At 46.7% G+C, this 143479-nt stretch overlaps 1 protein-coding gene across 1 annotated transcript; it reads left to right on the top strand.

Annotated features, from left to right (window-relative positions):
• The first annotated feature begins 25877 nt into the window (after positions 1-25877).
• Positions 25878-129104, top strand: Plb1 (phospholipase B1). Its single transcript, XM_048353206.1, has 52 exons — positions 25878-26078; positions 26921-26972; positions 28572-28658; positions 33202-33264; positions 33866-33945; positions 34775-34853; positions 35654-35752; positions 36802-36855; positions 41564-41629; positions 43145-43219; positions 46142-46205; positions 55395-55453; positions 57858-57931; positions 58720-58763; positions 62719-62827; positions 65001-65052; positions 66719-66799; positions 68109-68174; positions 68946-69046; positions 72102-72183; positions 79236-79340; positions 79455-79550; positions 79690-79761; positions 80785-80820; positions 81777-81837; positions 82710-82768; positions 83767-83840; positions 89554-89597; positions 90078-90186; positions 91808-91859; positions 92225-92305; positions 92804-92869; positions 93524-93624; positions 95370-95451; positions 95736-95840; positions 96872-96967; positions 97170-97241; positions 103563-103628; positions 107126-107186; positions 107730-107788; positions 109557-109624; positions 109848-109891; positions 110108-110207; positions 113431-113482; positions 114492-114572; positions 115108-115173; positions 115868-115962; positions 116848-116926; positions 118061-118165; positions 119281-119376; positions 126638-126712; positions 128336-129104. The coding sequence occupies exons 1-52, from the start codon at positions 25897-25899 to the stop codon at positions 128537-128539; spliced, it is 4131 nt and encodes a 1376-aa protein (XP_048209163.1). The 5' UTR covers positions 25878-25896; the 3' UTR covers positions 128540-129104.
• Positions 129105-143479: the final 14375 nt, after the last annotated feature.

Raw genomic sequence — 143479 nt, 5'->3', positions numbered from 1 at the left:
GGTTTGGGTTTTGGGAATGCTTACTGTTACTGGAAAATTATCATGTTTAGATCTTTTGGGCGACAGAGCTAAGAAGTATAATTTTCTTTTAAAGATCACAATGAAGCCAGGAGCTGGTGGCTCATGCCTATAATCCTAGCTACTCAAGAGGCTGAGATTTGAGAATCTCAGTTTGAAGCCAGCCTGGGCAGAAAAGTCCCTGTGAGACGCTTATCTCCAATTAACCACTCAAAAACCTGAAGTGGACCTATGTATGGCTCAAAGTGGCAGAGCCCTAGTCTTGAGTAAAAAAAGCTCAGTGACAATGCCCTGAGTTCAAGCCCCACAATGAACCAAAAAAAAATCACTATGAATGTAGATAGAGTTATTGTTCATTTTAGTTAGAATTAGGCTTAAAAAAATCTCATCCCCCTCCTTTTCTCTTTTTCTCTTTTTGTGCTCATACTGGGGTTTGAACTCAGGGCCTAATGCTCTTGCTTGGCTTTTCTGCTCAAGTCTGGTGCTCTACCAGTTGAGCCAAGCTGCTTGGTGGCTTTTGGCTACTTAATTGAAGATAACAGTCTCATGGACTTTTCTGACTAGGCTGGCTTTGAGCCATACTTTTCAGATTTTAGCCTCTTGAGAAGGTAGGATTACAGATGTGAGTTACTAGCACCTGGTTCATTTCATCTTTTTGTCATCTTTCTTCCACAATGCAACTCTGATCGAAATGTATAAGTCATTTTCTCCCTTTGCTAGATGGGACAAAATGGTAGAATAGCTATGAAAATAGCACCATCAGCAAATTAACTTCAGCATGCCTTTGCTGTTCACTTTTCCTTAGTGCATAGCCTGCTTAAGGGTGTATAATCAGAATATTGTGTTTGAAATCGTTTGGATTAATTCTTTTTTATTTTTTTTTTTTATTTATTTTTATTTTTTTTATTTTTAAATTTTTTTATTTTTTTTTATTAATTGGACATAAATTTTTTTACAAGGTGTTGTGCAAAGAGGGTGCAGTTACATAGTAGGGCAGTGTGTACATTTCTTATGATATCTTACAACCTGTTTTTCTATCCCTTGTCTAGGTCAGGTTGACATATATGCAATATACAATGTATCAAGAACATATACAGTATTCACAGACTTGGTCTCTACTGTCTCTCCGTCTCCCTTTGTTAACAGTCATATATCAGGGAGATCATGCCCCTTTGTTTTCTGTGTTCTAGGCTTGTCTCACTCAACATTATTTGTTCGAGTTCCGACCATTTCCCTGCAAATAACAATATTTCACCATTCCTAATCGCTATGTAGTATTCCATTGTGTATAAGTACCATATTTTTTGGATCCATTCGTCTGTGGAGGGGCATCTGGGTTGTTTCCATATTTTAGCTATTGTGAATTGTGCCGCGATAAACATGGTAGTACAAATGCCTTTTTGATATCTTGGATTTTGCTGTTTAGGATAGATGCCTAGGAGTGGTATGGCTGGGTCATAGGGTAGGTCTATATTGAGCTTTTTGAGAAACCTCCATACTGTTCTCCAAAGTGGTTGTACTAATTTGCACTCCCACCAACAATGGAGAAGGGTTCCTCTTTCCCCACAGCCCCTCCAGCATTTGTTGTTTCCTGAGTTCAGAGTATAGGCCATTCTAACTGGGGTGAGGTGGTATCTCAGGGTTGTTTTTATTTGCATTTCCTTTACTAGCAGGGATGTTGAGCATTTCCTCATATGTTTCTTTGCCATTTTTATATCTTCTCTTGTGAAGTCTCTCTTTAGCTCTTTTGCCCATTTCCTAATAGGTTTATTGGGCTTGGAGGGGCTTAGTTTTTTGAGTTCTCTGTAGATGACCGATATCAGGCCTTTGTCTGTTGCTGTGCTGGTAAATATCCTTTCCCATATCGTTGGCTGTCTTTCTATTTTGGTGGCTATGTCCTTAGCTGTGCAGAAACTTTTTAATTTGTAGTAGTCCCATTTGTCGAGTCTTTCTCCTATTTGTTGTGCCCCTGGGACTCTATTCAGGAAGTTCCTTCCTGTGCCTATAAGTTCTAGTGTCTTTCCTACTCTGTCCTTCAGTAGTTTCAAGGATTCAGGTCTGATGTTGAGGTCCTTGATCCATTTTGAGTTGATCTTGGTGCATGGTGATAGGCTTGGGTCTACTTTGAGTTTTCTGCATATGGCTGCCCAGTTCTCCCAGCACCAGTAGTTGAAGAGGCTATGTTTATTCCATTGTATATCTTTAGCTCCTTTGTCGAATATCAGTTGGCTGTAAGAGTGCGGTTTTATTTCTGGGTCTTCAGTTCTAATCCATTGGTCTTCCGATCTGTTTTTATACCAATACCATGCTGTTTTTGTTATGATGGCCTTGTAGTAGATCTTGAAGTCAGGTATTGTGATACCTCCTGCATTGCTTTTTTTGCCTAGAATTGCTTTGGCTATTCTAGGTTTTTTGCTGTTCCATATGAATTTATGGATTGGTTTCTCTATTTCAGTGAAGAATGTGGCTGGGATTTTGATAGGTATTGCATTGAATTTGTATAACAATTTGGGCAATATGGCCATTTTCACTATATTGATTCTGCCTACCCATGAGCATGGGAGGTCTTTCCATCTCCTTGTGTCTTCTTTGATTTCCCTTATTAGATTTTTGTAGTTTTCATTGAATAGGTCCGTCACGTCCTTGGTTAAGTTGATCCCTAGGTACTTTATTCTTTTTTTGGCTACTGTAAATGGAATTGTTTCCATAATTTCCTTTTCTGTTTGTCTATTGCTGGTGTACAGAAAAGCTGCTGACTTTTGTGGGTTGATTTTATATCCTGCTACTTTGCCAAATTGGTTTATTAGGTGTAGGAGTTTGGGTACTGAGGTTTTTGGGTCCTTCAGATACAAGATCATGTCGTCTGCGAATAGGGATAACTTGATTTCTTCCTTGCCAATGTGGATCCCTTTGATGTCCTCCTCTTGCCTTATTGCTATGGCTAGGGATTCCAGCACTATGTTGAACAGAAGTGGGGAGAGTGGGCATCCTTGTCTTGTTCCTGATTTTAGGGGGAATGACTTAAGTTTCTCTCCATTTAATATGATATTAGCAGTTGGTCTGTTGTATATGGCTTTTATTGTTTTGAGGAATGTTCCATCTATTCCTGTTCTCTCCAAAGCTTTTAATAGGTATGGATGTTGTATTTTGTCAAAGGCTTTTTGGGCATCGACTGAGATAACAATGTGATTCTTGATTTTAGCTCTGTTTATGTGGTGAATTACGTTGATTGATTTACGGATGTTGAACCATCCTTGTGACTGAGGGATGAAGCCTACTTGGTCATGATGTATGATATTCTTGATCACTTTCTGGATCCTATTAGCTAATATTTTATTGAGGAGCTTTTGGATTAATTCTTTTTTAAAAATAGTCTTTCATTTTCTCTGTGTTGTGATGATAAAACTGACTAGCTTGTCTGTGTATAGTCCGCTTAGCATTAGCTATGGGTTATACTCTCCTTTTTGAACATGTAAAAATACTAACATGGTTCAAAAGTCAAAATCATATGAAAAGATGAGCTCAGCTACATTTTATACTACATTTCTACCATTCCTTTGGGTTTCATGTCCCTTATTAAAATATTCTTATTTTTTTCAGTATCTTAAAAGATAATTACTTAATACTTTGTATATCTTGATCTTTCCCACTTAACTATATTTTCTGAGGTTACACTCAGTTCAGAGAGCTTCATTTGTTCCCAACTACAGTACATTCCATTTTGTCCCACATATATTTTACTACCATTGTGGGCTTTGAGGTTGTTACTATAAATGTGCTATGGCAAAAATGTAGTCATGAACAGTAATGTGCACATGACTATTTCATGTTGTTGGACATGTAGTTTAGGATAAATTCCTAGAAAAGGGTGGGATTCCTGGTTGGAAGGGTGAACCAAATTTCTTTCCATAAGGATTGTACCATTTCACCTTTCTACCAACAAAATGAGTATGCTTGTGTTCAACAGGCTTGTGTCTTCCACAGTGTGACCATGAATGTATATTCAGACTTTATCATTTTTGCAAATATCACAGATGAGAATGATATTTAATTTATTTGGTTACAAAGAAAGTTTAGTATCTTATTATTTTTTGGCAGTACTGGACCTTGAGCTCGAGGCTTCATGCTTGCTAGTCATTTTTAGAACTTGTTATTTTGGCGATAGGTCTTACTTCCTGCCTGAATTTCAGATTGCCTGTTTTCTGCTTCCTTGCATAGCTGGGACGACAGGTATGAGCCACAGTGCCAAGCTTCTTCCACTGAGGTAGAGTCTTGCTGACTTTTGTGTCTAGACTGGCCTGGAATCTCAATCCTTCTGATCTCAGACTCCTAACCAGCTAGGGTTCTAGGTATGAGCCACTAGCTTTGGGCTCTTTTCATTCATCGATGACAGATATATTATTATTTATAGAGATAGATAGATAGATAGATAGATAGATAGATAGATAGATAGATAGATAGATAGATATAATTTTTGCTGATCCTGGAGCTTGAACTCTGGGCCTGGGCATTCTCCCTGAGCTTTTGTGCTCAAGGCTAGCACTCTATCACTTGAATACAGCTCCACTTTTTTGGTAGTTAACTGGCATTTCTGTCTGAGCTGGCTTTGAACCATCCTCAGTTTTCAGCCTACTGTGTCGCTACGATTGTGGGCATGAGCCACTAGTGCTCAGCTGATTGGTTCATATTTTTAAGACAGGATTTCCCTATGTAGCTCAGTCTGGCCCCAAATTTATGATTATCCTGCTTCTCCCTCCCAAGTGCTATCATTTGCCATTAAAGTTAATTATTGGAAATTTTGAAAACTGGTGATTTGATTTTTCAAATTTAACTTACATTTAGCTCTTTACCAGATATATAATTTTAGCTTCTTATAAAACGTCAAGTATGGATTTAAAAAATGAACATCAGTTTTATCATTTTTGGTGGATAATTTCAGTATCCAAAGTTTTGTTTGGCTTCTGCTTTATTTTTTTCCCTCCTAATTGTTGCTCATAGATAACCTTGTTTTTTGTTTTATTTTGCTGGTCCTAGGGCTTGAACCCTGGGCCTGTGCACTGTCCCTTAACTTTTGTGCTCAAGGCTAGCATTCTATCACTTGAGCCACAGCTTTACTTCTGGGCTTTTGTGATTAACTGGATAAGAGTCTCGTGGACTTTCCTGCCCAGTCTGGCTTTGAACCACGATCCTCAGATCTCAGCTTCCTGAGTAGCCAGGAATACAGATGAGAGCCACTGTTTTGGGCAGGATGCCTTGCTTTTTATACATTGGGTTTCTTTTTTGCTACATGCTGCTCAGACTTCTGGAAAATGTGTGAGGATCTTTGAGGTATAGAATGAAGGTGTGGATGTTCATTCATAGGCTTTGGTGACATTACTCTCTGATTGTCACTTCAAACCAAATTCATTGCCTTTGACTCCCTATGTAGAGCACTTTTATACAGCTGCCTCTGTGTCGGATTGGGGGGGGAGGGGTTCTAGGACACTCAGACTCTGTGATGTTCAGATTCCTTATGTAGTGCCACATGGTATTTATACATATCTGCACGATCCTCCAGTATGTTTTAATTCATTTGTAGGTGACTTTAAATCTAGAATAGAGTCAATACTGTAGCGACAGTTTATATATATGGTGCCATTTTTTAAAGGAAAAAATGTCGAGAAAATAGTACTTTGTTCAATACAGATGCATTTTTACATTTTTAAGACATATATTTTTTATTATCTTTAAGTAGGTATACAAAGAAGCTGCCATTCAACAAAGCAGTGTATGAATACAATGCCTCTTGATCAATGCCACCCCTTGCATCATTCTCCCCATCCCTCCCAACCATCCCCCTTCCCTCAATTTTTTAAAATTATTTTTTGCCAGTCCTAGGCCTTGGACTCAGGGCCTGAGCACTGTCCCTGGCTTCTTTTTGCTCAAGGCTAGCACTCTGCCACTTGAGCCACAGCGCCACTTCTGGCTGTTTTCTATATATGTGGTGCTGGGGAATTGAGCCCAGGGCTTCATGTATAGGAGAGGCAAGCGCTCTTGCCACCAGGCTATATTCCCAGCCCTCAAATTTCTTTATTTTGTAGGATATGCATAGAATTTTATAACTGCATTTCCCCTTTCCTCTCTCCACTCATCTACCTTTCAAATGTTTTTGATACACAGCTGATTATATCCATGGATACACAGATGCAAGGGCCTGACTATATTTTGCAGTTCCCAGTTAAGATGGACACTGCCATTATTCTCATTTTACAGATGAGGAAACCAAGAAATTAAGTAAATTGCCTGAGGTCATTCAAATACATAAAGGAGCTTGAATTTAGTCCTAAATGTCAGTCTAGAGCCAGGGCCTTTGCCACTCTTCCGTACGACAGTAGAGCTCGAGGGAAGAGAGAACCAAAATTGGACTTCTATTTAAACTTTAGACTCAACAAACAACACATGTGAAAACATATTCCAGCCTCCAAAGTTTCAGTGTATAAAACAAAAACAATATTCTCTCAAAACCCCAACTGGCAAAGGCAAGTTGGCAAGAAATCACTGCGTCTAATAAAACGCAATTTTTTTTTTGCTAGCATTTCATTTTCCTGGAATGGGTCAGAAGTTCCCAGGAGATTATCGTGCCTGTGAATAAAAACCTGTTGCCTTGGTAACGCACCCATGACAGGCCTGTCAATGCCAAGCTCAGGGTGGGGGCCTGGTGAGCTCACTGTGAGAGTGAAGGAAATCTTTTCACTTCTAAAAGCGAGTCAACACCTGTTCTGAAAGAATTTAGTTCTTCCTGGGGACTGGCTCCCCTTCTCTTTCTGGGAGAAGTCCTTCCCAACCTTCTAGAAGTATTGTCTAAATAGTAAATGGCAAGGAAAGTTAGAGAGCTCCTGGTGACTTTAAGTCTTTCACGTACGTTTTTCGAGGAGAGGGGACCTGCTTTTGTCACACTCTGGATGCCAGCAGGACCATCCCTAGATGCTGGGGCCAAACCTTCCCCTCCCCTCTCCATCACCAACCCCACCCTAGCTACTAACACAGATATGGGATTTTTTTTCTCTCCGAGCTCAAGACTCTACTTTCCTGGGATGTCACCTGTGTCTTGTAGATTTTTAGGACTTTATTGTTCATCATCATTTTCACCAGATTGCATTTTTTTTTTTTTTTTGGCTACTGTCAATTAGCAATCTGAACACTCCCTTCAAAAAAAAAAAAACAAAAACCCTCCAAGTGGGGCTGAGCCTGGGTGGCAGAGACTAAAGCAAGTATGAGAAAGCCTCTAGGGAGAGAGAATCCATCTGCATAAAAATCACTGGGAGAAGAATTAAGCACCAAAATAGGTGCGCGTAGCTGTGATAGAAGTCACAGGGATCTGACTACTGTGGGATGGGTGTGGGCTGGAGAAATCTCAGGAGGGAGATGCCACAGAGCCAGTGGAACTGAAATAAACCCAGAGGGTGTGCGAGGGGAGGCGGGCTGGGGCTCCTCAGCCCTGCTGGGTCAGAGCACAGGACTGGTGTAGAGGAGGGGAAGAGGAGGAAAGGAGGACATCATAGGACACTGAGATCCTGGCAAATAGAGATGACCAGTGACTTTTTCCTTAAAGAGACTTCTAAGATGATAGGAGCCTTGCCTTTTATTGAGCATTGCCAAAACCTGTCCCTGTAGAGGTTGATTGGCTGAAGCAAGGTCACAGGGCAAGCTTAGACCTTGGGTTTGCTGTAGTGGGAAGTGGAAGGCTATTAGGAGTCCTTTGGCAGGGGAGTGGTGTGGTGCTAGCGGAGTTTTGAACAAGATAAGTCTGAGGCTTCAGACATAAAAAACAAAAGGGGCCGGGGACAAGGCTGGTAAACAGCCCTGGCCCACTGGGAGAAGCCCCACAGAGAGTTTTTGTTTATTTGTTCTGGTAGTGCTGCAGACTAAACCTCAGACCTCCTGCATAAAGACTCCACCAGACTCCCAGCAGGGAGGAAAGATGCATCTCTGGAGAAAGAATGGTTGCAAAGCTCTTTCCATCTATAACCTCCCACTCAGGGAGGAGACCTTCCTGATAGGGGAGTCCAAGAGGACCCCCCCCCCTTCCCTAGGGCTTTTCCTTCTCTTGGGCTTCTGAGCATCATTCCTGCCCTCAGCCCAATCTCCTGGCTCAGGGTAGCAGGGCTGGGATGGGGTAAGGATGGTTAAGGAAGGCCGCCCCTCCCCCCCACACCAAGGCAACCCCCACCCCGCCCCCCTTCATCCTCTCCATAGCACTCTCCTTCTCTGCCCCCCAGTTTTCCCCAGGTTGGGGGAAAATATGTAGACATGAAATATTCAAGGCCAGAGGCAAAAGCAGGTCCACCTGAACAGGCCTTCTCCTGCCAGGTCAGCATCTCTGAGTGGTACAAGGTCTATGATGTTCCACAGCGGGTAGGGACCAGGAAACACTGATAGAAGAGTGTGCTGGTCTCTGCCTGGATTCAGCCTGGAATGGGTGGAGCTGTGTCCCTTTGGCCATGGCCATGGGGCATGAGATATTTAAACACTGGCTGTTTGGGGGACTCCCACCATTGCTGATAGTTTTAATAATCTCATCAGACCAGTGGTCTACCAAAAGATGATGACATTGTAAACCAGGCACACTGGTTCAGGCTTGTAATGCTAGCTACACAGGGGGCTGAGATTGGAGGATCGCAGTTCAAAGACTCCTGTGAGACTCCAATAAACAACTCAGAAAAAATCTGGAAGTAGTGCTGTGGCTCAAATGGTAGATTGCCTTGAGCACAAAGAGGCTCAGGGTCAGTGCTCAGGCCCCAAGTTCAAGCCCCAGGACTGGGAAAAAAACAAAAAAGGATTATGACATTGTTAATGCTAAATCATTCTTGGGCTGTCCAATGGTCAACCTAGATGGACTGATGGTAAAATGAAACATATTGGTCATGTAGATGTGGCCACAGAAAATGTTTCCATATGCTGTCTCCTGAGGGCTGGAGTCCACATAGTAAGTCTTCTAGACCTTTCCTTTCAAAAAGATTGTGTTGTCAGAGAGAGGCTAAGGAGCACTGAGCTTGCACAACTCCCCTCCTTGGTACATTAGTCTAGGGGTCTTTGGTGAGTGTGCTAACCTCTCTGGTTGGCAGCAAACAGAAACAGAAAACCAGATTATCTCAGACATCTTCTGAGATCTACCCTAGAACTCAAACACAAATATTCCAGAGAGGTCCGTGTGACCACGCTGTCACCTGGCACCGAAGGGGCCTGTGACTGCCAGAGCACCTGCTAACAGAGACACCTGTGCTCCCCAGAAGGCCTGCAATTCTGAGGTGGGACCCGCAGCTGGCCACAGTCAGTGCCTGTTCACAGGCCACAGCAGCAACCTGCAGGGCCTGCGGGTGAGTAGGGCCTGACACTCACCCTGGGCAACTCAGTCACCCTGAGGACCTGCCTGTAGTCCAGGACAGCACAGGGAGCAACACCTGCTGACATTGACCTTCCCTTTCTCAGCTCTACACTTGGTGGTGGCAGCACAGGCTCCAGACCTGCCCTTCCTTTGGCTGGTTTGATCTCTAGGAGCCAATGGCTTCTGCGTGCCTGCAACGATGCCAAGAGACTCATAAATCCTGTCTGTAGGGTTGCCATGAGGACATTGCATTTTTCAAAGAGTCCAAGAATTTAATATGCCCTGTGTGTGTGACCTCAGTTCCACTCACCTTGAACTTGGCCATCTTCTGCTACCCTACTCATGGGACACGAAGTTTCCTTTTATCCTGAGAGGCGGTCACTTCTCCTGTGTACAGTTCCTGCTTACAGGGCACTCTCTTGTCCTTTGATCCTTGCAATAAGCCCAAGAGGGAAGCAGGGTAGCTCATCTCCTCCCTGCTTTATAGATGGGGAAGTCAAGATGGAAAGATGAAAAGCTTGATCAAGTCATCAAATGGCTGTCCTTATTCAAGGAAAGGATGGAGGGTAGAAAACTGTGCTTGGGGCACACTATAAGTGGACAAACATTAAGAAATCTGTAAATGAGAGAGCATACATTGCTGTAATCCAGCTACTAAAATGACTCCTCCCACCTCTGGCCAGCTGCTGAGGATAAATCTATTGGATTTTAACTTGAAGCATATCACAGCATCCGAGGGGTTTCTAAAGCTGTGAGGCCCAGCATAATCAGGCCAGTTAAGCGGAATCTTTGGGGATCCAGGGCGCAGAGGAAGGGTCTGGAGCTGTTATTTTAGCAGGCGTGTCCCCAAGGCAGAAGTTTGTGTGACTGTACCTGGCCAAGGCCTGGTGCTATAATGGCCTTTTGTCAATTTCAAACTCTAGAGATCACAGTTCTGACCAACCCGGATGACTGATCCCAGGCAGCCTGTTCCTCAGAGCACAAACAGGTGTTTTTCTCCTTTCTTCCCATCAGGATGGAAAATTACATGTTTTTTTCCCTTTCTGACCTTAACCAACATGGGAGATTTTCAGGGAGCCCTTCATGGGTCCATGAGCTTGATGTTAAAACAACTTTGCAAAAGGGGAAAGTTTCCTTGGGACCCCCTTGACTTGAGCTCAGTAATGTCACAAGTGCTTTGATCATTTCTGCTGTGATTCCACAGGAACTGAGGGAACAGCCACAGAGTTTTCTTCCCATGTACCTGGTAAGACAAAGAGAAAAGATCTCTGTCACAAAATCAGTGGGGAACCAAAGGGCTGTATATTTCCATCTGGCTTTTTCAGCCCAAGCATTTTGAGTTTAAATTCTAGGTGCAGCATCTTGGTTAACAGCCTAGAGAAAGGAATATGAGGGCTGGGGATATGGCCTAGTGGCAAGAGTGCTTACCTCTAATACATGAAACCCTGGGTTCGATTCCCCCAGCACCACATATACAGAAAACTGCCAGAAGTGGCGCTGTGGTTCAAGTGGCAGAGTGCTAGCCTTGAGCAAAAAGAAGCCAGGGACAGTGCTCAGGCCCTGAATCCAAGGCCCAGGACTGGCAAAAAAAAAGTTGAAAAAAAAAAAAAAAAGGAATATGAATGACTTACATCGCCAAGTTAAAGACAAAGACTCCTGAGCATTTAGCTCTATGGGGGGGTGGGAATCCTTGAATACTGCATCTGGAAGGATCTGAAAGATGATGGTGTCAATCACCTCTCTGATGCTGAAGTTGGATAATTATAACTTCTAGTGACTGCATTCTTGCAAGTGTCTGACACTGCTGGTGTTTACAGGTATGAAAGCCTCACCGTGCAAGAGGCAGTACCAAGCACACTTTATAGGTGAGGAGATGAAGGCCTGGGGAGGCAGACAAGACCTATGGCGTGCAAGCTCTTAATCTCTGCCTGGTCTGTGCATCTGCAAGTGCACCATAATCTCCAGCCTCAGCCCTTTCTTGTTGAGGTGGCCTCCAGCTATGTTAGCTAGGGACAGCCTATCCCCATGGATCTAGTTCTGACTTGAGGACCGCATGGACTAGGCCAGCCCTTTTGGCCCCCAGCACTGCAGATATTGAAGAGAGCTCACAAATCATCTGTGCTTCTCTTTTTTTGGCCTTCCCTGCTGTGTTTAAATATATCAGACTGTTTGTTTCAGTGTGTTCTGTCGTATGAGTCTCCCCTTCCTCGCTCACCTTCTTTAAACTTAGCATTTTATTTTATTTATTTTATTTTTACGATTTCGGTTCCCCAACCACCCTGCAAAGGCTACTGCTAATCATCAGAGATGCCACCCTCCCATTTCACCTGTAAAACCCCTGTTTAGTACCAGTCTAGATCAGGGATTGGTGGGCAAGTTTTGGTCACTAGGCTAAATTCAGCCTGCAGTCTGATTTTATGTGATCTGTGTGCTAAAAGGGACTTTTACTCGCACACAAACACACACATATGTATATGTATGGCAAGTCATTCCAATACCGTTTGTTAAAAAAAAATTCCTTTTCTTCATGGCATTGCCTTTATTTCTCTGTGAAGTTGACTATATTTGTGCAGGTCTATTTCAGTTCTATCTTCTATTTCCCCAAACTTTCTTTAGTAAGCTTTAAGTCAAGTAATATCAGCCACCCAATATTGTTCTTTAATGTTGTATTGGCTATTCTGAGTCTTTTGCCTCTTTGTATAAAATTTATTTATTTTGTTTGCTTATTGTGAAGTTCTGGAGATGATGATACTTTTCTCACAGAATTGCTGTGGGGATCAAATGAATGATTTTGTGTAGCTTCCCAGAGCTACATCTGCCATATTGAAGATGTATGTAAAGGGTGGCTATCGTTGGCAATTTTATCCTGGCTTAGAAAGAATATCTTAAGTCTCTGCCCTGCTAATTCATCCTGCTACTCCCAGAGTGATGATCATCTCAAAATGGACTTTAAAGTCATTCTTTCAAGGTTTGCTGATGACATTACTCATGGACCAGCCTAGTGTTCATGGCTCCACATTCCTAGCTCCTGTCTGTCTGTGTCTTTCTACCCTGACTACCCTTTCCTGCCCTTTATTCCCAGACCCTGTGTTCCAGCCTTTTCCAGAACTCTAAGCCTGTCTTCACCTCTCTGTCTTCCTGTCACAGGACTCTTTCTACCCAGAAAGCTGACTTCTGGGAATTTCAAGAAGGTCACTGAGATCTAGAGGAGGGTTAGAGGGTTACAGCCATCATTCCTGTGTAAACTTCACCATGAAACTGTTCCCCATCTCCCAGTGGACAGGAAAGGCAAATATACTGCTTCTCCTTATGAAATTCTTTTCAGGCTCAAAATGTAGACCTGCAGAAAAAGACTAGGGTAGGAAACAAATCAAGTTGTGTCCTCAGAGTCAGGCTTCTCTTGGAACGATTAGGCTGTTCAGGAGTTCTGTTCCTGGTATCTCTGACAAGGAGTGTGTACTTTGGGCAGAGAAAAAGCCAAAGAAAAGGCTGAATGGCCAATCAAAAATCAGGATCATAGATTTTTCAAGTAGCTGTTGAAATAAGAAGCAAGGTTATCTAGCAATCTGAAAATTATTTAGGATGCAATATAGAAAGGAACTTACAAAATGCAAAATGACATATACATTGATTGCAATGGAATGCAAGGTGTGTGTGAATATGGTTACAAGAATGTGAACAGATGAAATCATATTTGAATGTGGAAATAGAGGCACTTAAAGTGATTGTTCTTTTTTAGCTTCCTTTACTTAGAGTCCTGTTATGTTTACTACTTGAATACTTTACATATTTTATAGGAAGATTCAAACTGTACACTTAAAATGAGTCCCATTTATGATATGGAAATTACATCTTTAAAATAAACCTGTATTTTTACCTTAAAAAATAAAAATTTTAAGGCAGCCACTGGTGGCTTAACTACTTAGAAAGCTAAGATTTGAGGATCATGGTCTGAAGCTAGCAGGAAAGTCTATGAGACTCTTACCTAGTTTACCACCAAAAAGCTGAAGTAGAGATGTGGCTCAAGTGGTAGAGTGCTAGCCTTCAGCACAAAAAACTTAGGGACAACACCCAGGCTGTGAATTCAAGCCCCAGGACCAGCAAATAATATTAATAATAGTAAAAGTTTTGAAAGGCTGGTCAAAAGGAAGATGGGACAAAGATCATGTTTGTGTTTCCCTACCTGCCTTTATTTTTTCTTTTCTTTCTTTTTTTAATTTTATTTATTTATTTATTTATTGCCAGTCCTGGGCCTTGGACTTAGGGCCTGAGCACTGTCCCTGAGCTTTTTTGCTCAAGGCTAGCACTCTGCCACTTGAGCCACAGCACCACTTCTGGCCATTTTCTATATATGTGGTGCTGGGGAATCAAACCCAGGGCTTCATGTATACGAGACAAGCACTCTTGCCACTAGGCCATACTCCCAGCCCCTCTTATTTTATTTTATTTTTTTATGCCAGTCCTGGGGCTTGACTCTGCTCCCTGAGATTCATTTTTCTTAAACATAACTCCTTGCCACTTGAGCCACGGCTACATTTCCAGCTTTTTTTCTGAATAGTTTATTGGAGATTAGAGTCTCACAGACTTTCCTGGCCAGGCTGGTTTTGAACCACGATCCTCAGTTCTGAGCTTCTTGAGTAGCTAGGATTATAGGTGTGAGCCACCGGCACCCAGCTTTTTCTTGCCCTTTTGTCTAGCATTCAGCAGGGGCCCTCAATACAGCCTGTGACCTGGGTATTTAGCATAGCCATGGCTGCTAAAAATCCCATGATTATCACTTCAGGATCATATAATCTGGGACTGAGGACAGGGCTGAATAATAGCGCACTTGTGTAGCATATGTGAGGCCCTAAACCCAGTCCCCAGCAGCACCAAAAATAAATTAATCAATTAAATTTTAAAAGACATCCTTCAGACTCTTCTGGATTCCTGGTTTCCTTGCTTTGTCCTGGATCGCCAGGCAATGACAATAGTCTGTCAACATTACCTTCCTGAGGTTCTGTCCCTTCCTAAAAAATAATAAAGCAGCCTATGGCTGGTGGCTCACACCTGTAATCCTAGGTACTCAGGAGGCTGATGAAGATTGTGGTTTGAAGCCAGCCTGGGCAGGAAACTCTGTGAGACTCTTATCTCCAATCAGCTACTCAAAAAAGCCAGAAGTGGCACTGTGGCACAAGTAGTAGAGCACTGGCCTTGAACAAAAAGGAGCTCAGGGACAGTGTCTAGGCCCAGAGTTCAAGACCTGGGACAGGCAAAAATAAAATAATAAAAATAAAACAATCTGTGATGGTAGGCCACCGATGATGCAGCAGAAGCAGTCACTCCCACTCAGACGCTAACACTTCAGCATTTCAACCTGGGGATTCCGACACTATGGAAGCATGTTGTCTCCAACGATGACAGTTGGAGACACAGAGTCTGGGCCTTCCTACCACAAAGGACATGGAGCTGAGCTGGGCATATAGACAAGGATGGGAGGAAGGACATAAAGGCCACATATTTGAATAGGAGTTAATACCAGCTAAAAAATACCTGAACTATTTTGTTTTCTACTTATTTGTTTGTAGGAACTACCCAAATCCATATCTCTCCAGAACAAAACACATTGGAAGATCAGCTATTGACAGAGGTAAGGGCTTTGCCTTGGTGGTAGGGTGGTGTCTGGTGCTTCCCTTTGGTGGGGTACCCCCAAGGTTCTCTCTTGGAGGCCAGATGAGTGACTTTCCTAGAAGAGCTGGGCTGCCTGGCAGAGTATGCTATGTCTCCTGGGATTTGGGGGCTCCCCATCCCCACAACTGTGTGCATGGTTCCCAGAAGTGTACAGGAAGCATTTATAAATGGGTATGTTATCTCTGTGAACCTTGAAGCAGATGTTGTGAGTTATCTGGAAGCATCTGGGTGAGGTCTTCCCAGAACATCCACGAGATAGGAGCTGAGAGTAAATGCTGTACCTCTTACTGTAATCAGTAATTCAAGGGAAATTAGCTTGTGAGGAGGAGCTGTGGTCCAGCCCTTGATTTATTACATGTTTTTCTCTGGTAACGTATTTCCCCTTCCACTCTCAGTTTGGGGGAGAAAAATACATCATCTACCTTCCCAAAGCCTTGCATGTTATTGTCAGAAGCAATGCTGGATTCTGAGGAGCACCTGATGGGGAGGCCCAGTAATCTTGATCCCAAGACCATCCATCAAGTCACCATGTCATTCCTCAACTCTCAGCAGGGGACTCAGGACACTCCAGTCTGAAGGCAACACAGAGTCACTCAGTTTTTCTTTTTCTCATGAATAAGCATCACACCTTATATATTTGCCTTTGAGAAAATAATCAAAACAGGAGAAGGAAAGCAAATAATACAAATAAATGTAGCATAGAACTGATTTAGTATTAAGTGTGTCTGGGCCTCTCTCAGTTATCTCATTTTTCATTGTGGTAAAATATACATAACAACTACATTGGAGTGCATAAATTCAGTGGCATTAAGGGCATTCACACAGTTTTAATACCAACACCGCAATCAGTCTCCAGAACTTTAAAATCACTCCAACAGTCCACTTTTATTCTCTACCATCTGCCCTCCTTTTCCATCCATAAAGATGTCTTTAGACATCTGCTAAAATCAGTCATAGGTCCTCTCTCACTAGGGGATTGGGTGTGGAGGTTAATGTGACTAGAAATGTATTATTTTTATGGAGGGATAGAAACAATCAGTACAGCCACAGTGGCCCTGCTAGCCATTTTCTCCCATTATAGACTAGTTTTGTCCAGCACTGGGTCTTGATTTGGAGCCTACACCAAGTGTCATAATGCAAAAGACATCCATGCAAGGTGATTGATGTTATCGCTGCTTGGTTTCCTTTGCAGACCCTGAAGAATTTCCTAAATCCCTGCAACCCAAAGAAGATAGGAAAGAATGTGCCTTCTAAGTCAGGTATGTGCCTACCAGCTATGAACAAGAGAGGCCTAGAATATTCTCTGGGAAGTGGCCAGGAGATGCTTTGACCCTGTTCTGCTTGCATCTTTTGGCCATTCGTTTCTCTTTCTTCCGCACCCTCAGTCCCTCGCAACAGCTGTGTTTTCCCTCAGCCATTTCTATGGAGGGGTAGCATGAACACAGCACACTGGTACAAAATCAACATGGCCCCATGGTAGCTTGCCTGAGTGGGCAGCACCCGGGGTTTTGATTCATTGTAGGTGGACAATGTCATGGGAGTTATGGGTTGGAACTTGGTGGATTGCATAACTTCCTCATTCCTGTAATGCAGCCACAGTGGCTATCCTAGATACTCATTACGGGTTAGATTTGCCCAATATGCACATGCTGTGAATGCTATTAAGGAATGCTATTCTTCTTCACTGACCATATCATGTTACATGACTGACTGTGCTTCTAGCTGTCTGCTTGCTTATATTATGCTAACTCAATCAAGGTTTCCAGTTCAATTTGCTTTTCTGACTGTTCTTTTATATAAAGATGAGGTAGAGCTAGATCATGGCTCAAATGGTAGGGTGCCTACCTAGCAAGCACAAAGTCTGGAGTTCAAACGACAGTACCACCAAGGTAGAATACAAAACTTGATGAACTTTTTAGAAAACGGCAACTATAGGAGATTTATATTTAGATGCCCCCACCATGTGACTGGGTGTGTGTGTGTGGGGGGTAGTTTGGTCTCTCAGGAGACTTCATGTGATAGTCTCGCAAGTGGATGAAGGAGATCTCAATGTGTATCATTTGTATAGTAATTCCATCTGATGCACTGTGTGCCCATAGACTTTGAGGCTGTCCTCTGGTACTCTTCAAGCTAAGATTAAGGGTTGGATAGTCTTGTGACTCTAATTTTGACGTGTTGCCCCCTCACTAATGGTGACCTAGCAATGAAGGTCCATAGGGTAGAGGAAAGTGCAGGGCAGGCCAAAGGCCCCCAGCAGAGAGAGAAAAAAGGGGGGACTCTGCATGACCTACCCTAGTACACCTGCTTTGAGAGTGTAAGTGGAGGTAACAGCCTCTTCCCAGCGTGGATCTTGGTGGTGTCTGGCAGGATGCTTAGTTTTCCACTCATAACGCAACAGATGGAACCCAGCAGTTCTACACAGTCTGTGGGATGGGGGTGGGGTCTGCCTCACGTGCCCCATATGGTCTCCTTGGCTACATTGTGAGGAATGCAGATCTGACCTTGCTACGGGCTTCTTGTCTCCACAGTCCATTCTCTGAAGCCTTCTGACATTAAACTTGTGGCAGCCATTGGCAACCTGGACTCTGTAAGTATTTAAACAGCTTGGGGAAGGAGACAGTTTGGTAGCGGTGAGACCATCTTGGGCTCCTGGTAACTAAGCAGAAGGCTCCATTTGAGGAGACAGCATTATATGAGGTGAAAAAACATCCTAAAATCTAAGAGCTTCTGAAAAATTTAAAACTATCAAATGAATGCCTACCTTTACATCATAACGGGGAAACTTTTGGAGTTTCTTACAAATCATGTAAGTCCGTTGCTTTATAAGAATTTTTTAATGCATCAATCATAATTCTTTTTTTTTAATTTATAATTGTGAGCCAGGTGTCAGTGGCTCACACCTATAATCATAGCTACTCAGGAGGCTGAGATCTTGGGATCAAGGTTTGAAACCATCCCTGGCAGAAAAGTCCCTGTGAGACTCTCATCTCCAATAAACCATTCAAAACCCAGAAATGGCGCTGTGGCTCAAGTGGTAAAGCGCTAGCCTTGATCACAAGAGGCTCAGGAACAGTGCTCAGGCCCTGAGTTCAAGACTCACAACTGACAAAAAAAAAAAGAATTTATAGTTGTGGTAAAAAAAATAATAGTTAAAATTTATCATATGAATTCTTTTAAAAAGTGTGAATTCAGGGTCTAGGAATATGGCCTAGTGGTAAAGTGCTCGCCTCGTATACATGAAGCCCTGGGTTCGATTCCTCAGCACCACATATATAGAAAAAGCTGGAAGTGGTGCTGCGGCTCAAGTGGCAGAATGCTAGCCTTGAGCAGAAAGAAGCCAGGAACAGTGCTCAGGCCCTGAGTTCAAGCCCCAGTACTGACAACAAAAACAAAACCAAACAAAAAAGTGTGCGCCAGGTGTTTGTGGCTCATGCCTATAATCCTAGCTACTCAGGAGGGTGAGATCTGAGATCATGGTTTGATCAAGAGTCTTAGTTCTAATTAACCAGCAAAATACCAGAAGTGGACTGTGATTCAGGTGGTAGAGTGCCAGCCTTGAGCAAAAAGGCTAAGGGATAGATCCTAGATTCAAGGCCCAGTACCAGCACAAAATAAATATACAAATAAGTTTTTAATCCCTCCATAAAATCCACTTGTCATAGTAACTCATTCTCCCTTTCCCTAGCACCTGGCCACCACCACTTCATTTTCTGCTCCTATGAGTGTAACCACCCTAGAGGCTTCATATAAAGTATTTATCTTCTTGTGACTGGCTTATTGTATTCAGCATAATGTCTTTAGATGTCAGACTTTCCTTCCCTTTTGAGGATGAATAGTATTTTGTTGCATGGATGAGCCATATTTTGTTCATCCATTCAACCATCAATGAACATTGGGTTGCAACTCTTTTTGGTTGTTGCAAATAATGCTGTTAAGAACACAAGTGTACAAATATCTCTTCCTTTAAGACCCTGCTCTCAGTTCTTTTGGAAGTATGTCCAGATATGAAATGGCTAGATTACATGGTAATTCTCTTTTTAATATTTTGAGGTACTGGCATATTCTTATATATGCGCCATTTTATATTTTCACCAACAATTCACATGGCAATTTACTTTTTTCTGGTTTTGTTGCTATTGTTTCTTTAATAGTAGCTACCCTAATGGGTATGAGGTGGTATCACATTGTGGCTTTATTTACATTTCCCTCGTTTTTAGGCATCTTTTTATGTGTTTGCTGTTCAAGTAGTATGTTTCATGTGATCAAGTAAGGGAGAAAGGAAGCAATGAAGAGAGAAAAGAAAGGGATGCTAGAGAAAGACACATTTGGGGAAAGAGGGTTGGAGAGCAGAGAACACCAGAATTTCCCAGCAGACCTTGAGTCTCACCTCCCACCTCCCCTGGGTTTGACAAAGCTCAGCAGTCCCTCAAGTTCCCATGACAGAGCTGAGAAGACTGTTAGTTCGTTTGTTTGTTTGCCAAGTTCCCGCTCCCTGCTCTTTGCTAGATCTCTCTAGTGCCTGTCACACCTAAGCAAGGATGGCCCAGTGTTCCAACCCTACTTCTCTCATTTCCCAACCATCCTTCCCTGCCCATCTGTAGTCTGCATTCTGCCAGCTACAACCCCTCTCTCCAGGGCCCAGCCCACTAGTTCAAGGCAATACCAACTGCTCCAAAGCCCGGAAACCCTGGGCTTGTCCCCACCTACTCTTTTCAAACTCCGTCCTTCCTGGAACTTGCACGGGACATTTGGCCCTGCTGGCATTGGCTCCACCAAATTTATGAATGCCATCTTTGCTTAAATAGCAGGTAAAGATCCAGGGACAGATTCAGAACCTTCTGTACTCATTGAGCAACCATGAAGAGCATGAGTTGGAGAATTCCATATGGTAGAGGGAAGGGTGAGAACTTGGAAATGGCCTTAGGCTCAGTAGCAACTGGAGGGCAGAGTTTCCTCATCTTTGCTCTGTTCTGGATATTCCTGTGTGATTGTGTGTGATTGTGTGTGTGTGTGTGTGTGTGTGTGTGTGTGTGTGTGTGTGTGTGTATGTGTGTGGATGGGAAGAAGGAAAAGCAAGGCTCACCATTGGCATGATGCAAAAGGGAGATGGAAATTGTTGGGCAAACAATAAACCTATTAGGAAATGGGCAAAAGAGCTAAAGAGAGACTTCACAAGAGAAGATATAAAAATGGCAAAGAAACACATGAGGAAATGCTCAACATCCCTGCTAGGAAAGGAAATGCAAATAAAAACAACCCTGAGATACTACCTCACCCCAGCTAGAATGGCCTATACTCTGAACTCAGGAAACAACAAATGCTGGAGGGGCTGTGGGGAAAGAGGAACCCTTCTCCATTGTTGGTGGGAGTGCAAATTAGTACAACTACTTTGGAGAACAGTATGGAGGTTTCTCAAAAAGCTCAATATAGTCCTACCCTATGACCCAGCCATACCACTCCTAGGCTTCTATCCTAAACAGCAAAACCCAAGATATCAAAAGGACATTTGTACTTCCATGTTTATCGCGGCACAATTCACAATAGCCAAAATTTGGAAACAACCCAGATGCCCCTCCACAGATGAATGGATCCAAAAAATATGGTACTTATACACAATGGAATACTACATAGCGATTAGGAATGGTGAAATATTGTTATTCGCAGGGAAATGGTCAGAACTCGAACAAATAATGTTGAGTGAGACAAGCCTAGAACACAGAAAACAAAGGGGCATGATCTCCCTGATATATGACTGTTAACAAAGGGAGATGGAGAGACAGTAGAGACCAAGTCTGTGAACACTGTATATGTGCTTGATACATTGTATATTGCATATGGGTCTACCTGACCTAGACAAGGGATGGAAAAACAGGTTGTAAGATATCACAAGAAATGTACACATTGCCCTACTATGTAACTGCACCCTCTTTGCACAACACCTTGTAAAAAAAATTTTATGTTCAATTAATAATAAAAAAAAATTAAAAAAAAAAGAAATTGTTGGGCAAAGGAGTCTCTTATCCTGGGTGGCAAGTTAAGGTTGCTGAGCCTGCATGTCTGTGCACATGAGTTCTGACATTCTAAGGTCTACAAATGCCACCCATTCCCTGGAAGACTCAGAATCTTCCACTTTGAGCAGGAAAATCTCCACAGAGTTAGCTTTCTACACCATTGAGCCTCTTGGGAGATTTCAAATAAATGTTTGTGTATCTAGTGTTTTTTTGAAACATGAGATCTGAGTCATGGGTCCCTTGGGCAATCATCAGCTCAAGCTGGTGAACAGCGCCCCCTCTGGCCAGTCACAGGATGCCCAAGAAGCCCCCCCACCCCACCCCGGCCCATCTCTGATTATAGTCCTTGACATGCACTCCTGTGTGAATTTTAATTGGTCACTTCTCACTGGACGACTGACCTTTCCAAGTTCTTCTTATTATCAAGTGAAAGACTCTACCCCAGGTAGAAGAATTTTATATTCAGCCTCCTATTCCTAGAGACTCTCTAGATGTAACACATGTCCATGGTCTGGCCATTGTTAGAACTGATGCTTAAGAAGAGCTATGCTCAAAAGAAGCCAGGGACAGTGCTCAGGCCCTGAGTTCAAGCCCCAGGACTGGCAAAATACAAAACAAAAAGAGTTGTGCTCTTTAAAGTTCTTTGGCAGACCGGACAGAGAGAGATGGTGAGGGCATACCTGTCTACCTATTACCACCACACCTAGCATACTCTCTTCTAGGAATTTTGAGAGAGTGTATAAGTGTTGGAATCTGGGGAAATACTACATTGAAACACAACTAGTATTTGCTGAGCACTTTCTACATCCCAGGAACAGAACAAGGATTTCTAGATGTTCACAAAGAATATAGCCCCTGTGTGTGGGTTAAGGTTCAGGGGGTGGGGGAGGAACTCCCAATTCTAGTCTTATAATTAGGACTTCTCCAAAAGGAAGTAGCCTATGCTGTTCCATGTTTTATCCAGGGGAAAATCAGAAACATTTTCTTTGGAAAATATCTAGTCAACAAACATTCATTGAGCATTACAATATATCAGGCACTGCTTTAAGTTCAAGAAACACAGGCAAGTACAAACCAGATGGGACTTCCTGCCTTTGGGGCACTTACACCTTAGTTGAAAAGACAAAGTGACTTTTAGATCATAGAAGGTCACCATAAAACAATCTTTTGGAGCTATGTGGAATGTAGTATGATGTTGTGATGCATTTACATCCATGCTCTGAGGACCACATTCATGCCTTCTATTCCTCAGAGGTTCAATGGACAAGCTGCCAGAGAAGCTTAGCATGTTCTGTCTGTGAAGAGTGGACTCAGTCCCTCTCTGGATTCAGAGGTCTCCTCTCCCTGGCGGGAGCGGTGCACTCACAAGCAGAGCGGGGTCCTATCATGGGGCTGACTTGTTCATATCCAGTGTCTCTCCTAGCCTGCAGACTCTGAGGTGGTCAGCCTGGAGAAGCCTGAAAGCTACCTGTCCTGGGACACAGAGCCAACAGAAAGGTACTCCAGACTTATGCTCATCTGATCTCCTTGCCTGGCTGATGGGGAAATCAAAGATCAGAGCGTTTAGGAGCCTTGCTTGAGTCTTCCCTAGGAACAGGAAATAGAGCAGGGACCCAGAACTCCCTTATAGCTTTTCAGAAAATTAGGAAGAAGCTAAAAGTATGGAATTCTTGCCTCCTATCTGCAGAACCGCCCCCCCCCCCCTCTCTGCTCTTGGAGAACCCTGTAGTGCTTAGACCAGGGTTATTGCTCACAAAGATCAGTGCCCCTTCTAGGTCAGACTAGACAGTTGGGGAGGGGGGTCTAAAGAGAGCTCTTTAGCCCATTTTGGCTGCTCTGTTGCTTTTGAGTGCTGCCTCACTCCAGGAAGGATATTTCTAGAATTGGAGCCAGCTGGGACAGGCTTGCCATGCAATAGCCCACAAAAATCAAAGGAAAGGACTCTGTTCAGTGGTGGCTGTTGTCTGATGCTTGGACGCTTGCTTTCACCAACAGGACAGAGACCATGTGGCAGGCATGCATGGGAGTGGTGAAAGGTGAGTTCTGGTTTTCATGGCCTGATTCCAGATTGTCCCTATTCCTCTGAGAGAGCAGCACTGTCATTCATAAAGATGTCTCTATTGTCACCCGAGCCTGGGAAAGGGGAAGGCATTCTGAGAGGGCAGAGAAGGGACCCAGGGGTGATGGAAGGTCATGCACCCTGAACTGAGCATGGGAAAGGTATGCAAAGATCTCTCTGGGCAAAGAGAAGCCAAGAAGCACTGGGTTAAGAAGAAGGAGTGTGGGAGGTGAAGGGCTAAGGAGCCAGCAAGGCTGGGTGACCAAGCCAGAGTCGTAAGGTTACTGATCCCCTTTTAGACAATGTCTTAGTTCACTGCTTATGCCCAAGGGAGAGGGGGGAAGTCTAATTTGCAGTCAGCTTCATTTTGTAGTGAAATACAAGAAAAAGCCAACTACAATTCCACTCTAATTCCAGAGATAATTGTGGCTCACATTCTTCTGACCTTTCTACATATGAATGTGCTTATGAATACACTATCAGTTACCTCATTTTCTTCATTTAATATCCAAAGTCCCTTATAACTCTAAAATCACCCTAAATCCCCAAGTCCCTTAATGCTAGCCAAGTTATCCAGGCAGGAAGTTAGCATCTCCTATGCCCAGTACCACAAACCAGGAACAAGAGAAGACACCTGTCATGGCATAATTGGAGGAGGAAGACACAGCCAGCAATGCAAATGCTCAGCTGAGCTGACACTTTCCTGGAGTAATGCACATCTGAGGTGGCTGGTGACCTGTCAGGCCAGCCTGGGAACTGACGTGACATGCGGGGCCTATGAGGGATAAGGCTCTTGGGGATGACAGGGATGAGCAGAGCTCATGCTCCAGCAGGCAAGGTGGAGGCCTGCTGTCTAAGCCTTCTTGTCACCTGATGGACAGGTAAAACATAGTGTTGGCTGTTGTGCTTCCGGATCCCCTGGAAAGAATCAAAGGGTTCCAGAAGAGAAGGCCCATCATTGAGTTGGTGGCTACCATGACTTCACCTATACCTGGCCTCATTTACCTTACATGGCAGGGGAAAAGAAAGGAAATGGCTTAATTTGGGGGTGTCTGGGAAGAAGGGATGTAGTTTGGATACTGAAGCCACCAGGGTAGCTGCCATTTTCCTGATTTCTCACTTAGCCTCTAGAGCCCCCCTGCCCCAGGCACTTAGCCAAGTCTGTCTGCCTTTCTTTGGGCATCTAGGACTCCCTCTTCCAGAGAGGCAGCAGAAGCAGCAAAGGCAGTAGGGAGGGAAGGTCTTGCTGCAAAGCCCTGAGATGAGGACTCTTTGTCCTGCCAGTGACCCCCTTGCAAGCCTGAGGGGAGAGGAGGGAGGAATGGGCACCATGGCTATCAGCAGCAGAAAAAGCAACCGATCTTCCTGGAGAAGATGCTTGAGAGACTTATAGGCATGCGCAGTTTACCACAGTGCTGACCTGTGGTCAGCTCACCAAGTCTGCAGTCCCAGAACTATAATAGCTCTCTACTACCTTAGACACCTCTAAGCTTAGCTAGGTCTTTGCCACGTTTTGCAGATGGGAAGACTGGGCGTTCGGGAGATAAATGGACTTTTCCAACAGTATGTGTTCAGGAAGTGGCACTGAGATGGCCCAGATGTACAACATTACCCTTTGTTATTTTTTATTGTTGTTTTATTTGTCAAGACAAAGTCTTCTCTCTCGTAGCCCAGGCTGCCCTCAAACTCAGATCTTCCTTCCTCAGCTTTCCAAATTGCTAGGATTATAGGCACAGGCCACCAGGCCTAGAGACCTTTGATTCAATCCCACTGCTACTAGGGAGCCCCAAGAGAGGTGGTGAGAACAGATCAGGACAGCAGACAGAAGTCTATTCTAGGGCCAACTTTGATTGCAATGAAGTAGTGTTCTATGAATATTTTTAATTTGGAGAGCAATTCTCTCTCAAAGATTCTCTCTCTCATCTCACCAGATGTTCGTGTTTTTCCCTCGGTCCTGGCAGATTATCCTTACACGAGGGCCACTGCTCTCTATATGCATAGACACACTGTCCTCGTCATGGATTTTTAAAAATTTTGTGCTCAGAGTTTTCCATTTTCTAATGTGTACACATGACTCCTCCCACAGCCTGGTCAGCTGGGAGAAGAAAGGAGCTTGTTAGTCTGGGTGAAGGACGGGAAAACCAAATCACACAGTGTGAGATGGCTACGAAGGGGACACCATCTCCTGACTTCTAGCCTGGCTCTCCCACGCTGTTCCTGCCTGTTGCCTACACAAACTCGGTCCCCCTGAAGGGAGCCCCTCTCAGTTCCTATGAAGCCCTTGGGCACTTCTGGATGGGGACAAAAAGGAAGGGAAATGGAAAAGGAGGTGGTGGCATTGCTCCCCACAAGCCCCCTCCCTGCTCTGCCCTCCCCTCTCTAGGGAGCAAGACATAACTGAAGCTGACAGCACTATTTTTAGCCATCCTCTGGCTGTCAGCTCTGGGATGTGTTCTCTGTGTGTTCCCGGAGCTTTCCCGCCCCTCTGTCATTCTCCGGAGGAGAGAGGGACTGGAAGGCAGCCTAGCCAGCGAAGGTTCTGACATCCCAGAGCTCTGGTTCAAATCCCAGTGGGCTCTGTCCAGCTGGGAGACTTTGGGTAGCTTGCTTACTTTCTCTGTCTCAGTTTCCCCTTCATAAACCAGAAACGGTGTTGCTATGGGTTTGTTACCCAGGAGTCAGTGGAAGAATACACAGAAAACACTCAGCATGGGGCCTGTAGTTCATTCTCTTCCAGTGCCAGCTACAGAGGTGACCTCAAACTCTACAGCAGGATGTGGAGGCTGCGCCTTGCAAGAGGGCTGCGACTCTGGGGTCACCCCTGGGGCAAGCAATCTGAGGTGACCTCCTGCTCTGTCTCTTTAGTCCTCTCAGATATCATCAAGCATTTCAACCCCGCGGTTCTCATGCCCCTGTGCCCTCCTGGGAAGGGTGTGGCACCCCACCACGGTGCTGAGTAAGTCCTTTCCTGTCTCATTCCAGGTTGTGTGTTATCAGTCATGCAGGTTGGGAGGGTTTGGTAGCCTGGCAAAGGTTTAAAAGATCTTTATTATGGGGACTGGGAATATGGCCTAGTGGCAAGAGTGTTTGCCTCGTATACATGAAGCCCTGGGTTCGATTCCTCCGCACCACATATATAGAAAACGACCAGAAGTGGTGCTGTGGCTCAAGTGGCAGAATGCTAGCCTTGAGCAAAAAGAAGCCAGGGACAGTGCTCAGGCCCTGAGTTCAACCCCCAGGACTGGCAAAAATAGAACGAACAAACAAACAAACTAACAAACAAACAAAAAAGATCTTTATTATGTTAAAGCCAAAGTGCTTCCCCTGCACTGATTTCAGTCCGCCTGATAAGCCGTGTGTGTGTGCGCACATGCACACGCGCATGCACATGCATACACGCGCCAGTGTGCCAGTCCTGGGGTTTGAACTCAGAGCCTAGGCACTGTCCCTGAGCTTTTATAATCAAGATTAGCATTCTACCACATCTCCACTTCCAGCTTCTTGGTGGTTAATTGGAGGTAAGAGTCTCACAGACTTTCCTGCCTGAGCTGGATTTGAACCATGATCCTCAGATCTCAGCCTCCTAAGTAGCTGGGGTTAGGCCTGAGCCGCTGGTGCCCAGCTACAGGCCACATTTTTCATCCTCAGTATCTAACATTTGTAAGCCTGTACGCTCCAGGGGAGTCTCAGGCTTAGAGGCTGGAAGCTTGGCTTACAGACAAGGCATGGGAATGAACTTCTAGATGTAGGCAATTATAATGCACGGAGTTTTCTTTTTCTTCTCCTCCCCGTGCACAGAGACTTGTGGATTCAGGCTGAAGAACTTGTGAGAAGCTTGAAAGAGAACCCGGTAAGAGTGCCTCTAACTCAGCTAGATGGCCTGCCTGTGTGTGCCACAGGACCAAACATACCACGTGACAGTAGCCCCATTGCTAACTTGCTATGGGACAGTCACATGTGATCTGGGGTCTTGGGAAATGTCCTTTCTGCTTTGAGTCTCTGAAGGTCACTAGCAAAAGGGCAATGCTGCTGTTCCGAAGAGTTTCTTGTGTGGCTCTGTGGGAAGTGGAGGAAGGACTAAATGATTTCTCACCTAGGCTGGTGATTGGGTTCCAGAGGGGACTGGCTTGAGAGCACATCCTGTCCTTTCCACCTGTAGCATGTGATGCAGGATAAATGCTCAGCTTCTGTCAGTGCTCAGTGCTCCTGTTTATGAAGTGGGGACATTGAAAGCTCCTGTGGCATTGGGTTGAGGGAGGATTAAACATGCTGTTGGATATGCCAGGCATAGGGTTGGTGCTCAGTGAAAGTCACCAGTGGGGATTGCTGCTGTGATGATCATATTCCGTGGATTGACTTGTTATCCTGTTCCCTAACAGATCACATGCTCTTTGCCCAATAACATAGGAGTTTGTAATAAGCATCCTCTGATCGTTTGTGTTTTTCTCATGGACAGGTGTCAATCAAAGCAAGCCTCACACCAAGCTGGCTCCAGGCAGCCTCTATCTCAGCCAACCATGCATACATTAAGGAGTTTAGGAATTCATGCCAGAGGCCACTCCAAGTCACAGGGCCAGTGGCCAAGGCACCTGGGCCAGGAAGCCTTGGTCTTCCCCTAACGGCAGAATTCTAGGATATCTGGAATCATAAAAAATATTATTATTTTTATAAGAAAAAATAGCTGGAAGGTCCTAAAGCCAACCCTATAATTTTAAAGATGAAGAAACTGAAATGCGAAGAGGACTGGGAAGCCCAAGTTCACACAGCTAGTTAGATCTAAAATCTAAAGCACCCAATTCACAGCTCGGTGTGCCTTAGCCACGCTGCGCTAACATGAAACATGAAACAGAAGTTTGTTTTGGGCTTGCACTAGCAACATATATTCATTACAAAGAAAGACTGAAAACACAGATAAACAAAAAGAATATTAAAACCATCCTTAACCCTAACACGCAAAGATAATTGCTATTGCTAAGTTGGCATGTATTTCCTTCTATATTTTTCCAAGAATGTGTGCATGTATTTATTTTTTTTAAACCAGAGAAATTAGTAGATGTAGACACTTTTTATAGCCTACTTTTGTCAATATATTATTTGCTATGGCAATAATTACATTTCCGGTATCATCTTAATAGCTCTATAATGTTCCATTTTGTGAATGCTCCATAATTTACTCAGCAATACCCAATTTTAGATATTTATGTTGTTTCCTTGTTTTTATTCTTATAAATAAGATATTAGTCATTATAGCTAACTCCTGTATATGTTCTTATTTCCTTAAAACAAGTTTGGGGAGATGGAATTATTGGATTAAGCAGATGAGAATGGAAAGATGTGAAAAGAAGGATGTTCTTTTGGCTTAAGGTCTTTCTCTCTCTCTCTCTCTCTATATATATATATATACACACACATATATATATATATAATGCATATTGTAATTTCTCCTTAGCAACTTGACTTTCAACATGACTGGAAACTCATCAATGTGTTCTTCAGTAATGCAAGCCGATGCTACCTGTGTCCCTCTATTCAACAGGTAAATGGTGGGCAGGGCATCTTGGAGATTGCAAATGCAAGGGACAGGGAGAGTGAAGTCGAGCCACCTAACCCCTACTTGCTGGGCTGGAGCTGAGGATTAGGGCAGATGGATGAGTAAGTGGATGTGTGGAGGGGTAGACAGAAGCTCAAGAAAGCATATGTGAACAGGTGTTTTGCATTTGTTTTGTTTTTCTCCCATTTCATTGTGGCAAAATATACTTAGCATAAAACGGTCCCTCGTAACCATTTTAGGTCTTTATTGAAGACCATCTAGGTTCCGATCAGATGATGGGATAAGGGCTCTAAGCCATAGTGACACAAATGGTACCCAGACTATTTTTCAGGAATTTGAAGCCTGGTTGCCACGAAGTTGTCACTGCCATGTATGACAGTCTCATGACTGCCCACTGTTCTCCAGCCGCCCTCTCGGGGCCTCTGTCAGGCCATGGAATTTATTGAGATGTCCTCTTGCAACACGGACTCTTGCCTCCCTACAGATGGCCCATGCTCTCACTGAGCCCTAGTGTATCATCAGAACACCCTTTCCTTTAGCGAGCTGGAACCCTAGAGAAATGCTATTAGAAACCCACCTTCCCTGACCAGCTCTTCTGCATATGTAGCCTATAGGCAATGAAGGTTTCTGTGCCTACCAATGCCATGTGAAATGTACATGCTTTGTTTGTTTTCTGCCCCTCTCTTTTGGGTCATTTTGCTTATTAACATTAGTGAGTGAATTTATGCGCTCATGTATTGAAGTATTCAAATAGACATTTGAATACCGCTGCATTTCTCTATATCTACTCATCCAAACACTGATCCACCTGTTATATTTGTGCATGAATTTACTGTCTTTTCTATATGCATATTGTGCTGGATTGTGATATGACACATCTCATCCTATGAGTCATGGTCAAATAATTTGATGACAAGTGTCCAGAATAGATGTGGTGGTGGTGGTGGTGATGATGATGATGATGATGATGATGACGACAACGATGGCATCAGTCCTGGGGCTTGAACTCAGGGCCTGGGCACTGTCCCTGAGCTTTTTTGTTCAAGGCTAGTTCTCCACCACTTAAGCCACAGCTTCACTTAAAGAATCTCATAGTTTTCCTGCCTGGGCTGACCTCAAGCTGCATTCCTCATATCTCAGCGTCCTGACTAGTTAGGATTGTAGGTGTGAGCCATTGGAACCTAGCTCAGAATAGGTTTTTAAATGTCAAATTGTCAGTCCTCAGATATGTGCATACATTTCTTCTTTCTTCCCTTTCCTTCCTTCTTTTATTCCCTCCCTCTCTCCCTCCCTCCCTCCCTCCCTCCCCCCTCTCTCTCTCCCTCCCTCCCTTCCTTTACAGATGGGGTCTTATTATGTAGCCCAGTCTGGCTTTGAACTCACTATATTGTCTGGGCTGGCCTCAAACATTCAAGATTCTCCTGTCCCAACCTCTCGAGTGCTGGGACTATAGGCATGCTTCATCATATTCCACCACTTGAAGTTTATTTAATAGAGTCCGCTGAATTGCCCTCCCAAAAAGTAGCTCAACTCACTTACATTCCCTCCAGTGCTGGAGGACTCCCATCCCGAGAGCAGTTTCAGTGCATGGTGTGTCAAGCTTAATGTTTTTCTTCAATATCTGAAGCTCCCTCCAGATCTGGTCATAGTGACACATAGGACTGAGTTTGTTCATGCTTAGAACCTCATGCTTCCAATTGGTTGCAAACTTATCACCCAAGTAGTCCTGCCTCACTCCTAATTTCTGTGCCCTATGCCACTGTCTTGATCGCCATACTAGTTTACCTCATTGTAGAAATGCTGGCTGACATCCACTCAAGTCCTCCCTTGTTGCCCTTTGCCCTGCCCATCCTGATTTTCCTTTTGTGCTAAGCCAGGGCTTTGGAACCTCAGCTATTCTTTTCCTGGGGAAGTTCTTTGGTGTTTTGATATTCCTCAAAGCATATCTCAAGTGCTATTTGTCCTTCAGCAGTTGTCCAAATGTGCTCTGTGGAGCTAGAGGCCACTGGTAGTACTTCCGAGGGCAAAGGTTGAATGGGTGGGCTCCAGGCCCTCATTTGACCTTGCAGCTTTGTCTTCTGTCTCATGTTGAGCATCTCCTGGCAGTCATGTGATCTTTTTTTATTGAAAAGAAATGTTAAACTACTGTCCTTCCACAGACCTGCACTTCCCTCCCTCTGAGAATTTGGGGCTTCTCTCATGAGGAGTTGACCAGGGCTTAAATCCTCATCTGTTCTTTAGGGTTTCTTAACATCAAAGTCATAGAGATGAAATCAAAATGACTTGCCATGCAGTAGCAGTGGAGGAAAATGGTACTGTGGTAGCAGTGACTCTGGATGCTTTCAGGGTCTGGAAGTTTGCTTATTGCTCCGCAGTTGAAATCTAGTTTCATTGACCAGTGAAATCAAAGCTCAGAATAAAAATGAAGAAAGAAAGCCTAGCGCAAAAAAAAAACCCCACATACACATGCATTTACAGTACTCATCGCCAAGGCCAGGGAAGCAGGTGTCAGCGCTTAGAAGGGCGCTCTCGCAGGATGACTCAAGAAACTGGAGAGCATTCAGATTTTAACTCAGTAATCATTTTCCTTAGAATAAATTGCAAGGAAATAACGTATAAGAAAAAGTTAAGTCTAGTCTCAGGCACATGCTTGATAATAGACATTCTTTTGAAATTGAGGGTAAAAGATGTAAATTGGTATTCATTGGGAGACATAAGTCTTGTTGCTTCTTCTTGTCTTGGGGCTTATGGAGGAGTTTGCATTGTGTGTGACCTTACAGAAGGGTTGTTTTGTTGTTGTTGTTGTTCCTTTTTTAGTGTGTGGCAGGGGAGGGGGCTTGAACTCAAGGCCTTGTGCTCTCCCTTGACTTTTTTTTCTCTCAAGGGTGGCACCACTCTACCACTTGAGCCACAGTTATACTTAGTTTTTGGCTGCTTAATTAGAAATGAAAGTCTCATGGATTTTTCTGCACAGGCTGGCTTCAAACCTCCATCCTCTGATCTCAGCCTCCTGAGTAGCTAGAATTGCAAGCACGCTCCACCAGAGCCTAGCTGAGGATGATGTTTCTGTAGAAGCATGGTATCTTTACTAAGATACAGGGATGGCTGATGGTCCTCTGAGTGACCTTTTAGTGTCTGGAATGACCTGATGAGCCCGATTCCCTCTGTAGCTATAAACCAGCCACAGCCACACTTAGGGGACAACCACACAGGGTGTGCACAGACCGAAGGACGATGAATGTCCTGCATATGGTACATCTGGGCAGCAAGAATGTTTCTAGACTGACTTCCAGGACTCTGCAAGATGAATATGTGGTGCTCAGGGTCACACTTGGGAGACTCCGATGGAAGAAAGCCTGGCTGAGGCTTGCTCGCCATCCATCACAACACACTGGCGGTCCTGACTTCCCAGGGGCCAGCCTGACACCAAAGCAGAAGAGACAACAGAAAGACCGGGACTTGGCATTCCTTCCCATACTGTATGCTGGCAGCCAGCGGGCAGCATTTGTGTAGTATCCCCACTTGGTGATTGACAGCTGTCTGTAGAGTCCTGTCTGTGAAGGAAACAGCAGTTCCTCCACATTCCTTGTCTTCCTGTCACTTCAGGACAACCAGTCTGCAGACAATTCATGAACCTCTCTTCTTATAGGGCTTATTATTTTTTTCACATTGTAACAGTAAATGAGGGTCACATTTAGCAGTGTTTTCATTGTCTCTTTTCATTACTTGCAAGGAAGGGGGGTGTTGGGTGTTGGGTAGGTAGCAAGTATGTTTCTATACTCAGGTGGGACCCTTGCAGGCCACACTCTGGGCCATTTTCTCTTACTCAGGACAAAGGTGGAAGGCTGGTGTTACAGGTTGAACATTCCTCATCTGAAACCCAAAATGTTCCAAAATCCCAAACTGCTATCTGAATAGTTTTGATTATGGAACTTGGGGTGAATGAGGCTTAGTTGGTGATGTTTTTTGCAAATATTTGAAAAATCTAAAAAACTCTGACATCTGAAACTCTGATATCTGGTCTCAAGCATTCCAGATCAGGGAGGTTAAGCCTGTACCCTCCCCACCACTCATGGAAGTTTTGAGGCCCACCTGGAACCTTAAATCTGCTATTGGTTGTGTTCCTCCTTCTTAAGATTTGATTTCCTTTGGATAGAAGCAATTTCATCAGCTTCTGAGAGTGAATCGCCCATCCCTCAATGAGGACATTGGGACCACAACAGGTGTTTTCAACCTTGTTCTAACATTGAGTTTGCTTTTTTTAAAAAAAACAGAAACAAAAACATGGGCTGTCTCCCCTAGAGGAGAAAATGTGTTTGATTTTTCTCCTGATGGATGATGGATTTGGGAAGTCAGAAAATACACCAAACACAAACAGACAGACAAACCAACCAACCAAGGGAGCTCCAGGAACTCTACAATGGTTATGGGAGACAACATCAGGTGGGGCCAGCCTGCCTGAGCCTGGGCACCTGGGCCTCAGGTCCCCCCCACTGCACCCTCACTCAGCCTACTTGTCCTCTCACAGGAGAGGCACGTGAAGAATGACATGGAAAGGCTGGCCCGGACCCTGGACTACCTGCAGCAGGAGGTAAGGCCGTGCCCCTAGCCCTGTGGGACCTTGGCCTACTTTCCTCATGGCGCCTCCTGGCCCCCCTTTTGAGGGCTGGTGAGGCGGATTCTGGTTCACTCCCAAGTAGCCTCTTCTAGAGTGGGGAGACCAGACTTCTGTGAGGGACCTCAACACCTCCAGAACAGAAAAAGCTCTGAGGGCCCCATCTTCTTGACCTCTTGCAAAGTGCATTTCTGATTCAATGGCCCTGTGGTCTACTGATTCTGGGGCTGTCATAGCCAGAAAGCTCAGGAACCTGCAGAGCCTCTTCCTAGAATGACCAAGGTGAACCGGTGTGGTGCTTCATCCCTTCCCTGAGTTCCTGGGGTCTGTGGTTCCCATGGACATGGAGGAGGTGTCCTGACCACCAGAAGGATGGTGACAGGTGCATTTCTGCAAAGCACAGCTGTGAAGGTGATGGCTGTGGACCAACGTCAAGCAATGATGACCTGTTGAAGGGTCAGTCCTTGTGTTCCACCGGACCCCAAACAAGGCTCACATCGGGGTTCCCGAGAGTCTCCGGGAAGCTGTGGCCATTTGACTGACAGACACTGACCTTCTTATTCGTGTGTCCTTCCAGGTACCCAAAGCATTTGTGAACCTGGTGGATCTCTCTGAGGTTGCGGCTGTGTCTCGCTGGCCTCAGGGGGCTGGGCTTAGGTAAGAAGGGAACTAGAATAAGACCCGCCTCCGTCACGTGCCATCCATGTGCCATGCATATAAATGAATCCCATGAGGAGCCCAGAAGCATGGATGGCAGGAGAGGTTCTATAGCATGTGTGAGCTTACACAGTAGTGTGTGCTGGAGTCAGGAAGGGGAGTTAGGGGGCCACACTAAAAGATGAAATATTCAGTCTGGTTAATACAGTGTTAATGTCAGAGGCCTTTTCCTGCTGAGTGATTTGAAGGTTCAAAACAAAATTTAAAAAAAGCAGATCCAGTAATATAATTTAAGCCAAGAAATATTACTTGTAGAAGCTGAGTAGAAAAAAAATGAGCTTAAGGATCTTGTCACTTCTCAGAACACAGTTCCCATGTATTTCTGAGAATTTTCCTAGAAGTTACATATTTTGGTCCCACATTCTAAGAATCCTGGATCTGAACCTTCCATCGAAGTTTGTATGGAAAAGTTCAAAACAAGGACAGCTGAGAACGGAGAGTGGGAAGGGAGGAGTTCCAGGAAAGGAAGACAAAAGGTGTAGAGAGTAAGGAAAGGATGCAATGTGGGTTTCTGGGACAAAGAGGAAGAGAAAAACATCTCAGCCCATCCCTGACCCCCAGGGACAAAAGCTCCAGGGGTGTCTCTCCACCTTGTCCACCATCCTCCCAACCTTTCCACCTCCCTTCTCCTGCACCCATTAAGGATCCAGCTTCTCCCTCCCCACCCCTAAGGGACCCCAGGACCTTGAGCCCTTGGGCCCTCTTCTACAGGAGGCAGCTTGGAGGTCCACCCCTAGCTCTTTCATTCCTTGCTTGTTTTGACCTGCAGCAGCCCTGCCCCAGAGCCCTGCCATTGCCCAGAGAAGATTTCAAAGCTGACCAAGGTCATCATGCAGTGGTCCTATCAGGTGAGCCACCTGTGGGCAGCCGGCTCATGGAGCAGATACCACGGAGAACAGGGCTGGTGGGGACCATGTCAAGTTTGCTCACATAGGACTTCTCCAGCTGAATTCAGGACCAAGGTCAGAGCTGCCCTTGGCTGCTTTTCCCAACATGTGTCTATATCCCTGCACATACTACGAGGACCACAGTTGTAGTGGGTAAGAGTGGGGACTGTGCCGGACACTCCAGGTGACAGAGAGTGAAGAGCTTTGCACACCCACTCTAAAATGTCTTTTGTTGTTACTGCTTATACCACCGCATCTCTAGCTGGTGAGCTGCTTTGACCTGGGCGGTGCCTGTACCCCAAATCGCAGCCTGCAGAAAAACCAGCTGTGCACTGCAGCTGACCTCAGAGACCCCAGCAAAGTGCAAATGTGTGTTCATAGGCCCACAGTTCAAAGCACGGTGCCCACTGGCAGGTGTGAACACGATGCTTCGTGTGTAAGGAGAAAGCTGGGAGTGAAGTTGTGAGACATTTCTCTCAGTGTGGAAATGAGAGCATGTTGAGTGGGGTGCAAGGGGCAAGCAAGACTTATATATCCTACCTGAGCTTCCAGAGAATGCTCTGCAGGACTCTGGAGTGCCCGGATATGAGGGTTTTAGGGCCAGGTGAGAACACAACCCAGCTCTGCAGAGCTTGAAGTGTGAGGTGAGAGGAAGTGTGGAGCAGCGCGTGATTGTGCCTCGCGTCATGGTCGTGGTGTTTGTTCTGAGCCAGGGGCTGCACAGCTCTAGCTGTCTTCAGCTCCTCCACCTCCTTCCTCAGGAAACCTGGGAAAGCCTCCTGGCCTCCAGCAGGTTCAGCGACCAGGAGTCCTTTGCTGTGGTTTTCCAGCCTTTCTTCTACGAGATGTTGCCGCCATCGGTGAGTGGGCTGCGGGATGGAAGCCAGGGGCCTGGGCTGTACCTCTGCTCCTGCTTCCCTCTGCCACGTCTGTCACCTTCGCAGAAGGCCCAGCCCAGACAAGCTTCGCTGACCACCAGGGCAATGCTGCAGTGTTCTCTCGCGCAGTTTCCACATGATGTGGCTTAGCCACGTGAGGCAGTTCCAGCCCCCAGGTGAAGAGCAGGAATCCAGGCCAGTTGCCCTGGCTCCAGCTAATGCTTGGTTCTGGAATTGACCAGCTGTGTGACCTTGGGCAAGTGGTCTGGCCACTCTGGGACCTGGTTCCACATCCATCAAATGAGGGCTGTGATGAATAGTCGCTTGCTCTAGGGTGGCTGCCAGGATCCCACGAGCCAATGCACGGGAAGAAGTCAGCGGTGCCTTGGCAGCGTGGGAAGGACTCGCTCCTCTTGGCTGCGAGGATGTTTCAAGATGGTGCTTCCCAGGGCACCTACCCTCACTTCTTCCTCTGTGCTCCTATACGTCCTTCCCTGAAGGGAAGGAGTTTGCATCTGCCCTCCCCTGGGTCACAGGGCAAAGGGTCACTGGGGTCATGGTGCAGTGGAGGAGGGCCTGCACCTGCCGGGCACCCTCTCTGCAGCCGCTAAGCCTTCCGGGCTCTGTCTGGGAACAGTTCTTCCTGGATTCCAGCTCCTGCCTGTTGGACTTGCACAATAGTGGAAGTCCTGGCTTTAGGAGAAGGAGGAGGAGGGTTAGGACCCATCCCCTGCCCCCACCATTTTACACAGACCACATCCCAACTGCTTTCCTGCCACCTGCTCTTGAGTTTAGTTTTAGGGACTTCATGACAACACAGAGCATTCCAATCATTTGCCCTTTTCCTGCCAACCCTGACCTCTGAACCCTGACCCAAGATAACACTCCTACAAATTGGCCATTATTGGTGGGGACAGAGCTGGACAAATCAGGGCCACCCAGCTCCAAGCCAGGGCAGGCAGCAGTGCACAGGAGCTGTCACCTCCTTGGGGACAAACATGGGCTCCTCTCACCTCGTTCTCTCCCATTAGGGGCCCCTGGCACAAGATCCCGCTGCGCTTGGCCTGAGCCTTTGGAACAGCATGGTAAGTGGTTGGCGTGGGGCTTGCGCCAGCCTAAGGGATGCCCCGCAGAGGAAGGGTGGTCAGCCCACAGTACCACTCTTCCCACTGCTCTGAGGGTGCACAAGGATGCCAGCCCAGCTCAACCCCTAGGAATGTGACCTCCTGATCTTACAGTGACAGCCCTGGGGAAGCCCCAGCCCTCCCGCCTCCTCATTGGCTCCCTGTCCAACCCTCTCCAGCTTTCTTGGCCCTGAGGCAGCACTGAGCAAGTTTACAGGCTCAGGTTGGTGCCTGGAGCCAGTGTGACGAAACCCCACCTCACAGCCGCACGGACTCGGGGTATAACCTCTCATCCCCACCCTTGCACTCCAGTGCACGCCTCACCCCTGGCCCACAGCAAGGACTCAACATGTGTCGAGTTCTTTGTTCTGGGTCCATGATAAACGCCACCAGCACCGGGATTCAGCAGTGAATGAAAGGCACCAGACAGGGACCTCTCCTTGCCACCCCCACCCCCACCCCCATGCAAGTGGCTCTATTTTTAGAATTGCGATGATAGAAATTTGTTTTTCTTTTTGCTCAAATTAGAACCGTTTCTCTCTTTCTCTTCTCTTAGTATGCGATGCTGAGCACATGAGCAGCTGCACTTAGGCTCCTGCTGGAGGGCGAGGGCAGGGCAGGCAGGGCAGGCAGGGCAGGCAGGGCAGGCGCCAGCTCAGAAGCCTGGGCAATGCTAACACTGTCCTTTGGAGAAGACACTTGAAGTCTTGGCCAGGGATGCTGGTTAGTGGGTCAAAGCCTTGGGTGGACTCGTCCCCTAGAAAACACCTTGTGACTGGTCTCTTATGGGGCAGAGAAGGGAGCCCACCCATCTAGTAGGGACCACCCTCTTTTAGGGGAAGAAAGCTGATTAACCCAGTCCAGCCATACCTCTGTGCTCTTCCAGAGCCTTTCCCTAACCAACAAAGGGCACTTCCAACCCTGCCTTATGCTGGGAGGCCCAGAAGCTGGGCTCTGTGTGGCAGGAGGACCTTTGTGAGCAGAGAGCAAATTGCACAAATGGCATCGGAAGGAGGCCGGTTCTGCCTGAGAGGAAGTACAACAGGCAAAGCTGAAGAGTCAATGAAACTGAATAGCAGGTGGAAGAGGAGCTGGAGAGGAGACAATAGGGAAGGGCTGGCCTCCTTTCTCTTTTTCCTTCATCTTGCTACCCAGCGTCTTTGGTGTTGGTGGCAGCTGTGATAACAAACACCAGGAGGCACCTGCTGAGTGATTTCCCCAAGCACTGCCATAGGCCTAGGTTCTTTAAGTTTCCTCAAGGGTCAGAAGCAGCAGGTACCCAGAGGGGAACAGTGGTGGCTGTCCTAGGTAGAGGGTTACCCCACTCTCTCCAGACCTGTCCAACAACCACCAAGTTCACATTTTCCCCAAAAGTCCCTTGTGGCTCCTGCAACCAAGAAAGGAGGAAGGAGTCCCCAAATGGGTCACTTCCTAGTTTCCTCACTGGCAAAATGCCAGCCACCCACAGCCCCGTTCAAACTAATCCAGAGCTTCCACGGGCCTAAATCTGTCCATGAGTGAGCAGAAAAGGTAACAGGACAGGTTAGGACCAAGAGCACTGGGCAAGGAATCAGGAAAGTTTGTTCTGCTTCCAGCCCTACTTTTGGTTGTTTCTTGAGGCAGATAACATTTTATCCACCTTCCAACCTCAGCCAGCCTCAGAAGGCTTATGACAATGTCAAGAGCCTTTGGACTCCTTCACATCCCTTGCCTCACTCATTGTGGTCCCCTGGGGGCACCGGGAGGGTGGGAACTTCTGTTCCACTGGCTGGGCTTACCCAAGACCATGAGATAAAAGTCAGGTATGCCTGTTCTAGGCCGCATGGAGCCCTGGTGGGGGCTTTTCTAGCAGGGGACAGCAGAATTGCTGTGATCACAGGGACCTGAGCCTACTTGGTCAGGAGTACCACCCCCAGAACACACCTGTGGGGAGAGGGGCCTGCTGTACCCTGGGCTCGGACCACAACAGCACTTGCTCTCCTGCCCCAGTGACGTACCAGGACAGGTGTGAGCTCTGAGCTCCGCACAGCTGGAGTATTTCCAGTTGTGTTGTTACCCACCACCATCACTAATGCTTAGCACCCTGTACCAAGTGAAGAGGACTTTGTATTTGAGATAGAACTCTGTGCCTTTTCTGTTGCCTCCTCAGTAAATTCTGGGAACTCCCAAATAGGAGCAGTATTGAGGGACCTGAGGCTTAGGCCCTCTCAGCACAAAGAGCAGAGTCCTGGGCCAGGAACCAGAGCCACTGGGCAGGACAGGGACTCAGGAAGCACTCACTCATGAGAACTCTCCTCCTCAGAGAGGACTGCTTAAAGTCATCCCCCCTCCTACTGACCATCTAGTGGATTTCATGGTGGTAAAGAAGCAGAGTGAAGGAGATGTAGCGCTAAAGGGCCAGGAAGGAGAGTCAAAGCACAGGTCAGCCATGGTAGTGCCAGAATTGTGTGCCTGAGGCAGTGGTAGGAAGACATTTAGGACTTTTGTGTGTGTTTGTATATGTGTGCTGTTCTGAGAATGGATCTCAGGGCCTTACACTTGCTAGGCAGGTGCTCTACTGCTTGCACCATACCCCCAACATTTTTATTTATTTTTGTTCCAGTCTTGGGGCTTGAATTTAGACCCTGGGAACCATGCTGTCCCAGCGCTTTTGTTGTTGTTGTTGTTTTTAAGGCTAGTGCTCTACTACTTGAACCACAGCTGCACTTCTGGCTTTTGATTGTTAACTGGAGATAAAAGTCTTGCTGACTTTCCCGCCTGGGCTAGATTTGAACCTTGATCTTCAGATCTCAACCTCGTTCTCCTGTTGCAATCCTGCTGCTCAGGTAGCTACATCAAGGCTTTTTATTTAAGGTCAGGTCTTGCTAACATGTGGGTTTGGGTGGCCTCCAACTGCCCTTATCTCATTTCTGCCTCCTGTATAGCTGGGATTATAGGCATGAGCCACTATGCCTGGCTCTGGAATGAGATTCCCAGAAGAAGTTTTAGTGGACAACATTTGCTTTCTTTGAGATCCTTGAAAAATAGGCTCTCCTTGACTCATTCTTTCCAGGGGTCTCATTCCTAATAAAACTTCTTAGATGATTGTGAAAAAGAAAAAGGAAATCAAGATAGATCAATACCTGGCCATTCATGCGGGCCCGCTGAACTCTCCCTTTGGGAGCAGCCCTGAACACCCTGGGGTGAACTTTCCATTTCCCAGAGTGGCCATCATCAGAATAAAACGGAACCCCAGAGCTTCAGGTCCACCATTCCCTCTCCAAATGTGATCATTAAACCTCCTTATCTGATTCTCCTTCCATTTGGTTAGAGCCATCCCCGAATGGGGTTAAGTTCCTTCCTGGCTCTATGTTTCCAGAGGGCCCAGGCAGGGTGCCCCTGCTAATCCACTCCTGGATCCCTGTCAGCTCCTTAGAAGGGGCCCAGCAGCAGGGCTGACAGCAAAACACAGGCTCCCTCACCACAAAACACAGCACAGAACATGAAAAAGAGGACTGAGATCTCTCCTCTGTTGTTTTCTTCCGAAGCACTTACAGATGCAGCACGGGCATTTCAGAGTAACAAGTTAGAAATCTCCTCTTCACTTGATTCTTCACTGGCTGTCATTGCTTTTGCTATAATGCTTTTGCCTATGTTTCTAACTTGCTGGTTTCTTGCTTTCCTGTCCACCATTTGTCTATATTGTTAAGTGGCCTTTGTGGTTATTAATGTGTGTTTGTGTGTGCACATGCTCACGTGTGCGCATATGCTCACGCTTGTGGAGGCCCTGTGAGTCACTTCTGGCTTTATAGTGGTTAACTGGAGAGAGCAGTCTCATGGACTTTCTTGCCTAGACAGCCTTCAAACCATGATCCTTAGATCCCATCCTCCTGGGTAGCTAGTTTTACAAGTGTGGCCTACCAGGGCCTGGCTGGGGTGGTGGTTTAAATCACCTCTTTCAGAGGTGATTAGCAGGGGTCTTGGCTGTCTGAGTTGCCGAAGTGGGGACTGAGCTGTATTCCATGTTCCTGCATCTTTGCCACCCAGTTAGTTAAAGACTGGGCCTTGCTCCATACAGTTCCCTAAGAGGCTCCATGTGCAGCTGTGTGAATGACCAGACCCAAGGGTTGTGTACATGTGGGTCGGGGCTAATGGAAGCAGGAAGCTCTTCCTCCCTGCACCTGCTCTGCTCTCTCAAGGAAATGTAGTCAGCCAGATAGCCTCAAATGGGTAGCAAGGAGTGGGACCAGACACCAATCGGGACAACCTGCCCTGGGTGGTGGCGAAGCTGTGTGTGACCTGCTATGAGATGTCTGGTTGGATATAGGACATCAGTGTGTGCCCTGGCTAGCTGTCACTCCCCTACCCAGCCTGGTATTCAGTTTCTCCTCCTGTGCTGTCAGGAGGAAGGGGCTAGGAAGTGCCTTTGACCTCCCAAGCCCACCCATTGCCCCCCTCCAGTGACAGTCAGCAGCCTGCTGGTACGTGAACAAGCAGTGCTGCCCCCAGCCCAAGCGTCTGGCTGGGTGGGTGTGGGACCCCACTGGAAGTCTCTATGCATCTCTCATGAGCTCCCAGATGGCCCTGATGCTGCTGGGGCAGGGGTCAAACTCGGAGGCTTTCTCAGAGGGGCTTGGAGGGCTGGCTCCTGTGCCAGCTTCTCTGCTTTAGGGATCATTTTCTTTCCTAGATGGAGCCACCAGGGCACAAGCCATTCCATGGAGCAGAAAGGAAGCCCATGAAATGTCCCTCTCAGGTAAGCTGAGCTGGGCTGCAGGAAGGGGAGGGAAGAGGCCACCTGGACCATGCTGAGACAGAAGCTGACATTAGCTCCTGACGGGTTTGGATGGTTCTTCTGCCGGTGTGGCTGTCCTTGGGTTTGTATTTGTGGGCCAGGAGCCCTTCCACACCTGTGCAGGTCACAGGAGCGAAGCCACAGACCACCTGGCCTCTGCTGGTCCTCCCTATTTTCTTGGACTCCTCCTCCTGTGTCCTGGATGCTATTTCCAGGCTTTTCCTTTACCTAGGGGAGGGAGGGAGGGAGAAGGGGGCAGGGCTAGGGAGCATCATAGTGGTTTTAAAGATGAATCATGTTTGCTTGTGTCTTATATATGTCTCTAATATGAAGTAGGTAGATTAGCATATAGGTTTATAAGAAAAGTCAAATAAATAGATGAAAAACTAACTGAACATAAACCAATGAGATTCCTTCTATCATTTAATGCCTATCAAATATGTTTAGCTTTCTTTCTTTTTTCTTTTCTGGAGAGGCGAGAGTACTGGAGTTTGAACTCATACTTAGTAAGTGTTAGGTTTTTAGGTGTTCTCCTTTAGGAGAATGCCACGCGGTATTCAGGCAGGAGAGAAAGTTTATTACTGAACTGCTGGCCTATGGCCGAGGTGATCCATGGCCTGAGAGAAGGGAAAGAGAGAGGGACCCCCCCCCACACACCCAGCCCTGTCTTATATCTAGGGCAGGGGCAAGGGGTGTGGCCAGGTGGATTAGGATGTGACCTCAGGGAAAGGGGAGGTAACTGCCTCCAGGTCTGCAGGTTACCCAGGTAACTGGGTGGAGACTTAATGAGGTGGGGGCATCTGCATGTAGCCCTCAGGGAGAGGACCTTAAAGTAAGCACTCTACCATTTTAGTTTTGCCCTCTGCCCTTTTTTATTTAGTTATTTTTCAAATAGGGTCTTATAGTTTTCTCTACAGTAGGCCTCAGGCCATAATCCTCCTACCCTTACTTCCCACAGAGCTGAAATTACAGGAATGCATTACCATGCCCAGCTTATTCTTTGAGATAAGATTTTGCTAACATTTTCCCAGAGATGCCTCAAACAATGATCTTCCTATCTCCACCGTCAAGTATCTAATATATATATACATATATATGTATATGTATATATATATATGTGTGTATGTGTGTGGATATGTGTGTATATAGAGAGAGGGATAAAGAGAGAAAGGGAAGGAAAGATAGAGGGAAAAGGAGAGGGATGGAAAGAGAGAGAGAGAGAGAGAGAGAGAGAGAGAGAGAGAGAGAGAGAGAGAGCCTGGTAATGCAAATCTCCAAGATAAGGAGAGCCAGAGATGTTGACTCCAAAATGGGTCATTTCAAAGCATGCATGAGCTCCTGTAAGCACAGCTCAGAGAAGGTCCAAAGAATGGTTTGGTTAACACTGAAAGGATGAAGTGAACATTACCAATGTACTGAAGATATGACCGGAATAAAGTTCTAGATGGTGATGTAACATGTTACTTTCCTCTACAGGAGAGCCCCTATCTCTTCACCTACAAGAACAGCAACTACAAGTCCAGATTGCTACAACCCCATGGCCCATCTGTGGTAAGGAAAGGTCTTCCACTATGAACAAACTCACCAATAAGCCCCTAGCTGAGTCCGGAACCTTCCACCTGGTTCTTCATGTCATAAAACTCCATTTGCTTATGGGCACTCTGTAGGTTGCACAGCTACAGCAGTTGCCCAGGAATATGAAATTCAGTTGGGACAGTCTGGGGAAAGGTGAAGGGGTCAAATGTGCGGGTCCTGTCTTAGGATTGGCAGCTAGCTCCTGTGGCTTCAGTGGTGGAAGGGAGGCACTGCACTGCCCTTCCCCAGCCTGGTGCAATGTGGAACAAGATGTCTTCCTCAGTCTCCAAAATCTCTGAGGAGCCCTTAGTCTAGTCTTAGGTTGGGAGGGGCAGTGGGAAGGGTAGTGAAGAAGAGGCAGAGGAATGTGGCAGAGTGTGGAATTAGACAGAATGGGAACCTCAAGGCCTAAGCAGTCAGCCCACAGCTAGAGACACCTCCTCCCTCCTCCTATCTTGCCTGGTTTTATCTCAACCTTCCCTTTCTGATACTTCCTGCTGTGATTAGATAAAACCACTTCCACCTGAAGGTGGATGGTTTTGTCCTCAGGAACTAGGGCAGTTTGAGTTGAATTGAGTCCTAACTCTGATCTCCCTACTTTAGGAAGCAGGCAGACATTACTGGTGGGTACTGAGGTGGTTACCCAGCCCTCCACCCCTGCACTGACCAACTTGTCCTTCACCTTCTAACAAAATATCACACCAGGGGAGGCAGGTACCTAGCAGGCAGGGTGGCACAGTGAGCTACAGCAACGGCATCAGGGTTTCAATCCAGATTCTTTTTTTTTTTTTTTGGCAGTACTAGAGCTTTGCACTTGTTAGGCAGGTCTCTATCACTTGAGCCATGTCTCCAGTCCTGATTTTTGCTTGTTATTTGGGAGCCAGACTCTATTGCACTTTTCTGCCCAGGATAGCTTTGGACAATTTTCTAGATTTTAACTTCCTGAAGAGCTAGGATTACAGACTTGAGCCACCAACACTTAAATCCAGATTCTTACTGGCTCCATTTCCATTTTTAAAGGTATTTAACCTCTTCACACTCATATAAAAGAAATCTTGGAGATGACAATAATAGTCCTATTACCTAGTTATGAAATTGAAGTCAGGTAGTTAAATATAAAGCAGTCACGCCGGACATGGGGGCTCATGATTGTAATTCCAGCTACTTGAATCACAGTCCAAGCCAGCTGGGCAAAAATAAGAGACTCCATTCAAAAATATAAGTAAAGCAAAAAGGGCTAGGGGCATGGCTCACATAGTAGAGTGTCTGCTTAGCAATCAGGTGGCCCTGAGTTTAAATCCCAGTACTTCTCAAAAAGGGAGGGAAGGAAGAAAGGAAGAGAAAGAGGAAGGCAAGCAAGCAGAAAGAGGGGACGGGAGAGAAAGGAGAGGGAAAGAAAGAGAAGGGAGGGGAAGAGAAGAGAAGAGGTGGGGAGGGGAGGGGAGAGGAGAAAGGAGAGAAGAGAGGAGAGAAGAGAAGAGAAGAGAAGAGAAGAGAAGAGAAGAGAAGAGAAGAGAAGAGAAGAGAAGAGAAGAGAAGAGAAGAGAAGAGAAGAGAAGAGAAGAGGACTGCTGGCAAATGTTAAGTGCTGTAGAAGCGCTGTTACTGATATGATCTGATAAGAGGCAGTAACATGTCCCTCCAGAACACATTTATTAAATGCCTACTATGTATTTCTAGAATGTAGGCTCAATGAGGGCAGGGACTATTTTTTTAAAGACTGTTTTGTTATTTAGCTTAGACTAGCCAGGAACTTGCTATATAGCCTAGATTGGCCACAAATTTACCATCCTTCTGCCTCACCAAGTGCTGGGATCATAGGTGAATGTCACTATGCCCAGCTCCAATAACCTAGTTGAATACATAAATGAATTAGATTCCAGATGTGGGAGCTAAAAATTAAAATAAAAAATGTTTATCCCAAGGAACTCAGTCTGGTAAAGAAACAGATAAGTCAACCAACAATTATAACACAAGATGATCAGAAGTATAGTTAACATATCTACAAGGTATTCTGGGAACATAGAGGAAGAAAATGGACTTAGAAATCCATTCTAAGTATCATTAGGGCACCAGTGACCTCAGTCTCAACTGAAAACTAAGGCTGAGCTACAGGCGTGAAAGGTGAGGAAGGGGAAGGGAGAAGAGGGAAAGAGAGAGCATGGTGACTACTTGGGGACAGGGGACGGCACAGAGAGGCTGTTCAACACCAAGTGGGTTTGGATATCAGAAGGCCTCTTAGGCCTTGCAAGGGTCAACAGGCTTCATGGTGGAGTTAACCCAGGGGAGTCATTAATTTGTACAACCAGCAAAGAATGCTGATCATCCATTGTACCAGACACCCTCTTAGGCTCTGAGGACACAATAATAAGTCAGGCAGCAATCACTGGCTTCACTGAGAATGTGGGCAGGGATGAGCCGTCCTTGCATTCCATTGAGAGCCCTCTGACAGAAGGCATGATGCTAGGGAAGGCTGAACTCAGTTGAAAGAAAAGGTACTGGAGAGAAAGTGGGGCGGGGTGGGGGAGGGGAAGATTTGGAATCAATTTGGTGTAGACAATGGGATGTGAAGCTGAAGGAGAGGGATAAATCTTAAAGACCTATAACTTTTATCTTTGTGTGTGTGTGTGTGTGTGTGTGTGTGTGTGTGTTGCTATTACTAGGGCTTGAAATCAGGGCCAGCATGCTGTCCTGCTGGCCTTTTCACTCAAAGCTGCCACTTTACCACTTGAGCCATAGCTCTACTTTGAGCTTTTTGGCAGCTAGTTGAAGTCTTTAGGTTTGCCAGCCCAGGCTGGTTTGAATCATGATCCTCAGAACTCGGTTTCCTGAGTAGCTAGGATTACAGAGGCCCACTTCCCAACCTAGTTTCCAACCATTTCTTATTTCTCATTTCAGTGGAAAGAAGGAACGGAAATCAGATGTCCTGACAAGGACCCCTCCGACATGATCCCCACTTCAGGTACACAGCTTTCCTAAGGAACTTTTAAACTCCTAAGTCAGCGCAACCTTAAGGTGGCAAGGATCTGAGATACTCCTGGCAGGAGATGGGGGGGGGGGTGTTTCCAAGGACATGGTTTTTGTTCTCTAGGTGTACTTATGAGGCCATGCTTGTGCCCAAATACTCTGTGTTATTTTTTTATTGTTATTATAAAGGTGGTGTACAGAGTGGTTACAGTTATGTAAGTCAGGTAAAGAGTACATTTCTTTTGGACAATGTCAACCCTTCCCTTGCTCTCTCATAGTTTTTCCCTCCTGTCCCACCCATGAGTTGTATAGTTCATTTTCAGCATAGTGTCCAGTGAGTGCCATTGCTGCATTTGTTCACCCTTTGTCCCTCAATTTCTCCATGTTCAATTATTCTTTAACTAAAATAATGATAATATCTTTATCAGAAAGCATTTATTGAGCATTGCCCTCAGGGTCATACTCTGAGAAACCCAGGGGTAGTTGAATATGTTGACATCATTGTTTCTACTGTGAAGTCCTCGGGGATGAATTTGTTCTCTAATAAAAAGTCAAAGTGCACTTAAACAGAAAGTAAAAGTAGGCCAGGCTCCATGGCTCACACCTGTAATCCTATAGCTGCTTAGGGCACTGAGATCAGAGGGTTGTAGTTCAAAGCCAGCCTGGATAGGAAAGTCTGTGAGACTCTATCTCCAATCAGCCAGCAAAAAATGGAAGTAGAGCCATTGCTCAGATGATAGAGCACCAGCCTTGCATGAAAAAGCCATTAACCGCCTTCCCAAAGAGCAGCCGCCTTTTCTTTTAGGTGACACAGCCTGACCTGTGTCTATGGAGAGTCATGGGAGGGTAATTTCTGTGAACTAGGTGACTAGAGCCTGAAAGTTTCAGTCTGTGGGTTTCCAGGCTTGGTCTTAGAGAGTACTGCCTATGTTCATTTATCTGTTCACTTGTTAAGAAATTGTCATATACCTCTTGTTTGCTGTCCAGGACTTATGTTCTAGTTGATGAATTGTCATCCTTGGCCTCGAGATTATTGAAAAGACAAAATTAGCCATGGAGATATCATAGAATCTATAAGGAATCTGTAGAGGAAATAAAATCCTTTGTAGTCAGTTGCTTTTTTCTGTGAATATAGCATAAATGCTGTGATTTGGTTACCCCATTCACAATAGCTTAGCTTTGAACACTCAGATTAAGCCTTATGACTGGCAAGTAGGTTGGAAATCTTCTCACCAAAACCCTGATGTGGAACTGACTCTTGTCTTAAGCTGCACTAATGGAATAGACCATTGCATTTGGTTTGTCTTCTGTTGTTACAAAATACATGAAGCCGAGTACTTATGAAGGAAATGGGCATATTAACTATTATTTGGGTGGCTGAATGTCAGGTATCACATGTTCTGTCTGTTTGGCCTCTGTTAAAGATTTCTCTTTTTTTTTTCTTCAAATTTTTATTATCAAACTGATGTACAGAGCGGTTAAAGATTTCTCTTGACAAGGTTTTTAACATATCAGAAAAGTGGGAAGGGAATTTGCTATGTGCAAAAGGGGCACAGTCTCCTGAGAACCAACTCACTTTGAAAAACCAGCACTCATCCCAAGGGCCCAACTACCTGGCAGTAAGTTCCATCTCTTCAAGATCCCACTAACCTTCCCACCAGCTCACAGAGGACTAAGCCTCTGGCACTCCATTTTTCAGGGGATAAACTATTTCCAAAACATAGGTGAAGTGACATAGAGCTTACACACACAAGCATTTAATTTGTACACTTCTTGTACCAAGGCTTGCTAACAACTCGTTAGACAGTTTACTAGCTGTGTTTGTGTTGTTTGTTTGATTGTGACTTGTGTCTCACTGTATCGCTCAGGCTAGTCTTGAGCATACTATGTTACCAGAACGACCTTGAACCATCCCTCTGCTTTCATCTCCTGAGTGCTGGGATTATAGACCTATACCACCATGCTCAGCAACTCACTGAACTTTAATTGCAGAAGTAAATGATCATTTCATATGCAGGCTCCCCTGTAGTTAAAAAAAATTCTTATGCAATGATGTAGATACAGATATGTATAATGTAGATACATGCCTATCTAAGTAGAGATCTCAATCTCAGTCTGAATGTTTTAATAGCCATAGTTTTACAGTAGAACAACATACATTCCTCTTTAATCTTATCACTCCCAAAGGATGATCTGGAAAGCATCTTGCAGTCTATAGAGATTGTGTTTCTGCCTTGACAACCAGTCCATTAGAATCTATGTCAACATCTAAAGGCCAGATAAAATGTGAACCTCTTCTTTACTCTCCGGCCTTGAAGATTATTGTGTTTATTGGTGCTTGAAGATATAAGAATGAGAAATCAAAAGACCTTCAGATCTGAGGTGTGTTGGTGATAGGAACTGCTTGAGTAAACAGATAGATCGGCTTTGGCCTCCCTAAGCTACTTGAGGTGGCACAAGACCAAAACCCTGGCTCTCTCCAACTTGAGAGTGTACTCATGTGGACATAATGCTCTGCTTGTGAGACTCCTGGAAAGCAGCTTTAGAAAGAAAAAAAAGACAGTCAACTGGGCAATTATGAAAAACACATTTCATTGTGCTGTTGATCTGTGACTGAACATTCTAATTTCTGAGGGACGAGGTAGGAAAAAAAAAACAAAAAAACACAAATGCAAACTTATAACAGGGGCCACATTATTGCTGTTCTTGGTAATTATTGTGTTTCTAGTGCATTATTTCCCTCTTCTAGAGATCATGTTTGTTATTGTCCATCAAAGTCATCCAATATGTATTTCAAAAGAGCTATTCATCTTAAAGTTATTTGGGTGTGCTGGTCCAGGGCTTGAACTCAGGGCCTCAGACTCTCATTCTTAGCTGGTACGCTCACACTTGAGCCATACCCCCAGTCCACGTTAATGATAATTAATTGGACATTAGTTGGCATCCCAATGACTTTTCTGAACCATGATCCTCCAATCTCAGTCTCCTGAGTAGCTAGGATTGCAGGTATGAGCCACCAGCACCTAGCTTATTCTTCCTATCTTTATAACTCCAGTGCCTCTGCATATAGTAGGAGCCTCTACTATATTGAAGGACTCTGAATTGCTGAGTATTTCTAATTCATCAAATAAATGTTCATAGTTGAAAAAGATCTGAAAAGTGAACTAGACCAAAACAATTTTTATTAAAATGATTTTTCACTGACTAAAAGAGAGCTATTATGCCTTCAGAATGATTTCAAGACCCTTTGCTAATACTTCTCTCATTGCACAGATACATGGCTCTAAACATTGCCCAAAGTAACATTCTAAAAGCATTTTTTCCTTCCTTCCTTTTCTTTTGGACAAGGTCTCTTTAGGCATTCCATAGTGGCCTTGAGCTCACTATGTAACCCTTGCTGACATTGAATTTGGAGCCCTTCTGCCTCAGCCTCCTGGGAGCTGGGTAGTACAAGTATGCACTACTATGCCTGATTACAAAAGCGGTATTTCAGAATAGAATGCTGCCTGTCATCCCAAGCTATGATCCCTGGCTGCCCGGTTCTCATTGCATTTCAGAGCTCATGGGTGACAAACAATACCCACTGATTTAGGCGGCTGTTAAGCTGTTAATTCCATGCACAAAGAACAATCCCCAAAGGTACTGTGCCACTTCTGTGCTACCATCACTGATCGAGCCTTTAAATCATTCACTGATTTTGTGCCATTGATTCTAAGTCTCCAGTATCTTTCATTTGACTCATTGAACTATACTGAGATCTCCAGGAGTTGGTTTTTTGTTTTTTTTTTTGTTTTGTTTTTTTGTTTTGTTTTTTTTTTTTTCCAGTCCTGGACCTTGGACTCAGGGCCTGAGCACTGTCCCTGGCTTCTTTTTGCTCAAGGCTAGCACTCTGCCACTTGAGCCACAGCGCCACTTCTGGCCGTTTTCTATATATGCGGTGCTTGGGAATCGAACCCAGGGCTTCATGTATACGAGGCAAGCACTCTTGCCACTAGGCCATATTCCCAGCCCTCCAGGAGTTTATAGAAAAGAAAATACTGATGTGATAGTACTTACAGGGCATCCAGTTTCACCCCATTGTGAACCAGCAGCACAACCGTCTATGGATCAGGTCCTGAAAGTCATTCCTATGTTTCCCACAAGTCCATGGGGTTTGTGACTCATTCTAGTCTGCCACCCACAGGAATGATAACCCACAGGGAACATCAGCCCGCTTGTCTCTAGGTGCCAACAGTCTACTGAGCAAGTTCAAGTTTATCACAAAGATTGATTCTCTAAGTGGCTCCCTGCCCCATTGTTTTGTCATTTAAAACTTTGCAAGCTATAAAATTCTGTAAGCATACCCAAAACTTTCATTCAAGCTAGCACTTTTTAAATTGGCATAGACTTGTAATTGACCCTTAATAGTTGTATGTATTTATGGAGTGCACTGTGGCATTTCAATGCATGGATATAATATGCTGTGGCCTGCTCAGAGCAAATGGCATGTCTGTCATTTCAGACCTAGATCTCTTTGTGGAATTAATACATTTCTTACCTTCCTACTCTGAGCAGGGTGCATATATAAGTCCTTAAATTTGGAAGGTAAATGGGCAACCCTCATTGGCAAGCAGGAGGGAGCTGGCATTTTAGATGACGGCCTGGAGGGTTAAAGTAATTGGGCTGCAGAGCCCCAGATGCCAGAGAGCCAAGCATTTTTCCTGGGCACAGATTTTTGTGGAGCGGGGGACATGTTCCCACCCTAAACTCCCATGCAGTGGGATGACCCTCAGATAAGAGGTCCCCAGTGCAGAAATCTTGATGAGTTAATGATATATTTATCAACTTCTTTCAAAGTAGTGGACAGTTTGTGCTAGATAATGTTTGGCTAATCAGCCCATATAAATTTAATCTTATCTCTAAATAGTTCTTTTTCCAAGTACTTTGCTAAAGTACTTTGCTGCATTTATATGATATGCATTGTCAGAGATGATGGCATTAATAAACCTCTAACCAAGGTCGACAGAATATTAAGCCAGTGAAATGCATTAGGCTCTATCTTCAAAATAAAATCCCAGATAAACCAGTGCCCCACACCCAGCCTTCTTCTATGTGCTTATTATATTTCTTGCTGAGAACACTCTAGAATGGCCAATTAAACAACTCCCTCTCTAGAACCCACCTGTTTGTATACACACACACAGACACACACACACACACACACACACACACACACACACACCAAGACATAGGTTGGTGTGTGCTTGTGTTTCCTTTTTATATACAGGGACGTTTAAGAGCTAGGAATGTTCAATTTCCACTGCCTTTTTGCATCCTGTAATAATAAAGCTATGGAAGTAAATATGCCCCCCATAGCTCTCGCATTTTACCAGTCTCATACACTCTAACCTTTGCATGCCAGCTGACATTCAGATAACTCACTCCATTATGGCAAGAATACAGTGATGTACTCCCATCACTAGGAGCTAAAATAAACCACTCTGGAGTTGGGGGGGGGGGTCTTGTTTTCCATTTTGTTGCCTTTTTTACCCATCGCTTGATTTCTTCAAGAAGAGGTCATTTTAAAGTTTTCATGCTTAGCCCTGTAGGCGTGCGCTAATGTGTGCAGCTGGCTTTGTGATTTGATATTGTTCTTCTAACCACATAGTGTAGCTATGGAAAGCTGGGAAGGCCCAAGCAGGCTATAATCATGGGGAAGTGTGCGTTTGTCTATGTATGTCTGCAAGGGTGGGTTCAATGCTTGGTGAGGAGGGAGGCCTGGAAGAGAAGACAGTTAATGGGCTAGAATCTAAAGGCAGAGCTACAACCCCACCATCAGGCTTTATAATAGCAGCCAGAGTTACATGAGGGAAGAGACACACAAGAGAAATGGCTCTGGTCTTTTTATTATGAATATAGAAATGGGCCACTGTCAACAGCTTCAAACAAAACAAAGCAAAAACAAACAAGCAAAAAAAAATAAACAACCCCCCAAAACCAATAAGCCAGATGCCAGTGGCTGACACCTGTAATCTTAGCTACTTAGGAGGCTGAGATCTGAAGGCTGCAGTTTGAACCAGCCCAGGCAGGAAAATCCATGAGACTTTTATCTCGAATTAACCAGCTAAAAGCTTGGGAGTGGAGCTGTGGCTCAAGTGGTTAATTCTTCTAGGCAGCTTTGAGTATAAAGCTAATGGACAGTGCCCTCGTTTTGAGTTCAAGCCTCAACACACACACACACACACACACACACACACACACACACACACACAATGTTCTATCAGTAATTCTCAAAATGTGGTATTCAGACAAGATCAAAGCAGCAGTGGTACCCAGGAATTTATTAGCCATGCAAATTCTTAGACCCAGCCCAGACTTCTGATTTAGAAGCTGTGGGAGGGTCGACCTAGCTGCCTATGCTTTAACAAGCCCTTTGACATGATCAGGTGTGAAGTTGTACACCTCTATTTTACACATATGCATTTCTGACCCTGTGTGTGCTTGCATCCTGTCCCGGGAAGTGGCTTTTCTTTCCCAAGGAGCATGCGTCCTCAATGGGAACCAAAGCTCCTCCTCGCCCCCGCCCTGGCAGGCAGCACAGAGGAGGTGGCCAAGATGTCTTCATGGAAGGAGAGAAGATACATGCCAGGCACGGGTGGCTCATGCCTGTAACCCTAGCTGCTCAAGAAGCTGAGATCTGAGGCTTGCAGTCCAAAGTCAGCTCAGGCAGGAAAGTCCATGAGACTAATATCTCCAATTAAGTAGCAAACTAGCTGGAAGTGGAGCTGTGGCTGAAATGGTAGATTGCTACAGCCTTGAGCACATAAAGCTCAGGGACAGTGCCCAGGTCCTGAGTTCAAGCCCCATGACTGACACTTCCCCTACCCCAAGAAGAGACCTGGCCATCCTGAGCATATCCTCTCTGTTGAATGTTACAGCTTCCCATGTGCTGTGGGTTACATGTAGTCCAGCTAAGTTCAAAACATCTTCTGTGATTAAGTGTCAGAGATTGTCTTGGCCAAACAAACCATCAAGGAAGCCTCCTGAAGACGGCTTTCTGCTTGTTCATTGAGCTTCCTCCCCAGGGTGGTCCACTTCTTGGAGCCGACCTGCTCTCAGGCTTCTTCCTAGGCATGAAAAGTATTTTAATGACTTAGTGCAGCTCCATTGGACCACGAGAGAAAACAGAAGACACATAAGAGAGCAAGATGGAACTAAGGCAATGGGAGACAGGAGGTAACCTGATGACTTGAAGGGCTGAGCTATGCATGGCACGAGGAATTCTAAGGGTGGTTCCCAAGATGCTCCTGGCTTATGTTGATACAAGCTTAAGGTAAAAGGGTAAATAAACATACCATGTGTGATAGTCACATATATAACAGTATCTGTGCTTACCTTGTTAGCCAGGCATGGAAGGCCTGCGGCCCTAATCTACTTTTCCAATGTGGTTTTTGCTAGTCTCCTTCATGCTCCTTTCATTTAAACTGCACACCTGGCTGTGCTGCATAGATTCAGTGCACCTTCCCATTTCAGAGTTGCCCTACTTTTCCATCATCACCTACTTTGTTCTCCCTTACCCTCCCTCTCCATTTCCTAAGTGACTCAGACGCTTCCACGAAGCGTCTTCCTTCTCCACGAAGTCTGCTCTGATGGCTTTCCCCTCCCTCGCGAGAGTTCATTCCACTAGATCAACATCTCCTGTAGCTTTGTTCTTCCCATGGTGCTAATCAGACGAAGGATGCTTTTCATGTTCTCCGGGCACTGTGGAATCCCTGGAGCTCCCATTCTGCCTGGCATTCAACATGTTGGCAGCATGAGTCAATAGCTGCTTGGCTATACGCTTAAACAACAAAAAGCAAGGCCAGAGCTAGGCACTGGTGGTTCATGTCTGTAAGGAGGCAGAGACTTGGAGGATCACAATATGAAGCCAGCCTGGAAAGAAAAGTCTTGGAGATTCCATCTCCAAAATAACTAGCAAAAAGCAGGGATAGAGGTGTGGCTCAAGTGGTACAGAGCCAGCCAGCCGTAAGCAAACTAGCTGCAAGCAAGCTGAGCAAGTTTGAGGCCCTGCGAGCAAGCCCTAGTGCTGGAAAAAAAAAAAACAGAGCTAATATGTGGAGTGATACAATCTCTAGGCTATGTAAGTCCATCGGGACAGAAGGCAGTTTGCTGGTTACTGAGGGCTGGTGGGGTAGGGGCGGATGGAGAGTGACTGTTTTCATGGGTTCAGGGTCTTTCTGTGTGGGAACAAGGGTGGTAATGACTGCACAGCAAATGTCACTAAACTGTTCACCTTACAATACTGAATTTTACGTTCAGTGACTCTCTTCTCCATTAAGAATGTCAGTGGTGGCACCATGCCACATGTTCGAGTCTTGTGTACCAATTCAGCTCCAATGGAGAGCTCTCCATTGGAGCTGAATTGGTTTGTTGGAATCCTCAGGAAGCAAGTCTCTGTGCCACTGTCCTGTTCTGTGTTATATGTTTTTCTGAAACCTGGGACTGGTCCATCTGGAACTTCTCCAATAAATTCATCTTTAAAAAAAAAAGAATGTCAGTGGTTAGAAAAGAATTTATTTCCCTTTGTCACTTTAGAGAAAGTGCTCTTTTTTTTTTTTTTTTTTTTTTTTTGGCCAGTCCTGGGCCTTGGACTCAGGGCCTGAGCACTGTCCCTGGCTTCTTCCCGCTCAAGGCTAGCACTCTGCCACTTGAGCCACAGCGCCGCTTCTGGCCGTTTTCTGTATATGTGGTGCTAGGGAATCGAACCTAGGGCCTCGTGTATCCGAGGGAGGCACTCTTGCCACTAGGCTATATCCCCAGCCCGAGAAAGTGCTCTTTTGTAGAATGGTGTAACATTTTATCCCAAACATCATCAGCATTGACTTACCACAATTCCTCCCCTGCACCCCAAATTACTTTCCAAGGGCTTGCCACTTCTCATTGTGTGGCACCCAGTGGCCCCCACAAATGCTAGTCAAGATTCTGTCTTAGCTCTCAACCCCTTTGTCTGGGTGCCCAAGATTGGAGGGGGCAGCCAGGCCTCACAGCTGATGTTTCTGCGGCCTATGTGCCGCATCTTTGTTCCAAGGTGTCTTGCCATAAATAATGGCTTTTTCTCCACTTTCCTGGAAGACAGTCACTGGATTTTAGGGGAGATAGACCCAGAACTGCCCACTTTCCATTCACTCCGACTCTGCATTCTCAGTTCACAGGTTGAAGCCAGCGGACATCAAGGTCATTGGAGCCCTGGGTGACTCTCTGACAGTAAGTTACTCTAAGCATAGCAGAAAGGGGGAGGAGAAGACTCTGAGAAACTCAGGGGTTTCGCTCCTAGCTGTCACCTGTTGCCATCTTGGCTCTTAACTTCTAGGCCCTGCCCTGCACCCCGCACTCCTTGCCCTGCACCCCGCACTCCTTGCCCTGGCTGCTGAACTCCATTCTTTTACCGGGAGGCCAGTACTGGGACTTGAACTCAGAGTCTTATGCTCTCTCACTTGGCTTTCTTGTTCAAGGCTGGTGCTCTACCTCTTGAGCCATAGCACCACTTCTGGCTTTTTGGTGGTTAATTGTAAATAAGAGTGTCTCACATTTGTCTGCCCAGTCTGGCTATGAACTATAATTCTCAGCTTCCTGAGTAGCTGAGACTACAGGTGTGAGCCACTAGTGCCCAGTGCCACCTGCATCCTAATGTGATCTTTCCTCTTCCAATAGTGGAATGAAGGTGAGAACAGGAGTAGAGAGGGCCCTGAAGGAACATGGGTGGCAGAAATGGCCCACCCATGCCACCCAGCCCATTCATGAAGGGTCAGCCTGAGGCTAGGATGCACCTCCAAAGATCTGATGTTTGGCTTTGTTTATGTAGGAAAGCTAAGGAAGGTACCAAGGAGGGAGCCAAAGGGGAGATGAGAGAGGAACAAGTGCTAATGGGAGCAAGGAGGCAGGAGCTAGAAAAGATGAGTCCCGGAAGAGGTGGAGGATGAGCAAGCCTACTCTGCATCCATCCCCCAGGAGAAGAGCAGTCATGAAAAACACCAGCAGATCTTAGAGTGCCTGAAAGCAGACTCCTAGAAGTTTCCAGGCACATGGCACCCACTGAGAATTCACTCCTGATGCAGTGGGCCTGCTGTCCGCTGGGCCAGGAGAACGCAAGGTGTCCAGCTGGGTCCTCTCCAGACAAATTATTCCCAGGACAAAATCCTGTGATCCCAGTCTTCTTCAAGAAGATACAGTGGTACCCATGACCACCCAGCTTGTCAGTGTTGGAACCAGGCTTAGAACCCAGGGATCCTGACCCTAAATCCAGGCTCCTGTCCCTCATGAAGAAGATCCTCCTCCTCCTCCTGAAGCCCTCAGGAGCCCCTTGCCTTATAGGCCCTCCTACTTGGGCACTGTGTGTGTGTGTGTGTGTGTGTGTGTGTGTGTGTGTGTGTTATACATGTGCTAGGGCTTGAACTCAGGGCCTGAGTGCTGTCCTTGAGCTACTGTGCTCAAAACGTGTGCTCTACCACTTGAGCCATAGCTCTACTTCATGGCCTTACTACTTGGATCCCTCTGCAGGCCTCTCTTTGACTGGATGCGCCCCATTACTTCCTGCCCAGTGGGGTCTGAAATCACTTTCTCCCCCCCAGATCTCCTAGGAGATTCTCTCAGAACAAGAAACCATAGGAAGCCACACAATACTTTGAGGGTGACGCACCTGGTAGGAAGCCAAGTAATGAGCTGCCAGAAAATTGGGAAATCATTTCCCGGGGAACCTCTTGTGGAGGTCAGCCTTCACTCTAGCTGCCTTGAGGCCCATCTTCAGCAAACTCTTTGGAATGGCTCCACCCAGAAATATAGGGGGCATGCACTATAGAGGGTGTCTGCATTGTGGTTATAAGACCTTACTCTTGTCAAGTGCTGATGGCTCATGCCTATAATCCTAGCTACTCATGAAGCTGAGATTTGAGGATCAAGGTTCAAAGCTAGCCCAGGCAAACAAACTCCACTAAGACTCTTATCTCCAATTAGCAACCAAAAAAAGCCAGAAGTAGAGTTGTTCAAGTGGCAGAACACCATCCTTGAGTAAAGCTAGAGGATGAAGCCCAAGTCTTGAGTTCAAGCCTTAGTGCTGGCATGAAAGCGAGAGAAAGAGAGCGAGAGTAAGAGCAAGAGTGTGAGAGAGGGAACCTATTTCCCACCAGCCAGGTGGAAGGACTACGGAGTTTCCTTTAACTGTACATAAGTGAGATGTAATGACATAAAGGATTAATATATCTATTCCTATGATGTACCTTACAACTTTAAAAAATGAGAAACACAGGACCCTGAAATATGTCCTCTGGAGAAAGACATGCTACGGTCCCATTTCCAAAGCACTTTAAAGGCTCAGTGTTTTCTGTCTGTCACAGCCCAGGCAGGGTTTCCAGGGAGGAGACGGGGCTGTGGATGGTGCCATGTTTCTCCACTGCAAGCTTGACTCCATCTTGGAAAAGGCAGGATGGCAGGGTGCACATCTGGCTGTGGTGCCACATAGACTCATAGATTCCACATAGACTCCAGAGCGCACACAGATGGTCCTGCCTAGGATAAAGGTGGCACAGGCCTTCTGGCAAGTGTGCAGACACTGGGGGGGGGGGGCGGTGTGCTAGGGAAAGCAGGAACACTCACCCTTGATTTTCCCTCTCAGGCAGGCAATGGGGCTGGATCCAGGCCTGGGGCCATCTTGGACGTCTTGACTCAGTACCGAGGCCTGTCCTGGAGGTGAGTGAGAGCACAGCCAGGCCTGGAGACCCCTGAGATCCTTCTAGAGAATACCTTTTATCACTGGCCTGCGTGCGGGATGTCTACTCCCTTTGAAAGATGGCTTTTCCAAGCCAAGGGGGAGAGAAAGACTAGGTTAAACTAAACAAACAAAACTCCAGTGTTTTCACACTAGAAATGGTGAGTTCTGCTGTAGCAGTTACATGGGATCGAGCTGGCCACTTGGGCTTTGGCAGTCAGGGTGCCAGGGATCAGCTTACCTCCCCCTGCCCAGATGCCAGAGCTCTGTGTTAGAAGGGAAAAAAGAAAAAGAGACATTAAGGAGAGAAGGAGGGAGGAGGGGGGGAGAAAGGGAAGGAAGGAAAGGAGGGAGGGAGGGAGGGAGGGAGGGAGGGAGGGAGGGAGGGAGGGAGGGAGGGAGGGAGGGAGGGAGGGAGGGAAGAAGGGAGGGAGGGAGGGAGGAAGGGAGGGGAAGGGGAATGGAGAAAGGGGAAGGAAGAAGGAAGAAAAGGAAGAGGAATGAAGGTGGAAGGAAAAAGCGAGGGAGGGACAGAAGAAGGGAGGGTGGGAAGGGAGGGAAAGAGGAAGGGAGGGGCGGACAGCCCTGCCCGGTTTTCCTGGCTGTCCTAGGGTTTGGGGGAGGGTCGGGGAAGGGATGGGGTCGTATTCCTGTTTGCTTTTCAGGTCTTGGCAAAACGCAGAGGGAAAGGCGGGGCTCTGGGCTGTCTGTCCGCCTTGCAGTCGGCGTTTTAAACCTTCATTTTTTCTTTCTTGATTCCATGAACCAGTGGCGGAGGAGACCAGAACATCACCACGGTGACCACCCTGGCCAGTGAGTACACGCGTCGCGCCCACTTGGAGTGGCTGGGGGCGCCTGGGGGCGGCACCCGCGCTTCGCGTGACGCGCCTGCGCACTGCACGCACTCTTCGGGTCGCTGAGTGCGCCTGCGCCGCAGCCTGGGGGCGGCTGACGCAGGAGCAGTGTGCGGTAGGGGGCGCTGCTTCCCGGAAGCTGCCGTCCCAGTTCCCACTCAGGCAGCGGGATTTAGAGCCCTGGAGTTTGTATTTTGTTGTTTTTTTCATCGGGAGAAATTGACTTTGTCAGGAAGATCAGGAGAGAGAGGGCTCAGACCAAATCTTAGTGCTGGCTGTTCTGAGCAGAGCAGGGTTCCCGGAAGGCCGGGGAGGGATCTAGATCTGGATCCCACCCTGCCCGGGGGCCCCCTAGGCGACACGGTGAGCCAAGTCTTGGCTTTGTTTGGCCTGTGCTGCTTTAAGAACCATTGCAGTTGCGGAGGAGATGAAATTACCTTGCCCAGGCTTTACAAACAACCGTATCCGGGGCTCAACGTCTTTGTTAATGACATCTCCAATATCTTGTGAGGGCCAGTTTCCTCCTCAAGTCTGGCTACATTCGCCGGTGAATGTGGTTTGCCCAGCTCTTCACTAGTTTTAGAACATACCCGAACCAAAGTGTGTGTTCTAAAAGTACACCCGAAACAAATGTTTGTACTTATTGTAATATATCTTGAGGGGCTAAGAAAGCCTTTGACTTGTAAATTATCAAGGCTTTGCTCTTCGCATCAGTGTCTGCCTAGGCAGATCAGACTTCACATTCATTTTGTTTAGGTGATTGACAGCCTGTACTAAATTTAAATAGGCGCAATTCTGTGCCACAAGTACTCCCCGTCCTCTTGATTTCTAGGTTATATACACAAGGGCTATAAATAAGCTCCTCTCTTGCTAGGATGATGACTTAGGTTGCTTTTTGAGTGTGATGAAGTTGACTGTGAAATGTCCCAGTAAAAGGACTGGAAATCATCTGGCTTGAGATCTTTAAGCCAAGTGATTCACAAAGGATTAAGGCAGGCTTGGCTCCTTGGGTAGACTCCCCCAATACACTTGAGCAGGGAAGATTGGTGGCTCTTCCGTGGTTTTCACTACAGTTGTGGAGACAGTTGGATGGTTCGGGGCTGAAAAAAAAAAAATCAGGGTAAAATAGCTCTATGGGAATGTGTTAGAAACTATGACACTGCATGGTCAGAACAGAGCCAGCAGAGGCCCAACTGCCTGTTAAGTTGAATCCAGCAGATGCTCTGGTGCTGGGTGCTGGGAAAATAAAGCTATATCCTGACCAGATGTGTAAGTCTCTTTTAGGGACATGCCTTCTCAAAGACAGGCCATAAGCCAGTCATCAGAGCCATGCACAAAGCTTAGGGGGAAATAAATAGCAGAAGGCTGCTAATACTGTCTTCTGAAAAAAAGCATCAAGAAGTAGATTTCATCAGGTAAGGGAGGGAGACGGAATGTTCCTGGCAGATATAACTGCATGCACCAGCAAGTTCTTACCCTGTCCAGTGTATAGTTCTTGTCTATGACATTCCTTCCAAATAGCGGAGTTGCCTGTGCTGGATTCCTCTAGTAATGGAGAACCTACCACCTCCAAGGACAAATGGGTTCATTTTCAAAGAGCTCTGGTAATATCATAGCCCCTCCTTCTCATGAGTGGATATCAGGGTAACTTTGCCCATTTCCCACTGTTTCAGAAGCCACAGGAAAAAGTCTAATCCAGCTGGGTTGAGAACCCTGTAGCAAATGCTGGATGGCATGAGGTCCTAAAGTCCTGCTACCTCCCGGCCAATTCCTCCCCCCCCCCCCCCCCCAGCAAGACAGGAGAGAGAGCCCTGGTTGGAACTGAGACACCAAGGTTCTTGCCAAGGGTTCTCTGCTTGGAAGTTGTGTGACTCTGAATAGATTCTCCTGAAGGAGGCCATATGCATTTATTGGGCAGTACGTGAGGCCCCGGTACATACAAGCCCTGCTCTGAGGAGATCTTAACCAAGATGAGATGGAAACACCAGTGTGGTCAAAAGCCAACCAATGAAATAACTTGGGTGAAATGGGCAAAGTCATAAAAAGACTTAAACTATGGAAATGGACTCAGTAAGAAGTAAAAAAGCAGAAGAGATTTCTAACAAAGAGATTCATTGGTAATTTTAAGAGTCCCCACTACCAAAAAAGAAAAAGAAAAGGGCTAAGCTTTTCTGGTTTCAGTGATGAATTCTATCAAACACTAAGTTATGATTTCTTCACAAACTTCTCTCAGAGATAAAAAAAGGACAGAACTTAGTGAATTTTTGCCAATACCGAAGGATGACAAAGCATCTTGCAGCTACTAGTGTAAAACAAAACCTCCACAAGGAGGGACCTCTCCATATCCACTAGCACTGTCATAATAAAAAGACATAAAATGACAAAAATTGGTGACAACATGGAGAAATGGAAGCCCTTACTTACTGCTAATGGGAATGTAAAATGGTGCTGCTGTTTTGAGAAAAAGTTCTACAAGTTTCTCAAAGGTTAAGCATTGTTATCATATGATCCAATAACTCTACCTTTAGTATGTATAGAAAAGAACTCTCCACAAAAGCTTATATAGAAATATCCAGGGGCTGGGAATATGGCCTAGTGGTAAAGTACTTACCTCATATCCATGAAACCCTAGGTTTGATTCCTCAGCACCACATATATAGAAAAAGCCGGAAGTGGCGCTGTGGCTCAAGTGGTAGAGTGCTAGCCTTGAGCAAAAAGAAGCTCAGGCCCTGAGTTCAGGCTCTGAGTTCAAGCCCCAGGACTGGCAAAAAAAAAAAAAAACCAAAACAAAACAAAACAAAATGAAATATTCAGAGCAAAATTGTTCGTAATACAAAAAAATAAATAAATAAAACCAAAAGCCCAGAGTCGGGTGCCTGTGGCTCAAGCCTGTAATCCTAGCTATTTAGGAGGTTGAGATTTGAGGATCGTGGTTCCAAGCCAGCCTGGGCACAAAATTCCTTGAGAATCTTATCTTCAGTTTACCAAAAAGCCAGAAATGAAGCTATGGCTCAAAGTGGCAGAACACTAGCCTTGAGCAAAAAAGTCCAGAGACAGTACCCATCCTTGAATTCAAGCCCCTTGACTGACATACAAAAACAAACAACAACAACAACAAAAACCAGAAAGAAGCCCAATGCCCATCAACTGAAAAATGGATAATAATGTGTGGTATGTCCATACAAGGGATATTACCTAATAATTAAAAGAAATGACTCATATCACAGTACAGGTGCTAAGTAAAAGGTACCAGCCACAAAAAAACATTGTATTATATGATTACATAATTTCCATGCCTATAAAATGTCTGGAGTAGAAAATCTTTGACAGTATAAAATAAATAAGAGATTGCCACAGGGTTAAAAGGAGTAGGATGATACCAAGCTTCTTTGGGGAAAGATGAAAATGTACTAAAGTTGATGGTTAATAACAAGTATGAATATATGAAAAGCTAGCCAGCTCTATCCTTTTAGATATACTCTGTGACTTTTATAGTCAGAATGATGTCTCAGTATGCCTTCATATATTTAGTAAAACACAACAATGCATGAGACAAACATGTAGACCAGAATCATGTTTATTCAATGATAATCCATTTAGGTACCTATTGTGTACAATTTACGGATTAGGATCTGCTGAGCATTCTATTCCCATGCTGGGTGAATCGTAGAGTAAGGACTATGGATGAGGACTCTGCCTTGTCTCTAGCACCCACAGAACTTGAGAGCTGAGCACAGTGGTGCACATCTGGAATCTCAGCACTTGAGGCTAGGGCAGGAGGATTGCAAGTTCTAGGCTAGCCTGGGTTTTGTAGCAAGAAGACCCTGCCTTTAAAAAAAAAAAAAAGGTTCAAAAGGAAGTTGAAGGTTGCATTGGTATATAGTTACTAAACATGTCTTTCTTTATACTTCTAGACATCCTCCGGGAATTCAACCCTTCCTTGAAGGGCTTCTCTGTTGGCACCGGAAAGGAAACGACTTCTAAAGCCTTCTTAAACCAGGCTGTTGCAGGAGCCACATCTGAGTGAGCCAGAGTACCCCTGGGGGAGGCGGGGCTTCTCAGGGCCCCTGGGGACTGGGGAGAGGGGGCTTGAAGTTTGTTCTAGAAAGGAGTCTGATGGGCTGGGGATATGGCCTAGTGGCAACAGTGCTTGCCTCGTATACATGAGGCCCTGGGTTCAATTCCCCAGCACCACATATACAGAAAGCGGCCAGAAGTGGCACTGTGGCTCAAGTGGCAGAGTGCTAGCCGTGAGCAAAAAGAAGCCAGGAACAATGCTCAGGCCTTGAGTCCAGTCTGGCGAGGGTCAGAGACTGGAATGAGCTCTCTCTCTTGCTGTCAGACATGTAAATCTGCCCGTGTGTACCTAGTGTGTACCTCTGCCCGTGTGTACCTCTGTTTAGTCTCATGTTCCCTCCCACCCCCATTCCTCAGCCAGACTTGGGAGCTCCACATACCTCTGTGTCCCGGGAAGAACACCAGCCTGGGTGATGAAGCCCTGGGTCCGGGTCCCGGATTCCTCCCTGGCCTGTCTGAGCCTCAGACTTCGGGATGTAGGGCTGGTTGGGAACCTCTGTCATGAAGAAAGTGGCTATAAGGCTCAAACCCTATCTTGGATGCAAAAGACCTACTGAGCTGGCAGTGGTGTGGACATGTTGCATTAGGGCTGACGGGTCCCAGTGATATGGCAGGAGGCTGACGGGCCCATCTGGGAGAAAGGGCAGGCCATCACCGTTCTGTGTTCTATGGCCCCACCCCAGAGCTAGAAGGTCAGCTTTCTCCATTGCATCACTGAATTCCAGAGCCTCAAGTGCCTGTTTATAGTACAAGCAAATGACCTACCCAAAAGTCATGGGAAGATCCTTTCTGCTTAAGATAGTTACACCAGTCCACCATCTGGTGGCTCACACCTGTAATTCTAGCTACTCAGGAGGCTGAGATATGAGGATTGAAGTTCAAAACCAGATGGTACAGGAAAGTCTGTCAGACCCTTATCTCCAAAAATTACTCCGAAAGATCTAGAAGCAGAGCTACGACTCAAGTGGTAGAGCACTCAGGGACAGTGCCAAACCCTAAGTTCAAGCACACACACACACACACACACACACACACACACACACACACGCGCGCGCGCGCGCGCGCGCTTGCACGAAATAGTTCATACTAGATGCTGGTAACCTGATTATTACAGTTCAAAGCCAGCTCAGGCAAACAAATCCTTAAGACTCTTGTCTCCAATTAAACAACAAAAAAGGAAAACAAAACTAAACAAAAGTGAAGCTGTGGCTCATCTACCATGTGTAGAAAAAGCTGAATGAGAACATAAGTCCCAGTATGAGCACCAAAAGAAAAAAAGAAAGAAAGGAAGAAGGAAAAGAAAAGAGCAGTCACAAGCCTCAATTTTCCACGTATTTCCCAGGATTCCTGTGATTTGGGTCCTCAGTCCCCTGACTTGCTCCTAGCATCTTCCTCATTTATTTCAATAGGAAGCAGGCATCATTACAAAACCTAATAGGTTTTATAATGCACTTGGTGCAGGTGAAAGGCTATGGATTCAGAATCCTGGCTTACTTCAGTGTTACTCTGAATTCTGTTTTGCCCCAGAATATCCCAGCTGGTAGTGTAAGAGGAGAGGCAGTTAGTTCTAAGCATGAGACAATCCAAGAATGAGATCTCAGCGTGAAGAACATAGGAGCTTTTGCTGGTTAATGGGAGATAAGAGTCGCATGAACTTTCTAGATTGGCTTCAAATCACTATCCTGAGATCTCAGCCTCCTAAGAAGCTAGGATTACAGGCGTGAATCTCTAGCACCCAGCCTTACACTCTTTAAACTGAGAAATTAAGTTGGTTTCCTCCAGTTAGCCAGAGGGAACCAAGTGCCCAAGCCAGTCATTTCTGTCACCTGGAATAGGCCATGCCGAGAAGGACATGAAATCCTCATATTGTAGACTTTCTGTTTGCCTTGGGCAGTCTGGCTGGGAAGAGATGGTAGATCATCAACTATGCCAATCAGAAAACAGTTCCATGGAGAGTCAAGGCCCCAACAGTCACCTCCCCAACCTCTTCCTGAATGGAGCTCTGTATGGCCTTCAGTCCCCCTTTCCTGCCCCTGTCCCTCCTCTTCTGTGTATCTATATGAGGGGGGCTCTGTCTGCTAAGAGCCCTGGGCAAGCTTCCTCCTTTATGTCTGCACAGGGGCTTAGCTGTCCAGGCTAGGAGGCTGGTGGACCTGATGAAGAATGACACGGTGAGTCTGGGGTCACTGGGGTGAGACTCCCTGGAACAAGAAGTGAGTAAGAGAAACCACAGACACAGAGAAGCCAAAGATGAGCTGTGGGGAACTCGGGAGGAAGGTTAGGTTTCTAGCAGAGATCCATAGCTCTATCCTCTGCTCTTCTGTGGGCGATGTTCTGTTCACTTGTTCACATTCAGCATTCATCACAGGTCAAGCCTGAGGCCAGAAATGCATCACGATCTTGTTTGTCCTCAAGGGGCTCATCAGGGAGACACCACCTTAAAGAATCAAAATCATGCAAGAGCTGACATGTGCTCTATAGAGAAGGCAATGGCTAGGCATGGAAGCCCATGCCTTTAATCCCAGATACTCCGGAGGCAGAGATAGGGAGGATTGAGGCTAGAGGCCAGCCCAGGCACAAAGCTACTGAGACCCTCATCTCAACAAACAAACTGGGGTATGGCAGTATGCATCTGATTCCAGCCACACAGGAGACATAAGTAGAAGGATCATGGTCTGAGATTAGTACTGTGCAAAGCTGCAAGAGCCTACTTGAAAAGTGACTAAAATAAATTAATAAAAGGGATGATAACAGAGCTCCAGTAGTAGAAAACGTGTCTAGCCAGCATGAGGTTCTGAGTTCAAGCCCTATTACCACCAGAAAAGGGTAGGGGGAAGCTATATGTAAAAGAGAGTAGTGTGCAGAAGGGTGACAGGCCCCTCTGTGTGGGCAGAAGATGCATGTTTGAGCTGGGTTCTGAAAGATGAGCTTTCAGTGGAGAGCAGGTTCTCAATGCAGGCCTGTGTTGGAGCCATTCCCTTGTGGAGGAAATCATTGAAGAGAGGAGCTGGGATTCGTTGTTGTGAATGTGATTTCATGTATACCGCAGTCCACCCTTGACATGTTTCAGAATATTTCTATTGCTAACGGCAATCTCTTCTGGATTTTGCTTTTCATCTTTCTCCTCCTATCCTCTTTCAGAAGCCCAGATCAGAGAAACGAAACTATGTAGGCCAGGGAACAACATAGGCTTTGGGCCACAGCTTATGGAAGGGGTATGGCCATGTCCCTTCCACCCAACCCCATGACTTCAAATTCTCCCCTATGTCCCTCTCGGGAGATCCCGAAGGTGGCAAAGTATTTCCACAGTCGCATTCATGGATCTGTCTCTCCAGCTGGATTTGTTTACTTGTGGAAATGATCTGAATTTGAAGAACTCTCTCTTACGGGAAGAAAGTCCTTTCTTCCACAAGGCAAATGGAGAATTCCAAGTTACTAGAAGATTCTAGAATAACTTTCCTTTCCCAGTGCCAAGATCCACTTCTCTAGCTCCACCCACTCCCTTGCCATGCTAGAGATGGAGGACAAAGCTCAGAGGACATCCCCATCTACCAAGATGGTTGGGGACCGCCGCCTATGTGCTACTGTGTAAGGACACAGCCTCAAGGACATCCAGTGACTTTGCCTAAAACATGGCATTTGGGACTTCAGGACCCTCAATCTAAAGAACAGAACACGCGAATGGCCACTCTCTGCTGTGTCAGGACCCATCCCTTCTTGCTCAAGTGGCGCACTACCACTTGAGCCACACATCCTTTCAAGCATGTACTTAGCGCTTGTCTTTTCCCTGGCCTGACTGTGGCACAGGGGCTTACCTTGCTTTTCTATTCATTGCAGAGGATACATTTTCAGGAGGACTGGAAAATAATCACCCTGTTTATAGGAGGCAATGACCTCTGTGATTCCTGTACTGACCCGGTAGGTATCCAGGCTCTTCTCTTAGGCTCCCCAATCCTGGTGAAGAAATTCCATAGTTGGACATTGTCTGTTGGAGCACCACAGCTGGGACAGGTCTTGGCTAGTGGTTTGGCATGGATTGAGCCTAGATTAATCTTACATGGAGAGGGCATTCACCTCAAGAGAGAGAGGCAACAGGACAAGCAGGATTGGCTGAGGAAGTTTCCCATCGAGAAGCCTGATCATATCTTTCTAGAAACTAAGAGATCATACCAAGATCTAGGGATATCTTGCCTGTCTTCTAGATAACCCAAAGTCAGCTTCTTTCTGCAAGACTTAACCACACTGGCCAGGACCACCTGTGTGCTGTTACTAGGGAAGTTGATTTCCTATTAAGGCGTTTAGTCAATGTTCAGATGCTCAGCATTTGGGGAAGGGGAGTTGCTGCTGGGGACAGGCAGGATCATGGGCTTCTCTAAGTAGCATACCTTTACCCTGTTGCATAGAGCAGGGCTCTTGGTGAGAGCTCAGAGAAAGAGTTTTGCTGCTTAAGGAAAAAATGGGGGGGTGTTAAAAAACCACAATGTCTAAGCCTGGCACCAGTGGCTCACACCCCATAATCTTCTCTACTGAGGAGGCTGAGATTCAAGGTGGTTCAAAGACAGCCAGGACAGGAAAGGCAGTGAGGCTCTTATCTCCAATGAACCACTAAAAAGCCAAAACTGATAGAGTGTTAGCCTTGAGAAAAAGTGCTCAGTGACAGCACCCAGGCCCTGAGTTCAAGCCCCAGAACTAGTGTATGTGTGTGCCTGTGTGCACATGACACACACACACACACACACACACACACACACACACACACACTATCTACATCACAAGAAATAAGAATGAAAGTACGTTATGTAGTGGGAGAGTCCCACAAGACTCTCTTCCTTTCCCATTACCTCCTTATGGTGCTCTACATAGGTGAGGCTTCGAAGCCAAAATGAGCAAGCTACAGTCCCAGACACATTTCAGTTCTCCAACACTACCAGGTTAGAGGGCCCAGAGAGATAGAGGAGGCTCCTTATCTCATAAACAGGAGGCAGTTCCAGAGCTTTCTATAGCTCTATGCACAAGAAAGAGTATTTCCCTGAGTATTTCCCTTGCCAAAGCAAGCCTGAGGAGCATGAATGGCATTGGGGCTCCCAAAGACAAACCTACTTCATTTTTATAGTTGTCCACTGTAACAGAAATAAACGGAGAGGATCCAAGACAGGAAATAGTCTTGCTCAGTAGAGAGACAGTGGGATGAGGCATGGGACTCAGAAGACCTTTCTATTCCCTGCAGGCTCACTATTCATCCCACAACTTTACAGAGAACATCAGGAAGGCCCTGGATATCCTTCATGCTGAGGTATGGAAGCTGGGCCATGCCGCCCAGAGCAGCTCTACTATGGTTGTGAGGTTCAGACCTCCCTGAAGACAGCTATGGCTTCTTGCTGAGATCTCCCTAGCAGATCTCTTTTATCTTGTCCCCAGCAGCCTGGATGCAAAGAAAAGGGAGAAGGAGGGTTGAAGGAAGTGGATGGGGCCAGATGAAGATCTTGAGCACTGAACCCCAGCAAGAGAAGCAAACCCCAAGCCCACATAAGAGGCTAGGGCTGAGCTGGGTGCCAATAGCTCATGCCTGTAATCCCAGCTACTCAAGAGGTTGAGATATGAGGATCATGGTTTGAAGCCAGCCCAAGCAGGAAAGTGTGTGAGACTCTTATCTCCAATTAACTACCAAAAAAACAGAATTGAAGCAGTGTTTCAAGTGACAGAGCTCTAGCTTTTTTTTTTTTTAACCAGTCCTGGGGCTTGGACACAGGGCCTGAGCCCTGAGCACTGTCCCTGGCTTCTTTTTGCTCAAGGCTAGCACTCTGCCACTTGAGCCACAGTGCCACTTCTGGCCATTTTCTATATATGTGGTGCTGGGGAATCGAACCCAGGGCTTCATGTATAGGAGGCAAGCACTCTTGCCACTAGGCCATATTCCCAGCCCAGAGCTCTAGCTTTGAGCAAAAAAAAAAATGCTCAGTGACAGTGCCCAGACCCTGAGTTCAAGCCCTAGGACCAGAACACAACAACAATAGACCAGGACTTCCTACCTCATCATCTTGGTGTCTTCCTCATCTCTTTGCAGGTTCCTCGGGCATTTGTGAACCTGGTGAAGGTGCTTGAGATAGTTAACCTGAGAGAGCTGTACCTGGAGAATAAAGTCAGCTGTCCACGCCTGATCCTCAGGTCACACTAAAATGTCTTCCCCATCCCTGTGAGGGCCAAGGACCCTTAGCGAAGCCCAGAGCTGAATGTGAAAAGTCCTGACAGTACTCCGTTTTCTAATTGGAAAAGGCCTTAGGGTTTTCATGGGGAGGGGGCGTGGAAGAGGGTTAACTCAGGACAGGTTCCAACTGCCCGCCCTAGGATGTACCTGTGGAAGTCACTCCTGCTTCTGTTGTCATGGCAGCCACAGGAGGGAAGAGTGAGGCGTTGGGAATGAAATAACACCCAGTTAGTGAGGTTCAAGGAGGACTTAGGCTGCTGCCAAGACCTGCTAGACACCCCAGGTGTCTGGAGTGCCCCCGCCTCTCCTGGAGGCCCATCCCCAGGTGTATAGAACTCGAGGATGGACATTCCCAAATAGAGCACTAGGATGAAGTGGCTACCTCACAATCATCAGGGTCCTTCCCCAGGGAAGTCCCTTAAGGCTCATCTTCATCCATCAGTCTCCAGGGCCAAGAAAAGATGGCTTCCCACTCCAGCATGTCAGGTTCCCATGGCTCTCAGGAATAAGATGGCCTCCTAGCTGAGGCATGAGCATTTCTTGATTTTTCTTTTTTGCAATGTTCTTTCCTGATATGACCCAGGTCTGTGCTGTCCTGGTCCTCTTCCCCCAGTCCCGTATCTCTGCCCAGGCCCCCACCATGTCCCCGAGCTCATCACGTGGCCACTAGTCATCTCCATACAGTAATAATTCCCCCACAACCCAAGAACTCTGAGTCATTGCCTGCCCAGCTGAGGGGCTCAGCGGCTATTTGCTGTATGACTGAATGAATAATTCACAAGAGCCAGTCTTGCTCTTGGAAATGAAGGGGTATGCTGGCTGATCACCTGAAAAGCCATGCCAAACCTTCCCTGGGAAGCCCAGACTGCACAAGTCCCCTGGAGAAGGCCTCAGGGACCCGCAGAGACAGGCTGGCTGTGGGTGACACGGTGTGACACATGCCTATTAACACAGCAGGTGTCAGGCAAGCTATTTTCAGCTGCTGACTCATCAGCTGGTTCTGGTTTTCTCCAGTCCCTGGCCCACAAAGGATTTTTACTCTGTGGTCATAGCAGCTTCGCTATGCACTCTACAGGGTTTATTTGCAGGTTTTTTCCTTCTTCAGAAGATTAAAACTAGAGATTTTATTGTTTTGACCAATTGACTATCAGCATCAGATGGATCCAGGGTCACCTTGTCCTACAACTCCAGTGTTCCATGCTCCCTGTCTCTCTGTCAGTCTGTCTCAGTGGTTCTGGGTCTATAATGAGCCATCTGTGCTATTATTATCTTGGACTCCCCCATTCCCTGACCCAAAGCCAAGATTTCCCCAATGGCCAGCTGGAGCAGGGCTGCAGACTGGACAGAAGCAATTTAGTATAGAGATGGGAGAGGTCAGCTTCAAGGCTAAGCAGACTTGAGTTTTTGTTCCTGCTCCTACATTGAGCATCTGTATGGCTGTATGACTTTAAGAAAGTTATTTATCAGCATGCCAAGGGCTCACACCTGTAAGCCTACCTACTTGGGTGGCTGAGATCTGAAGATCATAGCTCAAAGCTAGCCTGGGCAGGAAAGTCCAGGAGACCTTAATGCCAATTGGTCACGAAAAAGCTAGAAGTTGAGCTGTGGCTCACATGATAGAACATCAGCTTTGAGTGAAAATGCTAAAGGACGGTGCCCAGGTCCTGAGTTCAAGTCCAATACTAGCAAAGAAAAAAGGAAGGAAAGAAGGAAAGAAGGAAGGAAAGAAGGAAAGAAGGAAGGAAGGAAGGAAGAAAGGAAGGAAGGAAGGAAGGAAGAAAGGAAGGAAGGAAGGAAGGAAGTTATTTAACCACTGAGCCTCAGTTCTTCAGTTTCTCCTTTTCTTTGGCAATGCCAAAGCTTTGTGCTTTAACAATGAGCTATATCCCCACTCCTTTTTCTTTTTCATTTTGAGATAATGTCTTGCTAAATTGCTTTAGCTAGCTTTGAACTCACTATCTTCCTGCCGCAGTCTTGGGGGAAGTAGCTGGGATTACAAGTGTGTACCACCAGACCTACCTTTAGTTTTCTCATTTAAAATAGATATAATGATCATTCAAATTCAAATTCTGGGAGGATTAAGCAAGCTAATTGCCGGGTTAGATTTACCTCCCCTGGTGCGGGGATGCTAAGCTTACTCCCTTATCAGTGCTCCCCTTTTCACCCTCTCCCCTGGGCACCTGACCAGCAGGTGGCCAAGGTGGAGCGAGGGACACGGGCTAACCTAAGGTGCACGTGGCCGAACGAGATCCCCTTTTCCTCCCTCCTTACCCACCAAGGAAGCCAGGCGCAGAAGGATCTCAGAGACGCTTCGGAGAGCAATCCAATTTAATCGGGAGGGACTCACAGTAATATAGTAGTGATGACGAGGATTGAGCATGAGCTGGCGATAGACTGGCGAGCTTGTCCATCCAAGAGCAGCTCCCAAGGACCTCCCTCATGGGCTAACATCACTTCCCATAGTACTGCCCTGTGGGCAAAGCCCACCAAAAAGGGAGCACACATGCTCACTGGTGCAAGGTGGGGGATGGTCTCAAAGCTATCCCTTCTGGTTCCGGACCCAGAAGGAGATAGGTGTGGCTCACTTCCACACTGCCCCAGGGCTGGGTGAAGGGCAGCATCTCGGGAGCGCTCTCCTCGCCCTTCCCCCCTTAAGGCCAAGATGAATCCCCAACAGCTAATGATATCTATAAAGCTGGGCACAGATCGCTGTCAAAGAATGAGAGCAATTGTTGTTGTCACTATTACTATTTAGGAGGTATGTCTCAGTACAGCACTATCCTCAGGCAGCCCTGGTGACTCGGCTCCATAGAAGTCCCTCTTACCGATGTTACAAATTTCACTTTTAAGAGAAAAGCCAGGTCAGGGACATTTTCTTGGCTTCATTGGGCTTAGTCAGTGGGCCCTGCCATGGCGCAAATTCCTGAGAGCTCAAACCTGAAAGAAAACCCTGTGTCTTAAGCCGGTGTGGGAAGTGATCCTGAGGTGGGGACGTCTCTGTGGTTTCTTCTACAGGTCTTTGTGTCCCTGTGTCCTGAAGTTTGATGATAATTCAACAGAACTTGCCTCCCTCATAGAAATCAACAAAAAGTACCAGGTAAGTCCGGAAGAGACTCTGCCACCAAGAACCCCGCCCCCCCCCCCCCCCCCAGGCTCTGTGTCTGGTGCGCTGTACAGAGGAGTCAAGACTGTGCCTGCCCAGGTGGGTGCTGACCACTGACCACTGTGACCAACCACATAGAAACACTGAATTCTGCTTCTTCCAGTGCTGCTCCAGAGCAAAGTCACTAAACACAGTTCTCCAAAGCCCAGTGCCTTGAAGACCAATGTTTCTATGTGTTTGGGAACAAATGTGTCTCATGGAGAGAAAACTCAGTGGAACATTCTAGATCAGACCCTTGGAACAGAGCTCCCTCCCCTCTCCCCTCTCTGGGGAGGTGGTCCTGGGGAGCCCCAGAGGAGGAAAACTCAGCGATGGCCTTCTTGGGGGTTGTTGCCTTGTTTAGTCTTTATCAGGTCATGGAGGAGACAGTGGACTCCTTTGACTGTCCTGAATACAGACACACACACACACACACACACACACACACACACACACACACATACACCCCAGTTGTCCAGTCCTTCACTCAAAAGGGACCTTGGTGGCCTTCCTTCCAGAGTGATGCAGGCAGCCAGCAAAAGCGATCCAGGCCGAGAATGCCGTGGGCTCCCTGGGAGAATCACCGCCCTATAGACTTCTGGGGGGCAGCTGTCCTGTGAAGTATGTCAGGGGCTCCAAGAAATAAGCTTTTATTTGAATACCCCCAGTTGCCCCACCCTGCCTTTGAGTCACTGTTGGTTCCACTTCCTGTGCCACACACAGGCACCTGCCTCTCTGGTGAGGTGGGACACAGCCTGCACCAAGACAAGGAAGGTTATGGTCATGGGCTCGGCCCTGGGCTGGCTGGGATACTTGGGGGAAGTCATGAGCTTGTGTCCGTTCTGGCTAATTTAGGCAGACAAATGACATCTTTTGTCTTAGAACTACTCTTAAGCAGAAGCTATGAGGGTTCAGCTCTGTTACATCCCTAGAAAAATATTTAAGGATCTCAAAGAAGCATACACATGCACACATACCCCCTGTTGGGATCTGGACAATCCCTTTCTCCCCCCACGGGGAGAATGGTAACCACAAACTCTATGAAAGAGCACTCAGCCTGGCCCTCCGCCAGCGGAAGGCCAAAGGCGTGCTTACATGGGCAAGCGCTAAGTTGAGGACGGGTTGCTGAAGCTTCCCCTCCCCCCAGTCCCCCCACATGTTACCGAGGGCGGAGGTGAAAAGGAAGGCATCAGGGACACGCTGCGGTGGTGGGAAGCGTCTCAAAGACTTTAATATGGAAGGGCACTTATATAGAAGTAATGGCGGGAAAGAAAGGGGGCTGGCCAAAGGACCAGTCATAGGCTAGGGACCACGTTCATCAAGTGACATCACGAAACTTCCTTTTGTGGGCGGGACAACCCCATCATGGTGGCACGCACGTGTTCACCTCCCAAGGGGTGGAGGCCAGAAGGTGGGAGGGACTTCTATTGTCCCAAGGCTGGTGGAAGGGCAGCCTTTCCCAGGCCATAATAATCCCCAACATCTCCCCCTTTTTGTTTTTTTAATGAGCAGGGGATGCTGTAAACACATGGCATGTGTGGGCATAAGGCAAATGCTGACATAAGATCTGTGGGGCCCCTTCCACAAAACTGGGGTGAGGGGTAGGTAAGAGTCCATCCGTCTGGCTAGGTCCAGAAGTCGGAATCCTCAGCTGGTTTCTGCCAAGTGCAGGAAGGCGCCCTCTTTTGCTGGTGAGGTAGAAGCTGAAACTCTGGCATTCCCGGCAGTTCACAGTAGCTGATAACTCAAACATAAGTGATTAGTAAAACATTCTTTTATATAAACATTGAAGCCAAGGTGTTAAACCTTTGCATTTACCTTTTCAAACATTTCTATCATAAAACATTGGGGTTGAGTGTCAATACCCTCAGCTCCTATTTTCTTTCCAACGGGACTCCCCAAGTCTAGCAGCAGGGGGAGAGGAAAGGAAGAAGCATGGTGCAAAATTCCTTTAGTTTCTTTGTGTGACGCTGTAGGCAGTATTGCCCCAGCAAAACATTGAGCCATGAGACGCTCAAGAAGGAATCTAGAAAGCAAACAAGGAAAGGAAGCTTGGTTGCCTCCTGCCGTAGGCAGTCCTACTTTCCATGAGCCATGGGATGCTCAAGAAGTAATCTAGAAAGCAAACAAGGAAAGGAAGCTTGGTTGCCTCCTACCGTAGGCGGTCCTACTTTCCATATTTTCATGGGAGAGCAGAAGTCCAACATGGTCCTCCTTTTCCTGGAGAGAACAAGAAAACATTTCTCCAGAGCGGGTGCTCTGGGTTTAATTTTCCAATCTGGAAAAACACATATACAGTACTCCATCCCACACTGATTTGGGATGATTTAAAATTTCTTGATGATTAACATAAGCATAACCATCCTTAATTCATCCTAGGGAATCCTTAATTAATCCTGGGGAATACCTCCCCCCCCCTTTTTTTTTTTTTTTTTTAATTATAACACCAGCGGCCACCAGGCAGGGAGTATGGGTGGAGGTCTCATCTTCTGTAGCTACTTCCTGCTGTCAAGGGGGCGACGTAAATCAAGGGCCCCTGGTCAGCCTGGCAGTCCGGTGTAGCTGGCAAAAAGTCCCCATCATTACCATGAGTATGGTCACTAGGGCCAGAGAGCGCTATTTTCTCCAGCCTCTCCTGTATCTTTGGCATACCCAGAAGTTTCCAAGGCTAGTGCCTCCAGGGTCCAGGCCTGCGTTAGGGTGACGACTGTGAACGGCAAATTCCCAATTGGTGATCTCAGCAAGAGATGTTACTCTGTCGAAAGACACTTTTGAAAAGGTCAGGCAAAGTATTGACAAGTTCTCAGAGCTGGTTGGCATGAATGGCATAGAACACACCCTGGGCATAAGCCAGGAACAGTTCCCTTTTGGAGCATAAACCCAATTGTAAAGTGAACGAGTAAGGAGAAACGACTGAAAGAAGTGGTTAATGATAGAAAACTGGTTTGGCATAGCCAGTCAGAGGCAAAAAAAATAAATATATATATACACCTATAAACTGGCAGAAAAGAAGAAAATGGACAGGAATTATCTCTCTTGATTTCCCGGCTCTGATCCATTTTGAAAGGGTGAAACAAGGCAGCTCCCTTTAGGATAATATGGCACCATTCTCCTCTCACTCCATTCCACCTTTCCGTCTCCTGGACTGGCTAAGTCCCAGGAATTTTAACGTTTGTGGCTGGAATTGCATTTTCCCATCCGCGTTTGAACTCGGGGCCTGAGCACTGTCCATGAGCACTTTTGTTCAAGGCTAGTGCTCTACCACTTGAGTCACGGTGTTGCTTCAGCCTTTTGCTCGCTCTCTGTGGTTGAGCTCTCAATCTGGCTCTTTGCTGTTTAACTGGGAGGTGGGATTTTGGAGAGATTTTTTCCTTTTGCCCGGGCTGGCTTTGAACTATCCAGGGAGTCATAGTCCTACAAGCCCTTTTTATTCCCAATTGAGCAACAAGGAAAAAACACAACAGAGATAATCCATTTGTAACTCGTTGAGAACTGACCAAAAACTGCTTGTGAAGGTTTGGCTATAACACTTAGAGAACATGAGATTTACATGCCATCAACTTGAATCACGCCATTGAATCCCACTGGCAAGTGAAAGAGAACACAGATAAATGACAACCAAGGGCAAAGGGTTAAAGCATTGTGGAATCCTCAGTCTCGGAAGTGGCTGCGTCCCTCATCCCCATTTGGCAAGTTCCATGCCATGCGATGGGGAACTCTAGGCAAGGCTGTAGTGGCATCTCTTGCTCACATCTTGCTCTGGGTTGCCTGCAAAATTTCTATATAGATTGGTTAGGGTGTTCAGAATTTTTCAGCATTTCTGGCTCTGGTATATCGATGCCCTTCTGGTTTAAGCAGGGTGAAAAGACTTTTTTTAATCACAAAATTCAAAGACTTTCTTAATCACAAAATTTACCTGGCTAGCTGTGACCACTAACATAACTATGGTGATTTAACCTGGAGTAACTGTTAGGATGGAACTATTCACATCCTCACAAGGCTCATAAATCATTCGAGCAGCTTCCAATGGGAGAGAGAGCAAAGAATCATTAGTAGTGAAACAAGGCAGTTTGGGAACAGAATGTGGTGGCAGCTTCCCGTGTCCAGGAGCTGCCGCCCATCCAGGCGGCTAGCACATCTGTCCACCTGTATCCTATAAAGCAATATTAATCCTGGGTCAGGAAAGCTGAGGTTAATAGTCACATTTGTATGAAGCAATCTCAATTCCTTGATCTTGAGAGTTTATGAGAACACAGGAGAGAAAATGGGAAGGTAAAATCTTAATTTATGCCAAAGAGTTGTTAAGACTACATGCACACTTAACTTTTAACACACTGAGTATAAAATAACATACTGGTGTACTTTTACCACATGTTGCATGTTTGAACCTTATGGAAATTTTTATAGGCACCTTTATCTGCATCGAACATTGGGATAGAAACCTATTGTTATGCTTTTAAATCTTACCAACAACCACACGCGCGTGCGCACACACACACACACACACACACACACAAAAATACCTGAGCGCTCTTTAAAATTGCTTTGATTGGCCATTTAAATTTTCTGGAATTCCAGCGGCAAATGATATTAATTTGCCCATAATAGAACCACGTGGTTGAATAAAAAAACAAAAGGGAAACCTGTTAATTACACACTCCCAACATGACAATTTTCAAATCACAGTGGACAAGCAAACCCTTTTATCCATCTAGAAAAACTCCAGTTGATTTCATATCTTTGAACTGGTAAACATGGAAGTTCAATCAAATTACCTATTGCTGTATCAAAACTCTTTGTTTTCCTTTCAATATTCCATTTTAGTTTATAATTTGAGACTTTCCTGGCTCCAACCCCGTCTGCAGCTGTAAGTCTGATACAGAGAGAAAACGTGCAGGCAAGCACAGCGGGGTGCTTGCCTCTCTCAGCTGCAGCGCAATCGCTTGAGGCCTGTTAGTCTGAGTCCCCGCCCAGCCCAGGCGAGTCTGGCACGCCCCTCACCTGGGGGGAATGGGTGGGGCCCCGCCTCCAATATGGCGTGCCCCATTGTGCTCCACGTGTGTGTTAAGTCAGAGAAATCAGGATTCAACCAACTCACCCTAATTTCTGAGCTTAACGACCATCGGCGGGCATACAGTTTGCCGGGCTGCAGCAGGTCCAGCCACTCCGGGGCTGCTGCCGCCGCTGCTGCCACCCACGCACCCCAACTGGGACGCCGGCCCATGGTCTAAACTGCACGCCACGCCTTTTTTTTTTTTAACTCTATCCGCAGCTCTGCCGCCGCCATGCCACAGCTTCCCACATGGCGGAACCGCGCTTCCGCCACGCCGTGCTCGGCCCACCACACTCGGCTGCCCAAATGCTACCGCAAAAGACGCCTGGTGCCGCCCGGGGCCACGTGGGCCCCAGCGCACGCAGCTCGCAAACCCGGGGCCGCGCAGAGCCCAGTGTACTCACGCTCAGCCTGCGCAAGCCAAACCGCTCCGGCGCTCGGCCACCCACTACTTCTCAAGCACCACTGCGGGTGCCAGGACCGCCGTCTGGCCCGGGGCGCACAGAGCAGAACCGACCCCAGCCCGGGGTCACCGTCCTCTCACTCCGGCACTGACACGTTTCCGCGGGAGGCGCGCCCCGCTCCCTCCGCCGCCTGGCGCCAAATCGCCACGGTGGGGCAACTCTCTGGCCGCGTCCCGTGAGCCTGTCTTGTCTCCATGCTTCTGCCCCGTCTGGATGGGCAGGACCCTCCTCTAAAACCCTACTTAGCACAATCTGTGGGGATACTGTACCCCAAATTTCCCGGCCGTATGATTCGGCCCCACGTTGGGCGCCATTTATGTTGGGATCTGGACGATCCCTTTCTCCCCCCACGGGGAGAATGGTAACCACAAACTCTATGAAAGAGCACTCAGCCTGGCCCTCCGCCAGCGGAAGGCCAAAGGCGTGCTCACATGGGCAAGCGCTAAGTTGAGGACGGGTTGCTGAAGCTTCCCCTCCCCCCAGTCCCCCCACATGTTACCGAGGGCGGAGGCGAAAAGGAAGGCATCAGGGACACACTGCGGTGGTGGGAAGCGTCTCAAAGACTTTAATATGGAAGGGCACTTATATAGAAGTAATGGCGGGAAAGAAAGGGGGCTGGCCAAAGGACCAGTCATAGGCTAGGGACCACGTTCATCAAGTGACATCACGAAACTTCCTTTTGTGGGCGGGACAACCCCATCATGGTGGCACGCACGTGTTCACCTCCCAAGGGGTGGAGGCCAGAAGGTGGGAGGGACTTCTATTGTCCCAAGGCTGGTGGAAGGGCAGCCTTTCCCAGGCCATAATAATCCCCAACACCCCCTATGCACAAACAATCGAAAGATATGTTGCTGATTTGCAGTTGTTGTTTCTAAAAACTTGTGGGATAAAAATAAATGTAAGAGGTATCTTTGCTTAAATGTTATGTAATCAAATACCACCCTTACCCCCATACCAGACTTTAACCAACCAGAATAACTTTAAAAGGGAGTTGAAGGCCAGGCAAGGTGATAAATGCCTATAATCCCAGCTACTCAGGAAGTAGAGGTAGGAGAATCATGGTCTATGGCCAGTCTTGGGAAATTAGTGTAAGGACCTATCTAAAAAAACAAACCAAAGTAAAATGACTAAGGGCATGGCTCAAGTGGTAGTGTGCAAGCACAAAATCCAAAGTTCCATCTCTAGTACTGCCAAACAAAGCAAGGTGGATGGAGGGTGGGTATCGAGCTGAGGGACTTAGGTTTCTCTTACCTACACTTTTTCACAGCTCTTAATACATGCATTTGCAGCAGAGGTGGGGCCTGTGTGTGAGACTAAGGCAGATTCGAATGGTATCTAGCCCGTTCTGGTCAGTTGAGACTTTGCTGAAGGATGATTTCACCCAACAGCCAGATTGTTTAATGCTGTGTCAGAGAAGAGATTGTACAATGCTGACTGGATGCAGAGAGGACCACCTGACCCCTGACCCTTGACCCTTTATCCTCCTTCAGGAGGGGACTGAAGAGTTGATTAACAGTGGACGCTATGACACCAGGGATGATTTCACTGTGGTTATCCAGCCGTTCTTTGAGAAAGTGGACATGCCAAAGACCTCGGTAAAGCAGGCATACATTGTGGATGAGTGGAACCCCCCCAAAAAACACCCCAAAACTCTGAGCATCAGTTATACTTTCTGACATCTCTCCCTTCTTTTTCTGCCCCGTGAGCAGGAAGGCTTACCAGACAGTTCCTTCTTCGCACCTGACTGTTTCCACTTCAACAGCAAGGCTCACGCCCGTGCAGCCAGCGCACTCTGGAAAAACATGGTAAGCCTGCTGAGCAAGAAGAATCATTTTCCCCTAAGTCCTGCTGCCTTTGCCCCCCCCTTCCCTTCCTCCTCCACCTCTGACCTCTTCACTTTGGCCATTTCTTTTTCTCATTTGCATCTCCCGGCTTCTGCTTTAGCTGCAGCCTGTTGGCCAGAAAACAACACGACATAACTTTGAAAACAAGATCGATGTCACATGTCCAAACGAGGTAGGGTGAGACATTGTCCTGGCAATTCCCTACCCAGCTTCCGGCTCCCCCTGGGCTTCTCAGTTCACTCCCCCCACCCTCCAGGGTGCCCCCTTCCCATCTGATAGTGTAGACTCACCATCTAAAACGGCCCCCTCTGGTGGAAGTGAGGGGAATGGGGACCCCCAGAGATCTGGAGGTTCAATATGGCAGGGGTCCCAGCATGAGTCCAAGCTGGGCCCTTCTCATTTGGGAAGGCAAAATGAGCATGGCAGCTTTCATTCCAAAGACTGGAGCAGGGCTAGAAGGCTACCACGTAGCCACTGCCTCTGTTACCGTGGGATACAGACTGATAACAGATTGGGTGGAGGACACAGCGGCTACTTGGAAATGGGAACTAGGGAAGCAGACACTAAGCAGGAAGCAAAAGCAGATCAGAGTCCCTCTTGTCACCCACAAATTGTCAAGTGATTCTCAGAGCTCTGAGTTGCAACATTCCCCTCTGAAAAAAATCCTCTGTGTGCCCAAAAGGATCCCAGGCTTGACACTGGGTATTGCCATAAGAGGACCTGCATGGGGGGGGGGGGGGGTGCGGGGGCGCAGGGCTAAAAATCTGCCTTTCCTTGCCTTAGGGCAGTGTGGATGGACATGGAGTGACAAGGAAGCCCAGGGAGGAGAGATTGGGGCTCTGATTAGCAGAGAGAAGTGCACTGTTGGGATGGAGGCAGAATAGAGAAAGAAAGGTGGCCCAGCCTCCCTGTGCAGGCTAAGCAGTAGAGAGAAGATTTGTGTGTCCCTGGGAGGGACTTTGGGTTTGTTGTAAGTATTGGTATAGGTTTCAGGAAGTGCCTCGGGGCATCATGGGAAGGAACCCACAGTGGTCAGCCTGGCTGGGAGGGGCTGGGCTCAGAGGAGGGTGCAGGGGAGGCCAAGGGTGTATGTGTCCAGATCAGAGCTCACTACAGATTAGTAAACAGAAGCAAGCCATACATGCAATGGTTGCCCAAATGGGCAACGCTCTACCACTTGCCCATTTTTCTGCAGGTCTGGCCATTCCTGAGCACCTACAAGAACATGCAGGTATCTCATCTCACTTCCTTTTGACTCAATAGGCAGTAGGGTGGGCAGACTGTAAACCAGGACTGGCCCAATAGGACATGTTAGTCTTTGACAGGGTATCCAGGGGGTTCCCACCCTTTTATGAAGACTATCTAATTCTCCACACTTTCAGACTGGGTGGAGGGCTGGAAAGTCTGTTGATAATGGCTGGTCTTGCACTAGAAAAAGAACATGTATAAACTATATTAACACATCACTCAAGGAGCCTTTTCCAGCTGCCTTCCTCAGGTGTAGTTTCTGGGAATCTTAGTTAGTGCCAGTCCTGGGACTTGAACTCAGGGTATGGGTGCTGTCCCTGAGTTTTTTTGCTCAAGGTAAATGCTCTACCACTTGAGCCACAACTCCACTTCTACCTCTTTTGATAGTTAATTGGAGATTAATGTCATGGGCTTTCCTGTCTGGGCTGGCTTTGACTCGAGATCCTCAGATCTCAGCCTCCTGAGTAGCTAGGATTATAGGTGTAAGCATGGTTGCCTGCCCAGGTGGCCCTAGAGTCTTGGTATAGATGTTGTGAAGGAATTCTTACATTCACACAGCATGGAACAATTATGTTTAAACCATGGGAATGGGTGTTATTTGTTTGTTGTTGTATTACTAGTCCCGGGGCTTGAACTCAGGGCCTGGGCACTATCCTCCAGCTTCTTTTGCTCAAGGCTAGCGCTCTACCATTTGAGCCACAACACCACTTCTGGATTTTTGATCGTTTATTGGAGATTAAAAAAACCTCATAAACTTTCCTGCCCAGGCTGGCTTTGAGTCTTGATACTTGGCTTCCGAGTAGCTAGATTACAGGCCTGAGTCACCAGTGCCTGGCCAGGAAATCTGTGCTTTTTAAAACCTTCTGTTTAAGCTTTATGCCCAGCCAGTCTCTGTCCCCTTTCAATTCTGAGATTCTGGGATTCATTCTATGTCTTTAGGGCCACGGGACCTGGCTGCCATGCAGGGACAGAAGGCCTTCTGCCTCCCCTCCGGCCTCAGGTAAGCTGCTGTGACAACCAGGACCCAGGGCTGCTCTACACAGATAGATGTACCAGTGAGCCTCTCCCAGACTTCCCACATGCTAATGACATACATAGTTTTGAGCAAGGCCTGCTGCCCATCTTGGGTGGGCACCTGCTTTGTCCTCACTCTGGCCTATGGCAGTATCCTGCCCAGCAGGCTTCAAGACAGTGAGGGCCAGGAGCTGTTTCCTGCCCTCCTGTTTCAGCCTCCTACAGTGGGGGCACAGGTAGAAGAGCCTTGTGACTTTATCTGAGCTCTGTGCTGTAAGGAAGCCTAGATATGTGAGATGGGCCAGGAAGTGTCTGAAGAAAGCTGGTTATGTGGGTTTGTGGTTCCAGGTATTGTCACTGCTGCCTGCAGTAGGGCCTAGAAGGTTCTCTGGGCTCTCTTCACAAGAGACTTGAGGGAAAGAAAAGCCCAGCATCATCACCATAGATTCTCAATAGACATCCAGAACCAAGCTCTATAGCTGTGCAGGTGTCTAGGCCCTGTTGCTGATCTCAGATGGTCCCACAGCTCTGCCATGCACTTAAGCCACAGCTGGCTCCTCATGACCACCAGCAGTGAGGTGGCAGGTGCATACTCTTTCTGCCCTTCTTTTTTTCCTTCCTGTTTTCCTTCTATTTCTTCCCCTATCCTGTCACAGGTCCAGGGATAGTTTGTGGTGTCTCTAGTGGGGAAACATCTGCCTGTTCTCACCCAAAACCTCTATTTCCATGGTGCCTGGATGCCCAATCCTGCCTGGTTCCCAATGCACGTGCAGCTCTTGTTTCACTTAAAGCAAAAGCCCTAGAATCTGACTGCACCTTCCTTCCCACAGACTCAAGCGTGTCCACTTGTCTTTCCAGTGCATGCCCTGAGACCTGCAGATATCCAAGTTGTGGCAGCTCTGGGGGATTCTCTGACTGTAAGGACCCTTGGGCCCGAGGGGCTGGGTATGGCTGGGAGTCTCAGGCCCCTACCCTCCTAACTCCTGTCCTCTGAATTACCTGGCCCTTCTTTCTGTCTTGGTGTTGTCAGTCAAAGAAAGGGAGAGTGGTTTAATTTTACAACTGCTTTCTCAAGCAGATGTGCAGGGTGGTGTGTGTGCGTGTGTGTGTGTGTGTGTGTGTGTGTGTGTGCGCGCGCGCGCGCTCTAGTACTGGGGCTTCAACTCAGGGCCTTCCCCTTTTGCTTGGCTTTTTTGTTCCAGGCTAGCACCCTACTATTTGAGCCCAAAGTAGTGGCTTTTGGGGTGGTTCATTGTAAATAAGCCTCTCAGAGTTGTTTGTCCGGGCTAGCTTCAAACCATGATCCTCAGATCTCAGCCTTTACAGCTTTACTGTAAACTCAGACTCCACGTCGGTACAGAAAGCTGCTTCATCCATCAGTGATGGGTAAAACTCTGCCACTAACACAGGGCTGTGCTTGCATCCTGTGGCACCACCTTCTGGCAGCGTGCCTGGGCCTTTGTAAGTGCTTATAGCAGGTCTTGAAGGGAGAGACAGAATGGGAGATAGACAAGAAATCTCTCCACCACAGTAGCTCAGGCCTATGAGGGCCTTCTTCATGTTTGTAAAGAACAGAGAAGCAAAATCCTGGTGCTAATAATTGTTGACAGTTTCACACATTTGTAAGGCCCTTGAGAGTTTTCCAAATAATCCTTACAACTGTGATCAGAGTTGGTCCCCAAGCCTTACCTCACTAGGAATAGAGTAAGCCTGCTCTCATTCTCTAGGAAGAGGGCCTTGAGGGGGGAGGGAGGGTCCTAGACTGTGAGCCCCAGGGTCTCGGCTCCCCTCTATCGTGGTCTTTTCTGCTGTGAGGAGGACACTGGGAGGCCTGCTTTGGAGGCCTTGTACCTTCATAGCACCCCTTTTTTCTAACGTGCTCACTTTCCCTATGGATTTTGGTATGTTTCCAAAGGCAGGCAACGGAATCGGCTCCAAGCCAGATGACCTCGCTGATGTCACCACACAGTATCGGGGACTGTCCTATAGGTAATGTCAAGCTCTGACCCCCTCCGCATCCCCCTACCCAAGGTTCACCCCTAGAGATTGGCTGGGGGGTGTTAACACCTACAAATGCACAGATACCAAAGAACAGGGCTAAGTCTGGAAGGCTTTTTTTTTTTTTTTTTTTTTTTGATATGTGTTCTGGGGCTTGAACTCAGCATCGGGCACTGTTCTTTAGCTTTTTCTCTCAAGGCTGTTCTACCACTTGAGCTGCAACTCTACTTCTGGCTTTTTGGTAGTTAATTGGAGACAAGAGTCTCACAGACTTTGTTGCCTGGGCTGGCTTTGACCCATGACCCTCAGATCTCAGTTTCCACCAGGGCCCAGTTGGACATTTTCAGAAGAATGACCTTTTTGTTTCTTCAAACTGAACTTTTGGTGGCTGGAGAAGATATTTCACTGTTGATAATCTTTTTATTTTTAATTATACAGAAAAGGTTCACCAAAGTTATCAAACTACTGGGTCAGCAAATCCAACATGAAATGTACCGGAAAACCACCAAATCCCTGAACCTTCACCTGCCTGTTTGCATGTATCTGTGCACGTGTCGATGTTTTTACTTCTGTCTACATGTATTTGTTCACGTCATTCTGTGCTCACACCTCCGCCTATATGTATATGTACACATCTGGACAGAAAACATCCAAAACGCAACATACACTTGCAGAAGGCGTAAGTGAGATGATGCCACCATCAAGGAGTTGCCCTGAGCCACACCCCTGTACTAGCAGTGTTCGAAGCTGAGGGGAGTGGTGAGGCATATCCTCAGTTGGCAAGAGTTTTGCTGTGTTGTATTGTGCTAATAGTAGAGCTTGAACTCAGAACTTGGGCACTGTCCCTTTGTGCTTTTTTTTTTTTTGGCCAGTCCTGGGCCTTGGACTCAGGGCCTGAGCACTGTCCCTGGCTTCTTCCAGCTCAAGGCTAGCTAGACTCTGCCACCTGAGCCACAGCGCCCCTTCTGGCCGTTTTCCATATATGTGGTGCTGGGGAATCGAACCAAGAGCTTCAGGTGTAGGAGGCAAGCACTCTTGCCACTAGGCCATATTCCCAACCCCCCTTTGTGCTTTTTTTCCTTTTTTTTTTTTTTTTGTCATTCATGGGGCTCAAACTCAGGGCCTGGGTGCTATCACTGAGGTTTTTGCTCAAGGCTAGTGCTCTACCACTTTGAGCCACTGCTCCACTTCCAGTTTTCTAGTGGTTAATTGGAAATAAGTATCTCACAGACTTTCCTGCCTGGGCTGGCTTCCAACTGTGATCCTCACATCTCAGCCTCTTGAGTAGCTGGGATTACAGGTGTGAGCCATCAGTGCCAAGCAGCAAGTGTTCTTTAGATAGAAAAAGCTCTCAATGCTATAGATGAGAGAAGAGGATATGGACAGCCTGGACTGCAGGGATGGGGAGAGTGGTACCCAGTGTGTCTTGAAAGATTAGCCAGTATGGCTGGGAATATGGCCTAGTGGCAAGAGTGCTTGCCTCGTATACATGAAGTCCTGGGTTCAATTCCCCAGCACCACATATATAGGAAATGGCCAGAAGTGGCGCTGTGGCTCAGGTGGCAGAGTGCTAGCCTTGAGTGGGAAGAAGCCAGGGATGGTGCTCAGGCCCTGAGTCCAAGGCCCAGGACTGGCCAAAAAAAAGAAAGAAAGAAAGAAAGAAAAAAGATTAGCCAGAAAGAAAAAAGATTAGCCAGTAGACAAGTTGAAGAGGTGAGAAAGGACGTCCCAGACACAGGAGTAAAAAAATCTAAGAATGCCAGCTGATCAGTTGGGTGTGAGTATTCTAAGTTTCTTTCCTAATAAAGTTTCTGTTCATGTATGATTCAAAGTAACTGGTGAGTAGTTTTGAATTTACCTGAGAAAACTAGTAGACCAAAGCCAGCCACAAGAGGGCAGAGTGCTAATGAGCAGTTGGGAATGAATCTGGAGCAGGTTTGCTCCTTCCTTTTTTTTTTTTTGTTGTTGTTGTTGTTGTTATTGTTGTTGTTGTTGTTTTGCCAGTCCTGGAGCTTGGGACTCAGGGCCTGAGCACTGTCCCTGGCTCCTCTTTGCTCAAGGCTAGCACTCTGCTACTTGAGCCACAGCACCACTTCCAGCTTTTTCTATATATGTGGTGCTGGGGAATAAAACCCAGGGAGGCAAGCACTCTACCACTAGGCCACATTCCCAGCCCTTCTTCTTCTTTTTTTTTTTTTAAGGTGAGCATATTTGAAGTATCTCTCCACAGAAAATCAAAGAACAGAGTAGCATGACCAGCATTGTGACAGTTCTCTCACCAGAGGTATGGAGAGTGCCAGAAAGAATGTTTCCCAGGGCAAGACAGAGGTGTCCTCTTACACCCTATAGCCGCCTCCGCCCCCATCTCCCCAGGGGTCACCCAGAATCTCCTTAGCATAAGGATATTCTCTCTTTCTGATAACTGAGGTGACCACCTTCCACCTTTTGGGGGGAGGATCTCTCAAGTTTCCACGTGTCCAGAACTTCATGGGATACACCAGAGCCTTGATTATTCACCGCTCTCCCAAAACTTTATGGAAGTTACAGAAAAACTTGAGAGAGAAAAAGTTACAATGGCCTCACTTTATGATGTAAATTAAAAACAGGCTGACCAACCACACCTCAGAGGGTTAATGGACACTAGCAGAGAGGAACTAAGGTGATTGGCTGGACTTTCTGGTTGAACTAGATAGAATCAGATACAGTACAATCTTCTTCTAGAAGTTTCTCTCTGCAACCATAGAAAAATTCAACCATTGTTCTTTCCTATGAATGAATTGTATGAATTTTTTCATCCTAACCCCAATCACACATGTCTAATGGCTGCTGTCCCTTGAAGCCCTTTGTTGTAAATGTTTCAGATGTCTGCCCCCATATGACCCTATGTTATAGATGAAAACCCCAGGTTAGGGGCTGGGAATATGGCCTAGTGGCAAAAGTGCTTGCCTCACATACATGAAGCCCTGGGTTCAATTCCCCAGCACGACATATATGGAAAATGGCCAGAAGTGGCCCTGTGGCTCAAGTGGCAGAGTGCCAGCCTTGAGCAAAAAGAAGCCAAAGACAGTGCTTGGGCCCTGAGACCAAGCCCCAGGACTGCCAAAAAAAAAAAAAAGAAAAGAAAAAAGAAAACCCCAGGTTACTGTGTAAGAATTGGACTCATGGCACAATTTACAAACTAGTGTTGCTCAGAGTATGTTCCGTGGACTATTAGCTCCATCTAAGAAGAAAAGTCTTTTGTTTTGTAGGGGAAAGCATGACCTACTATAAAGCTGACCTCTAGGAAATTTACATGTATATTACCATAGTAAAGCCTCTGAGAAACACTGCATTGTAAAAATGTTTACATTTTATGTTTGATACAATATTTCCCTTAATCCCAGAGCTCTTTCTTTGTTCATAATATCTGTTAATATCCCCTGGATAATGCAATTATCTGGCTTCATTAAAGCCTGTAGATTAGAAATACAAGGCAATTATTGATTCTAAATAAATTAAGAACTCAATTTGAGGCCTCTTATCTGTCAAGAAAACAGAGTAAAACACGTAGATTGCACAGAGTCAGGAGAGATTGCATCCAGGAGTCTTTGAGGAAAGGAACCTGAGAGAAGGACCCACAGAAGAGGGTTGGCTATGCATATTTCTGAGGCCCTCTGGCCCATGAGACCATGCACCCGCAGATGCGTCCAGCTTCTGCTTGCTTGCCTTTTCTTCCAATCAGTAAACCAAAATAAAATTTACTTAAAAAAAAAAAAGCTTTTCCATCTTGCTTTGTTTTTGTTTTTTATGCAAATACTGGGACTTGCTCTCAGGGCCTCATAATCTCACTTAGATTTTTCACTCAAGGCTGGCACTCTACCACTTGACCCACAGTTCTACTTCTGGTCTTTCAATGGTTAAAGATAAACATCTCCTACATTTTTCTGATCAAGCTGGCTTTGAGCCAGGATCCTCAGATCTCAGCCTCCTAAATAGCTAAGGTTACAAGTGTGAGCCACCGATGCCCAGCTTGTTTTTCTTTTATTCTTCTTTTTTTTTAAATCAGGGGTTTCATCTCACATTACTGTATCCCTTTCAACAAGTCTTACTGAGCATCTATTCCACTTTTCTTTACACAGGGTAACAACAGATGCACAAAGCCCAGCCATTGAGCTCAGAGTGTCACATAAATGACAGTCATTGAAGCAATTAGCATAGACCAGCTGTTTGATGTCAGTCTGTTTCCTTTCATGTTTTCATAGTTTTGGTCAACTTGGTGAATAAATAGTTTTGCTTATCTATATTTATCTGTATAATCATTTTCTTTTTCCTCCCAGACATTTCTCTGTAAAATGACATCAAAGAGGGACTTTCCCAGCTGTTGGCTTTGGTGGAATACCATCTAGCTGTATTGGTTTGTTTTTTTCTTTGGAGGTGCTGGGATTGAACCCAGGGCCTCATGCTTGCAAGGCAGGTTCTCTACCATTTGAGTCAACCCTGTTACCACTTGTTTTATCACCAACACATCTCTTAAAAAGAAATTACAGTAGGATGTACTTGCTTTGTGTATGTATTTATAAGATATTTCCATGTTTATACATTTATTGAGTGAGGAAAGAAGATAGAATTAGAAAAGCTATGTTGGAGGTGCTGTATGGATTTCTAATTTCCTTTCAAATACAAAATGTCCAACTCAGGGCTGTTGGCCCAAAGAAAGAAGGATCGGGAAGCATCTAAAATAGAAGCTTTGGACAGAGTCAGAAAAGAATAAAAAAAATTACAGCTACCCAATCAATGGTCAGCTTAGAGGCAAATATGTAATGAGTCATGGAAGAGGCCTGAGTGAGGTGGAAAGCTAGGCCTTGTTCTATTCCCTTTGCTCTGCCTGGACTGCTGCTCTCTGAGCCTGTGGCTTATGCCCTTAACCAGTCTGGGATGAAGTGATTGGCTTCATGCCAAGCATTCCTCAAATGAAGAGCAACTATCACTGGTGGCCTGTCCTTTGGAAGTCTCTTCTGATGGATGGATGCTAAGATCGATTGGTCTAGAAAGACATGCTGGGACTGAGGAAAGGGACTCATGCATGCACACACACAAAGAATGAGAGCAAACATCTAAACATCAAGTTTTGTTAAAATAGAAATCATCTTTTCCTTGTGGAAGGAAATTAAAACCTTTGAGTGAATCTTAAGGTTAAATGAGATGAAATCAGCTGGGACTGATTAGAAGGCAGTGGGTGGCCCATTCTTTGAACTTTCCAATGGAATTTACCTGATAGTGAGCAGGCAGCAGCTTATCTGTCTTTTAAAGGTTTCCAGCTCTAGAAGGGTTTTAGTTACCTTTAGCAACTTAACTAACCTCTCTGCACCTCAGTTTTCTACTCTGTCAAATGGAGATAAGTTCCATCTCCCTCATTTGTTTATTGGGACATAAGAGAAATGATACAATGTCTCATGCTACACACACACACACACACACACACACACACACACACACACACACACTGTATTGTCAGCTCAGTGTTCTCCCTCTTGATTTGGCAAAAAAAAAAAAAAAAAAAAAAAGAAAGGAACAGCTCTTTGACCTTTAAGTCCTGGATGTAAAAACAGTTCATTGGTGAATTTTGCATTCTTTCTGGATCTATCTAATATGGAGTGGTTTTGCCTTTGGTGAAGCTTGTGTATTAACTCAGTGTCTCCTCCCTTGGCTTGCTCACTCCCTACAGTTCAGGAGGAGATGGCTCCCTAGAGAACGTGACCACCTTACCTAGTAAGTGACCACCAAAGACTTGAGGGTGTCCGCCTGACCCATCTGACCCCCTGGCCTCTCAGCTAAGCATGTAACAAGTACCACCTCCTCCTGGGACATCATTGAAATGGGAGAGGAGGCCTTGAATAGGCAGCCAAAGGGGGGAAGGCTGAACACTAGAGACCTAGAGCTCTCTGACCCTCACTGTGCTTGGGAGGTGAGCAAGGACAAGTTACCCCAAATCCTAAGCCCAGGGAACGCTGAGACAAATTAGAGGGGAACCCTTCACTGTAGGTTGCATAAAATATTTTTTAATTGGCAGTCCCTTGCTGCCTTAGCCCCTATGTCATCAAATTCCAACTCAGTTAATGTTGGCACTGCCTCCCTGGTTTTCCCCAGAAAGCATGAGATGATGGTACAGCCCATAGACCTCACAAAACTGGAGGTGATGTGCTGACCTTCTGCCCTGACTCTGAGCCCTGTCTACCCCTTATCTTCCAGATATCCTCCGGGAGTTTAACAGGAACCTCACAGGCTACGCAGTGGGCACTGGAGATGCCGACACCAACAACGCATTCTTCAACCAGGCTATTCCTGGGGCAAAGGCTGAGTATGGCATTTGGGGTCTGTGGAGTGGGAAGCGGAAGTGTACAGTCCCTTGCCAATTGCAGTATCAACCTCCGTGTGCAGAAGGGCGCTGTATCCATCCACAGCAATGATTTCAGAGGTTGGGGACTCTCTGCCCTGCTGCTCTGTGCTGGAAGCCATAGCAGGAAGTCCAGAGAGATGGTGGCCTTGGGAAAGAGTGACACTCCTATAGCAATCACTGAACGCCTCACCAGGCTTTTATATGCATTTGCTAGGAATTAGGCAAATTGACCAAGTCATCCAACTTTTAAACACTTACCCTAGCCTGCCGGTGCTAGAGAGAGCCGCTCTCTCCAGAGCCTCTAGGATCCCAGCCTGAAGGGCCTCTGCACAACAAGTTTCATCCTCTCCTGGGGCTAGCAAGAAATGGAGTCGAGATGCTGGAAAGCTGCTGAAGCAGAATTGCCCAGTCTCCTAGGACAGGCTCCAAAGTGGGGCCTCACCTAGCTTCTCAAGCCCCACAAGTCTGGAGTTCCTGTCCACACAGCTCCTGGCTCAGCTTCTGCCATGTGGCATCTTCTTGCTCAGGTCCACCCACTCTGGTCTGTGGGAACCGTACCCAGACCTCCTCACCTGATCGCCATGCTGTAGATCCATCACAGGTCAGGCCTACAGGGTGCCTGAGCAAGTAGGGAGGGAGCTCAGATGCCTGAGCTTGCTTCCTCCCATAGGTTATAAGCCAAGGCAGGTACATGATGCATGATGTACATTTACTCTACACAGACATTGTAGGAAACAAAGGTGAAGCAATTATGTCAGTGAGCACATTTTTTATGCTTGAGCATCAAACCCTGTTTCTTGGTGACCAAAGGCGGAAAAAGGGATTATGCTAAAACTTTCATAGATCTAATTACATGATCTAGATAATAGGCTTGTGCCACCTTCCTGGCTCATTTATCTCTTTTGAAAGACATAAATGAGCCAGGAAGGTGGCACAAGCCTATTATCCCATCACTCCAGAGACTGAGGCATGAGGACAGAGATTTGGGGCTTAGCCTGGTCTATATAAGACCATATCTCAATAAATAAAAACAAATAAACAACACCTCCCCCCGGCCATACACAAAGAAAACCCAAATCGCAACAGGTTTCTTAGCATAGAATCCTAAAGGAGGGGGCTGGGAATATGGCCTAGTGGTAAGAGTGCTTGCCTCGTATACATGAAGCCCTGGGTTTGATTCCCCAGCACCACATATATACAAAATGGCCAGAAGTGGTGCTGTGGCTCAAGTGGCAGAGTGCTAGCCTTGAGCAAAAAGAAGCCAGGGACAGCACTCAGGCCCTGAGTTCAAGGCTCAGGACTGGCAAAAAAAGAATCCTAAAAGATATTTTGCACGCGGTCCTAAAAGGAAATCATGAGCAGCAAATGTACTTGGCAGCTTTTAGGCCAAACCCATAATTGGTTTTTCATGCAGCTATTTGTTGTAATAGTAATTCTCCAGAAGAGATGAGTAGCTTCTGACCTCTGAGCCAGGTCTTTGTAGCTCAAGTAGTGGGAATATCATGGAAGCCTTTAGTGTAGACCCCTTTGAGAGGAAAACCATGGGGAGCTGTTCCTCAACCAGATTGACTTTCTTTCTCAGGGAACTCATGAGACAAGTCCAGAGTCTGGTGCAGAGAATGAAAGAGGACCATGTGAGTTGGAGTTACGGTTATTTGTGAACAATCATTTTCTTATCCACTAACATTGTCCCCAAATGAAATGGTATGCCATGAAAAGCAGTGAGTCTCCTGTCACCTAAGGCATCCAAGCAGAGAGGGGGCAGTCTCTTTTCCTAAGGCTTCTGGGGAACCTCATATCCACAGGGACGGATTGTTGCTGGTCACATGACCACAAAAGTCCCTCCTGAGGATCTATAAATAAACCAAGAGTCTGTCATCCCTGAAATTCTGATTCTGTCACTTCAAATGGGCAAGGAAGTTGTAAAAAGCTGATGGGATTTCCAAGAGTTATAATGTTCTTTGAAATCCTCCAGTGTTTTCCTCCTCTCTCTGTATAGAGAGTCAATTTCCATGAAGACTGGAAGGTGATCACAGTGATGATTGGAGCCCGTGACTTATGTGACCACTGCACAGACTCGGTAATGAGGACGGGGCCCAGGTCTTCTGCTTGCTCCTGACTTTTTCCAGTAAGCCTTGGATATCCTCACTGAGAGAAGGTCCAACAATGAATCCAGGAACGTGAAACCACACCTTTGTGGGTGTACACATGCAGTTCATATGCACAAACATGCACATACCTCTCACCCCACCACCCTTGGGTTCTGGGCACCATTTTCCTGTCCCAGGTAGTGGGGAAGCAGATGGCAGATGTATTATGCTTCCACTTCTCTCTTAAAACTCTTAAGAGATCAAAAAGAGAAGGAATTATAGATGTCAGGCAGTTAGGAGAAGATTCCCCAGCTCCCGGACTAAGGCTCGGGTAGAGGGTTCCAGTCTTCTAGCTGGTCCTTCTTCAACAACAAGTTCAATCTGTTCAGCTCAGATTCCCAGTTGGAGGCCAGAGGGGCTGAGCCAGAAGGGAAGCCCAAACTTCCCCCCTACCCTCTCACCCAAACCACCACCTCCTCTCTTTCCAGAATCGGTATTCTGCAGCTAACTTTTTTGACCATCTCCGCAATGCCCTGGACGTTCTGCATAGAGAGGTGGGTGGGGCTCCTGCAAACTGTGACAGCAAAGGTGGCTTGGGAAAAGCAAAAGTGGGTGGGAAAAAGGGTAGCCTTCGAGGAGAGAGCCAAGGGTATGAGCTCTGTCCTTGTCCAGAGGTGGAAGTCTAGTTCCAAGAAAGCTTCATGTCATTTGGATCAGCCAGAAGGATCTCAGGCTTGAAGCAAAAAGGCAGTACATCCCTCTACCTAGAACATTCCTTGGAGGCAGCAGAATGTTGTCCAAGTTGGATACTGGATTCTGCGCCACCTCATGCATTGAGAGTCATTCTCTGTCTGGTTCTGCACCCAGCTTCACATCCCCTTTCCCCATCACCACTCCCTAGCAAGGACAAACAGCCTTGGAAGGAACATGCTGATCACTAGATGCTCTCTTGAGTAGCTAAGTCCCCAAGCCAACTCAGCAGTGGAAGTCCAGGTTGGGCTGGTAGGAATAGATCAGATCAGACCACATCAATGGACTGATGAGCATGTCATCTGTCTCAGCAGATGGTATGCTAACATGCTGGGGTTTGCTAAGAGGTAGCTGAACAGAGCAGAACTCTTAATGTTCATTACCCAGCTCCAGTTCATGCTACAGCCCCATGGAAAGAGGCCCCAGAGCCCCTCTCTCACCAATTGCTTTGCCCTTAGGTGCCTAGAGCCCTGGTCAACCTCGTGGACTTCATGGACCCCATTGTCATGCGGCAGGTGTTCCTGGGGAACCCAAACAAGTGCCCAGTGAAGCAGGCCAGGTAGGCAGGTGCTGACTGCCCTGGGCTGCAGAACCCCCTCCCTCTGGACTGGCCTTCATGCAGCAGTGACTCCTGAGGCACTGCTGCAAGTCTCCGTGACTTGATCCTATGTCCCTGTCTATAAATGAAGGCCTATGCACAATCACCCCCTTCTGGGAGGAAGTAGGGGCCTTGGCCTTGCTTCCCTTTACCCATTGGCAAGTGCCAGGTACCAGGTTCCAGGCAGGAAGTTCTGTGATACCTACAGCCATGGGGATGACATTTGAAAGACAGACTAGCTCAGACTGTAAAGGGGCAGCATGGTGTAGGTGACTAGGTCATAACAGAGAGCAAAGGCAGAAACTCATGAGCCAGGAACCTATGGGGAAGAAGAGAACTGAGAGGAACAGAAGGGAACTCCACATTGAGCTATTTGCTGCTTAAACTGGGTGGGAGGTATGTAGGCATACAGATATGTAGGTGTGTAGGTATGTAGGTGTACAGATATGTGGGTGCATAGATATGTAATGTGTAGGTATGTAGGTATATTGGTGGGTACATGTGTGGCTATCTGTGTATAGGTATGTGGCTGTATAAGTGTTTAGGTGTGTAGGCATATGTATGTGTGTAGGTGTGCAGTATGTAGATGTATAGTTATATAGTGCACAGTATGTAGGTGTGTAAATGTGTGTCTCTGTAGACAAACATACTCAGACTGCACAAATCTCACAGCACTTGCTGTATACCAGCCAGTCTTCTAGTACTGTAGAAGTACGGTCCCTGGTTTGGGATTTTCAGCTTTGCGGTGGTGACATACTCAAGGGAAACCATTCTTGGAATGTTGGATTTGATCTTTTTCTGAGCTGCTGATGGGTAGTACCACACTCTCATGTGATCAAGGGTGGCCTCAACAAGCCACAGTGCCTGGACAGCCCTTCAATCACAAGGAGAAAACAGCAGAGTAGATGGTGTAACTGTCTGTGGTGTTTGGTCAGATATCATTTAATAATTGATTTTCATCTTATAATACTTCAACCTGCCCTGGGCTTCTCAGGATGCAACCCTGTTGTAAGCCTCTGAGTATCTGTGATTTTTCTTTTAAGATAAGTACATGTAGAAGTGAAATAATAATTTAAAATAAAACCAAACAGACAGTGTAGCCTTGAAGATGGCATGAGCATTAGAGGCTTCCAACACCAGAAGATCTAATTAATTAACTAATTTGTTTGTTGGGTTTTGTTGCCAGTCATGGGCTTGACCTCTGGGCCTAGGTGCTGTCCCTGAGCTTGTTTGTTTGTTTGTTTGTTTTGGTCTAAGGCTAGTGCTGTACTCTTTGAGCCACAGCCACATTTCCAGCTTTTTGGTGGTTAATTGGAGATAAGAGTCTCCCAGACTTCTCTACCCAGGCTACTTTCAAGCCAGAATCTTTACATCTCAGTCTCCTGAGTGAATTTATTGTAGCTCTTAATTAAACACTGTATTTTTATTGCTCAGATTCATTTGCTCAGCCTGACGTGGTGAAGGCCTAGTGCCTCCATTTCCATACCAGATCTTGTGAAGAGGGGCTCATCCAAACCTCAGCTTCCTTTAGGGTGCTTTATCCAGTACTCAGGACAAGTACCCTCAAGGCACACATGCTCCAAAAGCAGGGCTTGAGTAAATCACTGCATCCACCTGGGCCCCAGGCAGCCAGAAACAGCCCCTGAACAGAGCTTCTATGCGGGTCCTCCTGTTCCCCACCCCCACCCTGGCCCTCCTTTATGCAGCCTTTTATGCAACTGTGTTCTGAGCCTACGGGACAACTCCCAGGAGCTAGACAGGCTGGAGGCCTTCACACGAGCCTACCAGGTGAGTTCCCAAACTTCTATTCCTTATGAGATTTCCAGTCCAGCCTTCCAGAGATCTCAAACCACTTAACACCAAAATTAAATGAGACTCCCCCTACCCCCACCCCATCTCCATATTCTCCAGAATGGGATTTGCCATTGTGTGAAATGGTGTTAAGGGAAATGGTGAGCCAGCTCCCCTGTTCCAGGGGTTTGGGGACAGAGATGCTGTTTGCCACACCCTTGTCCTCTCAGTGCTAAAGCCATGCCCCCTCCCCCCCACCCCCGTGTGTGCTCATATCCCAGGACAGCATGCGCCAGCTGGTCGAGTCAGGCCGTTATGACACGCGGGAGGACTTCTCCGTGGTGCTGCAGCCCTTCTTCTTCAAAATCCAGCTCCCCACCCTGGAGGTATACTTCCGACCCCCATCATGAGCTCCCAAGGAAGAGCGGGGCCCTGAGGGTGCTGAGACAGGCAAGGCAGAGATGCCAAGGGCTTCCATGAGCATGTGAATAAAATAGGAATGTCTCCAGCCCACAATCCCAGGGCCAGACTGACAGGAGAGCTCCTAAGATAGCCTCAGCAGATTGAGCATCTACTCTGTGCCAGACCCTGTGCTTCCCATGGAGAAAATCACCACCACTGCCTTTGGAGGTCCTAGGGACAGAAAGGCAAGATTCACAGCTATTGGACTGCACATCAGTAACTTTCTGCAATACACCTGTTGTCTCTCACATGCAAGCCTGCAGTAATAAAGGAGGGTTCTAGCTGGGCATGGTGGTTCACACCAAAATCCCAGCACTTGGAAAGCTGAGGAAGGAAGATTTTAAGCTCGAGGGTAGCCTGAAACACATAAGAAGATCCTGTCTCCCAAAAAAAAAGGTAGGTTCTAGCAATACTGTGCCTGGCACTTCCAGTAGAGACCAGGCAAGGCCTCAGCTGCCTGGGAGAACAAAAGCACTAAGCATCCCAAGTACTTCAAGAGAGAAGAGCTGAGCCAGGTGGCACACTGCCCTGGTGCCCATTTTGCACAGGCCTGCCTGAGGGGGGGGGGTCTATTGTCCCCAAGATCTCCAGAACCAGTGGGCAAAGGCTGACAAGTAAGGCTGGTCAGGATGCCCTCAGGGGCTAAGGTCTTTCCCTCATCCACAGTGTGGGCTAGGATATTACATAAATGTGGCTAAAAAGAAACATGGCACCTTCTATTTTTAGTAGTATTTTTAATTATAGAGCCAGAAAAGTGATGGGGGCTTGAGGTCACCCAAAGCTATTCCTTCTGTGGGATTGATTGCTCTTCCTCTTAAGGGGACCAGACTTGGTAGAACCAGTGACCTTGGGCACTGGCAATGGACATTTCATGGTCAGTCCCAGGGGTCAGACTAATGATCCGTGGCTCCTCTGACCCCATGGGATCTTGGAGAAATCCATTTGTCTCTTTCAGGATGGGCGTCCAGATACATCTTTCTTCGCCCCCGACTGCATCCACCCAAACCAGAAATTCCACTCTCAGCTCTCCAGAGCCCTTTGGGCCAATATGGTAAGAGAAGGGAGCACCTTTGGGGTTCTAGTCTAGACTACAGCACCAGTCCCTATTCAACAGAGGTAGTCCCAGAGGAGACAGTCTACAGAATGGAACATAGGGAGTCCTAGGCTCAGCTTGGCCACATTTCACTACTCGCTGTCCATGCTTAGAACTGTGACAAGGGGTGCTCACCTGTGTCTCTCTTTTCCCTGATCAGCTTGAGCCACTGGGGAGGAAGACAGAGACCTTGGACCTGACAGCAGACATACCCTTGGCCTGCCCCACTCAGGTAGTAAGAGAAGACCTGTTTCACCTCTCCAGAACCCAGGGCTCAGAACTGCCCTTCCCTTCCCTGCTCAGCTTCCTCAGCATCCATCCCACTCCTGGCCTGGGGGTCAGCCTAGGAGGGAGACTTTGAGGGCTGGCAGATGACTAGAACAGCACGGATGAACTTACTCCTTTGAAGAGGATGCATTAAAGAAGATCTGCGGAAGCCAGAAGGACAAGAAGGCTCATTTTGTTTCAGTGGCAGTGTGGTTGGGGCAGATGGATATGTCTAGTGAGTTCTAGACTCAGGAGTCAGAGAGCAGAGAGCATGAACCCGGGCGTTTCTAGCGAAGAGCGGGTCAGGAGGGAGCAGCAAAGAGGAGAGTAGGGCTATGTGGAGGAGGGAGCAGGACCGGCCTGTGTGATCAGGGCTCCTTTTAAGGAGGAATATGTAAGTGGTTGTTAAACTTGACTTCAGGCCTAGGATGGGGGCAGGTTCACATTCTCATTCCCTTTTCTCAGTCCTGTCTTATGACTTTTTAACCAAATAAGGCTAAGTCCCAAGAGCCCTCCGTGGCAATAAAAGCAGAGGGCCTGATCTGATTCAGGAGGCTGGGTTTTCTGTGTGAATCTGCCTGTACCAATCTCTTCTCCCCTCCTGGCTGAGCAGATTGGAGCATACAGCTTTCTTGTGTGTCTGTAGGGGGTCCTGGGAAAGGGATTCTGCTGGACCAATGCCCCCTGTGTGCTACTCTCCTAGCCCCGGTCTTGTACCCTGACTCAGTCTAATGTACCCTGAACAAGCATAGCAGGAAGAAGGGCTAGGAGACTAAGACAGTATAGCTGAGGTTTCACTTGCTTAATCTGGTATCTGGAGTAAAGGACAGAATCAATGCCTGGTGCTGGTGGCTAACTACTTAGTAGGCTGAGATCTGAGGATCATGGTAAAAAGTCAGCACCAGCAGAAAAGTCCATGAAACTCTTATCTCCATTTAACCAGCCACATCCTGGAAGTGGAGCTGTGACCCATGTGATACATCACTAGATTTGAGCAGAAAAGGACAAGCAAGAATGTGAAGCCCTGAGTTTAAGCCCCATCAAAGAGGGGGATGGAGAGAGATTGAGATTGAGAGAGGTGGGAGGCGGGAGAGTCTCAAATCGCACAATAACCAGTCCCAGTCCCAGTGATCAGATGCTGGCCAGAGGCTGGGGTGAGACCCCCGTGTGCCAGGTGTAAACTTTCTCGTTGCCAGAGGCTAGGGTAACTTGGATAGGGGCACATGAAGTCTCAAAGCAATGGCTATAAACAACTACCATAAGTGAGTATTTCAATATCTTAACAACCCATATAACTGCATTTAATATCAGTCACGAAAGCACCTCTAAACTGTCAACTCCTCTTCCGTTCAGTAGCAAAAGTAAAATTCCCACCAAGCAGCCATCACTTTCTCCTTCTCCCAACAAACACATATTACATGCCAAGTTGGAGCCTAGGCAGCACTGAATCAGGGAAATCCCTGTCACCATGAACCTCAAGACCACTGGCACTGTCTACTGAAGACTGGACAGGGAGCCCTAAGAGGTGATGTTCTATCCAGTTCTATCCAGCTGAGCCACAGTGGGCTCAGCTCCGCCTTTCTGGACAGAGCCCAGTGGAATCATTGGTGAATGCAGAAGAGAAACCCAGCCTCCTCCTAGAGCCAGTAGAAGCTCATGTCAGGAGAGGCTGTTGCTAAGCAACCCGAGAGCCCATTCCCAAAGGGTCTAACTGTTGGCCCCATGGCACCGTGCCTCAGGTGCCATCTGCTCCCCTGCCATGTGCCTGGGAGCCATGTGAAAGTCCACCCGCCTCTCTGTGGGAGCTGATAGGAGCCAGGCGGCTCATATTTTTGTCCTGGCTGTGTCTAAACTTAGAAGCAACAGGCAGAATGCTGGGGGGGAGGAGGCAGCAAGATGGATTGAGCACTCACCTCCTCCCACTTCCTCCCCCTGGGCCTCAGCCCAACTGCTAGCACTTTCTGCCACTTGCCAGGTAGGGTGACTTCATGGGGGAGGTGTATTTCATGGCTTGCTGTTGTATTTTCAACTTGAACGACATATTTTACAGCCAACTCTGGATTTGCTCGGGAGGCTGTAACTATCTTTCCCTCTCTGCCTTAATGAGCTCTCTGTCCACTCGCTCCCTAACCCCAGGTCAGGCTTGGCTGAACTATCAGGAAGAATCAGATTGGCCCTTTGCCAGCCTTTATTCTTTTCAGCTTCACTCGTCAGCTTTAAACCAGTCCCTTCTTGAAATTTCTTCCTCCCAGGGCTTGTGGAGGTGAAAGCGCCTTGATTTTTCTGATTGTGTTCCTCTCTTTCAAGGACTCCCATGTCTTCTTCTAACCTGAAGAGTCAGATCTCCAGCTTTTCTGTTTCAGTCCTAGTCTCATTTCTCTCTCCACATCCTCACACTAAGGTTTATCCAGTGCTAGGATTTCTTGCTGAAATTTCATTGAGTTGAATTCCTTGGTTTCTCAATCCCAATAGGATCTTGCAAGGTTTTGTTGTTGTTGTTTTCTTTTTGTTGTTGTTGTCTTTTGCTCATCCTGGGGCTGGAACTGAGAGCTTAGGCAGTGTCCCTGAGCTTCTTTGGCTCAAGGCTAGCACTCTACCATTACAGCCACAATGCCACTTCCAGCTTTTTCTGAGTAGTTTGTTAGAGATAATAGTCTCACGGCTTTTCCTGCCCAGGCTGGCTTTGAACCACAATTCTCAGATCTCAACCCCCTGAGTAGCTAGGATTACAGGTGTGAGCCATCAGCACCCAGCTTCCTCTTGAATTTTTGCAAGACCACAATCCTCTGCCTAGATCTCCCACTTGGCTTAGATTCCAGATGTGTGCCACCAGGCTCAGTTTATTGATTGAACTGGAGTTTCACTACTTTTTTATCCAGGCTGGCCTCAAAGCCTGAAGCTCTCAACCTCTGCCTCTTGAGTAGCTAGAATTACAGGCCTGGGCACCCAGAACCCTTCTTTATCCCATCTTTTATCATGAAGATAAGCAAACATTTTATATATATATATATATATATATATATATATATTTTTTTTTTTTTTTTTTTTTTTTTGCCAGTCCTGGGCCTTGGACTCAGGGCCTGAGCACTGTCCCTGGCTTCTTCCCGCTCAAGGCTAGCACTCTGCCACTTGAGCCACAGCGCCGCTTCTGGCCGTTTTCTGTATATGTGGTGCTGGGGAATCGAACCTAGGGCCTCGTGTATCCGAGGCAGGCACTCTTGCCACTAGGCTATATCCCCAGCCCCGACATTTTTTATATTTTACGTAAGCTTATTGTTTAGCAGTTTTCTATTTGGAATTACATATGGGAGATGCTACTCCCTTAATACTTAACACCCTACCTAGTGAGATCCTTCCTAGTACCCTTACATGGCCTGCCCCCTCATTACTGTGTGTAGTTAGCTCGCCATAAAGCAGGATTAGATGGCCTTGGGATTCCAGTGGGATGGGCTGTGACATCCGTACAGAGCCATGAAATGGCTTCACCTACTACCCAGATTCTTCTCCCATTTCCCCATGCTTCCCAAGGCCGCTCTGCTGCCGCCTTTGCTTCTGCTTCCGTCTTCCGTTGCTGCTCTTCATACTTCCCAAGGCCACGCAGCCACAGGCGCCCCATCAATAGTCATGAACAGCCAGCATATTCTGAAGAGAATGGGATGGCATGGCATGAGACAGAACATTCAAGAAAGCATTCCAGACAACACTAATGTGCCCTCTTCCCTCTTCCCATCGCCTCTCCCAGTGGGCGCTGGGCCATTTCTGATAGACATGAACACTGACCCTTTCTCCTTGGAACAGGCCCTCTTGCAATTGATGAGTGCTCTAGTTGGATCCGAGCAGCATAGCACTGATGAAAAGCACTCCTCCTTCTCCATGGAACTTCACATCTAGTCATGCAGCCGGGATAGGTGTGGCCTGCTCCCCCAGCCCCTCAGTCAGCTGCCAGCCTCCAGCAAGTGGTCATCTGGGTTCTGTCTGTCTCTGCGCAGCTGCAGCTAGACAACTGCCTTGTGTTGTGTACAGTGGGCTTTGCCCAGCCCTGGGGAGCCAGGCAGACTGCATCGAGTCCCTCTCCTGTAGAGTCTGCTCCATTCTAGGTCTTCAACGCACCCTGTCTCGTGTGTAACCAAGCAGTCAGTGGTCAATGAAAGCAAGCCCTGGACACCCAGCCCACCTATCTATCACTGCCCTGGACCTGTTCTTGTGGTTTCTGTCTTAGCCTCACTCTCAACCACTTTCCATTATCAACTTGACCACGCACTCTTTCAATGCTATCTCCCCTACCCTAGTCTATTTTCAACTCTCTTTGGAGCCTGTGATCAAACAGATAGGAGAAAATAGGCTCTGTGGTTCAACGTTTCAACTCTCCCAGAAAGACAGGGATTGTCTTTGTCTTTCTGTGCTGGCCACATTGGGACCAGCTCTAGCCCTGGACCCAAAGCCTAAACCAGGGTTTCTCTGTAGAGAGACAATCAGAATTAGTAACGTCCTCTCTCAACCTCCATCTTGTCTTGAGGAATGTGCGTTCCTGGGTCTTGGAGCAGTCCCTCAGCAAGTGTTGTGCTTACAGACCAGTTATTATCTGATGAGCCACTGCCTCCCTGGGTGTGGGCTTCCTTGTGTCCACCCTCATGCTGACCCCTATCGCATAGCTCTGAACATGAGAGCTGTTTCCCAGGTGTGGTCAGGCCTTTAGAAGTGCCCCCGGGCTGCCCTCCTCTGGTGTGACTATCTCAGGGATGCTGCATAACCCAGGCAGGAGGTAGCCTGACTAGTCATGCAGACATGCCAGCACAAACATGCCTTGCACTGGTTCTATCGTCTGGTCACACTTCCTGCCTTTGGCCCTGAGTGGCCTCCAGGTAAAGCTGTCCTCTAACCCATGGTCTGATGAGGATGCTGACTGCTCTGATACCCCCAGGAAGACAGGAGCTATTCTGAGGGGGTGTGGTGCTGAGAGATTTCTGCATGGGCCTTACCTGTAAAATAGGGACCTTTGAGGATTGCAAAATGAGATGGAGGATCATGATTATGTGCATGGGGTCAGGTATGAGACCAAGGGAAGTCATTGTTGCCTGTCCTGAAAAAGTACACACCTTCTGAGAATATTTAGATCCCCATCCTCTTCTTCCTCCTCTTCTGTCTCCATCTCTTCCTCTTCCATTCCATTTCTTCCTTTTCCTCTTCTTTCTCCATCTCCTCCTCTTCTTTCTCCTCCTTATCTCCATCACCTTTATCTCTTCTTCTTCTTCTTCCTCCTCCTCTTCCTCCTTCTCTTCTACTTCTATCTCTTCTTCCCTCCTCTTCTGTTCCATCTCTTCTTTTCCCTCTTCTTCCTCCATCTCCATCTCTTCTTTCTTTTCCTCTTTATCTCTATCATCTTCATCTCCTCCTTCTTTTTCTCCTCCTCTTCCTCCTCCTCCATCTATGAACTAAAATAAATTAACATCTTCTGGCTAGGTTTGCTGATAGGTAGTCCATTTTCAATGCCTGAAATTGATTTCTTAAAGATTTTTTTCCAGCATCTGGTTTCCCCTTCTTATTTCTCTTTCTGTTCCACATGCCTGTTCTGTGAGTGTCCCTAGCCCCAGGACCACTTGGATGATTTTCTCACTCCAGATCTTATCTGCTCTTGCTTCACACCTTTCTACATTTCCTCATCAGCTTGCTTTTCCCCCATTTCTCTTTTGTCTACTTCCTTCTTGGATTAACTCATCACCTGTGGCTTGGGCAGATTGGAGTCTTGACTAGACCTGTGTGAAAAATGATTATGAAAGAGATAGATACATAGGAATAAGGACTGTGTTTCCCAATGAAGAAAAACTGTCTGAAAATATAAGGAACCAACCTAAAGGCAATAACACGTGGTACAAAGAAGACAGAAAAAATGAATACAAAGTAAAATATTGTATATTGCTAATTATAACACTTACCAGAAATCAAGAGGGATGTTGAATTTTGAATCCCTTGCCAGAGAAATTACAAAGGAAAGAAAATGGGCAAGTTTGAGGATAAGGGAAATGCTCAGTTGCTAGGGTGGAAAGGAAAGAATGGAGCCCAGACTGTAGTGTGTGTGGAACTTGCTTGGAGCCTTTTATTGTACATTCCTCACCAAGGCTGTTACGTAAAACCTTCTAGAGAATGAATGGAATTATGTTTGTACAGTAGTTCTTTCAATTTGAATGCAGAAGAATCATGTGAAATAAATCTAGAGGGCTAGGTTTGTTCATTCTTAAACAACTTTCCATGCCAGCAACCTCTCCATGTGTTTCCTTGTCTCTGTTAGGAGGAGCCCTTCCTGAGAACCCCTAAGAACAGTAACTACACGAACCCCATCAAGCCAACTATAGAGGTAATTCTCTCTCAACACAAGATACTTCCTCCTGCCAGGGACTCAGGGTGTGTCAAAATTTTTCAGTGTTAGCTTCAGTACAAATTTACCTTTCTTACATACTGGGAATTGGAATGTATGAAAACGTCTCCCAAACCAGGAAGCCCCAGGACTGTCCTAACATGTTGGAAAGTTGTCTACCTGACATCAGAGCCAACCAGAGGAGGTACTGGTGGATGACTTCACTTTGACCTTTGTTGTCCTGTGTTCTCTGCTTGATTTCTCATTAGGTAGCTCAGTCTATCAGAAGGGGCAAGAGGGAGGCAGTGGGTATAGAGTCCCACCAACTTCCTGAAGCTAAGTGGAAAGGAATTTCAGGGCAGGGTGGGACCCAACAGGAAGCTGACACATATTCTCACAGACCCCCAGGCCTTGTTTGATTCAAGTCATTCCTTCCAGCTTCGAGTATTCAGAGCTTGTGGGATTTAGGGATTGCTATTCCAGAAGTGGCCTGCAGGATCCTGGTTCACACCAACATTGCAGAACAGGCCTGGCCCAGACACAGCTGTTGGTCACAGGACAGGGACCCATCCACATCAGTTTGTAAACATCATTCTGACACTAGGGGCTGGTGTAAGACGTGATCCTGGCTTAGGGGAGTTAGAGCTCAATGGAATTTACAATCATTTATTATTTAGTATGTGCCAGGCAATATTTCAGGGAATTAGAGGAGTGGACCAGACAGATAGACCCCAGTGTTCTCATGACTTTTACAATCTCTTTCGGGGGCGGGGGGGGGGGGAAAGAACATCCAGTAAATAGCTAGAAGTGACAATTTCCCTATAATCCTGTCTCCTCAGGAGGCTGAGCTGTACAGATTGCCATTTAAAATCAGCTTGGGTAGAAAAGTCCTTGAGAATCATCTCCAATGAACCACCCCAAAACCAGAAGTGGAGTTGTGGCTCAAGGGGGTAGAATTGAAGGATGAGAGCTTAGGGCTAGTGCCTACAGCCCAGCCCTGTGTTCATATCCCAGTACTGGTGCACGCACGCACACACACACATACACACACACACACACACACACACACACACACACACACACACGATCATCGTAGGGAGTGACAACCACTCAGAGGAGGGTGATATGAGAAAGAATTCTGGACAATTCAGAGCACTGGGCAGGTTGGACCTCTCTTAAGGAGATGAAAAGATGCCAGTTACATGGAGAGCCAGGAATGAAGTCCCAAGCAGAAGGACCAGAGAGGCTGAAGTCTCAGAAGAGGGGATAGGTAGATAAGTGGGTATATCTGAGGAAGAGAAAGGTCAAAGTAGCTAGTGTGGGATGGGGTTTGTGAATGAAGTAGGGAGTGTGGGAGATGAGGAAAGAGGCCTGCTCGCCACCAGATCACCCATTGCCCAAGCTCCTGAGTAGAAAGTTTAGACTTCAGGTGGAGAGAGGTAGGAAGCATTTGAGGCGTTAGGAGAGCATAGCAAGGTCAAGTTCACATCTTTAAGTGGTCCTCTGCTGTGTAGAGAATGGGTTGGAGTTCAGTGGTTGGGGAAGGACCTTTTTAAACCAACTGAGAGAACCTAATCTATGTGGAATTATTGAACTGTCAGATGCTAAGCTCTAGGGTGTAAGTAATTACAATCTCATAGCTGGGGCGATTCCCTCTCCAGTCGGAATTCTCTGCAGCTCGTGTAGACTTAATGGAGTCTGTCCTGGTTGAACCAGTGGCCAAATTCTATTACAGTTGAAGTGTAAGCTGTATCTTCCCAATGAAGAATTTCATTCACATTTATTTATTGGATGCCTAAATGAAGCAGAAACTATGCTGAGGTGCTGAGTAGGTGCAGAGTAAATGGAGCCTGCCTGCCCTCTTGGCTTTTTACTCTCTGGTATCTTTGCTTCTGCATCTGGAAGAGTTAAAAACCCGGGCCTAGACCAGGTGTCGCTGGCTCCTGCCTGCTGTAACCCTAGCTGCTCAGGAGGCTGAGAGCTGAAGATCACATTCGAAACTAGCCTGAAGAGATAAATCCGGAAGACCTTTATCTCCAATCAACCAGCATAAAACTGGAAATGGAGGTGTGGCTCAAGTGGTAAAGTGCCAGCCTTGAGCAGAAAAGTTAGGCAAGAGTGCAAGGCCCTATATTTAAGCCCCAATACTACGCCCCCCCCCCCCCCGCAAAAAAAAAACCCACAGGCCTGGAAGGGCATATATATTTGTTTTTCATAGCTTCCTGCCTAAGTAGCCACAGATAATCAACACTACACTTTGGACCCACAGAATCAGATTCTGCAGCGAGCAGACCCCAGAGGAGAAGCCCTGGTCTGAGAGAGTCCTTCCCTTGTGACAGGTGAACAGAGTTCTGATCTGCATCTGTTAATCTACACACAATATACCTGGCTCTGGCTCTCCAATTTATGAGATCTGTGGCCACATACTGCTATATGACTGTCTTATTTTTAAAAATAATATGCAGTTCTCCTCTCCAAATATTTATTATCCATACCCAGGTCTGTACTTGACTTCAGTAAAACTTCCAAACAGAAGATGAAATCCATCAGTGTGATGAATTGGGAAATCCCTTGGAATGAACTGAATTCCACTAGATTAAGCAAATCGTATTTAAAAGAAGTTTCATTTTCATTCTTTCATAATAGGGAGATTTGAACAGGGCCGGTCTTTATCACCATCTGGCTAAACAGATGAGAACTTTAAAAGCCTCTGGCAGCCACACTTCCAGACAATCAGTCACCACGTCAGTGGAGCCTGCAGATATTTGGGACTTAGAGAAAGAGTCATTTCTCCACCAGCTTTCTGTGACTAGTCACTTTCCTGCCTCTGCCTTTTACCCTGCCTGGCCCCCCCAAACCTGGAAAACGCACTCTTTATCACAGAAACAAGGAGAGTTGGCCAAAACTCTCCAGGATGGCAAGTATCCAGGGCTGCAGGCAGGCATCCCGATACCTGGGAGGGATGGGTGTCTCTTACGTTAAATATGCAAAAAGATACACAGGTGTACTGAGAAGAAAAAAAAAAAAAGGTACACTGAAACTAGGAACTTCTCAGTGGTAAGACTTAGGTATTTTCCTAAAGCTATTTTAACTAATGACTATTTTAGACCGTCACCTTGTAATTAGTTGGCTTAATGTTAGCAGCACTGAAGAGGGTTAACGCTTATGTTATCTCATATTATGTGTCCAAATCTTGAAAATTTGCGGGTTGTCTCCCTGATTCTGGGAAAGCTGCTGGCTTCCTTGATGAGCATAGACAGCTGGGGTGGGAAAAGCTGTGTGAAGGGGTGTGTGTGTGTGTGGTTTGGAGAAGGAAGATGTCTGTTTCTCTCCTCTAACTTCCCTCTTAGTCCATCTACAACTAACAGCCCTTATCCCCTCAGGGTCCTCTCTGTTGATGTAGTTTTAGCCTCCTCAGCTACTTCCTTACCTGGTTCTCCGTGGGCTGTCCCTCCCTGCACAGTGTTGGCTCTATGTCTTTCTTCCCCTTGGTTTAGAACTGGGGCAGCGACTTCCTATGTACAGAGTGGACCCCTTCCCCGAGTGTTCCCACCACAGGTGAGTGCAAACTCCTCTCCCTCTTGAAGGAAGCATCAGGTTGGGTGGGACACTCCACAGATGTGCCCTTGGAGCTTTGGGCCGGCCATACGGACTCCAAGACAGGTGGGAGACCCCCAAGAAGATTGTCCACAGCCGGTGTTGGGGTCCGTATAGAGGCACACAAGCTGCTGCCACCAACCACACTTCTCGTCTCCTCCAAGTCCCCAGGGGCTGCCCTGCAGACCTCCCTTCCAAGTGTGTCAGGTACCTGTATGTGTCATGCAGCTGTAAATGCTGCGTGATCACGAGGCTGGGACTTTCCTGGACCACCAAGCAGATGTTGGGCTCTCTTCAGGATGGAGAGTAGCCATCAAGTCCGTTACCTCCAGTGCCCCCATTGCTCTAAATGAATGGAAGAGGCAACATCGCTAAAACCTTAAGCTAGAAATGAGTGTCACAGGGACCTGAGGGGCTATGGCCAAGTCACAGGCCTGGGTGAAGTTGTACTTTTAAAGGTAGGTTCCTCGGACCCACAACCTCTCTTCTAATCTGCCTCTCCAGTCCACAAGCTCCGGCCAGCAGACATCAAGGTGGTGGCTGCCCTGGGTGACTCGCTGACTGTGAGTGCTAAGCCATGGGCCCATGGGGTGGGGGTGGGCTAGCCAAGTCTTCCCAGCACTGGCTCTGTGCTCAGCGCTGAGCCCCTGGCGGAGGGCTGGCCACACTTCCTGCATAAGGCACCACAGCACACACCTGCCACCTCCCCTTCCCAGCCCCGCTTCCACTCGCCACTTCTACCCACTGGGGAAAAAAATCCTACTTTTTACTAGAGAACTCATCTCCATCAACCTAGACCCAAAGCGCAGCTGCCCCATGTCCCCTACCCCACATAAGGACATGTTCCTTAGTGACAGAGAGAGCCCAGCTCTGCACAGCACAATCTGGCTACATGAAATGCGCCAGCCAACTGTTCAGCTGTTACCGTGAGCACCAGGCTCATTCGGTCATTCTGAGAGAAAGGAAAGATGAGACACAGAGCCCTCTGACCAGATGGTTTTCAGGACTTTCTAAGTGCAGCATTCACTTCCATGGTCACAGAAGCACGCCATAATCACACACGTGTCCATAGAACATTGTGGCATGTGTAGGAGAAATCTGTGGAAGGGTGCATACCGGGCAGACAACCATAACTACACCTGGGTGGACTGTGCATGTGGGTGTGGGATGAGGAAGGAGTGTGGCATCTAGCAAGAGCAAGATTCCTAATGTGACAGTAGATTATTATTGTTTGTTCTTTTTTATCATAAGCCAGGCATTATGGCATGTGCCTGTAAACTCAGCTACTTGGGATCTGGAAGATTGTAGTTCAGGGCTAGTCTGATCAAAGGTGACACCCCATCTTAACAAGGGGTATGTGTTTGTAATCCTAGCTATTCAGGAGGCCATGGATAGGAGGATCACAAACTGAGGCCAGTCTCAGCCCCTGGCCCCCCCCCCATCAAAAAGTGAGATCCTACCTGAAAATTAAGGCATTAAAGGCTGGGGACATGACTTAAGTGGTAGAGTACCTACCATGAGGTCCTGATTTCAAACATCAGTACAACAACAACAAAAAATCTAGTATTATTTCACAGGTTATGGTGAACGTGTATTATTTTTGTCATTTCCAAAAATAATTTCTTGTATTATTTTTTAAGACCTAGCATGTATAGTGGAAGCTTCGCAGAAGAGGTAGGAAGTGATGATTACTGGAGAGAATGAATTAGAGATTTCCAGGCCAAGAAGGAGGGGGTTCACACTCCAGGAATAGGGCGTGGAGCCCAAAGCCTTCATTCTTTGGAAATGGCAACAGAGCAATGTGTGCACACCTGAAGGTTTGTGGAGACAGGAGAGAAGACAGCAAGCAAGGGGAAGGAAAGAGGAAGTTAGATTGTGCTATCCTCACTGACCACAGGGTTTGACTTTGACCCTGAAGGAAAGGGTTGGGGCAACATGTGGAGAGAGAGTTGTGTTCAGAGAGCAATGGCTTCCCTACAGTCAGAAAGAGAACAGAGAAGGGAGCCTATGAGGTCAGGCAGGAGGCTGGAGTGTCGTCTGAAGCAGGGAAATGAAAGAATCAACTAGGAATATGGAAAAAAAAAAGAGCAAAAGAAAGGTGAGGGAGGTTGGATAGGAAGAATCAACAGGACTTAGTTCCTGGTTGTTGAGAGTGGTCTGGGAGAAGATTGACAACTCACCACTTAAGATGTTCTGGAGAAATCTACTATTTTCAAGGAAAAGCCAATCTGAGTCCTGGCTGCTTCACTCGAGCCAGAGGGGGCTTTCCCAGTGTCTTCCACTCATACCCTGACCCAAGAGTGGCCCGAAACTTTCTCTTTGTTTTCACAGACAGCAGTGGGAGCTCGACCAGGCAATTCCAGCCACCTACTCACATCCTGGAGGGGACTCTCTTGGAGGTGAGGTATTTGGGGCTTGCTCTCTACTGATCACACTGCCCTAGAGAGACCAGAGCAGCGTGAAGCTCCTATTACCCTTCCAGGGTTGAGGTCGTGTCCTCAAGGCCCAGCCCAAAGACCCGAGAAGCCTCCATGATGCTCATGTTGACTCTGAGGGTGACAGGAAGTTCCAAGGGCAGAAGGCACATGGAGTGACTTTAATGACGATGCTTTCTCTTCCCAGCATTGGAGGAGATGGGGCCCTGGAGACTCATACCACGCTGCCCAGTAAGTAGCCAGCACTGAGAAGCATGGCCACTGAGACCAGGGCCCTCGGCCTGGAGGAGGGGAAGAGGAGGATCTTTACCTAGAAGGGAGTCAGCCCACCCCAAAAAGACCTGGACCCTCCTGCCACACACCTGTGCCCCAAGATAGCCCATTCATCTGCGTTGCCCGGGTCTCCTGCCTCCTCTCACCTGTGCTCTCTGCCTCTCCCCTCTCAAGACATTCTAAAGAAGTTCAACCCTTCCATCCTTGGATTCTCCACTGGTGTCTGGGCGGAGACGGCCGGATTAAACGTGGCAGTAGAAGGAGCCAGAGCTCAGTGAGTAGATGTGGGTAGGTGAAGGGGGAAAGGCGAGGCTGAGAGATCAAGGAAGGGGACAGGAGAAAGGAAGGAGGTAGGGCTCGGAGCCTGGTTCCAGACAGGGCCGTAATCACTCTGCATGAGCCCTCTGCACACTAGTCTCACCCCACAGCCTCCACAAGGATTATCTCCTCTCATTCTGGCACCTTTGGGTATGCTACTATGAGCACACCCAAGGCTTAGGAAGTTTCCTCAACAGCCCAGGTCACCCAGCAAGTGATCAGAGGAGCCAGGGTCAGTCACAAGGTGCCTGAGCACAGCTCTGGCCTCTGGGCCTAGCAGGGAGATCACGTTACCTTGTCTCCAGCAGGCATTGTCCCCAGCTCCACCCCCTGCCCAACACAGACACATATCACGCATGCGCTATGAGAAGTTCCACGCTGGCCCTCTGTGGGTGTCTGCCCTTCCTCTCTTCTTCAGCTCACCTGAGCACTTTCAGTGTTCTGTATTTTGACACTAGGGAGCTAGACATCAGCCCCTCGCCCCCAGATAGCTTGGTGGTGGTTGGTTTCCGCTGAGATCTCTGTGGCTGACAACAACCCAGATAATTAAAGCTGCCATGCCTGACCATGTTCATTGATTTTCAGCAGCACGGAGCCGAGCAAGGAGAATATTTGTTTTGTAGAAGGATTACTGTGCTCGCATCACCAGGGCAACCATGCCGGGCGGCAGCAGCAGCATGACTCATTCTGCTTTCAGGGAATGTTCCTTTCAGAAGCAGCAACCTGGGCCCCAAGCTTTTGCTTGAGTCTCTGAGCTGAGGGAAGCACTCACAGTTCCTCAACATCACAAGCAGGAAGGACTTATTTTTCAGCAAAACCTGGGTTTTGTAGGGCCATTGTTCCAACATTAAATTACTGCTAGTATGATTACTATCATCAGCAGCATGATTATTCAGCCCAGGCATTACCAGCCAGGGGCTGTTGGTTCCTTGGTCCTTTGGTACTTGAGCCCCTTCCTCCCTTCCCTTCTTTACTGCCTCGCCTGTTCTACTGCTACTCAGTGTCTCAGCCAGATCAGGGTCAGTGGCAGGGAAGGTAGCTTGACACCAGCAGACATCTCTCATGTCCAGTGAAGGGGAAATGAGAGTCAGCTGGTGACTTATGTTTGAGAATTCCTATCAATTTCCTTTATGTCCACTCTGCCATTTGCTAGCCTAGATAAGAATGGACACACCTATATACTTTAGTACTGCACTGAAGATGGTGAGTTTTGGGGTCCGGTCATCTCTGTCTGAATCCCAGCTCTGAGACTTGCTGTGTGACTTGAGTGAGTTGCTTAAAGTCTCTGAGTCTTCGTTTCTTCATCTATAAATGAGGATGGTAATAGTACCGACCTCTGAGTTGTTATAAGAATTAAATGAGATATAATAATCCTTGGAAATGATGTACTACAATATATAGTATACAAGTATATATACACACACACACATACATATTTGCCACTTCCAGGATATTTTTTTTTTTTTTTTTGGCCAGTCCTGGGCCTTGGACTCAGGGCCTGAGCACTGTCCCTGGCTTCTTCCCGCTCAAGGCTAGCACTCTGCCACTTGAGCCACAGCGCCACTTCTGGCGGTTTTCTGTATATGTGGTGCTGGGGAATCGAACCTAGGGCCTCGTGTATCCGAGGCAGGCACTCTTGCCACTAGGCTATATCCCCAGCCCACTTCCAGGATATTTTGTTTCAACATTTTATTGGGCATCTAATTTCCCTTATATTAATCAATAAGCATGAATTTATTCAATACTTGCAAAAGATTGAGCCCAAGGACATTATTCAGAGATAAAAAAGAATAAAAAGTGAACTCATAGAGAGCTTGCAGTCTACTTCTAGAGACTAGACTAATAGGAAGTAACTTACGAAGAAGACAGTGTTGTTTCTGGCAACCTTGTATACTGTAATGCTTTTGATACTTAACAGTGGAATACAATTAGGCAGAAGAGTGTGAAGTCCTCCTGTGCAGGGACATGACTCCCAGGCCTAGAATCTGGGGAACAACTGGAGATCAGTGAGGACCCTCAAAGTCATTTATTCAGTCTGCTCCGTTATAAGATGAAGAAGGACCCCAGCAGGATTCAGCAACCTGTTCAAGCTCACGGAGCAAGCAGTGGCAGAGCTGAGAGGAGGAATCCCAGGCCCTGCAGGGGGAAGAAAATGGAGGAACTGGATAAAGGAGCTCAGAGCAAAGGCTCATGGGGAAGCAAGACTTGGCCTGGGCCTGAAAGGTGGGGAGAAGAGTGAGGAAGTGGACATTTCTTACTGGCCCTATGGTGCTTGAAGGCTGTTACCCATGCAGTTTAGGACTCATATCTTGAACTTATCAAAAGGCTACAGGGCATTTTGGTGACACCCCTAACCAGGGCAGTCCTTACAGCTTTCTGATATGCCTGCCATAGCACAAGCACACAGAATGCAGGAGGCTGTCCTTGATGTGTAAGTTCCCAGTGTATTGTGGCCATACGTCAACTGCAAATGGCCATGATGCATTGGTGTCTACTTTCCCAGCTTCTTCCATGGAAGGTACTATGGGCTGTATGTCCTTTGCTATCCCCACTTCTCTTATACATTTTTTAAAAAGAACTATAGTTAGGGTTGAAGGCATGGCTCCATTTGTAGAATGTTAGCCAATGAGCAAAAGTGGCAGATACTAAGTTCAAGTCCCGGTCTGGAACCTAAAAAAAAAAAAAAAAAACCAACTATCTATTGAAGTATACTTGACCTACAATAAACTATGCATATTAAAGTTTACCATCTGAGCCATTCACTGGCAGCTCATACCTGTATTCCTAGCTATGCAGGAGGCTGAGATCTGAGGATCACAGTTTGAGACCAGCCTGAGCAGAAAAGTCTATGAGACTCTTATCTCCAATGAACCAGCAAAAATCTGGAAGGGGGATCCCAAAAAATCTTGAGGGGAATCCCAAGCCCAGAGGCCAGTGAGGCCCCTGTCCTACCAAAAGGGGTGAGGACCCAGATCATGAGGTAGTGAGAGCTGGGTAAATGTGCCCCCAAGGTCCACAGCAGCTTAGACAAGGAAGAGGCAGAGATGTCTGGAGAGGAAGTTCATCCATCCATTCTGAGGCATAACAATGTATGATAATTCTTCCTGGAGTTATTACTTAACCCCCTTTTCCTAAGCAACTCAACAGCCTGGACGTCTCCTTTTCTTCGCCCTACCTAGGGACATGCCAGACCAGGCCCGGGACCTGATGGAGCGAATGAAACACAGCCCAGTGAGTCGGGACCTCGGGCAGGGCTGGGGGGAATGCTGAAAGGTGCCCGCTCACCTTGGCTGGGGAGGGCACAAGCTGTGGGGCTGCTCTGCTCTGCAGCAACTCCCTTCAGCTTACCACCAAGGGGTTCCCAGGGACACTGCCTGGCTACCAGAGGGCAAGGTGGGGCCAGAGGGCTGGCCAACTGTGGCCTTGGCCTCGGGCAGCTTCCTCCTTCACCAAGGAGTTGCCTTCCCAGAGCTGTTATATAAATGCCAGGTGCTAAAAATAGGCTTCTCATTCTAGTCCTTCCTCCATCCCAATCACCCTGCCCTTCAGAAACTTTTCCCTTGCACCTTTTTTTTTTCTTTTTTAATTTTTTTAAAGCTCTCTGTTGATGCTTTGAACTGGAAATCCTGGCAGAATTCCTATTATGGTGGTGGCTGAGCAGGAATCTGCTGCCACAGGGCCTCCCCAGGCCCCACCGTACCTCTCCATCCCGGCTGGGCTCTGGTTCTGGTTTTCCCTTCCTAGACAGGCCCAAACAATCCTTCCAAGAGTCAGCTTCAGCTTCAAACTGTGGCTTCTGCCAAAGGCTCCTTAGATCACATGGGGAGGGAGGGTTAATCCACACTTGCTCCTTTATGGAGCATACCACTGTACTTTGTGGATAGGAGGTTTCAGGAACTGAAGGGGTATCTTAAAGGGTAGAGCACCAACCTTGAGTGAAAACGCCAATTGAAAGCACAAGGCCCTGAGCTCAAGCCCCAATACCGGTTCAAAAAACAACAACTGAGGGGGGACTTCAAAGGAAGTAGCCCTTTTCCTGTATAAGCTCAGCCCACACCCTAACACATGAACAATTCTTTTTGTGGGGCTCCCATCCCCCTTCCTGACAGCGCAGTGAGGGGGGCCCACCCTGTGCTTTTTCTATGGTGGTTCAGAGCGGTTGACAAGCGCCCAGCATGGAGGATACCTACCACCTGTACAAGCCCCTCCTGAGGCCTAAACTCAGGATCTGTCCCCTCAGGAAATTGATCTGGAGAAAGACTGGAAGCTGGTCACACTCTTCGTTGGGGGCAGTGACTTGTGCCATTTCTGTGAGAATCCGGTAAGCTCCCAACCAGCCCCACAGGAGACTTAAAATGAAGTTACTCCCATCTTTCATACACTGTAACCTCCTCCTGGGCCTCCTACCTGGGGCTCATACTTACCTGGGCAACCAGAGTTTGTCAGTGGGCATTTACTGAGCACCTGTTATATGCCTCACACATCACTTGGGCTTACGGGACACCTCTACATCAGCCTCCAGCCAAGGAGAGAAGTTACATTCTTAGCAGGATGCACGAGAACAAAGGGTACTAGGAAAATGGACCAGCATGAGCCAAAGCCTGGCCCATTAGGCAGAGTCTGCATTTGACTTAAGATCATGTGGAACAGACAACCAGTGGGAATTGTTCCTGGTATCAAAAGGCGATTTCTTACAAGAGACTCTGAGTCAACCAACAACAAAGACTAGATTTCCCAGCCTGGCCAGAACCATCAAAACCCATCAGTACACCCTCTGCCATCAGCCAGGCAAGACCCTCCTGCGTGCATTCTCCCAGAATGCAATGCGGGAGCTAAAGCAAGTGCTCTTTTCACAGGAGGACCACTCAGCTGAGAAGTATTTCATGCACATCCACGAGGCCCTGGATATCCTCTATAAGGAGGTGAGAACACACAGTGGCCCATTCCTGGCTGCCAGCAACCTGTCACTGTAGGTGGGATCCTCATCCTGGTCACATCTAGGCAAGTGGGTCAAATGAGATGCACACTGTGGAGACCCCCGGGAGTGGCCACCTGGACAGAAAGTGGCTGGAAGCTACTTTCTGGCTCAGAGACTGGATTGTGTAGTAGCAAAGCGCTTCCCCTGGAGCCAACCAGCCTGAGTTTGCAGCCAGGCTCTGTGACTTAGTACCAATGGGACTTTTCTGTGTCTCAGCTTCTCAGTCAATGAGGTGGGGCAGTAAAGAATAGTTGGGCACCAAGCATAATGGTGCATACCTGTAATCCCAGCTACATGGGGGACAGAAGTAGGGGGATCACAGCATGAGGCCCTCTCTGAAAAATAAGACTAAAGCAAAAAGTGGGGTGGAGGTTCAGGCAGTAGAGTACTTGACTAATATATGAGACCATAAGGCCTTGAGTTCAAACTACTTTAAAATAGTTCAAAATACTGTTTAAAAAAATTTGTGAGATCATCCAAGTAGTTGTACCCAGCCTCTAGGCCTGTTCTCTCTTGGCTCAAACTGAGGAGGGGAAGTTGGTTAGAGGCTAACCCTCCAGGGCCCTTCTGTAGTAGCCAGTGTTCTCTCCCTACAATTGCCTGGGGACTCACAATGCCCATCTCTCTGCTCCCTGCAGCTTCCCAGGGCTTTTGTCAACGTGGTGGAGGTCATGGAGCTGGCTGGCCTTCACCAAAGCCAAGGCGGGAAATGTTCCATGCCACTGGCAGCTCAGTAAGTACACCAGTGATAGACCCAGGGCAAGGACAGTTGGGGAGAGCAGGGCTGGAAGACTCTACAGGAGAAGAGCTAGACAGCCCCATCTCAAGGGCAAGCCAAGGGCTTAGAAAATAACTTAGGCCTCTATATGACTCAACAATATGCATAAGTCCTTTCATTTTTTCAGACCCAAGTTTGCTTTTCTGTAAAGTGAAAACACATTAAATTATACTTAAGGCTCCCTGATATTTCTGATTCCAAAGGCCAGCACTGGCAAGTTACTCCCTGCTAAGAAGTAGCTCTGCCTCTTGAGAAGTTAGGGATCTCTGGGCCTCTTACTCATTACCTATAAAATGGATATATCACCTTCCTCTAATGTAGATGTGACGTCAACAGGAAATAACACATAAGTAGCAGAGGCTGGCTGTCAGTAACTAGTCTTCTTTACTCCTTACTTGAAAGCTGGGGTGGTAAGCAAGGTCCTGGTGGGCAAATCACAAATTCCCATTGGGAGCCAGAATTCCAAAAGATGAGTGGGACCTTGAGGTCAAAGAAGCTCCCAGAGTGCATGTAACTATTGTGGTCCCTGAGGAATTCTATCTGGGCTCAAATGGATGGGCTATGTGGGTGGCATTATCTGGGAACCAAGCCTCCACCACATTAGCTTTTGGTGGAATATTCAAGATCTAAACTATAGCACACCTAGACTGCCCCGAGTTAGGGGTCTCTAATGGATCCCAGGGTGTGTTATGGGAGTGTGTCAGCTCCCAACCCTACTCCTTGTGAAGCAGCATAGGCTGTAGGTTCCTGCAGGTAGCAGCTGCCTCTCGGTAGAGATAGGAGGACAGGACAGGCTGCCCTGAGCCGCCTCAACCCCAGATTCCTTGTCTTGCCTCACAGGAGCAATTGTAGTTGCCTCAAACACTTTCAGAACTCCCTGGCAACGCAAGAGCTGAAGAAAGTGAACTGGAACCTCCAGGTAAGAGCACAGCCCTGTGCTCCCCGAGCAAAGATCCAGAATGATCAGAGGTTGGTGAACAGCAACTCACTCCCTAAAAGGCAGATCACAGCCTTGGAAGTATTCATCGAAGCGAACTGAACACCAAGACCAGGGGAAAAGGTAGTTAGAGGTCCCAACATGACAGCTGGGAGAATCCCAGCCTCTAGGTTCCTGTTCAACCTTGATGGGATGAATAGCCCTTGGTTCTCAGAAGCTTCCATGTAGTAGGGTCCATCTCTCACCCAGAACATACATTATGAGCCACATCCTTACAGGGAACAGGAGAAGAGTATCCCTGCACCTGTCTTTCAATGCCCTTCACTCTCCCCTCAAGACATCCTAACCTAGTTAGCTCTACCCCGACTTCCACTCACCCTTTCCTAATGTTCCTGTTTATACTCATCTCTGCCCTTATTGGACCCTCTCTGAACATGCCCACACTGAGCCTTTCTACAAATGGATCCACTTCCACTCATGAGGCAAGTCTTCCTCCTCAGAGAAGCTTAGCTTGAGTCCATTCACCCTCAGGTCAAGTTCAGCCTGCATTTGGGCTTGGACCCCACTGCTGTCTGTGACTCTTATGTTTTGATGTGTTGCCTCCTTTTCCCCGATGGATGATAGAGTCCTCCAGGATAAATACATCTAAATCTATTTCTTCGACAATTCACATTTGGGCACTTAGGCCCACAGACTTCTACCCCCAAAAGTTCACAGGCACTTTGGGGAGTTTGGTGTGGAGGTACTCGAGTTCATCTAAGCTGACAACTGACCACTTCATGCATTGAGCACAGTGAGGCCCGGCATGTGTGGCTCAGGGGCTTAGGCCCAGCCTTGTAGAGGCTTCAAAATAGAACTCCATGGAGCTGTGCAAAAGGGAGTGTCTCCATTGGGGCCTTCAAGGTTCAGCTCAGTTCTGATGTTGACTATTAGCACAGGGCCTTGAGATACAGGCCTTCATGAAACGTGCAGGATGAATGAATGCATGTACACCAGTAGCCCCTTTAAGCACCTTTGTCTGTAGTGAGCTCATTTCTACCATAAGCACCCCCAGGCTGCAGGGTAGCCTGTCTGCCCAGCCTTGCCAGCAGCGTTGAGCAGCCTCTCCGTCCTCAGAGTGGCATCTCCAGATTCTCCTATCTGCGCCAATACATGGAGCGGGAGGACTTTGCCGTGGTCGTGCAGCCTTTCTTCCGGAACACTCTTGGCCCCCTGAATGAGGTAAGCTGCAGGTGTTTCTGGAGACTCAACTGGGAGGGCCTTGTCTCAGGAGACAGTCTGTATCTTTCTCTAGTGTGCTATTCATTTTTACCATCTGTCTCCAAGAAGGCTCCCAAGCCAAGGGTGGTGTTCTCTGCCTCATTAGAACTTAGAGGAGCTTGGAAAGAAAGAAAAGAACAAATCAGTAATGACCAAGCCCTACGGACATGGCACTGCTATTAGCTGGATTGGGAGAAAATGGAAAGCTCCCTAAATCCATCAAAATTGTCAGCCTTCAGGGCAGAGATGTTGAAAGACAAGAGATGAAATGTAGGTGGCTATACTTCACATCTGCCTTGAAAAACAAACCCCAAATCAGGAAGATTTTCTTTTTCTTTATGTTTTATTATTCTTAAGTATTTGTATGAGTTTCAATTAACATATCTGCTTGTGAGTACAATGCATCTTGATCAGTGTTACCCCTTTCATCATTCTCCTCCATTTTTGCCAACCCTACCCATCCCCTCAAGTAACCCAGTTCCATTTTCACATATGTATGTGGAATTTTACTCATCCATCAGGAAGAAAGATATTATGTCATTTTCAGGGAAATGGATGGATGGACCTGGAAAAAATTATGTTAAGTGAAGTAAGTCAGGCTCAAAGAGAAAAACGATACATGTCTTCTCTCCTATGTGGAAGTTAAAACTAAATTCTAAATATGTATGTAATACATATATATGTACAGTGTATATATATATATACATATTTATGTACAAGGTCACATGCATATAGACACTCACATATTAAGTACAGTATTTTGCAGGGGAGAATTCCAATGGCATAATACCTTTAAACAGCTAACTTAGAGTTTAGCAAAATACCAGGAGGCTAAAACATATGTTGTTGAGGGGTGATGGGGGTCAGGAAGTGGAAGATAGATGAATGGAGAGGGGAAGGGCGGGTGAATATAGTCATAATATGCAATGTGTATGTGTAAAAAAGAAAGGTTTTCCAACTGAAGGAAGAATCAAATGATGACAGGAGAAATGGGCAGAGCCCCTGCTGGAGGGAAGGTGGGCGGTTGTGAGGTCTGGATGGTTAGGTAACCTCCTCCTCCTCTCCTCTGGTTCCAGCGAGGGAGCATGGACCTCACTTTCTTCTCTGAAGACTGTATACACTTTTCAGAACGCGGTCATGCTGAGATGGCCATTGCTCTCTGGAACAACATGGTGAGTGACTGAGGACCTGGCTGGCTTGGGTCAAAGGAAGCAATCTAGGCATATGGACTCTATAAGTCCCACAATGATAAACCAAAGCTCACACTGGCAGTCTACCTTCTTTGTCCTGATGTAGTTTGTTCAGTGTGTGTGTGTGTGTGTGTGTGTGTGTGTGTGTGTGTGTGTGTGTGTGTTTTATTTCTCAGCAATGCCAAGTACTATGAGAACATAACTTTGCGATCAGATGAGTTGAATGAAAGTACCAACTTTACCCACTTCCTAAGGATGTTGGGCAAATCACTTCTCTAGCCACCAATATCAACACCTGTATCTGGCCACCTGTAAAAATGACACAGAAATCTGAGATAACATGTACTCAGCAGCCAGCACAAGAATTCATGTCAACAAATGTAAGCCCTGTAACCCTGCAGTACTCCAGTCTCAACACATCCCAACCTCTGCTTCTATAAACATCTACAAGAGAGATCCAGATAGCCTGTTCTCCCAGGCTGAGATCTGTTCCAGTCCTTTCTGCTGGAGAAGGACCTCATGAGATGAACATACAGCTCAGGAGCCACAGGGACACTTGATCTTGTGCCTCAGCTCTGCTCTTTGAGGCTAGCCACTCCCTTCTTCCCCATCCACTGAATTTGTAATGCTTGACCTGCTCTGGCCCCATATCGGTATCCTCTTGCACAAATCAAACAAAAAACCTTCCTCATCCAATGGCTTCCTTTGATCTTGTCTCAGTGTGTAACCCAATGCCCATTCTGACTCAACATGTTCCCTCATCTTGCTCATGGTGACTGAACAGTCTACACTCCTGCTCTTTTTATTGCAGTTTCAAGTCTATGGCGTCTCTGCAAGCCACCACTGTGCAAATATTCCCACACCTGTCATCTCATCCAACATGTCCAGTGCTTCTCTCAGCTGACTCACAATATTGACTTTCTCTCTAGCTACACCCACCCCCGCTTCCTCTCCTCCTCTCCTCTCCACTTCCACTCAGGGCAGCATGTGAGCAGGTTTTATCCTTGACCTATTTAATTAGATTCAGCTTTCCTCCTCTTGTTTTGTCCTGGGGGTTTCCTCCTGTTGACATCAGTCTCTAAGCCAGCATCAAAGGGATGAAAGATGAAATACCGAGGGCATCTTCTGGAAGAAAAGGTGGGCAGTAACAATGTCTGGAGAGTAGGTAGCCTTGCTTCTGGTCCCAGCAAGAGGGGCAGGGATCTTACCTTCTTCTCTGAAAACTCTGTCCGCTTGTCAGTGGACATAAATCCAAATCTAAAGGCTTGGATTTGCCCAAATCTAAACATGACCATCATGTTCTTTCAGTTTGAATTTCTTTCCACCCATCCCCAACTATGTTTTTAAAAAAAAAAAAACAACAAGTTTGCTTAATATAAATCCCAATTCCTGTGAGAGATTTTGTTTTGAAGGTCAGTGTCCTTCAGTAATGTAGTCATGATTTCATTCCTTCTTAAATCCCAACTCCACCCCCCAAAATTGAGAATCTGTTTTTCCCTGTCACACCACTGTCCCACCTCAAGATTGCAGGGAAATCTACATTTTCCAAAAAGACCCAGGAAAGCTAAGCCCTTGGTCCTTTCTTGCCAACTTTACCATTAAAGAGGAAACCGTCCAGGCTTGATGGTCAGTGATGACTTGAAAATGAGTGAGTCCATTGGTCTCTCTTTGTTTAATTAAGTGCCACTCTAGCCTTCATTTCCAAAGCAGCTCAGTAGTTCTTTTTATTTTCCAGGTGAGAGGTTTTATTTTACAAAGGCAAGTAAAAGGATCAGCTATGAGAATAAAAGATGAACACACTGCCAGGAGTTGGATTGTTAGCCAGACTGTCCATGGATTCCCCCAACCATTTCCCCAATTTAAAAATAACAAAAACAAAGAAAAGTAAAACTAAAATTATCTATGAGCTTCTTATCCTGTAGTATATAATTTAGGGAAGTAATTACAGTCTATGTTTTCATCCCAAACCATCTCAGACGTAAAGCTACTGCATCGTGCCAACTTTTCCAAATATTTCTTACTGGAATTTCACCCCTCAAGTCACATTAAATAAATAGGCTGTGAGAGCTGGAACATATCCAGAGGTCATTTAGCCAGAACATTCTGTAATGAAAATACAGAGACATGAAGCTATTTTCCCAGCATCACACAGCTGGTTAATGGTACAAGAGGGACAAGAGTCCAGGTTTTCTACATTGTACCTTTGTGTCCCAGCCACAACCCCAACCTTCCTTCTACTCCCAACTTGATAAGCACATATATAGCCCATGAATTCATGTCTCATAATTCGAGTCCTATGACATCGTGTCTGCAGGCTTTGGCAACTGTTCCCAGAGTACCCTACCAGGCAACAAGCACACTAAACTGCATCATCTCTCGCCTCTCACCTCTTAATAGCTCTTACCTCCTTCTCTAGAGACCTGTGTATAAGTGAAGCCAGGAACATAAGCATCATCAGGGTCTGTTCAATTCCATAAGTCAGGTGATGAGTACAATGCCTGTTAATCAATGTTACTCCTTCCCTTATTCTGCTCCATTCTTGTGAGCTTTTTTGTTCAAGGATAGTACTCTACCTTTTGAGCCACAGCTCCCCTTCTGGCTTTTTGCTGGTTAATTGGTGATGAGAATCCCATGGACGTTCCTGCTTGGGCTAGCTTTCAACCTTGAACCACAGACCTCAGCCTCCTGAGTATCTAGGATTATAGGCGTGCGCCACCAGCACCTGGCTTGTCTTCTTATAAAACAGTTTTCTTTTCTCATTGAGGCCTCTGTCTCCACTAGTGCATGATGTCTCTTCTTTAGAAATCCCACTCCAGCTAATAGTTTCCTCTTCCAGTTGACACCATCCCTGTCCCCAGTCCTCCAGCCCTTAGAACAGCAATTCTTATTTCTGGCTACAAATTAGTATCATCTGGAGACTTTGAAATATGAGGACCTACAAGCACTTTGGAAGACACTTCAGTATATCTAATAATTCTGAACGTTTGTGTTTCTTAAGACCCAACAATTCTACTGCTGGCTATATCCCCATCAGAAAAGTATACACATGTCTACCAAAAGATATATACAGGATTTTTCATAGCAACACTATTCATAATACTCCCAAACTGGAGCATCCTCAAGCTTCCAAAAACAGAACGAATAAGCTGTGCTGCATCCCAGCCACACTGCATCCCTACCGCAGAATACCCTATGCCCTGAGCGCTAGCAACCTCAAAAATATGCAAAGAAATAGATGTGCATTTCAAAAACAAGCATCCTGTCATATGGTGCTAGAAGTCAGCATGAGGGTCTCTCTTATGGGGAGCAAATGTTCTAGAAAAAAGGCGAGGTGGGGAGGTGCTTCCAAGTACTGGGAATGTGTTTCTTCATTTTATTAGACTGGTTGATTGCTTACTTTTGATTTTACTTGTTCCTATATGTACTTTAAAAAACACACCAGTGCCTGGCTAGGCTTGTCCCCAGAGATTTTGACAATTATTCAGATGATTCTAACGGGCAGGGTTTATGAACCACTGCCTTACCTATTCTCTACAGGGTAACTGAAAAGTCTCTATATAAGAAAACCTAGCCAGGTGCTAATGGCTCACACCTCTAATCCTAGCTACTCAGGAGGCTGAGATCTGAGGATCATGGTTCAAAGCCAGCCCAAGCAGGAAAGTCCATGAGATTCTTACCTCTAATAAACTACTCAGAAAATGCCAGAAATCACACTGTGGCTCTAGTAGTAGAGTGCTTGCCTTGAGCAAAAAAGAACCTCAGGGACAGTGTGCAGGCCCAGAGTTGAAGCCCCAGGACTGGCAAAAAAAAAAGGGGGGGTGGGGGGGAAGGAAGGAAAGAAGGGAGGGAGGGAGGGAGGGAGGAAGGGAAAGGAAAAAAACCTGGCCAAATCATTCCCCTACCTTCAAACCTCCAATGCCCCCACTGTAAAGGAGATGGCCAGGACCCTTAGCCCAACACACAAAGCCTTCAGACCCTTGGCTTGGTTCAACTCTCTGGCTACCATGGTCCCAGCTTCTGCCTTCACTTTGTAGTCTTGTGACTCTTGCAGCTCCCCACCTCCACCTCATGCAGTTTCACACTCTGGATCCGTGCTTTCTTTGTCCCTTTTACACAGAGTGCCATTCTCAGTTCATGTGCCATTTCCTGTGGTGGCCTTCTGTGTATCCTCAGAACAGATCCGTGGCTGCCAGCTCCATTTCTCCCAGTCTAGTCCTGTCATTAAGTGTATTGTTTTTATCCACAGTGCCTGGCTTATGGAAAGGTGGCTCTTGGGGGAAAAAAAAAATCATTGCTTCCTGTTCTAGACCTTCTGGCTCTGAGCTTCTCCACTCGGGTCTTAGTGACTCCCATTTCTCCATTCATCCATCCCATAACTGTTTACCCAGCACTGCTGTGTGGCAGCTGCTGTTCCAGGCGCCAGGCTTCCACAGTGTAAAGGAAAGGAACCTGTATGCTCTTATGGAGCAGATAGTGATGCGAAGGAGGGACTGATCATCAACACGTACACAAAGAAGTCAATAAGGCAAAGTCTGACCACATTCAGAGTTTAAAAAAAAAAAAAGTTGTGGGACAGGAGAGAAAAACTAGAAGAGAGTGAGACAGGGTGACATTGTCCAAAAAGAAAGGTACTCCTTGCCTGACTTATATAACTATAACCCTTCTGTATATCACTTTTATAATACCAATAAAAATTTAAATTAAAAAAAGTCAAGTGGGGATGAACATAAAATAGTGGTAGGAAACAGGGAGGCTACACTGAAGTCATGACATATGAACTGAAACCTAAATTTCAGGTCTGGGGGGCCTGATGTCTCAGGGAGAGGAACTAGGACCCAAGTGGGCCTGGGGTCAGGAATGAACTTGAAGATTCTGAGGAGTTTCCAGGCCAGTGTGGGCTGCAAGCAAGAGAACAAGGTCATAGAGGCAGGTAGAGAGCAGATCCTCAGCTGACCTCAAACAGGAATGACATGCTCTGATTTACCCTCTGCTGCTGTGCAAAGAGAAAAACAGTGGGAGGCTGCTGTCAGCCAGGTGAGACTCAAAGGTGCCTGGGACTAAGGTTATGGCAGGGAAGAGGGATGTGGTCATTTAGAATGTGTTTGGAATTGGCTGATGGATAAGGGAAAACAGGAACAAAGGATAGTTTCTTGGTTTGGAATCTAAGAAACAGAGTGGATGGTTGGCAGTTAATGGTTGATGGGTAGAAAAAAAAATCGAGTTCTATTTTGAACACGAGCCATGGGAACTGCCTATTAGACAACCACACACAGGCATTGGGTACAGTGTTATGTAGGGTCAAGGTCAGACTGGAGATTTTTAGAGGATTATTAGCATTCATAAGGTATTCCAAACCATGGGACTTACTGAGAGCTGACCCTAGGGCATTTGTCCCAACTTGAACACAGTTTAGAGAGTGGTGCGGTGAAGAAATGTAAAGATAGTCACATCTACTGTTTCAAAGTGGGGTGGGGACAACTTTGACAAATGCTACTGAGAAGCCAAGCAAGTTGAAGACAAAGACAACAACACTGAATTTGGCCATGTGGAGGTTGTTGGTGACCTTGACCATGGCTACTATCAAATAATGGAGGCCATTGTCCCATTCATACCAGGTAAGGGAATAGGACATTGGAAATGGCAGCAGGTGACTATAGAAAACCTGGAAGAAATCTATGGGGCTATAACTAAGGTATCAGAAGGAATATGAGGCAATGAATGGGCACATGGAAGAGACTAGAGACAGCAGTAGGCATGTGTTGATGGGAAAGAACCAGCAGGAAGGGGAAATTGATGCACTCATCAAATGCATGGATCACAGGCTTCCTGTGAGCCAATTCATTTCTGGAACATCCCTGAGAATCAGCCAACTTGACCTTGTCCCTCATTCAGTCCCTGGTCATTCTACTACACGAGAACTCAGCTATGTGTGTTCTTAGATCTAAGAAAGTGAAAATACTATCTTGCAAGGGCTCACACATGCTGCCATGTCCACCTCTCCCCAGATGCTCCTAACAGCCATATGCTGAATTTTCAGGACAGTATTTAACACCTGTCTCCAACCTTGGGGAAGTTGCCTGACTGGCACTGCCTAGTCATTGTTGGCAGAGCCAGCACCCTGCAAGAATGCAATCACCATGATGTCTCCTAGGGTGAGAGCCATACTCCCTCCTTTCATAGTGCTTGGAAAGGCATTGAGACAGCAGTGAGGTTGTGAGCCGGTGTGCTAAGCAGTGTGGCTTGAGTACTCAGGGTTCCCTCATTGAATGTCCCTGGTGGCCAGACAGGAAGCATCTTACAGGATGGGTACAAACCTGATGCTCAGGACAGAACCTGCAACTAGGTCAGTGCCAGGCCTGTTCTTCCTCTTACTGGCTCTTTTCTCTGGGGATAGGCAGCTGGCTAAAGACTCCAGGATGGGGTGCAGTCGCTTCTCATTCTTAGGGGGTCCTGGGGCGGAAAATATTCAGCAGAGCCCCACAGAACCACAGTTGTCCCCAGGGATATTTTGAGTAAATGTTTTCATCTATGTGACAACCACATAAAATAGTTCAAGTGAGAAAATTCCAAGTTCTTCAAATTGGCAAGCCAACTGTAGTAAGGATGTCATGGTAACCAATATGTTTTCAAAGTTCTCCTGAAATTGACTCGCTCCACACACTTGGACAAGTTGGTAAATATGATTATCACCATTTTATCAAATTGAAAAGACAGTGTCTGCAATCACAGCCACCCACAAGAGAAAACAGGCAATGAGTATTCTTGGTCCCAACCCTTCTAGAAACTTACTGAGGACTCTGGATTGGTCAATCTCTCCCGAGCCTTGGTATCCTCACTGATAAATGCAGGGAGCTTCGGCTCAGGGTCCTACCCAGCTAGGACTGACTCTTCTCTCTGTGGGTCCAAAATCAGGTCCAGCTCTGGCTAGGGATGCTGGTCTAGCCACAGGCCTCACTACACTCCCAGTTTCATCCTATCTTTCCAGTGGGAAATCCACATGAGCCATCTTTCTTTAGTTTTTTGCCAGTCCTGGGGTTTGGGACTCAGGGCCTGAGCACTGTCCCTGGCTTCTTTTTGCTCAAGGCTAGCACTCTACCTCTTGAGCCTCAGCGCCCCTTCTGGCTTTTTCTATATATGTGGTGCTGGAGAATCAAACCCAGGGCTTCATGTATGCAAAGCAAGCACTCTACCACTAGGCCATATCCCCAGCCCAAGAAATCAAGGTGTCTTTTTTTTAATCTAGCTGGAACCAGTGGGCCATAAGACAACCTCCAACAACTTTACCTACAGCCGAGCAAAACTGAAGTGTCCATCTCCTGTGAGTGACCACCCCAACTGTCCTGGATAAGATATCTGGTATCATGGGGCAGGGGGAGGTGTTCTGCTACATGGAGGAATACCTGTTCTCCGCTCTCCCCTCTCCTTATTGCTACAGAGTAGAAAAGGGAGACGAGTCGATAAGAGAGGCAGGTTGGTGAGCAGTAGCCAAGTGCCTTAAACCACTCATAATTCCTAAGGAGTCTTTCTGCTCTCATGTCTTACTCCTGCATGCAAGCTCTCTCATATGGAGCACTATACTAAAGGCTGGTGACAGGGAGGCAAAGATAAATAAGACAAAGTGTCTTTTTCTCTTTCTCCCTTTCCATGCCTACTGCCCTCACCTGAACCACTTACAAAGTCCCAAGCTGTCACCCTAGCAATCCTCTCTGTGTCCCCATCATCCTGTATTTGCTGCCAGACAACTCCAGTCTGGCCAAGGCTGCCGAAATCCTTGCCTGGTCCCCCTTGCCCTAAGCCCTCCTGCTAGTATATACTCTACACTCATGGCAGATGAATTTATGTCCCAGTTGAGTCCCATGTTTGCACAGGCCGTTTGTGTGTATACTGGGGACTTGAACTCAGAGCCTTAAAGTCAGGGCTTCAGGTTCTCACTTGGATTTTTTTTTTTTTGCTCATAGCTGGTGTTCTACCACTTGAGTCATACCTCCACTCTGGCTTTTTCTCACTGGGGATGTTTCAGATTTGTCTTCCAATGCTGGCTCCAAGCTGCTGTCCTCAGGTCTCAGCTTCTTGAGTGGCTAGGATCACAGGCGTGAACCACTAGCCACTGGCTCCCAGTCAGTGTTTTTACTTCTGCCATTTGCCCCTTGCAGCTCACCCTCTTCTCTGCCTATGGAAACATTTATCTCTTCCTGGGCCCAGGATCGTCCTCCCTGGGCTACAGTTCCATCATATCTTACTCTTCCTATCCCCAGCCACACCTATGTTGGTCTCCCTTTTCTACTTGCACCCATTCTCCTTTATGACATGATTGTGTCTCTGCCTGTCTCATCTCCCTCCTGGGCAGTTAGCACAGACATTCCGTCTCAACCCTCAAGTACTCATCACAGTTCCTGGCCTCAGCCCCACAGAGCAGCAACTCATCAGTGTCCGCTGAAAGAGATGGAAGGCAAGGACCTCGTAAAGGCAGACCTAGGTGCCTCCCCTCCTGGCCTTCTCACGTTGGGTTCTTTAAGCCACCATAGAACCAGTGGTCCTACCTCATCAACCTCCCCTGATCCCTGGGCACTGTTAAACAGGAGGCTGGTCATAGTTGTCCAGCAGGGACTAGGAAGACCGAGGTGGGAGCGCTGCTATCTCCCTGGGACTCTCTCCCAGTAATGATCCCCTATCAGTTCCAAATGTTTTAAGATCAGATTTGATAGGAAAGGAGATTTTGGTGAGAAATCAAAAGGTGGGTATTGCTGGGTATTGGCTACTTGAGAGACCGCTCCTGACCTCACACAGAAGGTCCTAGCATAGTAGGAATGGAGATTTACAACAGGAACAGCTGTGAAGGTGCACAAGATGATTGATTGTTCCCGCTCAGTGAGGGAGACTTAGGTAGATGGATGGGTTGGTGGATCTTCTTAACCTCTGACCCCTCTTCCCTCCTCTCTAGGATAGCCCTTTCTTCTACACCCTTCAGAATAGTGGGCTACTCCCAGACCAGTCTGCAGAAGCCCCCCACACGCTCTACTGGGCCGTGCCAACTGCAGCAGTAGGTGGCCTGGTCGTGGGTATCCTCACTATGACAGTGTGGAGAGCCCTGAGAGGTCACCAAAGGGAAGACCCTCCAGCAGGCCGGAGCACTACCAGCTTCTAGGCCCCCATGAGCTGATCCTTATCCGATTCTGCAGCCACACACTCCTCAACAGCCCCAGCCACCACAGACAGCCTTGCTTTCCCAGCTGGCGACATCAACAGCCAGAGGGGACCGTCCAGACTTCTTGGGACCAAAGCTGCTTCTAGGCTTGTGCTCCAAGATTTGGCCAAGTTCAAGAGAGGCCAGAGCCATTCTGTTCTTGACCCCACATACTTGCAGTCCTCACCCCTCCCTCTGTCAAGTGCACGGGTGTGGGAGCCAGAGCCTGTCTGGTCCTGTGTCTCATGCAGAGCTGCCCAAGTGACCAGCCCAGAGCCCAGACAAGCTCCATCTCAGCACTGCGGCAAACCACAGTGTAAAGAGAAAGACAAACACGACACCAAGGTGTAGCGGGCATTCTGGAGCAGGCTGGCTCCTGTGCAACTCAACCCAGGATGTTGGGATATGTTCATTACTGTCTTGTTTGATGCCTAGGAGAATGGAAAGCATCGTGGTTCCTCACAGGCTATGCTTGTCACAGCCTGGTTGAGAAGACAACTCCTTTAAACACACACACACACACACACACACACACACACACACACACACAGAGGCCATACCATAGTGTTCAGTTGAGTCTTGGGTGTCTGTAGGAAGATGAGTCTGCTTTAGAAAAGACAAGAAGCTACCTGGGAAAAGCTTCACTAAAAGAAAGCCATTTTAACCTGCCATTTTGGCAATAAATAAATAAGATTAGGACACAAATATATCATATTCCATCAACCTGATTTCCTTAATGCTAAATGTAGGCAAAAATTCCTAGCTGTACAGTAGCAGGTTTCTGAGAGAAAGCTAGAAAGAGTCTGAAAATAATCTGCTTCTCAGAGAGCCATGCTAGGAGCAAGGCCTGCGATTCTCCTTTCTGCTCTGTACAAAAATCCCTGGAGGAAGCAATGAAGTGTTCCAGAAATGGAGACAGTATTTGCCACTGAAATGTTTGTTTTCAATTAATCACATGTATTCAATGTAAATTTCACCTCAATAAAAACAAACAAGACTCCAGGAAAATAAACATCATTCTTTTCTTTCTTTCTTTCTTTTGGTCAGTTTCTTTTTTAAACTCAGGGCCTGTGCACTGTCCCTGAGCTCTTTTGCTCAAGGCTAACACTTTACCACTTTGAGCCACAGCACCACTTTCTGTTTTCAGGTGGTTAATTGGAGATAAAAGTCTTATGACTTTCCTGCCCAGGCTGGCTTTGAACTGCAATCCTCAGATCTCAGCCTCCTGAGGTAGCATGAGCCACCAGTGCTCAGCTCTATCCATTCAAGTCTCTCTTGGCCCCAAAGCCTACAGTGACTAAGAACCTCAGTTAAAACCCTCAAAGGCATTAACTCCCTTCACCAACTTGAGCCCTAATTTCTCAAATTCCATGTCTATAAAACGAGTAAGTATATCCATTTTGCTGAGCTCACAGCACTTTTGAAAAAATGAGAAACTGATGAGCTCTTTGTCGCTCTAAAATACTGCACAAATGAAAATGGCTTATCTTCTGTGGAAAGCTGGGACAGGGCCCAAGTTGTAGGGTTGGAGAGGGGCAGGAGACCTAGAGGCAGGTCCAGGAGATTAGGCAGGAACTGATGGCTGAAGAATCTGCTCTGCTCTCGTGAGGCTTCACCATCTTAGTTATTTCATGGGAACTCACTGTTTCAGCATCATCCTGGGCTTCAAATCGCCTTGATAAATGATAACATACTTTCCCCTACTTCTTCTTTTGAATTCAAAAGTGCTGTGACTGAGTCAGACATTGGAGATGTGCTTCTGGCTTTAGGAAGTGACACATCAAAGATAACCCATTACATTTAAGGGTTCCAAACCACACCTCTTGCTGGGCACATGTAATTCTCATCACCCAGGAGATTACGATCTGAGAATTGAGGTTCGAAGCCAACCAAAGCAGGAAAGTTTATGAGATTCTTATCATTAATTAACCACCAAAAAGCTAGAAGTGGAGCTGTGGCTCAACTGTTGGAGTGCAAGCCTCAGTTCAACCCCCAGTCCTCTACAAAACAAAATAAAAAAACATCTCTTGGGTTCCTCCAAGTTCCCACTCCTCTAATATCTGCCCCCACTTCACAGAAACAAGAGACAGGACTCCAAATCCACCTCTACTTGGGCTGTGGGGGGGGGGGAGGTGATAATTTATTCTTCCCTAGAAATCCAGATTGAGAAAATCTAACAAGTGATCCTAGGCTAGACAGAAACAAAGAGAAAAACTTCTCTCTGGGGAAACAGCACCACAAGCCAGGCTCCAACTTCCACCTGCCTTATTCTAAATAGCAAAATTAAAGGCATATGCAGAGCAGCTGCTTCAACTGATAGCTTTATGAAGGGTGAACATTTCTAATCCAAAACCTCAACCAACTTGACAGCGCAAGTGGAAAATTCCACACATTGCCCGAGGTGTTGGGTTCCAGTCAAAACACAGGTGCACTGAAACATTGTCTAGAACCACCTTCGGGCTATATGCATGAGGTATACAGGAAGCAGAAACACATATCATGTTTAGACTTGGGTGTCATCCTCAAGACATCTTCCACAGAACTGCAAATATTCAAAAAACCAAAAGAAAAGAATCTAGAATCTAAACTAACTCTGGCACTAAGCATGACAGATAAGGGGCACTCAAGCTGTCTATACTGGATGTGTGCTGTGTTGTTTTCTTTTAGGAAAGAATTCACTGTAGTTAGGACAACACAGTGAACAAGACATACCGTGAACAAAGCCACCAAATCCTGAGGAAGCTATGCTCTGTAGTATGCCCAAAGAGGCATTTGACTTAGAAAGAAAGAGAGAAAAAGAGGGAGGGAGAGGAAGGAAGGAAAGAAAGAAGAAAGGGGATGGAAGGAAGAAAGGAAGGAAAAGAAAAAAAGAAGGAAGAGAGCTAAAAGAAAGAAAAGAAAAATTCCTGTAGATTAAACTAATCAAAATCTTTCATCAAGGCTTCTGGAACTTTAATTGAGCTCTGAGAGATGGAGAGATGATTTGGTTAGATGGCCCAAGGGCCATTGAGAGTGGAGAAATTTCATCTAGGTGACAGATGGATGAGTGTGGTATAAACAGGAGATGACAGGAGAGCTGGAAAAACAAGGATGGATGCTCCAAGTGGACCAGAGGACTATCATGAAAAAGGAAAGACGTTAGTACTGGCCCTATGGATATAATAGCTGTAATACCAGGCTACTTTTGTTTTGGACCATAAGCATTAGTTAGAAAAGTTAAAGTTGACATAGAGTGTTTGCACTGGGCCAAGTACCACAGTGCACAACAGAGAAACTCCATACATCTCTGTCATCAACGTCTTTTTACAGAGGAGGAAACCAAGAATCAGAGAAGAGTTTCTTTTTCATTAAACAATAGAGGTTATGAATTCAAAATGAAGACTAGTGGCCAAGGTAGGGAACTAACCTTACCATAGAAAATAGCAACTGATCCAAGTAGTTAATTGGACCAAATTGCAAATGACTGTCACATGAAATAAAGATGTAGAAAAGATTGAAGTTAATAAGGGTACCTTCGTTCCTCTGCTTCCAATTGGTTTAAATAAAACTATCTCTGGTTAATAACCTCTGGTTTCAGAAATTAACTTTAGAGACTAAGATTTATTTTGCTAGTGTGTATGTGTAATTATAGGAGCTAATAATCTTTTAATTCGAAAATGAAGAAAAAAAATCTTACAAATGAGATATCATAATGAGCAAGACTGAACCTACAACATACCATATAATAGTAACTAAAAGATTATAAGCTTGTTGCTTAACAATAGGGAGAGGTTCAGTGATTTTTTTATTGTATGATCATAGAGTATACTCGTGCAAACCTAGATGGTATAGCCAATTAGCTGATTTGGATTCTTGATACAATCAAGAGACGGTGTAAAGCTAGGCCTGGGAGTGCATGTCTATAATTTCAGCACTCAGGAGGCTGAGGCAGGAGAGAGAGGAGGGAGGGAAGAGAGAGGGGGCGAGAGAGATGGAAAGAGAGAGGGAGAGGGAGAGAGAGGAAGAGAAGGAGGGAGGAAGGGAGGGAGATGCAGTAAACACAAAATGTATAATGGGGCTGGGACTGTTGCTAGCATAACATAGCATATTGTTTTACAAAGCATATTGTTTTAAAAAGAAGAGAAATATGCACTAAAATAATGATGCACAGTGCAGCACAGGAAATGCATAAACCAATAGTAATGTCCTGTACATGCTTGTATACTTTTATACCACTGTCAGCACAGTAGCTGATTGAAGAATCACGTGACTTAGGGAGCTGGGGAGTTGGAGATTAGATGAGGGGGAAAAAATCCCTAAAGGATTCTGATTCTGAGTTATTAGAAATGACCCTGTTTATCTAACTGTAATAAAATGGGAGGATGCTTACCCCCAAAGGTCTGTGGATTAAATAAGAAGCCATCTGAAGGGATCTGGCATGGAGCAGGTGTTTGCTAGATGGGAGCTGCAATCATTCTCATCCCTGCAGCCTGCGCTGATAGCATATCTGTCATCTGCGCATCCCAGCCTCTGCAATGCATTGTGTACTCTGGCTTCCCCTGCATCTCTAACCTAAGCCGAGAACAGGGATGCTGGTCCTCTGTGTTCTAGCAAAGACTTGGCCCCATACTGGTGCCTCCAGAGAGGCCTCTCTGTTGGGTAGAACAACCAAGGTGACAACCCTGGGCCATACTCAGGGAGGGCAGGACAGCCAAAGACAAGCTCTCACTCGTGTTCAATTTCACTGTTGAAATTCAATTTGGAATAACCTGCCTTTACTGATGTTCCAGAAGGGTCAAAGAAAGAGGCAAATGGCGCAGCTTCCACATGCTACCATCTTGCCTGGGCCACACTGAAAACCCAGGCATTAAAGGAAGGCAGGCTCTCACCCCTTATTTCCTAGAAGGCAGCTGTCTTCTCTGTCAACTTTGCCAGGGCCTTGTAAGTCTAGAGCTTGAAGTTGTTTATTTCTAGACTTGAATTCCAAGGTGGCAACTGGCCTGAGGTTGGCTGTTAGCTGAAATAAGTTCTCCAAGCCTGCCTAGACTATCCTATCCTGGCCTAGATCTAAAACTAGATGTGTACTTCACAAATACAGAGCTGGGTGCCAGTGGCTCAAGCCTGTAATCCTAGCTACTCAGGAGGCTGAGATCTGAGGACCACAGTTCAAACCCAGCCCAGGCAGGAAAGTCCAGGAGACTCTTATCTCCAATTAACCACCAGGAAACCGTAAGTGGTACTGTGGTTCAATGTGGTAAAATGCTAGCTCAAGGACAGCCCAGGCCCTGAGTTCAAGCCAAATGCAAATAAACAAAATAAAAATTAAAAAAATTAAAATACAGAACCTTTTGTTGCACACTGATGAAGCATTTTAAGATGTGCTAGAAAAGCATAAAACCAAGCACGAGGCCTTTTTACATCCGTGGGACTCACAGGTCACATACTCACAAAACCATCCATGCCCAGACCAATTGGTGCCAGAGTGACAGAGCTCTGTTCTCTGCCTGCGAGTCCCAGGGCAGGAAAAGGGAGACAACTGGCAGGTATCAACTACCTGAGACAAAGATGCCCCAGCCCAGAGAAGAGGCCAGGAGGGAGGCCTATAGGGCAGCTACGTTGTTTTCCACTTGCTGGGGAAAAAAAACACAAAACTCACCTAGTGGGACCAGTAGATGGATGATACATCTTTATATAGGGACGTATTATTTTCCCCAACCCCCCAGTTCTATTTTTATAATTTGGTACACGGCTGAGAATAGGATTCAGATCTCTATAGACCTCAAATCCCCTAGAGAGATAAGACAACGTAAGCACTTGTTTGAATTGTCCCCATGGTAGCCCTCCTTGTGGAAAACATCCCAGAAGCTGTGAAACCATGGTACTCTGCCTCATACTTCATACATGTTAGGAGAAAATGGGGCTATCCTCAGGAAAGGCGTACAGCATGGCCTACCACACACAAAGCATCTAGGAACTTTAGCTATTACTAATTAGTTGGCAATCAACTTCTTTTTAGTCAAGCTTTCCTTCTGATTATCAAAATATGATCCTGGGCTGGGAATATGGCCTAGTGGCAAGAGTGCTTGCCTCCTACACATGAAGCTCTCGGTTCGATTCCCCAGCACCACATATATGGAAAACGGCCAGAAGGGGCGCTGTGGCTCAGGTGGCAGAGTGCTAGCCTTGAGCGGGAAGAAGCCAGGGACAGTGCTCAGGCCCTGAGTCCAAGGCCCAGGACTGGCCAAAAAAAAAAAAAATAATAATCCTGACAGCATTTGGGGCACTTTGTTGGGTGATTTTCAGATTTTTTTCCCCAAAGGCTTGCATTTTTTGGTAATAAGCAATGATAAATCACTGGTAGTAAATCTGCCAGAGCTGAGGAGGTGTCTGCTGGAATGGTGACACTGTGTATTAAGGCAGCCAGCACAACATGCCCAGTGCTGTGTCCAAGAAAAACACCACAAGCTTGGAGATGGACCATTTGCGTTCTGTCCCTAGATCTGTGACCTTGGCCAAGCTCCTAACCTCCTTGAGCCTCAGTTTCCCATCTATAAAGTGTAAATAATAATACTGGTCCTGCACATCTTAAAAGAAGGCCTTAGAAGGATTGAGATGAAATAAAGAATTATGGACTTGTTGGATGTCTACTTTGTCATAACAACTGCTAGGTAGTTATTAGCTGTACTTTATGACCTAGCATCTTTCTGCCCACATCACAGGCTCAGGATGGGGGTGGTGACAGGATTTTTGCTTTATCTATTTATTTTCAGAGACAAATAAATGTCTTTCAAAGGCTGTCTGTACAAACTAAAGTTATAAAGTGGCAGTGACATCTCCAACACACTACCGCCCTATCCATCCTCTTGAATTAAGATTTTGGTTGAATGAAGTGACCTATTGAGCCTGCTGCTTTGGCACTGAAATTTGGTTCTAAACTAGACAGGGCTGGCCACTGGAACCAGGGAGTCTGAGTGCCCTCTCTGGCTGGAACATAGTACCCAGGAGAGGAACAGTTTGCCCTCTGCACAGAATTAAAGAGGAGACTGGAACAGCAAAGAATGTGGGTCCCCAGAATGGTGAATGACAGTATTTGTTCTGCCATCAAAGGTCATGTACTTGAGATGCAGCCCTGACGTTTACTGGCTGAGGAACCTCCGATATCATAGGTCTTCGTTTGTTTGGCCCGTATTCTTCCTTCAGATATAGATGCCAGTCAGTCTATGCCATAGGTTGATGTGACAGATGTACAATAACTACCAAAGCATTATATAAGCACAGGTCAGGGTACTGCAGCTGATGCTGGAGATGCTGGCAGAAGAGAGGCCATGGCAGAAGTGGCAGGAGTCGCCACGGTAGAAATGAGACACTTGTGGTATACACAGCTGGGAAGAGATTCCAGAAGGGAATAAATGGATCTGTCTGAAATCACAGGAATTGTGTCCAAGCTAGAAATGGAATCTTGAGCTTCAAAGAGCCCAGGCCACAGCTAAGGCCCTTGGCAAAACAGTCCTTAGCCTTGCTTGCCTTGGAAGGCTTTGGTCACAGGAGGGCTCAGTAGAGCACAATCCTCCTACTGTCCACTAGCCCAGGGGCCAGCAGAGGGAGGAGGGAGAAGGGGACATGCTAGCCTTCTCTCTCTGTCGAGCCCTAAACCACTGGGCCAGTCAATTGCAGTCATGTCTGAGTTCCACTTTGACCTTCAGGCTTCCTTATGACCTCTGAGGTAAGGCCTGTGTGGAACTTAACAGCATCCTCAGTATAATAAGTTGCACATTCAAATTCAAGGGAGCACTAATATCATGTGCTGCGCCTGAGCTAAAAGCCCGGGCCTCTGGGGGTACTTTCCATAGTGTTCGATAGACTCTCCATTCAGTTCATTCACTAGATCCTTGGACCATTCATTCCAATGCACCTCCATTGTGCCAAGCATCCTACAAGACAGTGGGGGTGGGGCAGTAACTAACAGATACAACCCAGGACATCACAAAGAAATGGAGGCCAAGGCCACGGTCATAACCAACCCTGGGACAAATGCTCTCCTGGATGACTGCAAGGACACGCCCAGAACAATGGCTATTCAAAGTGCCACCAGCTCCTGTGAGATAGATTCCTCACCTGCCTGTTGAACTGCTGTGCCTGGAAACCCATTAAGGCTGGGAGCACTGGAATCAGCTGAGTTAACACTTGGTATACAGTAGAGGCACACTGTGTGCAGAACAAAACTGCCCAGCTGTGGCCGTGTGTTTTCCTGCTGCCTTCCTTCTCCTGACCTTTTTCCTTCTCTCCTGTCTGCCTTTTCTTCTCTTTCTTCTTTAGAATCATCTCCTTCCAAAGAGACTTCCTGTGTCCCTTCCTACCGGTTTTTCCTTATTTCTTCAAAAAACAATTTGCCATATGCATTTTTACAAGTCTATATAGCAAAAACCTTAAAACCTAACCCTAACCCTAATAGCTCTCCTGAGTTTCTGTGTGAGCTAGAAAGACCCCTTCCCTTTCACCCAGCACTTAGGAGCATTGACAGTTTGGTAATCTTGACTTCTCCTTTTTGAGCACTCATTAGCTAGAAGGCCTCCGGCTGCCCTACTCTACAAGATTAAGTGCATTGCCTGCTCAGTGCGGCCAGGCAGCCCAGAAGCTGGATTCCATTCTTAAGGTCAGGAGACCTCCTCATCCTCCGGCAGATTCAGCTTGTAGCAGCCAGCACAGCCCAAACCCACACTGTGAAGCAGAGGGGATCAGAGAGAGCAAGCAGTGCTGTTTGAAGTGGTATGACCCAAATTCATGACCTAGCTCTGAGGCTAGGTCACGTATTCCTACAGAGGGGAAAAAATAAGTCCATTGGGTTGTCCCAATGGCCGGCTCACAGTAGATGCCTTTCTCCAAGTGTTCAAGCTCACTCCCCGACCTTGGTTCCCCAACATGAAAACAGAGTCTTTGTCAATGATCAGTCCTATGGATGAAGCCAGACCCCAGCATTTCCTATAATTGTGATAGATATCTAACAAGCAGACTCTGTGTCCAGATGACTGAACTTGATCTCTAGGATAGAATATCTGACATAGATTCTCTCTCACTAACAGGAAAGAAAGAAAATTGCCTCTGGCTGTCCAAGGGAAAGAAATTAAAACTGGACATCCTCCCCTCAAACCTCCCAATCAGACGGACATAGATGACCTAATGTGTGCTTACCCCAAGGCCTCTGGATTTCCAAAATACAAGAGAGGCTCCAGCTTCAGCAATGTGTGCAACCTGGGAAGAGAGGCAGGGCGAAAATGGGAGGAATGGGTATTGATTCCCAGCCTCTTCAGTGATGCAATAGATGAATGACCCCCTTCATCTTCATTACTGACATCATTCTTGTAAGGCATGATAGATCCTATTTTATGGATGGGAAACTAGCCCAGCAAGGCCAGGAGACATTCCTGTGAAACACTCAAATTCATATGGCAAAGCTAGGAGTTTGAGTCCAAGTGGCCTGATGCCAAAATGCCTTTCTCTGTAACCTGTTGTGTTCAGGAAGCCAACAGAGTTCCAGAAACCTTCCCCAGTGTGGCAGAGGCAGGGGTGTAGATGGGAAAAGGTAGGCCTGTCATTAAAGCTAGGAAATTCCATGACATCCTTGGAAACTCTCTGAGAATTCACCCCCACATGTTTGCTCATGTTTAGAATTGGAGCACAGTCATTGGCATCCTTCCTTCTGCAGGCCTGGACACCTTTCAATCATCCTAAGCCAATCCAAGCAGCTGTGTGACCAGGTGTGGGCACTGGTATTGCCCTTCTGGCCACACATCTGTTGCTATAGCACTGTGCATCTGCCAACCTTTCTCCCACACCAGCCCTCATGGCCACCTTCACTCCTGGGGAGCTTCTTTCTCTAGGCCCAGAGCTGTTACCTACCTGGTAGGGCCCTACAGGAAGCCTCACCAGTACTGGCAGACTTCCCGGTGGCTTTGCATTCATACTTGCTCCTTACCAATGCCAGGGAACATTGCTCTCCACATCCCATAGCTGGGAACTGAGAAGTCTACATTTGTCAAGGTGGTATGGAATAGTGAGTTTTTAGGGCTACTTCCCTGAGAATCTGACTCGACAAGTGAGTTGCCCTTCCTCTACTACCCTACCTGTCTCTTTTGTACACACACATACACACACACTTGCGTGCTGGTACTAAGCTTGAACTCAGCACCTGATCACTGTCCCTCAGCATTTTTGCTCAAGGCTGGCACTCTACCACTTGAGTCACAGCTCTACTTCTAGCTCTTTGGTAGTTAATTAGAGATAAGAGTCTCATAGATTTTCTTATCTGGGCTGCTTTGAACTATGATCCTCAGATCTCAGCCCCCTGAGTAGCAAGGATTCAAGGTGTGAGCCACCAGGAGGGTTAACTCCTCCTGCCTCTGGATCCTTTTCCTAACCTCATCTCACCTCCACTCCCAAGACACATTCCAATCCAGCCTATCTGCACCATACCCTCTCATGGGTGCAGAGTAGAGCACCCAGGACACACACTCAGGACGCATCTATGTGCAAAACCAGACCTGGACAGTAGAACTTTGCCTGCATGAATGGAGTTACGGGACTTAACCACATGGCTAGGATGATTTGCAATTGCTCACCAGTAACTTCATAAAAACAACTTATTGATTTGTATAGGACACGCTTACCTCAGGCATCTGGCTACAGGTCCTATTGCTAGCTCACTCTTTTTTTTTTTTTTGTCACATTGGGGGCCAGAGTTAGCAAATACAAACCTGCAAGTCCAACCAAATGGACAGTGTCCATGGCGTCATGTTCTTCTATAACCCTTGGAGAGGTGTGCTGTCCCACACCCCCATGACCAGTGGCTGGTGGGAAAAGAAAGACCTATAAGACAGAGTTGGGCATTAGTGGCTCATGCATGTCATCCTAGTTACTCAAAAGACTGAGATTCAGAGGGTTGAAGTTCTGGGCTATCTCAGGCAAAAAAAAAAAAATCCTCAAGATTCCACCTCTGAAATAACAACAAAGAGCTAGACTAGAGCTGGAGACATAACTCAAGTGGTAGAGCTTCAGCCATGAAAGCAAGCACACACAAGACTTTCAAGTTTAAATCCTCATACTGAAAGGGCCCAGCTGACGATGAAATATGGAGACTCTGAATTGCCCATTGGCCAAACTTGCTCACTCAAGGCACACTGGGAAGGGATTTACCAAATAACAAGGTGAGAACCAATGTGCCTCATTAATAATAGGATGAATTGAATTGCCTGGCCTGTGCCCAAAAACACAGAACTGGCTGGACAGATCTGCTCTGGCTTCACTTGCCTGTTGAGTATTGATGGGCCTTGTCTGGGCTGGCCTTCCCAGCTGCTGACTGCACTTCCTCTGTCTTGGCAGCCCCTCTGGGATTCCTACCTGTTATCTCTTGCAGGCTGCCATGCGTGCACTTATTTCTAGGGCAGAACTACTTTTCACCTATTCTGGAAGTCTGTCCTCACTCTCCTCCTTCCTCCCACATGCTTTCCCAGTGGCATTTGCTTGTTTATTGAATCCTGGTTGGACGCTTCTTCTCCCCATGGTATTTGGTGTAGTAAGAACTCTTCCTGTGGCCATGTTAGAAGTACAGCAAGGACGCACTGACATGGAGGAGAAGCCACTGGCAGAGAAGGCTACTTCCTACCTAGGATCTGTTCACCCTTCCTGCTTAGTAATAAAATGACCATTTTTAGTGCTTTTTTTTTTAAGGTCCATGTAGAAAAGAGATGTGTGTCCTATTCCCCTAGCAGCTAGATGTGACTACATTCTGGCTAATTGGATATAATTGGGAGTAGTTTATGGGATAATTTGTAAGTAACCTTACACTATTCTCCATCCAGAATTAAGGATGTGGGGTTGGGAATATGGCCTAGTGGCAAGAGTGCTTGCTTTGCATACATGAAGCCCTGAGTTCGATTCCTCAGCACCACATATATAGAAAACAGCCAGAAGTGGCGCTGTGGCTCAAGTGGTAGAGTGCTAGCCTTGAGCAAAAAGAAGCTAGGGACAGTGCTTAGGCCCTGAGTCCAAGGCCGAGGACTGGCAAAAACAAAAAAACAAAAAACAGAATTAAGGATGTGATGGCTGGAATGCCAACAGTGTTTTAAACCATGAGGCCTGAGAGGACAAATCGGTGAACTAGAAGGGATCAGGATTCCTGACAGCTTTGTGGAGCTTCTAGACCAACCCTGGCTTATTTCCAGAATTTATTAACAATAGCAACAACAAAAAAAAAAACACAGAGAAGTTAACTTTTATGTCATTGAGAAAACCACATTATTTTTCACTTACTGACATATATACAACTAAGCCTAAACTCAGCTAGTCCAGGATCAGCTGAGAACTTTGGGCTTAGTTCTATAGGTCATAAGGAGCTGTAGGTCATTTATAACCTGTGGAGTAACTTGATGTGAAGACTAGGGAGTATGTTTGTGTTGCTGAGAACAAGGAACTCTGGCTTAGAGTGATATGCATAGTTTTAGATCTGTGGACCTTAAGATAATTGATATGCATTTGTGTCTTAAAATAAAATGCAGGGGGCGTGGCTCAAGTCATAGAGTGCCTGCCTTGCAATTACAAGGGCCTGAATATATGGGATCTGGAGGTATAAAGGAGAGATAAGACTTAGAGATCTGGAGTTGGAAACACTCATGTAAAAGTAGCAGTTGAGCTTCTCACCATGAATACACCTTTAGGACCATAAGCTAAGTGAAATACCCATGTGATCTCACTAAAAACAGAGTGACAGTAGTCAGGGGCCGAGGGGAAGGGAGAAATGAGGAGGTGTTGCCAGGAGACACTAATTTCAGTTTTGCAAGAAGGAAAACACTCCAGAAATGGATGGTTATAGAATGATCTATGGGTCAGGAATCCGGGCACAGGTTAATGGAGTAGTTCTGACTCAGTGTCTCAAAAGCTGCCATCATCTGGATGTCTCATCTGAGGACATCACAGGGGCTGAAGCATCTACTAGCAGACGTGCTCATGGGGCTCCTGGCAGGCTTCCTCGTCCACTGTTCCGCTGAGGATCTCAGCCCTCGCCTTGTCTCTCCAATAGAGCTGCTCACTTCATGGCAGCTTGCTTCTCCCAGCATGAGAGAGTCAAGAAAGAGAGGAGAGGGCCTAGTGGCAAGAGAGCTCGACTCGTATACATGAAGCCCTGGGTTCGATTCTCCAGCACCACATATCTAGAAAACGGCCAGAAGTGGCGCTGTGGCTCAAGTGGCAGAGTGCTAGCCTTGAGCAAAAAGAAGCCAGGGACAGTGCTCAGACCCTGAGTCCAAGCCCCAGGACTGGCCAAAAAAAAAAAAAAGAAAGAAAGAGAGGAGAGAAGGAGAAGAGGGGGAATGGATACCACAGCGGATACAGAAGTCATAGACTTTCTTATAACTTAATTTCTGCTTAACTTCCCATCCCCTTTGCTATCTTCTATTGGCTGGAACAGGTGGGTGGCTCTGGGGTGGGAAGTACACAGGAGTGTGAATGTGGGCTGCAAAGACTCGAGGACTCCCAGAAGGCAAATCTTTCTCTCATCTGAAGGCAGAAGTCCTCCAGATAGAAAAAGAAAAAAAAAAGAGTGTAGGAAAAGTTCTAAGCTTACTTTAAACAAGAACCAGAGTGCCCTCTAGTTAGTGACTTGGTGGCCAAGTTAAGCACATGGCAGCAATAATGGCCAGTGGCTGTCTCCCAGTAGGGTCTGGTCCTCTGCTTCACAAGGCTTTAGCATTGGAGGCTCAAGGGAGTTTTCTGAATCTACCTTGTAAGAGTATAGGGAATGTCAGTAAAAGCCTTTTAATCCAGAATGAACAGTCCGTGTAAAACTCCAGAGAGGCAGTCAGGAAAACAAAGAGCCCCACAGCAGGCTCTGGTCTTGTCTGTGTGGACAGAGGCTGTTTGTGGAAGTAGCGAGGCAGGAACACTCCCAGGTCAGCCAGAAACAGGCAGAACCTGTTTCCAGCACTCCATATGCACTGTGTGTGCAGGCCCCAAACAAAGAGCAGGGGTCCTGAAACCAACAACTATCCTAGATGTACAAGTTCTAGACATAGAAGGGCCACCACAAGCCCACCCTGACCCACCCACGTGATCGCTGTGCTTTCTTCTATACTTGTGGAGCACAGTGAAGTGCAGGGGTGAACAAGAAGGCTTTTCAATGATTAGACTACAGCCAAGGCCTCTGGATTCTGTCAGAGGCTCTTGCAATTTCTGAACCACTCCCAAGTTGATTCAACTCGATAAATATTTACCAAAGGCCTGTTAAGATGAAGGGTCAGCTCTAGGCCATGTGTTGCCTCAAGCACTGGAGCTAGAGGTTTTCCTGCCAAGATTGCAGTGGAGGGCCAGTCCATCAAGCTAGGAGATAGGCAGTTATTATGAGCCTGAATGTCAAAGCCAAGGGTAGAGCTGTCAGGAAATCAAAGATATGCATGCTCAAGACTTAGAACCTGAGTCACAGAGTCAAGAGTGATTCTTAGAGCTCGGCACCAGTGACTCACACCTGTAATCCTCACTACAGGAGGCTGAGATCTGAAGATCATGGTTCAAAGCCAGCCCACGCAGGAAAGTCCATGAGACTCTTATTTCCAATTACCCCCCAGAAAACAGAAGTAGCTCTGTGGCTCCAAGTTGTTGAATGCTTATCTTGAGTGAAAAAGCTCAGGGACAGCACCCAGCCCCGGAGTTCAAGCTCCATGACTGACAAAACAAACAAACAAACAAAACCACAACACTCAGCAGTTCCAAGTGAGCAGGGAAATTGTATTTATTTATTTATTTATTTATTTATTTTTGGCCAGTCCTGGGGCTTGGACTCAGGGCCTGGGCACTGTCCCTGGCTTCTTTTTGCTCAAGGCTAGCACTCTGCCACTTGAGCCACAGCGCCACTTCTGGCCGTTTTCTGTATATGTG

This window comes from Perognathus longimembris, chromosome 8 (genome assembly GCF_023159225.1).
Source record: "Perognathus longimembris pacificus isolate PPM17 chromosome 8, ASM2315922v1, whole genome shotgun sequence".
NCBI lineage: Eukaryota > Metazoa > Chordata > Mammalia > Rodentia > Heteromyidae > Perognathus > Perognathus longimembris.
The sequence above is the reverse complement of the archived record's forward strand: the minus strand, read 5'-3'. Positions and strand labels throughout refer to the sequence as shown.

What these genes read in the sequence shown, in the direction of transcription:
- Plb1 (XM_048353206.1), top strand. Translation starts at nt 25,897, where the DNA reads ATGTGGAGGCTGCGCCTTGCAAGAGGGCTGCGACTCTGGGGTCACCCC. An exon ending in CCATCAAGCCAACTATAGAG is followed by an intron (nt 103,629 to 107,125) that starts GTAATTCTCTCT and finishes CCCTTGGTTTAG; the next exon opens with AACTGGGGCAGCGACTTCCT. An exon ending in AAGTGAACTGGAACCTCCAG is followed by an intron (nt 116,927 to 118,060) that starts GTAAGAGCACAG and finishes CTCCGTCCTCAG; the next exon opens with AGTGGCATCTCCAGATTCTC.